Raw genomic sequence first — 106494 nt, 5'->3', positions numbered from 1 at the left:
TCTCCGTTGAGATATTGCAGCCGCTGCTGTGTCCAGGCCCAGGAGCCTTAGCACTGTGCTGTGATGTCACTCAATACCACTGACATCACTAGGTGTAAACAACATCTCTCCTTTGCTGTGTATGTGACTATGGAGCTGTTTGGTGATGTCGTCTATTATGGCCTTCATAGAAGCAACAGGAGATTGTTGCATCCATCTAGAACCCTCAGAACTACAGTGCTATGATGTCACTCACTTCCACAGGCCTTGCAGAGTGTAAACAACAACAACCCAGCTTTGTTGTGTATGTAACCATAGGGATTTGTGATGTCACCTAGAACCTTCACAGCAGCGACAGCTTTATGAGGAGCATCAGCACTGCTCTGCCTGAGCAGAACCATCACCGCCATAGGTTGTCAAATAACCCGGATTTAACCCACACAGGTAAGTCCAATGGGGTGCAGGCATGTCCTCTATGCTTACAGCTTCCCGTGGGTGTTGGTTTGATACCGTTTGGGGACAGCCAAGGAGGCATCTGCAGGCAACAAAGGTAGGTGTGTGCTTGTGTGTGTGTTTCCTATGCAGATCCTAAGCCCAGTGTCACATGCAAGTAGGAGGAGTAAGAAGGGTTCCTGGCAAATCCGGGTTATGGATTGCATTTAAAAAGGCCCCGTGGGAGTGCAATGGGCCCCTGTCTTGCTGCTTAGCAATAATGGTATGGGTTTAGGTTCTGCTGTGTGTACTGGTGGTTGACTGCCCCCCAGCCCAGAGTGTGCATGGAAAATTGTCTGGCAGCCTCCCTGACAGCAAGCAGTGATAGTGCCCATGAAGGGCACCTTGTTGGGCCCGCCCCTTTCACGGTTATCGCTTCTCGGCCTTTTGGCTAAGATCAAGTGTAGTATCTGTTCTTATCAGTTTAATATCTGATACGTCCCCTATCTGGGGACCATATATTAAATGGATTTTTGAGAACGGGGGCCGATTTCGAAGCTTGCTTCCGTCGCCCTATGCATTGACCCGATATGGCAGTATCTTCGGGTACAGTGCACCACCCCCTTACAGGGTTAAAAAGAAAGATTCCTACTTTCATTGCTACCTGCTTGCTGGCTAGCCAGCTAGCCAGCCCTGTGGGCCTTGCTGCTGCTGCAGCCAAAAAACAAAAGGTGGTGCTGCTGCTGCTTCTGCTGCTTCTGCTTCTGCTTGTGTCTGGCCGCTGTTGGAGCGTCCAGGCACAGGACTTCTGCTGCTGCTGACTAAATGGCCTCCTTAATTGGATCATTTGAGTAGCCAGCACACCTGTGCAGGTAGGGCATGACATGATAGGCAGCTGCCTTGATAGCGGGTGGGTGCTGAATGTTCCTAATTGACAAAATAAGATTAATGCTTATGAAGAAATATAAAATCTCATCCCTTCCCCAATATCGCGCCACACCCCTACCCCTTAATTCCCTGGTTGAACTTGATGGACATATGTCTTTTTTCGACCGTACTAACTATGTAACTATGTAACATAACATGGGGGGGGGGGGGGGGTCTCCTGGCTGTTCACACAGGTGTGTCATTGCTGTACATTGACCATGCATTGCTTCTGTGGTATTGCAAAGGCAAAGACAAATGCTTCCAGCCATCCATTGCACTAATGGATTGGTCATCAGCTGGCTGTCTATGTCCCGCATCAATATAGACCAAAGTACAGAGGGTTAGGCTATGCTATTGTGCACCTACCTGATGCATCAGAAGGTGCGAGGCCCTTGCTAAATTCTGTGCACAGACTTTGAGATCTATACTTTAGACTGTATCTAAACCTGCTCCAACATGGACTGACATTCTGGCCTACTTTCAGCCGATGCGACTTGTCTGTCGCTGAACAGTCGCTTTTTATGTATTCAGCACCTATGTATAATGTTGTAAAAATGCTCTAGAAGCTAAAGTCGCAGAAATGTCACACATATTTGGCCTGCAACTTTCTGTGCGACAAATTCAGACAGGAAAAATCAGTATAAATCCTTAGAAAATTATCCCCCAGTGTCTCCATCTGCTGGCGGTATTGAATAAGCATTGCTGCACTGATGGGGTATGCATTAGACGAAAAAAAAGAAGAAAAAGAAGAATAATACGCCCAGAAAAGAGGCGAAAAGGAGAAAAACGTAAAAAAACGTGAAAAAAAAGTAAGAGGAAGAGAAGGGAAAAAAAGGTGGAAATGGGTTTAAAAGTGATTTCGGCGGAGAAATATATATATATATATATATATATATATATATATATATATATATATACGCGCACACACACACATATATATAAACGTATTCTCCGTTGAGATATTGCAGCCGCTGCTGTGTCCAGGCCCAGGAGCCTTAGCACTGTGCTGTGATGTCACTCAATACCACTGACATCACTAGGTGTAAACAACATCTCTCCTTTGCTGTGTATGTGACTATGGAGCTGTTTGGTGATGTCGTCTATTATGGCCTTCATAGAAGCAACAGGAGATTGTTGCATCCATCTAGAACCCTCAGAACTACAGTGCTATGATGTCACTCACTTCCACAGGCCTTGCAGAGTGTAAACAACAACAACCCAGCTTTGTTGTGTATGTAACCATAGGGATTTGTGATGTCACCTAGAACCTTCACAGCAGCGACAGCTTTATGAGGAGCATCAGCACTGCTCTGCCTGAGCAGAACCATCACCGCCATAGGTTGTCAAATAACCCGGATTTAACCCACACAGGTAAGTCCAATGGGGTGCAGGCATGTCCTCTATGCTTACAGCTTCCCGTGGGTGTTGGTTTGATACCGTTTGGGGACAGCCAAGGAGGCATCTGCAGGCAACAAAGGTAGGTGTGTGCTTGTGTGTGTGTTTCCTATGCAGATCCTAAGCCCAGTGTCACATGCAAGTAGGAGGAGTAAGAAGGGTTCCTGGCAAATCCGGGTTATGGATTGCATTTAAAAAGGCCCCGTGGGAGTGCAATGGGCCCCTGTCTTGCTGCTTAGCAATAATGGTATGGGTTTAGGTTCTGCTGTGTGTACTGGTGGTTGACTGCCCCCCAGCCCAGAGTGTGCATGGAAAATTGTCTGGCAGCCTCCCTGACAGCAAGCAGTGATAGTGCCCATGAAGGGCACCTTGTTGGGCCCGCCCCTTTCACGGTTATCGCTTCTCGGCCTTTTGGCTAAGATCAAGTGTAGTATCTGTTCTTATCAGTTTAATATCTGATACGTCCCCTATCTGGGGACCATATATTAAATGGATTTTTGAGAACGGGGGCCGATTTCGAAGCTTGCTTCCGTCGCCCTATGCATTGACCCGATATGGCAGTATCTTCGGGTACAGTGCACCACCCCCTTACAGGGTTAAAAAGAAAGATTCCTACTTTCATTGCTACCTGCTTGCTGGCTAGCCAGCTAGCCAGCCCTGTGGGCCTTGCTGCTGCTGCAGCCAAAAAACAAAAGGTGGTGCTGCTGCTGCTTCTGCTGCTTCTGCTTCTGCTTGTGTCTGGCCGCTGTTGGAGCGTCCAGGCACAGGACTTCTGCTGCTGCTGACTAAATGGCCTCCTTAATTGGATCATTTGAGTAGCCAGCACACCTGTGCAGGTAGGGCATGACATGATAGGCAGCTGCCTTGATAGCGGGTGGGTGCTGAATGTTCCTAATTGACAAAATAAGATTAATGCTTATGAAGAAATATAAAATCTCATCCCTTCCCCAATATCGCGCCACACCCCTACCCCTTAATTCCCTGGTTGAACTTGATGGACATATGTCTTTTTTCGACCGTACTAACTATGTAACTATGTAACATAACATGGGGGGGGGGTCTCCTGGCTGTTCACACAGGTGTGTCATTGCTGTACATTGACCATGCATTGCTTCTGTGGTATTGCAAAGGCAAAGACAAATGCTTCCAGCCATCCATTGCACTAATGGATTGGTCATCAGCTGGCTGTCTATGTCCCGCATCAATATAGACCAAAGTACAGAGGGTTAGGCTATGCTATTGTGCACCTACCTGATGCATCAGAAGGTGCGAGGCCCTTGCTAAATTCTGTGCACAGACTTTGAGATCTATACTTTAGACTGTATCTAAACCTGCTCCAACATGGACTGACATTCTGGCCTACTTTCAGCCGATGCGACTTGTCTGTCGCTGAACAGTCGCTTTTTATGTATTCAGCACCTATGTATAATGTTGTAAAAATGCTCTAGAAGCTAAAGTCGCAGAAATGTCACACATATTTGGCCTGCAACTTTCTGTGCGACAAATTCAGACAGGAAAAATCAGTATAAATCCTTAGAAAATTATCCCCCAGTGTCTCCATCTGCTGGCGGTATTGAATAAGCATTGCTGCACTGATGGGGTATGCATTAGACGAAAAAAAAGAAGAAAAAGAAGAATAATACGCCCAGAAAAGAGGCGAAAAGGAGAAAAACGTAAAAAAACGTGAAAAAAAAGTAAGAGGAAGAGAAGGGAAAAAAAGGTGGAAATGGGTTTAAAAGTGATTTCGGCGGAGAAATATATATATATATATATATATATATATATATATATATATATATATATATATATACGCGCACACACACACATATATATAAACGTATTCTCCGTTGAGATATTGCAGCCGCTGCTGTGTCCAGGCCCAGGAGCCTTAGCACTGTGCTGTGATGTCACTCAATACCACTGACATCACTAGGTGTAAACAACATCTCTCCTTTGCTGTGTATGTGACTATGGAGCTGTTTGGTGATGTCGTCTATTATGGCCTTCATAGAAGCAACAGGAGATTGTTGCATCCATCTAGAACCCTCAGAACTACAGTGCTATGATGTCACTCACTTCCACAGGCCTTGCAGAGTGTAAACAACAACAACCCAGCTTTGTTGTGTATGTAACCATAGGGATTTGTGATGTCACCTAGAACCTTCACAGCAGCGACAGCTTTATGAGGAGCATCAGCACTGCTCTGCCTGAGCAGAACCATCACCGCCATAGGTTGTCAAATAACCCGGATTTAACCCACACAGGTAAGTCCAATGGGGTGCAGGCATGTCCTCTATGCTTACAGCTTCCCGTGGGTGTTGGTTTGATACCGTTTGGGGACAGCCAAGGAGGCATCTGCAGGCAACAAAGGTAGGTGTGTGCTTGTGTGTGTGTTTCCTATGCAGATCCTAAGCCCAGTGTCACATGCAAGTAGGAGGAGTAAGAAGGGTTCCTGGCAAATCCGGGTTATGGATTGCATTTAAAAAGGCCCCGTGGAAGTGCAATGGGCCCCTGTCTTGCTGCTTAGCAATAATGGTATGGGTTTAGGTTCTGCTGTGTGTACTGGTGGTTGACTGCCCCCCAGCCCAGAGTGTGCATGGAAAATTGTCTGGCAGCCTCCCTGACAGCAAGCAGTGATAGTGCCCATGAAGGGCACCTTGTTGGGCCCGCCCCTTTCACGGTTATCGCTTCTCGGCCTTTTGGCTAAGATCAAGTGTAGTATCTGTTCTTATCAGTTTAATATCTGATACGTCCCCTATCTGGGGACCATATATTAAATGGATTTTTGAGAACGGGGGCCGATTTCGAAGCTTGCTTCCGTCGCCCTATGCATTGACCCGATATGGCAGTATCTTCGGGTACAGTGCACCACCCCCTTACAGGGTTAAAAAGAAAGATTCCTACTTTCATTGCTACCTGCTTGCTGGCTAGCCAGCTAGCCAGCCCTGTGGGCCTTGCTGCTGCTGCAGCCAAAAAACAAAAGGTGGTGCTGCTGCTGCTTCTGCTGCTTCTGCTTCTGCTTGTGTCTGGCCGCTGTTGGAGCGTCCAGGCACAGGACTTCTGCTGCTGCTGACTAAATGGCCTCCTTAATTGGATCATTTGAGTAGCCAGCACACCTGTGCAGGTAGGGCATGACATGATAGGCAGCTGCCTTGATAGCGGGTGGGTGCTGAATGTTCCTAATTGACAAAATAAGATTAATGCTTATGAAGAAATATAAAATCTCATCCCTTCCCCAATATCGCGCCACACCCCTACCCCTTAATTCCCTGGTTGAACTTGATGGACATATGTCTTTTTTCGACCGTACTAACTATGTAACTATGTAACATAACATGGGGGGGGGGGGGGGGGTCTCCTGGCTGTTCACACAGGTGTGTCATTGCTGTACATTGACCATGCATTGCTTCTGTGGTATTGCAAAGGCAAAGACAAATGCTTCCAGCCATCCATTGCACTAATGGATTGGTCATCAGCTGGCTGTCTATGTCCCGCATCAATATAGACCAAAGTACAGAGGGTTAGGCTATGCTATTGTGCACCTACCTGATGCATCAGAAGGTGCGAGGCCCTTGCTAAATTCTGTGCACAGACTTTGAGATCTATACTTTAGACTGTATCTAAACCTGCTCCAACATGGACTGACATTCTGGCCTACTTTCAGCCGATGCGACTTGTCTGTCGCTGAACAGTCGCTTTTTATGTATTCAGCACCTATGTATAATGTTGTAAAAATGCTCTAGAAGCTAAAGTCGCAGAAATGTCACACATATTTGGCCTGCAACTTTCTGTGCGACAAATTCAGACAGGAAAAATCAGTATAAATCCTTAGAAAATTATCCCAAAGTGTCTCCATCTGCTGGCGGTATTGAATAAGCATTGCTGCACTGATGGGGTATGCATTAGACGAAAAAAAAGAAGAAAAAGAAGAATAATACGCCCAGAAAAGAGGCGAAAAGGAGAAAAACGTAAAAAAACGTGAAAAAAAAGTAAGAGGAAGAGAAGGGAAAAAAAGGTGGAAATGGGTTTAAAAGTGATTTCGGCGGAGAAATATATATATATATATATATATATATATATATATATATATATATACGCGCACACACACACATATATATAAACGTATTCTCCGTTGAGATATTGCAGCCGCTGCTGTGTCCAGGCCCAGGAGCCTTAGCACTGTGCTGTGATGTCACTCAATACCACTGACATCACTAGGTGTAAACAACATCTCTCCTTTGCTGTGTATGTGACTATGGAGCTGTTTGGTGATGTCGTCTATTATGGCCTTCATAGAAGCAACAGGAGATTGTTGCATCCATCTAGAACCCTCAGAACTACAGTGCTATGATGTCACTCACTTCCACAGGCCTTGCAGAGTGTAAACAACAACAACCCAGCTTTGTTGTGTATGTAACCATAGGGATTTGTGATGTCACCTAGAACCTTCACAGCAGCGACAGCTTTATGAGGAGCATCAGCACTGCTCTGCCTGAGCAGAACCATCACCGCCATAGGTTGTCAAATAACCCGGATTTAACCCACACAGGTAAGTCCAATGGGGTGCAGGCATGTCCTCTATGCTTACAGCTTCCCGTGGGTGTTGGTTTGATACCGTTTGGGGACAGCCAAGGAGGCATCTGCAGGCAACAAAGGTAGGTGTGTGCTTGTGTGTGTGTTTCCTATGCAGATCCTAAGCCCAGTGTCACATGCAAGTAGGAGGAGTAAGAAGGGTTCCTGGCAAATCCGGGTTATGGATTGCATTTAAAAAGGCCCCGTGGGAGTGCAATGGGCCCCTGTCTTGCTGCTTAGCAATAATGGTATGGGTTTAGGTTCTGCTGTGTGTACTGGTGGTTGACTGCCCCCCAGCCCAGAGTGTGCATGGAAAATTGTCTGGCAGCCTCCCTGACAGCAAGCAGTGATAGTGCCCATGAAGGGCACCTTGTTGGGCCCGCCCCTTTCACGGTTATCGCTTCTCGGCCTTTTGGCTAAGATCAAGTGTAGTATCTGTTCTTATCAGTTTAATATCTGATACGTCCCCTATCTGGGGACCATATATTAAATGGATTTTTGAGAACGGGGGCCGATTTCGAAGCTTGCTTCCGTCGCCCTATGCATTGACCCGATATGGCAGTATCTTCGGGTACAGTGCACCACCCCCTTACAGGGTTAAAAAGAAAGATTCCTACTTTCATTGCTACCTGCTTGCTGGCTAGCCAGCTAGCCAGCCCTGTGGGCCTTGCTGCTGCTGCAGCCAAAAAACAAAAGGTGGTGCTGCTGCTGCTTCTGCTGCTTCTGCTTCTGCTTGTGTCTGGCCGCTGTTGGAGCGTCCAGGCACAGGACTTCTGCTGCTGCTGACTAAATGGCCTCCTTAATTGGATCATTTGAGTAGCCAGCACACCTGTGCAGGTAGGGCATGACATGATAGGCAGCTGCCTTGATAGCGGGTGGGTGCTGAATGTTCCTAATTGACAAAATAAGATTAATGCTTATGAAGAAATATAAAATCTCATCCCTTCCCCAATATCGCGCCACACCCCTACCCCTTAATTCCCTGGTTGAACTTGATGGACATATGTCTTTTTTCGACCGTACTAACTATGTAACTATGTAACATAACATGGGGGGGGGGGGGGGTCTCCTGGCTGTTCACACAGGTGTGTCATTGCTGTACATTGACCATGCATTGCTTCTGTGGTATTGCAAAGGCAAAGACAAATGCTTCCAGCCATCCATTGCACTAATGGATTGGTCATCAGCTGGCTGTCTATGTCCCGCATCAATATAGACCAAAGTACAGAGGGTTAGGCTATGCTATTGTGCACCTACCTGATGCATCAGAAGGTGCGAGGCCCTTGCTAAATTCTGTGCACAGACTTTGAGATCTATACTTTAGACTGTATCTAAACCTGCTCCAACATGGACTGACATTCTGGCCTACTTTCAGCCGATGCGGTATTCAGCACCTATGTATAATGTTGTAAAAATGCTCTAGAAGCTAAAGTCGCAGAAATGTCACACATATTTGGCCTGCAACTTTCTGTGCGACAAATTCAGACAGGAAAAATCAGTATAAATCCTTAGAAAATTATCCCCCAGTGTCTCCATCTGCTGGCGGTATTGAATAAGCATTGCTGCACTGATGGGGTATGCATTAGACGAAAAAAAAGAAGAAAAAGAAGAATAATACGCCCAGAAAAGAGGCGAAAAGGAGAAAAACGTAAAAAAACGTGAAAAAAAAGTAAGAGGAAGAGAAGGGAAAAAAAGGTGGAAATGGGTTTAAAAGTGATTTCGGCGGAGAAATATATATATATATATATATATATATATATATATATATATATATATACGCGCACACACACACATATATATAAACGTATTCTCCGTTGAGATATTGCAGCCGCTGCTGTGTCCAGGCCCAGGAGCCTTAGCACTGTGCTGTGATGTCACTCAATACCACTGACATCACTAGGTGTAAACAACATCTCTCCTTTGCTGTGTATGTGACTATGGAGCTGTTTGGTGATGTCGTCTATTATGGCCTTCATAGAAGCAACAGGAGATTGTTGCATCCATCTAGAACCCTCAGAACTACAGTGCTATGATGTCACTCACTTCCACAGGCCTTGCAGAGTGTAAACAACAACAACCCAGCTTTGTTGTGTATGTAACCATAGGGATTTGTGATGTCACCTAGAACCTTCACAGCAGCGACAGCTTTATGAGGAGCATCAGCACTGCTCTGCCTGAGCAGAACCATCACCGCCATAGGTTGTCAAATAACCCGGATTTAACCCACACAGGTAAGTCCAATGGGGTGCAGGCATGTCCTCTATGCTTACAGCTTCCCGTGGGTGTTGGTTTGATACCGTTTGGGGACAGCCAAGGAGGCATCTGCAGGCAACAAAGGTAGGTGTGTGCTTGTGTGTGTGTTTCCTATGCAGATCCTAAGCCCAGTGTCACATGCAAGTAGGAGGAGTAAGAAGGGTTCCTGGCAAATCCGGGTTATGGATTGCATTTAAAAAGGCCCCGTGGGAGTGCAATGGGCCCCTGTCTTGCTGCTTAGCAATAATGGTATGGGTTTAGGTTCTGCTGTGTGTACTGGTGGTTGACTGCCCCCCAGCCCAGAGTGTGCATGGAAAATTGTCTGGCAGCCTCCCTGACAGCAAGCAGTGATAGTGCCCATGAAGGGCACCTTGTTGGGCCCGCCCCTTTCACGGTTATCGCTTCTCGGCCTTTTGGCTAAGATCAAGTGTAGTATCTGTTCTTATCAGTTTAATATCTGATACGTCCCCTATCATCAGTTTAATATCTGATACGTCCCCTATCTGGGGACCATATATTAAATGGATTTTTGAGAACGGGGGCCGATTTCGAAGCTTGCTTCCGTCGCCCTATGCATTGACCCGATATGGCAGTATCTTCGGGTACAGTGCACCACCCCCTTACAGGGTTAAAAAGAAAGATTCCTACTTTCATTGCTACCTGCTTGCTGGCTAGCCAGCTAGCCAGCCCTGTGGGCCTTGCTGCTGCTGCAGCCAAAAAACAAAAGGTGGTGCTGCTGCTGCTTCTGCTGCTTCTGCTTCTGCTTGTGTCTGGCCGCTGTTGGAGCGTCCAGGCACAGGACTTCTGCTGCTGCTGACTAAATGGCCTCCTTAATTGGATCATTTGAGTAGCCAGCACACCTGTGCAGGTAGGGCATGACATGATAGGCAGCTGCCTTGATAGCGGGTGGGTGCTGAATGTTCCTAATTGACAAAATAAGATTAATGCTTATGAAGAAATATAAAATCTCATCCCTTCCCCAATATCGCGCCACACCCCTACCCCTTAATTCCCTGGTTGAACTTGATGGACAAAAGTCTTTTTTCGACCGTACTAACTATGTAACTATGTAACATAACATGGGGGGGGGGGGGGGGTCTCCTGGCTGTTCACACAGGTGTGTCATTGCTGTACATTGACCATGCATTGCTTCTGTGGTATTGCAAAGGCAAAGACAAATGCTTCCAGCCATCCATTGCACTAATGGATTGGTCATCAGCTGGCTGTCTATGTCCCGCATCAATATAGACCAAAGTACAGAGGGTTAGGCTATGCTATTGTGCACCTACCTGATGCATCAGAAGGTGCGAGGCCCTTGCTAAATTCTGTGCACAGACTTTGAGATCTATACTTTAGACTGTATCTAAACCTGCTCCAACATGGACTGACATTCTGGCCTACTTTCAGCCGATGCGACTTGTCTGTCGCTGAACAGTCGCTTTTTATGTATTCAGCACCTATGTATAATGTTGTAAAAATGCTCTAGAAGCTAAAGTCGCAGAAATGTCACACATATTTGGCCTGCAACTTTCTGTGCGACAAATTCAGACAGGAAAAATCAGTATAAATCCTTAGAAAATTATCCCCCAGTGTCTCCATCTGCTGGCGGTATTGAATAAGCATTGCTGCACTGATGGGGTATGCATTAGACGAAAAAAAAGAAGAAAAAGAAGAATAATACGCCCAGAAAAGAGGCGAAAAGGAGAAAAACGTAAAAAAACGTGAAAAAAAAGTAAGAGGAAGAGAAGGGAAAAAAAGGTGGAAATGGGTTTAAAAGTGATTTCGGCGGAGAAATATATATATATATATATATATATATATATATATATATATATATATATACGCGCACACACACACATATATATAAACGTATTCTCCGTTGAGATATTGCAGCCGCTGCTGTGTCCAGGCCCAGGAGCCTTAGCACTGTGCTGTGATGTCACTCAATACCACTGACATCACTAGGTGTAAACAACATCTCTCCTTTGCTGTGTATGTGACTATGGAGCTGTTTGGTGATGTCGTCTATTATGGCCTTCATAGAAGCAACAGGAGATTGTTGCATCCATCTAGAACCCTCAGAACTACAGTGCTATGATGTCACTCACTTCCACAGGCCTTGCAGAGTGTAAACAACAACAACCCAGCTTTGTTGTGTATGTAACCATAGGGATTTGTGATGTCACCTAGAACCTTCACAGCAGCGACAGCTTTATGAGGAGCATCAGCACTGCTCTGCCTGAGCAGAACCATCACCGCCATAGGTTGTCAAATAACCCGGATTTAACCCACACAGGTAAGTCCAATGGGGTGCAGGCATGTCCTCTATGCTTACAGCTTCCCGTGGGTGTTGGTTTGATACCGTTTGGGGACAGCCAAGGAGGCATCTGCAGGCAACAAAGGTAGGTGTGTGCTTGTGTGTGTGTTTCCTATGCAGATCCTAAGCCCAGTGTCACATGCAAGTAGGAGGAGTAAGAAGGGTTCCTGGCAAATCCGGGTTATGGATTGCATTTAAAAAGGCCCCGTGGGAGTGCAATGGGCCCCTGTCTTGCTGCTTAGCAATAATGGTATGGGTTTAGGTTCTGCTGTGTGTACTGGTGGTTGACTGCCCCCCAGCCCAGAGTGTGCATGGAAAATTGTCTGGCAGCCTCCCTGACAGCAAGCAGTGATAGTGCCCATGAAGGGCACCTTGTTGGGCCCGCCCCTTTCACGGTTATCGCTTCTCGGCCTTTTGGCTAAGATCAAGTGTAGTATCTGTTCTTATCAGTTTAATATCTGATACGTCCCCTATCTGGGGACCATATATTAAATGGATTTTTGAGAACGGGGGCCGATTTCGAAGCTTGCTTCCGTCGCCCTATGCATTGACCCGATATGGCAGTATCTTCGGGTACAGTGCACCACCCCCTTACAGGGTTAAAAAGAAAGATTCCTACTTTCATTGCTACCTGCTTGCTGGCTAGCCAGCTAGCCAGCCCTGTGGGCCTTGCTGCTGCTGCAGCCAAAAAACAAAAGGTGGTGCTGCTGCTGCTTCTGCTGCTTCTGCTTCTGCTTGTGTCTGGCCGCTGTTGGAGCGTCCAGGCACAGGACTTCTGCTGCTGCTGACTAAATGGCCTCCTTAATTGGATCATTTGAGTAGCCAGCACACCTGTGCAGGTAGGGCATGACATGATAGGCAGCTGCCTTGATAGCGGGTGGGTGCTGAATGTTCCTAATTGACAAAATAAGATTAATGCTTATGAAGAAATATAAAATCTCATCCCTTCCCCAATATCGCGCCACACCCCTACCCCTTAATTCCCTGGTTGAACTTGATGGACATATGTCTTTTTTCGACCGTACTAACTATGTAACTATGTAACATAACATGGGGGGGGGGTCTCCTGGCTGTTCACACAGGTGTGTCATTGCTGTACATTGACCATGCATTGCTTCTGTGGTATTGCAAAGGCAAAGACAAATGCTTCCAGCCATCCATTGCACTAATGGATTGGTCATCAGCTGGCTGTCTATGTCCCGCATCAATATAGACCAAAGTACAGAGGGTTAGGCTATGCTATTGTGCACCTACCTGATGCATCAGAAGGTGCGAGGCCCTTGCTAAATTCTGTGCACAGACTTTGAGATCTATACTTTAGACTGTATCTAAACCTGCTCCAACATGGACTGACATTCTGGCCTACTTTCAGCCGATGCGACTTGTCTGTCGCTGAACAGTCGCTTTTTATGTATTCAGCACCTATGTATAATGTTGTAAAAATGCTCTAGAAGCTAAAGTCGCAGAAATGTCACACATATTTGGCCTGCAACTTTCTGTGCGACAAATTCAGACAGGAAAAATCAGTATAAATCCTTAGAAAATTATCCCCCAGTGTCTCCATCTGCTGGCGGTATTGAATAAGCATTGCTGCACTGATGGGGTATGCATTAGACGAAAAAAAAGAAGAAAAAGAAGAATAATACGCCCAGAAAAGAGGCGAAAAGGAGAAAAACGTAAAAAAACGTGAAAAAAAAGTAAGAGGAAGAGAAGGGAAAAAAAGGTGGAAATGGGTTTAAAAGTGATTTCGGCGGAGAAATATATATATATATATATATATATATATATATATATATATATATATATACGCGCACACACACACATATATATAAACGTATTCTCCGTTGAGATATTGCAGCCGCTGCTGTGTCCAGGCCCAGGAGCCTTAGCACTGTGCTGTGATGTCACTCAATACCACTGACATCACTAGGTGTAAACAACATCTCTCCTTTGCTGTGTATGTGACTATGGAGCTGTTTGGTGATGTCGTCTATTATGGCCTTCATAGAAGCAACAGGAGATTGTTGCATCCATCTAGAACCCTCAGAACTACAGTGCTATGATGTCACTCACTTCCACAGGCCTTGCAGAGTGTAAACAACAACAACCCAGCTTTGTTGTGTATGTAACCATAGGGATTTGTGATGTCACCTAGAACCTTCACAGCAGCGACAGCTTTATGAGGAGCATCAGCACTGCTCTGCCTGAGCAGAACCATCACCGCCATAGGTTGTCAAATAACCCGGATTTAACCCACACAGGTAAGTCCAATGGGGTGCAGGCATGTCCTCTATGCTTACAGCTTCCCGTGGGTGTTGGTTTGATACCGTTTGGGGACAGCCAAGGAGGCATCTGCAGGCAACAAAGGTAGGTGTGTGCTTGTGTGTGTGTTTCCTATGCAGATCCTAAGCCCAGTGTCACATGCAAGTAGGAGGAGTAAGAAGGGTTCCTGGCAAATCCGGGTTATGGATTGCATTTAAAAAGGCCCCGTGGAAGTGCAATGGGCCCCTGTCTTGCTGCTTAGCAATAATGGTATGGGTTTAGGTTCTGCTGTGTGTACTGGTGGTTGACTGCCCCCCAGCCCAGAGTGTGCATGGAAAATTGTCTGGCAGCCTCCCTGACAGCAAGCAGTGATAGTGCCCATGAAGGGCACCTTGTTGGGCCCGCCCCTTTCACGGTTATCGCTTCTCGGCCTTTTGGCTAAGATCAAGTGTAGTATCTGTTCTTATCAGTTTAATATCTGATACGTCCCCTATCTGGGGACCATATATTAAATGGATTTTTGAGAACGGGGGCCGATTTCGAAGCTTGCTTCCGTCGCCCTATGCATTGACCCGATATGGCAGTATCTTCGGGTACAGTGCACCACCCCCTTACAGGGTTAAAAAGAAAGATTCCTACTTTCATTGCTACCTGCTTGCTGGCTAGCCAGCTAGCCAGCCCTGTGGGCCTTGCTGCTGCTGCAGCCAAAAAACAAAAGGTGGTGCTGCTGCTGCTTCTGCTGCTTCTGCTTCTGCTTGTGTCTGGCCGCTGTTGGAGCGTCCAGGCACAGGACTTCTGCTGCTGCTGACTAAATGGCCTCCTTAATTGGATCATTTGAGTAGCCAGCACACCTGTGCAGGTAGGGCATGACATGATAGGCAGCTGCCTTGATAGCGGGTGGGTGCTGAATGTTCCTAATTGACAAAATAAGATTAATGCTTATGAAGAAATATAAAATCTCATCCCTTCCCCAATATCGCGCCACACCCCTACCCCTTAATTCCCTGGTTGAACTTGATGGACATATGTCTTTTTTCGACCGTACTAACTATGTAACTATGTAACATAACATGGGGGGGGGGGGGGGGGGTCTCCTGGCTGTTCACACAGGTGTGTCATTGCTGTACATTGACCATGCATTGCTTCTGTGGTATTGCAAAGGCAAAGACAAATGCTTCCAGCCATCCATTGCACTAATGGATTGGTCATCAGCTGGCTGTCTATGTCCCGCATCAATATAGACCAAAGTACAGAGGGTTAGGCTATGCTATTGTGCACCTACCTGATGCATCAGAAGGTGCGAGGCCCTTGCTAAATTCTGTGCACAGACTTTGAGATCTATACTTTAGACTGTATCTAAACCTGCTCCAACATGGACTGACATTCTGGCCTACTTTCAGCCGATGCGACTTGTCTGTCGCTGAACAGTCGCTTTTTATGTATTCAGCACCTATGTATAATGTTGTAAAAATGCTCTAGAAGCTAAAGTCGCAGAAATGTCACACATATTTGGCCTGCAACTTTCTGTGCGACAAATTCAGACAGGAAAAATCAGTATAAATCCTTAGAAAATTATCCCAAAGTGTCTCCATCTGCTGGCGGTATTGAATAAGCATTGCTGCACTGATGGGGTATGCATTAGACGAAAAAAAAGAAGAAAAAGAAGAATAATACGCCCAGAAAAGAGGCGAAAAGGAGAAAAACGTAAAAAAACGTGAAAAAAAAGTAAGAGGAAGAGAAGGGAAAAAAAGGTGGAAATGGGTTTAAAAGTGATTTCGGCGGAGAAATATATATATATATATATATATATATATATATATATATATACGCGCACACACACACATATATATAAACGTATTCTCCGTTGAGATATTGCAGCCGCTGCTGTGTCCAGGCCCAGGAGCCTTAGCACTGTGCTGTGATGTCACTCAATACCACTGACATCACTAGGTGTAAACAACATCTCTCCTTTGCTGTGTATGTGACTATGGAGCTGTTTGGTGATGTCGTCTATTATGGCCTTCATAGAAGCAACAGGAGATTGTTGCATCCATCTAGAACCCTCAGAACTACAGTGCTATGATGTCACTCACTTCCACAGGCCTTGCAGAGTGTAAACAACAACAACCCAGCTTTGTTGTGTATGTAACCATAGGGATTTGTGATGTCACCTAGAACCTTCACAGCAGCGACAGCTTTATGAGGAGCATCAGCACTGCTCTGCCTGAGCAGAACCATCACCGCCATAGGTTGTCAAATAACCCGGATTTAACCCACACAGGTAAGTCCAATGGGGTGCAGGCATGTCCTCTATGCTTACAGCTTCCCGTGGGTGTTGGTTTGATACCGTTTGGGGACAGCCAAGGAGGCATCTGCAGGCAACAAAGGTAGGTGTGTGCTTGTGTGTGTGTTTCCTATGCAGATCCTAAGCCCAGTGTCACATGCAAGTAGGAGGAGTAAGAAGGGTTCCTGGCAAATCCGGGTTATGGATTGCATTTAAAAAGGCCCCGTGGGAGTGCAATGGGCCCCTGTCTTGCTGCTTAGCAATAATGGTATGGGTTTAGGTTCTGCTGTGTGTACTGGTGGTTGACTGCCCCCCAGCCCAGAGTGTGCATGGAAAATTGTCTGGCAGCCTCCCTGACAGCAAGCAGTGATAGTGCCCATGAAGGGCACCTTGTTGGGCCCGCCCCTTTCACGGTTATCGCTTCTCGGCCTTTTGGCTAAGATCAAGTGTAGTATCTGTTCTTATCAGTTTAATATCTGATACGTCCCCTATCTGGGGACCATATATTAAATGGATTTTTGAGAACGGGGGCCGATTTCGAAGCTTGCTTCCGTCGCCCTATGCATTGACCCGATATGGCAGTATCTTCGGGTACAGTGCACCACCCCCTTACAGGGTTAAAAAGAAAGATTCCTACTTTCATTGCTACCTGCTTGCTGGCTAGCCAGCTAGCCAGCCCTGTGGGCCTTGCTGCTGCTGCAGCCAAAAAACAAAAGGTGGTGCTGCTGCTGCTTCTGCTGCTTCTGCTTCTGCTTGTGTCTGGCCGCTGTTGGAGCGTCCAGGCACAGGACTTCTGCTGCTGCTGACTAAATGGCCTCCTTAATTGGATCATTTGAGTAGCCAGCACACCTGTGCAGGTAGGGCATGACATGATAGGCAGCTGCCTTGATAGCGGGTGGGTGCTGAATGTTCCTAATTGACAAAATAAGATTAATGCTTATGAAGAAATATAAAATCTCATCCCTTCCCCAATATCGCGCCACACCCCTACCCCTTAATTCCCTGGTTGAACTTGATGGACATATGTCTTTTTTCGACCGTACTAACTATGTAACTATGTAACATAACATGGGGGGGGGGGGGGTCTCCTGGCTGTTCACACAGGTGTGTCATTGCTGTACATTGACCATGCATTGCTTCTGTGGTATTGCAAAGGCAAAGACAAATGCTTCCAGCCATCCATTGCACTAATGGATTGGTCATCAGCTGGCTGTCTATGTCCCGCATCAATATAGACCAAAGTACAGAGGGTTAGGCTATGCTATTGTGCACCTACCTGATGCATCAGAAGGTGCGAGGCCCTTGCTAAATTCTGTGCACAGACTTTGAGATCTATACTTTAGACTGTATCTAAACCTGCTCCAACATGGACTGACATTCTGGCCTACTTTCAGCCGATGCGACTTGTCTGTCGCTGAACAGTCGCTTTTTATGTATTCAGCACCTATGTATAATGTTGTAAAAATGCTCTAGAAGCTAAAGTCGCAGAAATGTCACACATATTTGGCCTGCAACTTTCTGTGCGACAAATTCAGACAGGAAAAATCAGTATAAATCCTTAGAAAATTATCCCCCAGTGTCTCCATCTGCTGGCGGTATTGAATAAGCATTGCTGCACTGATGGGGTATGCATTAGACGAAAAAAAAGAAGAAAAAGAAGAATAATACGCCCAGAAAAGAGGCGAAAAGGAGAAAAACGTAAAAAAACGTGAAAAAAAAGTAAGAGGAAGAGAAGGGAAAAAAAGGTGGAAATGGGTTTAAAAGTGATTTCGGCGGAGAAATATATATATATATATATATATATATATATATATATACGCGCACACACACACATATATATAAACGTATTCTCCGTTGAGATATTGCAGCCGCTGCTGTGTCCAGGCCCAGGAGCCTTAGCACTGTGCTGTGATGTCACTCAATACCACTGACATCACTAGGTGTAAACAACATCTCTCCTTTGCTGTGTATGTGACTATGGAGCTGTTTGGTGATGTCGTCTATTATGGCCTTCATAGAAGCAACAGGAGATTGTTGCATCCATCTAGAACCCTCAGAACTACAGTGCTATGATGTCACTCACTTCCACAGGCCTTGCAGAGTGTAAACAACAACAACCCAGCTTTGTTGTGTATGTAACCATAGGGATTTGTGATGTCACCTAGAACCTTCACAGCAGCGACAGCTTTATGAGGAGCATCAGCACTGCTCTGCCTGAGCAGAACCATCACCGCCATAGGTTGTCAAATAACCCGGATTTAACCCACACAGGTAAGTCCAATGGGGTGCAGGCATGTCCTCTATGCTTACAGCTTCCCGTGGGTGTTGGTTTGATACCGTTTGGGGACAGCCAAGGAGGCATCTGCAGGCAACAAAGGTAGGTGTGTGCTTGTGTGTGTGTTTCCTATGCAGATCCTAAGCCCAGTGTCACATGCAAGTAGGAGGAGTAAGAAGGGTTCCTGGCAAATCCGGGTTATGGATTGCATTTAAAAAGGCCCCGTGGGAGTGCAATGGGCCCCTGTCTTGCTGCTTAGCAATAATGGTATGGGTTTAGGTTCTGCTGTGTGTACTGGTGGTTGACTGCCCCCCAGCCCAGAGTGTGCATGGAAAATTGTCTGGCAGCCTCCCTGACAGCAAGCAGTGATAGTGCCCATGAAGGGCACCTTGTTGGGCCCGCCCCTTTCACGGTTATCGCTTCTCGGCCTTTTGGCTAAGATCAAGTGTAGTATCTGTTCTTATCAGTTTAATATCTGATACGTCCCCTATCTGGGGACCATATATTAAATGGATTTTTGAGAACGGGGGCCGATTTCGAAGCTTGCTTCCGTCGCCCTATGCATTGACCCGATATGGCAGTATCTTCGGGTACAGTGCACCACCCCCTTACAGGGTTAAAAAGAAAGATTCCTACTTTCATTGCTACCTGCTTGCTGGCTAGCCAGCTAGCCAGCCCTGTGGGCCTTGCTGCTGCTGCAGCCAAAAAACAAAAGGTGGTGCTGCTGCTGCTTCTGCTGCTTCTGCTTCTGCTTGTGTCTGGCCGCTGTTGGAGCGTCCAGGCACAGGACTTCTGCTGCTGCTGACTAAATGGCCTCCTTAATTGGATCATTTGAGTAGCCAGCACACCTGTGCAGGTAGGGCATGACATGATAGGCAGCTGCCTTGATAGCGGGTGGGTGCTGAATGTTCCTAATTGACAAAATAAGATTAATGCTTATGAAGAAATATAAAATCTCATCCCTTCCCCAATATCGCGCCACACCCCTACCCCTTAATTCCCTGGTTGAACTTGATGGACATATGTCTTTTTTCGACCGTACTAACTATGTAACTATGTAACATAACATGGGGGGGGGGGGGGTCTCCTGGCTGTTCACACAGGTGTGTCATTGCTGTACATTGACCATGCATTGCTTCTGTGGTATTGCAAAGGCAAAGACAAATGCTTCCAGCCATCCATTGCACTAATGGATTGGTCATCAGCTGGCTGTCTATGTCCCGCATCAATATAGACCAAAGTACAGAGGGTTAGGCTATGCTATTGTGCACCTACCTGATGCATCAGAAGGTGCGAGGCCCTTGCTAAATTCTGTGCACAGACTTTGAGATCTATACTTTAGACTGTATCTAAACCTGCTCCAACATGGACTGACATTCTGGCCTACTTTCAGCCGATGCGACTTGTCTGTCGCTGAACAGTCGCTTTTTATGTATTCAGCACCTATGTATAATGTTGTAAAAATGCTCTAGAAGCTAAAGTCGCAGAAATGTCACACATATTTGGCCTGCAACTTTCTGTGCGACAAATTCAGACAGGAAAAATCAGTATAAATCCTTAGAAAATTATCCCCCAGTGTCTCCATCTGCTGGCGGTATTGAATAAGCATTGCTGCACTGATGGGGTATGCATTAGACGAAAAAAAAGAAGAAAAAGAAGAATAATACGCCCAGAAAAGAGGCGAAAAGGAGAAAAACGTAAAAAAACGTGAAAAAAAAGTAAGAGGAAGAGAAGGGAAAAAAAGGTGGAAATGGGTTTAAAAGTGATTTCGGCGGAGAAATATATATATATATATATATATATATATATATATATATATATACGCGCACACACACACATATATATAAACGTATTCTCCGTTGAGATATTGCAGCCGCTGCTGTGTCCAGGCCCAGGAGCCTTAGCACTGTGCTGTGATGTCACTCAATACCACTGACATCACTAGGTGTAAACAACATCTCTCCTTTGCTGTGTATGTGACTATGGAGCTGTTTGGTGATGTCGTCTATTATGGCCTTCATAGAAGCAACAGGAGATTGTTGCATCCATCTAGAACCCTCAGAACTACAGTGCTATGATGTCACTCACTTCCACAGGCCTTGCAGAGTGTAAACAACAACAACCCAGCTTTGTTGTGTATGTAACCATAGGGATTTGTGATGTCACCTAGAACCTTCACAGCAGCGACAGCTTTATGAGGAGCATCAGCACTGCTCTGCCTGAGCAGAACCATCACCGCCATAGGTTGTCAAATAACCCGGATTTAACCCACACAGGTAAGTCCAATGGGGTGCAGGCATGTCCTCTATGCTTACAGCTTCCCGTGGGTGTTGGTTTGATACCGTTTGGGGACAGCCAAGGAGGCATCTGCAGGCAACAAAGGTAGGTGTGTGCTTGTGTGTGTGTTTCCTATGCAGATCCTAAGCCCAGTGTCACATGCAAGTAGGAGGAGTAAGAAGGGTTCCTGGCAAATCCGGGTTATGGATTGCATTTAAAAAGGCCCCGTGGGAGTGCAATGGGCCCCTGTCTTGCTGCTTAGCAATAATGGTATGGGTTTAGGTTCTGCTGTGTGTACTGGTGGTTGACTGCCCCCCAGCCCAGAGTGTGCATGGAAAATTGTCTGGCAGCCTCCCTGACAGCAAGCAGTGATAGTGCCCATGAAGGGCACCTTGTTGGGCCCGCCCCTTTCACGGTTATCGCTTCTCGGCCTTTTGGCTAAGATCAAGTGTAGTATCTGTTCTTATCAGTTTAATATCTGATACGTCCCCTATCTGGGGACCATATATTAAATGGATTTTTGAGAACGGGGGCCGATTTCGAAGCTTGCTTCCGTCGCCCTATGCATTGACCCGATATGGCAGTATCTTCGGGTACAGTGCACCACCCCCTTACAGGGTTAAAAAGAAAGATTCCTACTTTCATTGCTACCTGCTTGCTGGCTAGCCAGCTAGCCAGCCCTGTGGGCCTTGCTGCTGCTGCAGCCAAAAAACAAAAGGTGGTGCTGCTGCTGCTTCTGCTGCTTCTGCTTCTGCTTGTGTCTGGCCGCTGTTGGAGCGTCCAGGCACAGGACTTCTGCTGCTGCTGACTAAATGGCCTCCTTAATTGGATCATTTCAGTAGCCAGCACACCTGTGCAGGTAGGGCATGACATGATAGGCAGCTGCCTTGATAGCGGGTGGGTGCTGAATGTTCCTAATTGACAAAATAAGATTAATGCTTATGAAGAAATATAAAATCTCATCCCTTCCCCAATATCGCGCCACACCCCTACCCCTTAATTCCCTGGTTGAACTTGATGGACATATGTCTTTTTTCGACCGTACTAACTATGTAACTATGTAACATAACATGGGGGGGGGGGGGGGGGTCTCCTGGCTGTTCACACAGGTGTGTCATTGCTGTACATTGACCATGCATTGCTTCTGTGGTATTGCAAAGGCAAAGACAAATGCTTCCAGCCATCCATTGCACTAATGGATTGGTCATCAGCTGGCTGTCTATGTCCCGCATCAATATAGACCAAAGTACAGAGGGTTAGGCTATGCTATTGTGCACCTACCTGATGCATCAGAAGGTGCGAGGCCCTTGCTAAATTCTGTGCACAGACTTTGAGATCTATACTTTAGACTGTATCTAAACCTGCTCCAACATGGACTGACATTCTGGCCTACTTTCAGCCGATGCGACTTGTCTGTCGCTGAACAGTCGCTTTTTATGTATTCAGCACCTATGTATAATGTTGTAAAAATGCTCTAGAAGCTAAAGTCGCAGAAATGTCACACATATTTGGCCTGCAACTTTCTGTGCGACAAATTCAGACAGGAAAAATCAGTATAAATCCTTAGAAAATTATCCCCCAGTGTCTCCATCTGCTGGCGGTATTGAATAAGCATTGCTGCACTGATGGGGTATGCATTAGACGAAAAAAAAGAAGAAAAAGAAGAATAATACGCCCAGAAAAGAGGCGAAAAGGAGAAAAACGTAAAAAAACGTGAAAAAAAAGTAAGAGGAAGAGAAGGGAAAAAAAGGTGGAAATGGGTTTAAAAGTGATTTCGGCGGAGAAATATATATATATATATATATATATACGCGCACACCCACACATATATATAAACGTATTCTCCGTTGAGATATTGCAGCCGCTGCTGTGTCCAGGCCCAGGAGCCTTAGCACTGTGCTGTGATGTCACTCAATACCACTGACATCACTAGGTGTAAACAACATCTCTCCTTTGCTGTGTATGTGACTATGGAGCTGTTTGGTGATGTCGTCTATTATGGCCTTCATAGAAGCAACAGGAGATTGTTGCATCCATCTAGAACCCTCAGAACTACAGTGCTATGATGTCACTCACTTCCACAGGCCTTGCAGAGTGTAAACAACAACAACCCAGCTTTGTTGTGTATGTAACCATAGGGATTTGTGATGTCACCTAGAACCTTCACAGCAGCGACAGCTTTATGAGGAGCATCAGCACTGCTCTGCCTGAGCAGAACCATCACCGCCATAGGTTGTCAAATAACCCGGATTTAACCCACACAGGTAAGTCCAATGGGGTGCAGGCATGTCCTCTATGCTTACAGCTTCCCGTGGGTGTTGGTTTGATACCGTTTGGGGACAGCCAAGGAGGCATCTGCAGGCAACAAAGGTAGGTGTGTGCTTGTGTGTGTGTTTCCTATGCAGATCCTAAGCCCAGTGTCACATGCAAGTAGGAGGAGTAAGAAGGGTTCCTGGCAAATCCGGGTTATGGATTGCATTTAAAAAGGCCCCGTGGGAGTGCAATGGGCCCCTGTCTTGCTGCTTAGCAATAATGGTATGGGTTTAGGTTCTGCTGTGTGTACTGGTGGTTGACTGCCCCCCAGCCCAGAGTGTGCATGGAAAATTGTCTGGCAGCCTCCCTGACAGCAAGCAGTGATAGTGCCCATGAAGGGCACCTTGTTGGGCCCGCCCCTTTCACGGTTATCGCTTCTCGCCCTTTTGGCTAAGATCAAGTGTAGTATCTGTTCTTATCAGTTTAATATCTGATACGTCCCCTATCTGGGGACCATATATTAAATGGATTTTTGAGAACGGGGGCCGATTTCGAAGCTTGCTTCCGTCGCCCTATGCATTGACCCGATATGGCAGTATCTTCGGGTACAGTGCACCACCCCCTTACAGGGTTAAAAAGAAAGATTCCTACTTTCATTGCTACCTGCTTGCTGGCTAGCCAGCTAGCCAGCCCTGTGGGCCTTGCTGCTGCTGCAGCCAAAAAACAAAAGGTGGTGCTGCTGCTGCTTCTGCTGCTTCTGCTTCTGCTTGTGTCTGGCCGCTGTTGGAGCGTCCAGGCACAGGACTTCTGCTGCTGCTGACTAAATGGCCTCCTTAATTGGATCATTTGAGTAGCCAGCACACCTGTGCAGGTAGGGCATGACATGATAGGCAGCTGCCTTGATAGCGGGTGGGTGCTGAATGTTCCTAATTGACAAAATAAGATTAATGCTTATGAAGAAATATAAAATCTCATCCCTTCCCCAATATCGCGCCACACCCCTACCCCTTAATTCCCTGGTTGAACTTGATGGACATATGTCTTTTTTCGACCGTACTAACTATGCAACTATGTAACATAACATGGGGGGGGGGGGGGGTCTCCTGGCTGTTCACACAGGTGTGTCATTGCTGTACATTGACCATGCATTGCTTCTGTGGTATTGCAAAGGCAAAGACAAATGCTTCCAGCCATCCATTGCACTAATGGATTGGTCATCAGCTGGCTGTCTATGTCCCGCATCAATATAGACCAAAGTACAGAGGGTTAGGCTATGCTATTGTGCACCTACCTGATGCATCAGAAGGTGCGAGGCCCTTGCTAAATTCTGTGCACAGACTTTGAGATCTATACTTTAGACTGTATCTAAACCTGCTCCAACATGGACTGACATTCTGGCCTACTTTCAGCCGATGCGACTTGTCTGTCGCTGAACAGTCGCTTTTTATGTATTCAGCACCTATGTATAATGTTGTAAAAATGCTCTAGAAGCTAAAGTCGCAGAAATGTCACACATATTTGGCCTGCAACTTTCTGTGCGACAAATTCAGACAGGAAAAATCAGTATAAATCCTTAGAAAATTATCCCCCAGTGTCTCCATCTGCTGGCGGTATTGAATAAGCATTGCTGCACTGATGGGGTATGCATTAGACGAAAAAAAAGAAGAAAAAGAAGAATAATACGCCCAGAAAAGAGGCGAAAAGGAGAAAAACGTAAAAAAACGTGAAAAAAAAGTAAGAGGAAGAGAAGGGAAAAAAAGGTGGAAATGGGTTTAAAAGTGATTTCGGCGGAGAAATATATATATATATATATATATATATATACGCGCACACACACACATATATATAAACGTATTCTCCGTTGAGATATTGCAGCCGCTGCTGTGTCCAGGCCCAGGAGCCTTAGCACTGTGCTGTGATGTCACTCAATACCACTGACATCACTAGGTGTAAACAACATCTCTCCTTTGCTGTGTATGTGACTATGGAGCTGTTTGGTGATGTCGTCTATTATGGCCTTCATAGAAGCAACAGGAGATTGTTGCATCCATCTAGAACCCTCAGAACTACAGTGCTATGATGTCACTCACTTCCACAGGCCTTGCAGAGTGTAAACAACAACAACCCAGCTTTGTTGTGTATGTAACCATAGGGATTTGTGATGTCACCTAGAACCTTCACAGCAGCGACAGCTTTATGAGGAGCATCAGCACTGCTCTGCCTGAGCAGAACCATCACCGCCATAGGTTGTCAAATAACCCGGATTTAACCCACACAGGTAAGTCCAATGGGGTGCAGGCATGTCCTCTATGCTTACAGCTTCCCGTGGGTGTTGGTTTGATACCGTTTGGGGACAGCCAAGGAGGCATCTGCAGGCAACAAAGGTAGGTGTGTGCTTGTGTGTGTGTTTCCTATGCAGATCCTAAGCCCAGTGTCACATGCAAGTAGGAGGAGTAAGAAGGGTTCCTGGCAAATCCGGGTTATGGATTGCATTTAAAAAGGCCCCGTGGGAGTGCAATGGGCCCCTGTCTTGCTGCTTAGCAATAATGGTATGGGTTTAGGTTCTGCTGTGTGTACTGGTGGTTGACTGCCCCCCAGCCCAGAGTGTGCATGGAAAATTGTCTGGCAGCCTCCCTGACAGCAAGCAGTGATAGTGCCCATGAAGGGCACCTTGTTGGGCCCGCCCCTTTCACGGTTATCGCTTCTCGGCCTTTTGGCTAAGATCAAGTGTAGTATCTGTTCTTATCAGTTTAATATCTGATACATCCCCTATCTGGGGACCATATATTAAATGGATTTTTGAGAACGGGGGCCGATTTCGAAGCTTGCTTCCGTCGCCCTATGCATTGACCCGATATGGCAGTATCTTCGGGTACAGTGCACCACCCCCTTACAGGGTTAAAAAGAAAGATTCCTACTTTCATTGCTACCTGCTTGCTGGCTAGCCAGCTAGCCAGCCCTGTGGGCCTTGCTGCTGCTGCAGCCAAAAAACAAAAGGTGGTGCTGCTGCTGCTTCTGCTGCTTCTGCTTCTGCTTGTGTCTGGCCGCTGTTGGAGCGTCCAGGCACAGGACTTCTGCTGCTGCTGACTAAATGGCCTCCTTAATTGGATCATTTGAGTAGCCAGCACACCTGTGCAGGTAGGGCATGACATGATAGGCAGCTGCCTTGATAGCGGGTGGGTGCTGAATGTTCCTAATTGACAAAATAAGATTAATGCTTATGAAGAAATATAAAATCTCATCCCTTCCCCAATATCGCGCCACACCCCTACCCCTTAATTCCCTGGTTGAACTTGATGGACATATGTCTTTTTTCGACCGTACTAACTATGTAACTATGTAACATAACATGGGGGGGGGGGGGGTCTCCTGGCTGTTCACACAGGTGTGTCATTGCTGTACATTGACCATGCATTGCTTCTGTGGTATTGCAAAGGCAAAGACAAATGCTTCCAGCCATCCATTGCACTAATGGATTGGTCATCAGCTGGCTGTCTATGTCCCGCATCAATATAGACCAAAGTACAGAGGGTTAGGCTATGCTATTGTGCACCTACCTGATGCATCAGAAGGTGCGAGGCCCTTGCTAAATTCTGTGAACAGACTTTGAGATCTATACTTTAGACTGTATCTAAACCTGCTCCAACATGGACTGACATTCTGGCCTACTTTCAGCCGATGCGACTTGTCTGTCGCTGAACAGTCGCTTTTTATGTATTCAGCACCTATGTATAATGTTGTAAAAATGCTCTAGAAGCTAAAGTCGCAGAAATGTCACACATATTTGGCCTGCAACTTTCTGTGCGACAAATTCAGACAGGAAAAATCTGTATAAATCCTTAGAAAATTATCCCCCAGTGTCTCCATCTGCTGGCGGTATTGAATAAGCATTGCTGCACTGATGGGGTATGCATTAGACGAAAAAAAAGAAGAAAAAGAAGAATAATACGCCCAGAAAAGAGGCGAAAAGGAGAAAAACGTAAAAAAACGTGAAAAAAAAGTAAGAGGAAGAGAAGGGAAAAAAAGGTGGAAATGGGTTTAAAAGTGATTTCGGCGGAGAAATATATATATATATATATATATATATATATATATATATACGCGCACACACACACATATATATAAACGTATTCTCCGTTGAGATATTGCAGCCGCTGCTGTGTCCAGGCCCAGGAGCCTTAGCACTGTGCTGTGATGTCACTCAATACCACTGACATCACTAGGTGTAAACAACATCTCTCCTTTGCTGTGTATGTGACTATGGAGCTGTTTGGTGATGTCGTCTATTATGGCCTTCATAGAAGCAACAGGAGATTGTTGCATCCATCTAGAACCCTCAGAACTACAGTGCTATGATGTCACTCACTTCCACAGGCCTTGCAGAGTGTAAACAACAACAACCCAGCTTTGTTGTGTATGTAACCATAGGGATTTGTGATGTCACCTAGAACCTTCACAGCAGCGACAGCTTTATGAGGAGCATCAGCACTGCTCTGCCTGAGCAGAACCATCACCGCCATAGGTTGTCAAATAACCCGGATTTAACCCACACAGGTAAGTCCAATGGGGTGCAGGCATGTCCTCTATGCTTACAGCTTCCCGTGGGTGTTGGTTTGATACCGTTTGGGGACAGCCAAGGAGGCATCTGCAGGCAACAAAGGTAGGTGTGTGCTTGTGTGTGTGTTTCCTATGCAGATCCTAAGCCCAGTGTCACATGCAAGTAGGAGGAGTAAGAAGGGTTCCTGGCAAATCCGGGTTATGGATTGCATTTAAAAAGGCCCCGTGGGAGTGCAATGGGCCCCTGTCTTGCTGCTTAGCAATAATGGTATGGGTTTAGGTTCTGCTGTGTGTACTGGTGGTTGACTGCCCCCCAGCCCAGAGTGTGCATGGAAAATTGTCTGGCAGCCTCCCTGACAGCAAGCAGTGATAGTGCCCATGAAGGGCACCTTGTTGGGCCCGCCCCTTTCACGGTTATTCGCTTCTCGGCCTTTTGGCTAAGATCAAGTGTAGTATCTGTTCTTATCAGTTTAATATCTGATACGTCTCCTATCTGGGGACCATATATTAAATGGATTTTTGAGAACGGGGGCCGATTTCGAAGCTTGCTTCCGTCGCCCTATGCATTGACCCGATATGGCAGTATCTTCGGGTACAGTGCACCACCCCCTTACAGGGTTAAAAAGAAAGATTCCTACTTTCATTGCCACCTGCTTGCTGGCTAGCCAGCTAGCCAGCCCTGTGGGCCTTGCTGCTGCTGCAGCCAAAAAACAAAAGGTGGTGCTGCTGCTGCTTCTGCTGCTGCTGCTTCTGCTTGTGTCTGGCCGCTGTTGGAGCGTCCAGGCACAGGACTTCTGCTGCTGCTGACTAAATGGCCTCCTTAATTGGATCATTTGAGTAGCCAGCACACCTGTGCAGGTAGGGCATGACATGATAGGCAGCTGCCTTGATAGCGGGTGGGTGCTGAATGTTCCTAATTGACAAAATAAGATTAATGCTTATGAAGAAATATAAAATCTCATCCCTTCCCCAATATCGCGCCACACCCCTACCCCTTAATTCCCTGGTTGAACTTGATGGACATATGTCTTTTTTCGACCGTACTAACTATGTAACTATGTAACATAACATGGGGGGGGGGGGGTCTCCTGGCTGTTCACACAGGTGTGTCATTGCTGTACATTGACCATGCATTGCTTCTGTGGTATTGCAAAGGCAAAGACAAATGCTTCCAGCCATCCATTGCACTAATGGATTGGTCATCAGCTGGCTGTCTATGTCCCGCATCAATATAGACCAAAGTACAGAGGGTTAGGCTATGCTATTGTGCACCTACCTGATGCATCAGAAGGTGCGAGGCCCTTGCTAAATTCTGTGCACAGACTTTGAGATCTATACTTTAGACTGTATCTAAACCTGCTCCAACATGGACTGACATTCTGGCCTACTTTCAGCCGATGCGACTTGTCTGTCGCTGAACAGTCGCTTTTTATGTATTCAGCACCTATGTATAATGTTGTAAAAATGCTCTAGAAGCTAAAGTCCCAGAAATGTCACACATATTTGGCCTGCAACTTTCTGTGCGACAAATTCAGACAGGAAAAATCTGTATAAATCCTTAGAAAATTATCCCCCAGTGTCTCCATCTGCTGGCGGTATTGAATAAGCATTGCTGCACTGATGGGGTATGCATTAGACGAAAAAAAAGAAGAAAAAGAAGAATAATACGCCCAGAAAAGAGGCGAAAAGGAGAAAAACGTAAAAAAACGTGAAAAAAAGTAAGAGGAAGAGAAGGGAAAAAAAGGTGGAAATGGGTTTAAAAGTGATTTCGGCGGAGAAATATATATATATATATATATATATATATATATATATATATATATATATATATATATATACGCGCACACACACACATATATATAAACGTATTCTCCGTTGAGATATTGCAGCCGCTGCTGTGTCCAGGCCCAGGAGCCTTAGCACTGTGCTGTGATGTCACTCAATACCACTGACATCACTAGGTGTAAACAACATCTCTCCTTTGCTGTGTATGTGACTATGGAGCTGTTTGGTGATGTCGTCTATTATGGCCTTCATAGAAGCAACAGGAGATTGTTGCATCCATCTAGAACCCTCAGAACTACAGTGCTATGATGTCACTCACTTCCACAGGCCTTGCAGAGTGTAAACAACAACAACCCAGCTTTGTTGTGTATGTAACCATAGGGATTTGTGATGTCACCTAGAACCTTCACAGCAGCGACAGCTTTATGAGGAGCATCAGCACTGCTCTGCCTGAGCAGAACCATCACCGCCATAGGTTGTCAAATAACCCGGATTTAACCCACACAGGTAAGTCCAATGGGGTGCAGGCATGTCCTCTATGCTTACAGCTTCCCGTGGGTGTTGGTTTGATACCGTTTGGGGACAGCCAAGGAGGCATCTGCAGGCAACAAAGGTAGGTGTGTGCTTGTGTGTGTGTTTCCTATGCAGATCCTAAGCCCAGTGTCACATGCAAGTAGGAGGAGTAAGAAGGGTTCCTGGCAAATCCGGGTTATGGATTGCATTTAAAAAGGCCCCGTGGGAGTGCAATGGGCCCCTGTCTTGCTGCTTAGCAATAATGGTATGGGTTTAGGTTCTGCTGTGTGTACTGGTGGTTGACTGCCCCCCAGCCCAGAGTGTGCATGGAAAATTGTCTGGCAGCCTCCCTGACAGCAAGCAGTGATAGTGCCCATGAAGGGCACCTTGTTGGGCCCGCCCCTTTCACGGTTATCGCTTCTCGGCCTTTTGGCTAAGATCAAGTGTAGTATCTGTTCTTATCAGTTTAATATCTGATACGTCCCCTATCTGGGGACCATATATTAAATGGATTTTTGAGAACGGGGGCCGATTTCGAAGCTTGCTTCCGTCGCCCTATGCATTGACCCGATATGGCAGTATCTTCGGGTACAGTGCACCACCCCCTTACAGGGTTAAAAAGAAAGATTCCTACTTTCATTGCTACCTGCTTGCTGGCTAGCCAGCTAGCCAGCCCTGTGGGCCTTGCTGCTGCTGCAGCCAAAAAACAAAAGGTGGTGCTGCTGCTGCTTCTGCTGCTTCTGCTTCTGCTTGTGTCTGGCCCCTGTTGGAGCGTCCAGGCACAGGACTTCTGCTGCTGCTGACTAAATGGCCTCCTTAATTGGATCATTTGAGTAGCCAGCACACCTGTGCAGGTAGGGCATGACATGATAGGCAGCTGCCTTGATAGCGGGTGGGTGCTGAATGTTCCTAATTGACAAAATAAGATTAATGCTTATGAAGAAATATAAAATCTCATCCCTTCCCCAATATCGCGCCACACCCCTACCCCTTAATTCCCTGGTTGAACTTGATGGACATATGTCTTTTTTCGACCGTACTAACTATGTAACTATGTAACATAACATGGGGGGGGGGGGGGTCTCCTGGCTGTTCACACAGGTGTGTCATTGCTGTACATTGACCATGCATTGCTTCTGTGGTATTGCAAAGGCAAAGACAAATGCTTCCAGCCATCCATTGCACTAATGGATTGGTCATCAGCTGGCTGTCTATGTCCCGCATCAATATAGACCAAAGTACAGAGGGTTAGGCTATGCTATTGTGCACCTACCTGATGCATCAGAAGGTGCGAGGCCCTTGCTAAATTCTGTGCACAGACTTTGAGATCTATACTTTAGACTGTATCTAAACCTGCTCCAACATGGACTGACATTCTGGCCTACTTTCAGCCGATGCGACTTGTCTGTCGCTGAACAGTCGCTTTTTATGTATTCAGCACCTATGTATAATGTTGTAAAAATGCTCTAGAAGCTAAAGTCGCAGAAATGTCACACATATTTGGCCTGCAACTTTCTGTGCGACAAATTCAGACAGGAAAAATCAGTATAAATCCTTAGAAAATTATCCCCCAGTGTCTCCATCTGCTGGCGGTATTGAATAAGCATTGCTGCACTGATGGGGTATGCATTAGACGAAAAAAAAGAAGAAAAAGAAGAATAATACGCCCAGAAAAGAGGCGAAAAGGAGAAAAACGTAAAAAAACGTGAAAAAAAAGTAAGAGGAAGAGAAGGGAAAAAAAGGTGGAAATGGGTTTAAAAGTGATTTCGGCGGAGAAATATATATATATATATATATATATATATATATATATATATATACGCGCACACACACACATATATATAAACGTATTCTCCGTTGAGATATTGCAGCCGCTGCTGTGTCCAGGCCCAGGAGCCTTAGCACTGTGCTGTGATGTCACTCAATACCACTGACATCACTAGGTGTAAACAACATCTCTCCTTTGCTGTGTATGTGACTATGGAGCTGTTTGGTGATGTCGTCTATTATGGCCTTCATAGAAGCAACAGGAGATTGTTGCATCCATCTAGAACCCTCAGAACTACAGTGCTATGATGTCACTCACTTCCACAGGCCTTGCAGAGTGTAAACAACAACAACCCAGCTTTGTTGTGTATGTAACCATAGGGATTTGTGATGTCACCTAGAACCTTCACAGCAGCGACAGCTTTATGAGGAGCATCAGCACTGCTCTGCCTGAGCAGAACCATCACCGCCATAGGTTGTCAAATAACCCGGATTTAACCCACACAGGTAAGTCCAATGGGGTGCAGGCATGTCCTCTATGCTTACAGCTTCCCGTGGGTGTTGGTTTGATACCGTTTGGGGACAGCCAAGGAGGCATCTGCAGGCAACAAAGGTAGGTGTGTGCTTGTGTGTGTGTTTCCTATGCAGATCCTAAGCCCAGTGTCACATGCAAGTAGGAGGAGTAAGAAGGGTTCCTGGCAAGTCCGGGTTATGGATTGCATTTAAAAAGGCCCCGTGGGAGTGCAATGGGCCCCTGTCTTGCTGCTTAGCAATAATGGTATGGGTTTAGGTTCTGCTGTGTGTACTGGTGGTTGACTGCCCCCCAGCCCAGAGTGTGCATGGAAAATTGTCTGGCAGCCTCCCTGACAGCAAGCAGTGATAGTGCCCATGAAGGGCACCTTGTTGGGCCCGCCCCTTTCACGGTTATCGCTTCTCGGCCTTTTGGCTAAGATCAAGTGTAGTATCTGTTCTTATCAGTTTAATATCTGATACGTCCCCTATCTGGGGACCATATATTAAATGGATTTTTGAGAACGGGGGCCGATTTCGAAGCTTGCTTCCGTCGCCCTATGCATTGACCCGATATGGCAGTATCTTCGGGTACAGTGCACCACCCCCTTACAGGGTTAAAAAGAAAGATTCCTACTTTCATTGCCACCTGCTTGCTGGCTAGCCAGCTAGCCAGCCCTGTGGGCCTTGCTGCTGCTGCAGCCAAAAAACAAAAGGTGGTGCTGCTGCTGCTTCTGCTGCTTCTGCTTCTGCTTGTGTCTGGCCGCTGTTGGAGCGTCCAGGCACAGGACTTCTGCTGCTGCTGACTAAATGGCCTCCTTAATTGGATCATTTGAGTAGCCAGCACACCTGTGCAGGTAGGGCATTACATGATAGGCAGCTGCCTTGATAGCGGGTGGGTGCTGAATGTTCCTAATTGACAAAATAAGATTAATGCTTATGAAGAAATATAAAATCTCATCCCTTCCCCAATATCGCGCCACACCCCTACCCCTTAATTCCCTGGTTGAACTTGATGGACATATGTCTTTTTTCGACCGTACTAACTATGTAACTATGTAACATAACATGGGGGGGGGGGGGGGGTCTCCTGGCTGTTCACACAGGTGTGTCATTGCTGTACATTGACCATGCATTGCTTCTGTGGTATTGCAAAGGCAAAGACAAATGCTTCCAGCCATCCATTGCACTAATGGATTGGTCATCAGCTGGCTGTCTATGTCCCGCATCAATATAGACCAAAGTACAGAGGGTTAGGCTATGCTATTGTGCACCTACCTGATGCATCAGAAGGTGCGAGGCCCTTGCTAAATTCTGTGCACAGACTTTGAGATCTATACTTTAGACTGTATCTAAACCTGCTCCAACATGGACTGACATTCTGGCCTACTTTCAGCCGATGCGACTTGTCTGTCGCTGAACAGTCGCTTTTTATGTATTCAGCACCTATGTATAATGTTGTAAAAATGCTCTAGAAGCTAAAGTCGCAGAAATGTCACACATATTTGGCCTGCAACTTTCTGTGCGACAAATTCAGACAGGAAAAATCAGTATAAATCCTTAGAAAATTATCCCCCAGTGTCTCCATCTGCTGGCGGTATTGAATAAGCATTGCTGCACTGATGGGGTATGCATTAGACGAAAAAAAAGAAGAAAAAGAAGAATAATACGCCCAGAAAAGAGGCGAAAAGGAGAAAAACGTAAAAAAACGTGAAAAAAAAGTAAGAGGAAGAGAAGGGAAAAAAAGGTGGAAATGGGTTTAAAAGTGATTTCGGCGGAGAAATATATATATATATATATATATATACGCGCACACACACACATATATATAAACGTATTCTCCGTTGAGATATTGCAGCCACTGCTGTGTCCAGGCCCAGGAGCCTTAGCACTGTGCTGTGATGTCACTCAATACCACTGACATCACTAGGTGTAAACAACATCTCTCCTTTGCTGTGTATGTGACTATGGAGCTGTTTGGTGATGTCGTCTATTATGGCCTTCATAGAAGCAACAGGAGATTGTTGCATCCATCTAGAACCCTCAGAACTACAGTGCTATGATGTCACTCACTTCCACAGGCCTTGCAGAGTGTAAACAACAACAACCCAGCTTTGTTGTGTATGTAACCATAGGGATTTGTGATGTCACCTAGAACCTTCACAGCAGCGACAGCTTTATGAGGAGCATCAGCACTGCTCTGCCTGAGCAGAACCATCACCGCCATAGGTTGTCAAATAACCCGGATTTAACCCACACAGGTAAGTCCAATGGGGTGCAGGCATGTCCTCTATGCTTACAGCTTCCCGTGGGTGTTGGTTTGATACCGTTTGGGGACAGCCAAGGAGGCATCTGCAGGCAACAAAGGTAGGTGTGTGCTTGTGTGTGTGTTTCCTATGCAGATCCTAAGCCCAGTGTCACATGCAAGTAGGAGGAGTAAGAAGGGTTCCTGGCAAATCCGGGTTATGGATTGCATTTAAAAAGGCCCCGTGGGAGTGCAATGGGCCCCTGTCTTGCTGCTTAGCAATAATGGTATGGGTTTAGGTTCTGCTGTGTGTACTGGTGGTTGACTGCCCCCCAGCCCAGAGTGTGCATGGAAAATTGTCTGGCAGCCTCCCTGACAGCAAGCAGTGATAGTGCCCATGAAGGGCACCTTGTTGGGCCCGCCCCTTTCACGGTTATCGCTTCTCGGCCTTTTGGCTAAGATCAAGTGTAGTATCTGTTCTTATCAGTTTAATATCTGATACGTCCCCTATCTGGGGACCATATATTAAATGGATTTTTGAGAACGGGGGCCGATTTCGAAGCTTGCTTCCGTCGCCCTATGCATTGACCCGATATGGCAGTATCTTCGGGTACAGTGCACCACCCCCTTACAGGGTTAAAAAGAAAGATTCCTACTTTCATTGCTACCTGCTTGCTGGCTAGCCAGCTAGCCAGCCCTGTGGGCCTTGCTGCTGCTGCAGCCAAAAAACAAAAGGTGGTGCTGCTGCTGCTTCTGCTGCTTCTGCTTCTGCTTGTGTCTGGCCGCTGTTGGAGCGTCCAGGCACAGGACTTCTGCTGCTGCTGACTAAATGGCCTCCTTAATTGGATCATTTGAGTAGCCAGCACACCTGTGCAGGTAGGGCATGACATGATAGGCAGCTGCCTTGATAGCGGGTGGGTGCTGAATGTTCCTAATTGACAAAATAAGATTAATGCTTATGAATAAATATAAAATCTCATCCCTTCCCCAATATCGCGCCACACCCCTACCCCTTAATTCCCTGGTTGAACTTGATGGACATATGTCTTTTTTCGACCGTACTAACTATGTAACTATGTAACATAACATGGGGGGGGGGGGGGGGGGTCTCCTGGCTGTTCACACAGGTGTGTCATTGCTGTACATTGACCATGCATTGCTTCTGTGGTATTGCAAAGGCAAAGACAAATGCTTCCAGCCATCCATTGCACTAATGGATTGGTCATCAGCTGGCTGTCTATGTCCCGCATCAATATAGACCAAAGTACAGAGGGTTAGGCTATGCTATTGTGCACCTACCTGATGCATCAGAAGGTGCGAGGCCCTTGCTAAATTCTGTGCACAGACTTTGAGATCTATACTTTAGACTGTATCTAAACCTGCTCCAACATGGACTGACATTCTGGCCTACTTTCAGCCGATGCGACTTGTCTGTCGCTGAACAGTCGCTTTTTATGTATTCAGCACCTATGTATAATGTTGTAAAAATGCTCTAGAAGCTAAAGTCGCAGAAATGTCACACATATTTGGCCTGCAACTTTCTGTGCGACAAATTCAGACAGGAAAAATCAGTATAAATCCTTAGAAAATTATCCCCCAGTGTCTCCATCTGCTGGCGGTATTGAATAAGCATTGCTGCACTGATGGGGTATGCATTAGACGAAAAAAAAGAAGAAAAAGAAGAATAATACGCCCAGAAAAGAGGCGAAAAGGAGAAAAACGTAAAAAAACGTGAAAAAAAAGTAAGAGGAAGAGAAGGGAAAAAAAGGTGGAAATGGGTTTAAAAGTGATTTCGGCGGAGAAATATATATATATATATATATATATATATATATATATATACGCGCACACACACACATATATATAAACGTATTCTCCGTTGAGATATTGCAGCCGCTGCTGTGTCCAGGCCCAGGAGCCTTAGCACTGTGCTGTGATGTCACTCAATACCACTGACATCACTAGGTGTAAACAACATCTCTCCTTTGCTGTGTATGTGACTATGGAGCTGTTTGGTGATGTCGTCTATTATGGCCTTCATAGAAGCAACAGGAGATTGTTGCATCCATCTAGAACCCTCAGAACTACAGTGCTATGATGTCACTCACTTCCACAGGCCTTGCAGAGTGTAAACAACAACAACCCAGCTTTGTTGTGTATGTAACCATAGGGATTTGTGATGTCACCTAGAACCTTCACAGCAGCGACAGCTTTATGAGGAGCATCAGCACTGCTCTGCCTGAGCAGAACCATCACCGCCATAGGTTGTCAAATAACCCGGATTTAACCCACACAGGTAAGTCCAATGGGGTGCAGGCATGTCCTCTATGCTTACAGTTTCCCGTGGGTGTTGGTTTGATACCGTTTGGGGACAGCCAAGGAGGCATCTGCAGGCAACAAAGGTAGGTGTGTGCTTGTGTGTGTGTTTCCTATGCAGATCCTAAGCCCAGTGTCACATGCAAGTAGGAGGAGTAAGAAGGGTTCCTGGCAAATCCGGGTTATGGATTGCATTTAAAAAGGCCCCGTGGGAGTGGCAGGGGAGATACTTACTTACCTGGCAGGGGAGATACCATGATCGCTACGGTCTGAAGAACTCCAAGCATTGTGGTAGAGATTTTGCGTAGTACGATTGCAGTACTTTTCGTTCTTATTAGAACCGCATTTCTCTAGAGCATACCACCTGAAGATCGTCTCCTGCCTGCCTCGGAACATCTGAAGAAGGAGAAGATCTTGAAGACTGCAGCTCCGGAAGAAGCCTACGAAGAACCTGGAAGAAGGGAATCGGCGGTGAATTTCGGAACAGCGGCGAAGAGGAAGGCGGCGCAGAATCTTTTCGAAGAAACTCGCTGCCTCTGGAGAAGGATTTGCATAGCTCCTCCCACCGGGACCGGATCTGCATAGCTCCTCCCACCCGGGAAAGAAGACTTTGCGAAGCCTCTCTCCACAAGCAAGCAAGGAAGCGGAAAAGAGCCTGCTGGAAGAAGCCATGGCCTCAACCAGCAAGTCCACCCAGGAGGCTGCAGGGCAAGGCCTGGAGGTCCAGCCCCAACCACAGCAAGCTTCAACCTCCACCACGGCAAGGCAGAAGGGCGGCAGAATTCCTAACCTGGAAGCTCCAACCCTGGAGCCCTGGATGAGGCAGACTGTTGCCTTGAAGCTCAAGCCTGTGGACGGAAGGGTGCCGGACATGTCCCACGACGTGTTCTGCAAGAAGATGCTGGCGGATCAAGGCTTCCCCACGGCTGACACCCTGGGAATAGCAACCTTCTTTTCGGGAATCTTCTACATCACCTTTGCCACCATTGGGACCTGTAGAAGATACTGGGAGGTGGTGAAAGCGGCGAGTCCCGAATCCCCTTTCTCTCGCTTTGTGGGCAACTGCCTTATTCAAAGAGAGGAGAGGCGGGTGACGGTCTCAATGCGGAACCCACACACCCCAGGCACGGACATCTCGACTTTCCTGAAGCGCTTCTGCACCGTGGTGAGGGAGCCCACCCGCATCCTGAACTCACTCGGATACTGGACCTGCAAGTGGTCTGTGGTCGTCAGACTCAACAAGAACCCTGCTTCTCCAGACGGACTACAGCACCTGCCAACGACATTTTCCTTGGGCAACTCCACAGGACTTATCTTCTACCCGGACATGCCGCAGACCTGCAGGAGATGTGGCAAGATGGGCCACGAGGGCAAGGACTGTACGGAGGATGCCTGCAGGTATTGCCGTGTGACAGGTCACACGACCAAGGACTGCCCCAAGAGCAAGACCTGCAACCTCTGCGGACTGGCAGCCCACAGCTACAAGGACTGCCCCCAGAGGGAGAGAACATGGGCATCTGTGGCAGCGAGAGCACCGAAGCCAGCCCCAGCTCCGGAGCCAACACCACGGATGGCCAAGCCGACCAAGGAGGGTAAGAAGGCGAAAGCCACCACCCCTGCCCCGTCCCGCCCCTCCCCTGCCCCTCCCGCCCCATCCCCTGCCGCCCCATCTCCTACGGTCTACGACGAGTTCTTGGAAGGGCGCTACGAGAAGCCACAGGAGCCGACAGGCGCCAGAGAAGAGGACCCGTCCGACCAGACTGGTAACTAGTATCAGAACTAACCTCTCTTTTTATTCCCATGGCTGATCTCAACATCTTCTGCATTAATGTGAGGAGTATTAGAGCTTGGTTTAGATTTCAGACTGTTCTTACGTTCTTAGATTCCCAGAGGTGTGATGTTTACATGTTGCAGGAATGTGCTTTGTCTGCTTCTAGGTCTTACAACCATCTGGCCAGGCAGTGGCCTCACGGCCCTTCCTACTGGTCTGGTGGGGGCGACAATAGGTCTGCGGGGGTGGCCATCCTGATCAGGGGAGGTAACTTTGCACTTGATTCCGTCCGGGAGCTCGTCTGTGGCAGACTTCTTGTCGCAGACGGTTCCTGGGCGGGTGAGCCCGTGCGGCTCATCAACGTGTATGCCTCCCCTGAGAGGGATGTCCGACTGGAGGTTCTCCAGGCCCTGCGGGCTGAACTCGCCACCACTAGGGCAGTAGTGTTGGGTGGTGACTTCAACTGCCCCATTGAGGTGGACGGGCGCAGTTCTGGCACATCCGCCAACCTGGACGTGACGTCTAAACTGCTGATTGAGATGGTGACGGAGGCATCCTTGCAGGACGTTGTCGGGTCCGTCGGGAACGGCTCCGTAAACTATACGTGGAGCCGCCCCGATGGTTCGCTCCGTTCTCGGATAGACTTCATCTTCACTTCGAGAGCAGTCAGAAAGGTGTCGTACTCTATGGTCCCCTGCTTCTTCTCTGACCACAGGGCCATTCGATTCCGGGGGACTCTGGGCCATGGATTCCCACCTGGCCCGGGCTCCTGGAAGTTGAATTGTGCCCTGTTGGAGCAGAGGGAGGTCATGGAGGAACTTAGGGATGCTTACCTTGTATGGCGAAATGACAAATGTCTGTTCAAGTGCATCAGCGATTGGTGGGAATATGTTAAAGTCGAATTCCGTTGTTTCTTTCAGGCAAAAGGCAGACAACAGGCGTGTGCGAAGAAGTGGGACTTGAGGAAACTGCAGCGCGAGCTGCGGTCCCTGCAGGACCTGCTCCAGTGTGGCTGGGACGTCAGGGAGGAGCTGGAGGAGACCAAAAAGAGCTTGAAAAGGCACTTTGAGGAGGAATCCAAGCGAATCGTCTTTCGTTCCAAGGTGGAGAACTTGGAGAAGGGTGAGAAATGTAACTCTTTCTTTTTCAGGAAGCTCCATGCCGGCCACACGCCCCTGACTGAGCTACGAGATGAGACCGGACACATGAGGAGCGGCAAGGAGGAAGTGATGGGGGTCGTCCACGACTTCTACAGCAACCTCTACGCCCCCAAGTCATCCGACCCCGAAGCCGCCGAGAGGTTCCTGTCAGGTGTCACTAACGTTGTTGATCCCGCAGGTGCGGCGGCTATGGACGATCCCTTGACGGTGGGGGAGCTGCTCTCTGCCGCTAAATCCTTTAAGCCCGGCAGGACCCCGGGCAGTGACGGTCTCCCGGCCGAGCTCTACGTAGCGCTGGGTGACCTGATCTGTCCGGACCTGTTGGAGGTGTACGAGGAGATGGTGGTGGGGGGCAGAATGCCTCCGTCGTTGAGGGAAGGGATGATCACGATCTTGTATAAGCGGAAGGGGGAGAGATGTGACCTGAAAAACTGGCGTCCCATCTCTCTCCTGAACGTGGACTACAAGATCCTCGCCAAGGTGCTGGCCAACAGGCTGAAACCTGTCATGGGGCAGATCGTCCATCCGGACCAGACCTGCAGCATTCCTGGCCGCAGGATTGCCGACAGCCTTGCCCTTGTGAGAGACACGGTCCATTACATCCAGGACCGCGGGGGCCGCGCCGCCCTGGTCAGCTTAGATCAGGAGAAGGCGTTCGACCGTGTCTCCCACGCATTCATGGACAGGGTTTTGCGCAGGCTGGGTCTGGGGAAGATGTTTTGCTCTTTTGTTAACGTTATGTATTTTGACATTTACAGCACGGTGTTGGTGAACGGCTGGAAGACTGACCCCTTTCCTATTCTTTCAGGGGTTAGACAAGGCTGCCCTCTTTCACCTCTCCTTTTTGTTTGTGTTATAGAGCTCTTCGCTGAGACTATCCGGCAGAATGGAGAGATCAGAGGGATCACCGCACCAGGACCAGATCGCCACGAGGTCAAGTGCTCGCTCTACATGGACGACGTGACCGTCTTCTGCGCTGACCAGCGTTCGGTGACTGCACTCGTCCAGACCTGCGAGGACTTCGGCAGAGCTTCGGGGGCAAAAGTCAACTGCGGGAAGTCGGAGGCCATGCTCTTCGGGGAATGGCACCTGGCTTCTTCCGCCCCCTTCCCCTTTACTATTAAGCCGGACTTCATTCAAATTCTTGGAGTCTGGTTCGGGAAGGAAGGAGCGGCCCTTAAGTCTTGGCAAGACCGACTAGGAAGGATAAACTCGAAGATCGGACTGTGGAGCTCCAGAAAGCTCACGATGGAAGGCAAGGCACTTGTCCTGCGGAGTGAAGTTTTGCCTGTGCTCCAATATACCGCACAGGCCTGGCCTCCCCATACCACCGTTTGCAAGGCCATCACCCGGACAGTGTTTGGCTTCGTCTGGGGCAAAATGGACAGAGTCAAGAGGACCGTGATGTACAAGGAACCCCGCAAGGGTGGGAAGGGAATACCCGACATCCCCGCTCTGCTGAGGGCCTCCTTTGCATGCGTCACGGTGCAGCGGACTCTTGTAGAAAAGACTGGCTCAGCGGGCAGGTCCATGTCTCGCTTGCTTCTCATGCCCCTCTGGAGACAGCTGGGCTGGGACAAGTGGGACAGCTCCATCCCTTACAACTGGAACACTCCCTGGTTCTATGGGGATGTTGTCCGGTTTGTGAGGGAGCACCAGCTGGAAGGACTGAAACCAGACCTATGGAAGCCAAAGACAATCCACAAGCTCATCCGAGCTAAGGACTCGACCGAGCTGGTTCCGGGACTCCCCGCAGCCACTGCAGAGACAGTTTGGAACAATGTGGCCTCAAAGCGGCTTACCAATGGACACAAGGACTTGTCGTGGATGGCCGTCATGGGAGGTCTCTCTCTCAGGTCATTCATGCATGCCCGCAACCTGTGCAAGACCCGGTACTGCCCCCGTTGCCCCTACGTGGAGGAAACCTCTTTCCACGTGTTTTGGCAGTGCCCCTTTGCACAGGGTCTGTTGGACGCCCTAGAACAGGAACTCAGAGACTCAGTGCCCAGGAGCTGCCTATCGTACCATTCGGTGCTTTACGGCCTGTTCCCTGGGACCCACGACGTGGAGGCCATCCAGGAGGCCTGGCGCCTTATGAACTGTTTTAAGGATGCAGTGTGGCTTGCCAGGAACCGCCTCGTGATCAACAGGGAAAACATGTCCGTCCGGGACTGCCGCAGGTTCATCAAGAACCTGCTTAGAGACTATTCCATCTTGGACAGCTCGGCCGTTGATGAGGAAGAAGAGGAGTGAAGACCCCTCTCCTTCTCCCATGTCTCCCTGAAGATACAGCCCAACAGTTTGGCCCTGTGATCCGCCCCCTCCCTACCCCCACATAGTCGCCCACACCCCTACCCCGATCACAGATTGTATTATTTGGTTTTTGTTTGATCTCTTGTGCTTTTCTATTGCAGGATTGAGCTGAATGTTAGAGTAGCATGGTGTGCGATGTATAGCTTAGGGAACCTTTGCTGTGTATTGTACTATCATGCTTTGTGTGACTGTAATTTATTGTACGACTTGTAATGACTGAACGGAAAATAAAGCTCTTTCAATCAAAAAAAAAAATCTGTTCTTATCAGTTTAATATCTGATACGTCCCCTATCTGGGGACCATATATTAAATGGATTTTTGAGAACGGGGGCCGATTTCGAAGCTTGCTTCCGTCGCCCTATGCATTGACCCGATATGGCAGTATCTTCGGGTACAGTGCACCACCCCCTTACAGGGTTAAAAAGAAAGATTCCTACTTTCATTGCTACCTGCTTGCTGGCTAGCCAGCTAGCCAGCCCTGTGGGCCTTGCTGCTGCTGCTGCAGCCAAAAAACAAAAGCTGGTGCTGCTGCTGCTTCTGCTGCTTCTGCTTCTGCTTGTGTCTGGCCGCTGTTGGAGCGTCCAGGCACAGGACTTCTGCTGCTGCTGACTAAATGGCCTCCTTAATTGGATCATTTGAGTAGCCAGCACACCTGTGCAGGTAGGGCATGACATGATAGGCAGCTGCCTTGATAGCGGGTGGGTGCTGAATGTTCCTAATTGACAAAATAAGATTAATGCTTATGAAGAAATATAAAATCTCATCCCTTCCCCAATATCGCGCCACACCCCTACCCCTTAATTCCCTGGTTGAACTTGATGGACATATGTCTTTTTTCGACCGTACTAACTATGTAACTATGTAACATAACATGGGGGGGGGGGGGGGGGGGTCTCCTGGCTGTTCACACAGGTGTGTCATTGCTGTACATTGACCATGCATTGCTTCTGTGGTATTGCAAAGGCAAAGACAAATGCTTCCAGCCATCCATTGCACTAATGGATTGGTCATCAGCTGGCTGTCTATGTCCCGCATCAATATAGACCAAAGTACAGAGGGTTAGGCTATGCTATTGTGCACCTACCTGATGCATCAGAAGGTGCGAGGCCCTTGCTAAATTCTGTGCACAGACTTTGAGATCTATACTTTAGACTGTATCTAAACCTGCTCCAACATGGACTGACATTCTGGCCTACTTTCAGCCGATGCGACTTGTCTGTCGCTGAACAGTCGCTTTTTATGTATTCAGCACCTATGTATAATGTTGTAAAAATGCTCTAGAAGCTAAAGTCGCAGAAATGTCACACATATTTGGCCTGCAACTTTCTGTGCGACAAATTCAGACAGGAAAAATCAGTATAAATCCTTAGAAAATTATCCCCCAGTGTCTCCATCTGCTGGCGGTATTGAATAAGCATTGCTGCACTGATGGGGTATGCATTAGACGAAAAAAAAGAAGAAAAAGAAGAATAATACGCCCAGAAAAGAGGCGAAAAGGAGAAAAACGTAAAAAAACGTGAAAAAAAAGTAAGAGGAAGAGAAGGGAAAAAAAGGTGGAAATGGGTTTAAAAGTGATTTCGGCGGAGAAATATATATATATATATATATATATATATATATATATACGCGCACACACACACATATATATAAACGTATTCTCCGTTGAGATATTGCAGCCGCTGCTGTGTCCAGGCCCAGGAGCCTTAGCACTGTGCTGTGATGTCACTCAATACCACTGACATCACTAGGTGTAAACAACATCTCTCCTTTGCTGTGTATGTGACTATGGAGCTGTTTGGTGATGTCGTCTATTATGGCCTTCATAGAAGCAACAGGAGATTGTTGCATCCATCTAGAACCCTCAGAACTACAGTGCTATGATGTCACTCACTTCCACAGGCCTTGCAGAGTGTAAACAACAACAACCCAGCTTTGTTGTGTATGTAACCATAGGGATTTGTGATGTCACCTAGAACCTTCACAGCAGCGACAGCTTTATGAGGAGCATCAGCACTGCTCTGCCTGAGCAGAACCATCACCGCCATAGGTTGTCAAATAACCCGGATTTAACCCACACAGGTAAGTCCAATGGGGTGCAGGCATGTCCTCTATGCTTACAGCTTCCCGTGGGTGTTGGTTTGATACCGTTTGGGGACAGCCAAGGAGGCATCTGCAGGCAACAAAGGTAGGTGTGTGCTTGTGTGTGTGTTTCCTATGCAGATCCTAAGCCCAGTGTCACATGCAAGTAGGAGGAGTAAGAAGGGTTCCTGGCAAATCCGGGTTATGGATTGCATTTAAAAAGGCCCCGTGGGAGTGCAATGGGCCCCTGTCTTGCTGCTTAGCAATAATGGTATGGGTTTAGGTTCTGCTGTGTGTACTGGTGGTTGACTGCCCCCCAGCCCAGAGTGTGCATGGAAAATTGTCTGGCAGCCTCCCTGACAGCAAGCAGTGATAGTGCCCATGAAGGGCACCTTGTTGGGCCCGCCCCTTTCACGGTTATCGCTTCTCGGCCTTTTGGCTAAGATCAAGTGTAGTATCTGTTCTTATCAGTTTAATATCTGATACGTCCCCTATCTGGGGACCATATATTAAATGGATTTTTGAGAACGGGGGCCGATTTCGAAGCTTGCTTCCGTCGCCCTATGCATTGACCCGATATGGCAGTATCTTCGGGTACAGTGCACCACCCCCTTACAGGGTTAAAAAGAAAGATTCCTACTTTCATTGCTACCTGCTTGCTGGCTAGCCAGCTAGCCAGCCCTGTGGGCCTTGCTGCTGCTGCAGCCAAAAAACAAAAGGTGGTGCTGCTGCTGCTTCTGCTGCTTCTGCTTCTGCTTGTGTCTGGCCGCTGTTGGAGCGTCCAGGCACAGGACTTCTGCTGCTGCTGACTAAATGGCCTCCTTAATTGGATCATTTGAGTAGCCAGCACACCTGTGCAGGTAGGGCATGACATGATAGGCAGCTGCCTTGATAGCGGGTGGGTGCTGAATGTTCCTAATTGACAAAATAAGATTAATGCTTATGAAGAAATATAAAATCTCATCCCTTCCCCAATATCGCGCCACACCCCTACCCCTTAATTCCCTGGTTGAACTTGATGGACATATGTCTTTTTTCGACCGTACTAACTATGTAACTATGTAACATAACATGGGGGGGGGGGGGGGGGTCTCCTGGCTGTTCACACAGGTGTGTCATTGCTGTACATTGACCATGCATTGCTTCTGTGGTATTGCAAAGGCAAAGACAAATGCTTCCAGCCATCCATTGCACTAATGGATTGGTCATCAGCTGGCTGTCTATGTCCCGCATCAATATAGACCAAAGTACAGAGGGTTAGGCTATGCTATTGTGCACCTACCTGATGCATCAGAAGGTGCGAGGCCCTTGCTAAATTCTGTGCACAGACTTTGAGATCTATACTTTAGACTGTATCTAAACCTGCTCCAACATGGACTGACATTCTGGCCTACTTTCAGCCGATGCGACTTGTCTGTCGCTGAACAGTCGCTTTTTATGTATTCAGCACCTATGTATAATGTTGTAAAAATGCTCTAGAAGCTAAAGTCGCAGAAATGTCACACATATTTGGCCTGCAACTTTCTGTGCGACAAATTCAGACAGGAAAAATCAGTATAAATCCTTAGAAAATTATCCCCCAGTGTCTCCATCTGCTGGCGGTATTGAATAAGCATTGCTGCACTGATGGGGTATGCATTAGACGAAAAAAAAGAAGAAAAAGAAGAATAATACGCCCAGAAAAGAGGCGAAAAGGAGAAAAACGTAAAAAAACGTGAAAAAAAAGTAAGAGGAAGAGAAGGGAAAAAAAGGTGGAAATGGGTTTAAAAGTGATTTCGGCGGAGAAATATATATATATATATATATATATATATATATATACGCGCACACACACACATATATATAAACGTATTCTCCGTTGAGATATTGCAGCCGCTGCTGTGTCCAGGCCCAGGAGCCTTAGCACTGTGCTGTGATGTCACTCAATACCACTGACATCACTAGGTGTAAACAACATCTCTCCTTTGCTGTGTATGTGACTATGGAGCTGTTTGGTGATGTCGTCTATTATGGCCTTCATAGAAGCAACAGGAGATTGTTGCATCCATCTAGAACCCTCAGAACTACAGTGCTATGATGTCACTCACTTCCACAGGCCTTGCAGAGTGTAAACAACAACAACCCAGCTTTGTTGTGTATGTAACCATAGGGATTTGTGATGTCACCTAGAACCTTCACAGCAGCGACAGCTTTATGAGGAGCATCAGCACTGCTCTGCCTGAGCAGAACCATCACCGCCATAGGTTGTCAAATAACCCGGATTTAACCCACACAGGTAAGTCCAATGGGGTGCAGGCATGTCCTCTATGCTTACAGCTTCCCGTGGGTGTTGGTTTGATACCGTTTGGGGACAGCCAAGGAGGCATCTGCAGGCAACAAAGGTAGGTGTGTGCTTGTGTGTGTGTTTCCTATGCAGATCCTAAGCCCAGTGTCACATGCAAGTAGGAGGAGTAAGAAGGGTTCCTGGCAAATCCGGGTTATGGATTGCATTTAAAAAGGCCCCGTGGGAGTGCAATGGGCCCCTGTCTTGCTGCTTAGCAATAATGGTATGGGTTTAGGTTCTGCTGTGTGTACTGGTGGTTGACTGCCCCCCAGCCCAGAGTGTGCATGGAAAATTGTCTGGCAGCCTCCCTGACAGCAAGCAGTGATAGTGCCCATGAAGGGCACCTTGTTGGGCCCGCCCCTTTCACGGTTATCGCTTCTCGGCCTTTTGGCTAAGATCAAGTGTAGTATCTGTTCTTATCAGTTTAATATCTGATACGTCCCCTATCTGGGGACCATATATTAAATGGATTTTTGAGAACGGGGGCCGATTTCGAAGCTTGCTTCCGTCGCCCTATGCATTGACCCGATATGGCAGTATCTTCGGGTACAGTGCACCACCCCCTTACAGGGTTAAAAAGAAAGATTCCTACTTTCATTGCTACCTGCTTGCTGGCTAGCCAGCTAGCCAGCCCTGTGGGCCTTGCTGCTGCTGCAGCCAAAAAACAAAAGGTGGTGCTGCTGCTGCTTCTGCTGCTTCTGCTTCTGCTTGTGTCTGGCCGCTGTTGGAGCGTCCAGGCACAGGACTTCTGCTGCTGCTGACTAAATGGCCTCCTTAATTGGATCATTTGAGTAGCCAGCACACCTGTGCAGGTAGGGCATGACATGATAGGCAGCTGCCTTGATAGCGGGTGGGTGCTGAATGTTCCTAATTGACAAAATAAGATTAATGCTTATGAAGAAATATAAAATCTCATCCCTTCCCCAATATCGCGCCACACCCCTACCCCTTAATTCCCTGGTTGAACTTGATGGACATATGTCTTTTTTCGACCGTACTAACTATGTAACTATGTAACATAACATGGGGGGGGGGGGGTCTCCTGGCTGTTCACACAGGTGTGTCATTGCTGTACATTGACCATGCATTGCTTCTGTGGTATTGCAAAGGCAAAGACAAATGCTTCCAGCCATCCATTGCACTAATGGATTGGTCATCAGCTGGCTGTCTATGTCCCGCATCAATATAGACCAAAGTACAGAGGGTTAGGCTATGCTATTGTGCACCTACCTGATGCATCAGAAGGTGCGAGGCCCTTGCTAAATTCTGTGCACAGACTTTGAGATCTATACTTTAGACTGTATCTAAACCTGCTCCAACATGGACTGACATTCTGGCCTACTTTCAGCCGATGCGACTTGTCTGTCGCTGAACAGTCGCTTTTTATGTATTCAGCACCTATGTATAATGTTGTAAAAATGCTCTAGAAGCTAAAGTCGCAGAAATGTCACACATATTTGGCCTGCAACTTTCTTTGCGACAAATTCAGACAGGAAAAATCAGTATAAATCCTTAGAAAATTATCCCCCAGTGTCTCCATCTGCTGGCGGTATTGAATAAGCATTGCTGCACTGATGGGGTATGCATTAGACGAAAAAAAAGAAGAAAAAGAAGAATAATACGCCCAGAAAAGAGGCGAAAAGGAGAAAAACGTAAAAAAACGTGAAAAAAAAGTAAGAGGAAGAGAAGGGAAAAAAAGGTGGAAATGGGTTTAAAAGTGATTTCGGCGGAGAAATATATATATATATATATATATATATATATATATATATATATATACGCGCACACACACACATATATATAAACGTATTCTCCGTTGAGATATTGCAGCCGCTGCTGTGTCCAGGCCCAGGAGCCTTAGCACTGTGCTGTGATGTCACTCAATACCACTGACATCACTAGGTGTAAACAACATCTCTCCTTTGCTGTGTATGTGACTATGGAGCTGTTTGGTGATGTCGTCTATTATGGCCTTCATAGAAGCAACAGGAGATTGTTGCATCCATCTAGAACCCTCAGAACTACAGTGCTATGATGTCACTCACTTCCACAGGCCTTGCAGAGTGTAAACAACAACAACCCAGCTTTGTTGTGTATGTAACCATAGGGATTTGTGATGTCACCTAGAACCTTCACAGCAGCGACAGCTTTATGAGGAGCATCAGCACTGCTCTGCCTGAGCAGAACCATCACCGCCATAGGTTGTCAAATAACCCGGATTTAACCCACACAGGTAAGTCCAATGGGGTGCAGGCATGTCCTCTATGCTTACAGCTTCCCGTGGGTGTTGGTTTGATACCGTTTGGGGACAGCCAAGGAGGCATCTGCAGGCAACAAAGGTAGGTGTGTGCTTGTGTGTGTGTTTCCTATGCAGATCCTAAGCCCAGTGTCACATGCAAGTAGGAGGAGTAAGAAGGGTTCCTGGCAAATCCGGGTTATGGATTGCATTTAAAAAGGCCCCGTGGGAGTGCAATGGGCCCCTGTCTTGCTGCTTAGCAATAATGGTATGGGTTTAGGTTCTGCTGTGTGTACTGGTGGTTGACTGCCCCCCAGCCCAGAGTGTGCATGGAAAATTGTCTGGCAGCCTCCCTGACAGCAAGCAGTGATAGTGCCCATGAAGGGCACCTTGTTGGGCCCGCCCCTTTCACGGTTATCGCTTCTCGGCCTTTTGGCTAAGATCAAGTGTAGTATCTGTTCTTATCAGTTTAATATCTGATACGTCCCCTATCTGGGGACCATATATTAAATGGATTTTTGAGAACGGGGGCCGATTTCGAAGCTTGCTTCCGTCGCCCTATGCATTGACCCGATATGGCAGTATCTTCGGGTACAGTGCACCACCCCCTTACAGGGTTAAAAAGAAAGATTCCTACTTTCATTGCTACCTGCTTGCTGGCTAGCCAGCTAGCCAGCCCTGTGGGCCTTGCTGCTGCTGCAGCCAAAAAACAAAAGGTGGTGCTGCTGCTGCTTCTGCTGCTTCTGCTTCTGCTTGTGTCTGGCCGCTGTTGGAGCGTCCAGGCACAGGACTTCTGCTGCTGCTGACTAAATGGCCTCCTTAATTGGATCATTTGAGTAGCCAGCACACCTGTGCAGGTAGGGCATGACATGATAGGCAGCTGCCTTGATAGCGGGTGGGTGCTGAATGTTCCTAATTGACAAAATAAGATTAATGCTTATGAAGAAATATAAAATCTCATCCCTTCCCCAATATCGCGCCACACCCCTACCCCTTAATTCCCTGGTTGAACTTGATGGACATATGTCTTTTTTCGACCGTACTAACTATGTAACTATGTAACATAACATGGGGGGGGGGGGGGGTCTCCTGGCTGTTCACACAGGTGTGTCATTGCTGTACATTGACCATGCATTGCTTCTGTGGTATTGCAAAGGCAAAGACAAATGCTTCCAGCCATCCATTGCACTAATGGATTGGTCATCAGCTGGCTGTCTATGTCCCGCATCAATATAGACCAAAGTACAGAGGGTTAGGCTATGCTATTGTGCACCTACCTGATGCATCAGAAGGTGCGAGGCCCTTGCTAAATTCTGTGCACAGACTTTGAGATCTATACTTTAGACTGTATCTAAACCTGCTCCAACATGGACTGACATTCTGGCCTACTTTCAGCCGATGCGACTTGTCTGTCGCTGAACAGTCGCTTTTTATGTATTCAGCACCTATGTATAATGTTGTAAAAATGCTCTAGAAGCTAAAGTCGCAGAAATGTCACACATATTTGGCCTGCAACTTTCTGTGCGACAAATTCAGACAGGAAAAATCAGTATAAATCCTTATAAAATTATCCCCCAGTGTCTCCATCTGCTGGCGGTATTGAATAAGCATTGCTGCACTGATGGGGTATGCATTAGACGAAAAAAAAGAAGAAAAAGAAGAATAATACGCCCAGAAAAGAGGCGAAAAGGAGAAAAACGTAAAAAAACGTGAAAAAAAAGTAAGAGGAAGAGAAGGGAAAAAAAGGTGGAAATGGGTTTAAAAGTGATTTCGGCGGAGAAATATATATATATATATATATATATATATATATATATATATATATATATATACGCGCACACACACACATATATATAAACGTATTCTCCGTTGAGATATTGCAGCCGCTGCTGTGTCCAGGCCCAGGAGCCTTAGCACTGTGCTGTGATGTCACTCAATACCACTGACATCACTAGGTGTAAACAACATCTCTCCTTTGCTGTGTATGTGAGTATGGAGCTGTTTGGTGATGTCGTCTATTATGGCCTTCATAGAAGCAACAGGAGATTGTTGCATCCATCTAGAACCCTCAGAACTACAGTGCTATGATGTCACTCACTTCCACAGGCCTTGCAGAGTGTAAACAACAACAACCCAGCTTTGTTGTGTATGTAACCATAGGGATTTGTGATGTCACCTAGAACCTTCACAGCAGCGACAGCTTTATGAGGAGCATCAGCACTGCTCTGCCTGAGCAGAACCATGACCGCCATAGGTTGTCAAATAACCCGGATTTAACCCACACAGGTAAGTCCAATGGGGTGCAGGCATGTCCTCTATGCTTACAGCTTCCCGTGGGTGTTGGTTTGATACCGTTTGGGGACAGCCAAGGAGGCATCTGCAGGCAACAAAGGTAGGTGTGTGCTTGTGTGTGTGTTTCCTATGCAGATCCTAAGCCCAGTGTCACATGCAAGTAGGAGGAGTAAGAAGGGTTCCTGGCAAATCCGGGTTATGGATTGCATTTAAAAAGTCCCCGTGGGAGTGCAATGGGCCCCTGTCTTGCTGCTTAGCAATAATGGTATGGGTTTAGGTTCTGCTGTGTGTACTGGTGGTTGACTGCCCCCCAGCCCAGAGTGTGCATGGAAAATTGTCTGGCAGCCTCCCTGACAGCAAGCAGTGATAGTGCCCATGAAGGGCACCTTGTTGGGCCCGCCCCTTTCACGGTTATCGCTTCTCGGCCTTTTGGCTAAGATCAAGTGTAGTATCTGTTCTTATCAGTTTAATATCTGATACGTCCCCTATCTGGGGACCATATATTAAATGGATTTTTGAGAACGGGGGCCGATTTCGAAGCTTGCTTCCGTCGCCCTATGCATTGACCCGATATGGCAGTATCTTCGGGTACAGTGCACCACCCCCTTACAGGGTTAAAAAGAAAGATTCCTACTTTCATTGCTACCTGCTTGCTGGCTAGCCAGCTAGCCAGCCCTGTGGGCCTTGCTGCTGCTGCAGCCAAAAAACAAAAGGTGGTGCTGCTGCTGCTTCTGCTGCTTCTGCTTCTGCTTGTGTCTGGCCGCTGTTGGAGCGTCCAGGCACAGGACTTCTGCTGCTGCTGACTAAATGGCCTCCTTAATTGGATCATTTGAGTAGCCAGCACACCTGTGCAGGTAGGGCATGACATGATAGGCAGCTGCCTTGATAGCGGGTGGGTGCTGAATGTTCCTAATTGACAAAATAAGATTAATGCTTATGAAGAAATATAAAATCTCATCCCTTCCCCAATATCGCGCCACACCCCTACCCCTTAATTCCCTGGTTGAACTTGATGGACATATGTCTTTTTTCGACCGTACTAACTATGTAACTATGTAACATAATATGGGGGGGGGGGGGGGTCTCCTGGCTGTTCACACAGGTGTGTCATTGCTGTACATTGACCATGCATTGCTTCTGTGGTATTGCAAAGGCAAAGACAAATGCTTCCAGCCATCCATTGCACTAATGGATTGGTCATCAGCTGGCTGTCTATGTCCCGCATCAATATAGACCAAAGTACAGAGGGTTAGGCTATGCTATTGTGCACCTACCTGATGCATCAGAAGGTGCGAGGCCCTTGCTAAATTCTGTGCACAGACTTTGAGATCTATACTTTAGACTGTATCTAAACCTGCTCCAACATGGACTGACATTCTGGCCTACTTTCAGCCGATGCGACTTGTCTGTCGCTGAACAGTCGCTTTTTATGTATTCAGCACCTATGTATAATGTTGTAAAAATGCTCTAGAAGCTAAAGTCGCAGAAATGTCACACATATTTGGCCTGCAACTTTCTGTGCGACAAATTCAGACAGGAAAAATCAGTATAAATCCTTAGAAAATTATCCCCCAGTGTCTCCATCTGCTGGCGGTATTGAATAAGCATTGCTGCACTGATGGGGTATGCATTAGACGAAAAAAAAGAAGAAAAAGAAGAATAATACGCCCAGAAAAGAGGCGAAAAGGAGAAAAACGTAAAAAACGTGAAAAAAAAGTAAGAGGAAGAGAAGGGAAAAAAAGGTGGAAATGGGTTTAAAAGTGATTTCGGCGGAGAAATATATATATATATATATATATATATATATATATATATATATATATATACGCGCACACACACACATATATATAAACGTATTCTCCGTTGAGATATTGCAGCCGCTGCTGTGTCCAGGCCCAGGAGCCTTAGCACTGTGCTGTGATGTCACTCAATACCACTGACATCACTAGGTGTAAACAACATCTCTCCTTTGCTGTGTATGTGACTATGGAGCTGTTTGGTGATGTCGTCTATTATGGCCTTCATAGAAGCAACAGGAGATTGTTGCATCCATCTAGAACCCTCAGAACTACAGTGCTATGATGTCACTCACTTCCACAGGCCTTGCAGAGTGTAAACAACAACAACCCAGCTTTGTTGTGTATGTAACCATAGGGATTTGTGATGTCACCTAGAACCTTCACAGCAGCGACAGCTTTATGAGGAGCATCAGCACTGCTCTGCCTGAGCAGAACCATCACCGCCATAGGTTGTCAAATAACCCGGATTTAACCCACACAGGTAAGTCCAATGGGGTGCAGGCATGTCCTCTATGCTTACAGCTTCCCGTGGGTGTTGGTTTGATACCGTTTGGGGACAGCCAAGGAGGCATCTGCAGGCAACAAAGGTAGGTGTGTGCTTGTGTGTGTGTTTCCTATGCAGATCCTAAGCCCAGTGTCACATGCAAGTAGGAGGAGTAAGAAGGGTTCCTGGCAAATCCGGGTTATGGATTGCATTTAAAAAGGCCCCGTGGGAGTGCAATGGGCCCCTGTCTTGCTGCTTAGCAATAATGGTATGGGTTTAGGTTCTGCTGTGTGTACTGGTGGTTGACTGCCCCCCAGCCCAGAGTGTGCATGGAAAATTGTCTGGCAGCCTCCCTGACAGCAAGCAGTGATAGTGCCCATGAAGGGCACCTTGTTGGGCCCGCCCCTTTCACGGTTATCGCTTCTCGGCCTTTTGGCTAAGATCAAGTGTAGTATCTGTTCTTATCAGTTTAATATCTGATACGTCCCCTATCTGGGGACCATATATTAAATGGATTTTTGAGAACGGGGGCCGATTTCGAAGCTTGCTTCCGTCGCCCTATGCATTGACCCGATATGGCAGTATCTTCGGGTACAGTGCACCACCCCCTTACAGGGTTAAAAAGAAAGATTCCTACTTTCATTGCTACCTGCTTGCTGGCTAGCCAGCTAGCCAGCCCTGTGGGCCTTGCTGCTGCTGCAGCCAAAAAACAAAAGGTGGTGCTGCTGCTGCTTCTGCTGCTTCTGCTTCTGCTTGTGTCTGGCCGCTGTTGGAGCGTCCAGGCACAGGACTTCTGCTGCTGCTGACTAAATGGCCTCCTTAATTGGATCATTTGAGTAGCCAGCACACCTGTGCAGGTAGGGCATGACATGATAGGCAGCTGCCTTGATAGCGGGTGGGTGCTGAATGTTCCTAATTGACAAAATAAGATTAATGCTTATGAAGAAATATAAAATCTCATCCCTTCCCCAATATCGCGCCACACCCCTACCCCTTAATTCCCTGGTTGAACTTGATGGACATATGTCTTTTTTCGACCGTACTAACTATGTAACTATGTAACATAACATGGGGGGGGGGGGGGGTCTCCTGGCTGTTCACACAGGTGTGTCATTGCTGTACATTGACCATGCATTGCTTCTGTGGTATTGCAAAGGCAAAGACAAATGCTTCCAGCCATCCATTGCACTAATGGATTGGTCATCAGCTGGCTGTCTATGTCCCGCATCAATATAGACCAAAGTACAGAGGGTTAGGCTATGCTATTGTGCACCTACCTGATGCATCAGAAGGTGCGAGGCCCTTGCTAAATTCTGTGCACAGACTTTGAGATCTATACTTTAGACTGTATCTAAACCTGCTCCAACATGGACTGACATTCTGGCCTACTTTCAGCCGATGCGACTTGTCTGTCGCTGAACAGTCGCTTTTTATGTATTCAGCACCTATGTATAATGTTGTAAAAATGCTCTAGAAGCTAAAGTCGCAGAAATGTCACACATATTTGGCCTGCAACTTTCTGTGCGACAAATTCAGACAGGAAAAATCAGTATAAATCCTTAGAAAATTATCCCCCAGTGTCTCCATCTGCTGGCGGTATTGAATAAGCATTGCTGCACTGATGGGGTATGCATTAGACGAAAAAAAAGAAGAAAAAGAAGAATAATACGCCCAGAAAAGAGGCGAAAAGGAGAAAAACGTAAAAAAACGTGAAAAAAAAGTAAGAGGAAGAGAAGGGAAAAAAAGGTGGAAATGGGTTTAAAAGTGATTTCGGCGGAGAAATATATATATATATATATATATATATATATATATATATATATATACGCGCACACACACACATATATATAAACGTATTCTCCGTTGAGATATTGCAGCCGCTGCTGTGTCCAGGCCCAGGAGCCTTAGCACTGTGCTGTGATGTCACTCAATACCACTGACATCACTAGGTGTAAACAACATCTCTCCTTTGCTGTGTATGTGACTATGGAGCTGTTTGGTGATGTCGTCTATTATGGCCTTCATAGAAGCAACAGGAGATTGTTGCATCCATCTAGAACCCTCAGAACTACAGTGCTATGATGTCACTCACTTCCACAGGCCTTGCAGAGTGTAAACAACAACAACCCAGCTTTGTTGTGTATGTAACCATAGGGATTTGTGATGTCACCTAGAACCTTCACAGCAGCGACAGCTTTATGAGGAGCATCAGCACTGCTCTGCCTGAGCAGAACCATCACCGCCATAGGTTGTCAAATAACCCGGATTTAACCCACACAGGTAAGTCCAATGGGGTGCAGGCATGTCCTCTATGCTTACAGCTTCCCGTGGGTGTTGGTTTGATACCGTTTGGGGACAACCAAGGAGGCATCTGCAGGCAACAAAGGTAGGTGTGTGCTTGTGTGTGTGTTTCCTATGCAGATCCTAAGCCCAGTGTCACATGCAAGTAGGAGGAGTAAGAAGGGTTCCTGGCAAATCCGGGTTATGGATTGCATTTAAAAAGGCCCCGTGGGAGTGCAATGGGCCCCTGTCTTGCTGCTTAGCAATAATGGTATGGGTTTAGGTTCTGCTGTGTGTACTGGTGGTTGACTGCCCCCCAGCCCAGAGTGTGCATGGAAAATTGTCTGGCAGCCTCCCTGACAGCAAGCAGTGATAGTGCCCATGAAGGGCACCTTGTTGGGCCCGCCCCTTTCACGGTTATCGCTTCTCGGCCTTTTGGCTAAGATCAAGTGTAGTATCTGTTCTTATCAGTTTAATATCTGATACGTCCCCTATCTGGGGACCATATATTAAATGGATTTTTGAGAACGGGGGCCGATTTCGAAGCTTGCTTCCGTCGCCCTATGCATTGACCCAATATGGCAGTATCTTCGGGTACAGTGCACCACCCCCTTACAGGGTTAAAAAGAAAGATTCCTACTTTCATTGCTACCTGCTTGCTGGCTAGCCAGCTAGCCAGCCCTGTGGGCCTTGCTGCTGCTGCAGCCAAAAAACAAAAGGTGGTGCTGCTGCTGCTTCTGCTGCTTCTGCTTCTGCTTGTGTCTGGCCGCTGTTGGAGCGTCCAGGCACAGGACTTCTGCTGCTGCTGACTAAATGGCCTCCTTAATTGGATCATTTGAGTAGCCAGCACACCTGTGCAGGTAGGGCATGACATGATAGGCAGCTGCCTTGATAGCGGGTGGGTGCTGAATGTTCCTAATTGACAAAATAAGATTAATGCTTATGAAGAAATATAAAATCTCATCCCTTCCCCAATATCGCGCCACACCCCTACCCCTTAATTCCCTGGTTGAACTTGATGGACATATGTCTTTTTTCGACCGTACTAACTATGTAACTATGTAACATAACATGGGGGGGGGGGGGGTCTCCTGGCTGTTCACACAGGTGTGTCATTGCTGTACATTGACCATGCATTGCTTCTGTGGTATTGCAAAGGCAAAGACAAATGCTTCCAGCCATCCATTGCACTAATGGATTGGTCATCAGCTGGCTGTCTATGTCCCGCATCAATATAGACCAAAGTACAGAGGGTTAGGCTATGCTATTGTGCACCTACCTGATGCATCAGAAGGTGCGAGGCCCTTGCTAAATTCTGTGCACAGACTTTGAGATCTATACTTTAGACTGTATCTAAACCTGCTCCAACATGGACTGACATTCTGGCCTACTTTCAGCCGATGCGACTTGTCTGTCGCTGAACAGTCGCTTTTTATGTATTCAGCACCTATGTATAATGTTGTAAAAATGCTCTAGAAGCTAAAGTCGCAGAAATGTCACACATATTTGGCCTGCAACTTTCTGTGCGACAAATTCAGACAGGAAAAATCAGTATAAATCCTTAGAAAATTATCCCCCAGTGTCTCCATCTGCTGGCGGTATTGAATAAGCATTGCTGCACTGATGGGGTATGCATTAGACGAAAAAAAAGAAGAAAAAGAAGAATAATACGCCCAGAAAAGAGGCGAAAAGGAGAAAAACGTAAAAAAACGTGAAAAAAAAGTAAGAGGAAGAGAAGGGAAAAAAAGGTGGAAATGGGTTTAAAAGTGATTTCGGCGGAGAAATATATATATATATATATATATATATATATATATATATATATATATATACGCGCACACACACACATATATATAAACGTATTCTCCGTTGAGATATTGCAGCCGCTGCTGTGTCCAGGCCCAGGAGCCTTAGCACTGTGCTGTGATGTCACTCAATACCACTGACATCACTAGGTGTAAACAACATCTCTCCTTTGCTGTGTATGTGACTATGGAGCTGTTTGGTGATGTCGTCTATTATGGCCTTCATAGAAGCAACAGGAGATTGTTGCATCCATCTAGAACCCTCAGAACTACAGTGCTATGATGTCACTCACTTCCACAGGCCTTGCAGAGTGTAAACAACAACAACCCAGCTTTGTTGTGTATGTAACCATAGGGATTTGTGATGTCACCTAGAACCTTCACAGCAGCGACAGCTTTATGAGGAGCATCAGCACTGCTCTGCCTGAGCAGAACCATCACCGCCATAGGTTGTCAAATAACCCGGATTTAACCCACACAGGTAAGTCCAATGGGGTGCAGGCATGTCCTCTATGCTTACAGCTTCCCGTGGGTGTTGGTTTGATACCGTTTGGGGACAGCCAAGGAGGCATCTGCAGGCAACAAAGGTAGGTGTGTGCTTGTGTGTGTGTTTCCTATGCAGATCCTAAGCCCAGTGTCACATGCAAGTAGGAGGAGTAAGAAGGGTTCCTGGCAAATCCGGGTTATGGATTGCATTTAAAAAGGCCCCGTGGGAGTGCAATGGGCCCCTGTCTTGCTGCTTAGCAATAATGGTATGGGTTTAGGTTCTGCTGTGTGTACTGGTGGTTGACTGCCCCCCAGCCCAGAGTGTGCATGGAAAATTGTCTGGCAGCCTCCCTGACAGCAAGCAGTGATAGTGCCCATGAAGGGCACCTTGTTGGGCCCGCCCCTTTCACGGTTATCGCTTCTCGGCCTTTTGGCTAAGATCAAGTGTAGTATCTGTTCTTATCAGTTTAATATCTGATACGTCCCCTATCTGGGGACCATATATTAAATGGATTTTTGAGAACGGGGGCCGATTTCGAAGCTTGCTTCCGTCGCCCTATGCATTGACCCGATATGGCAGTATCTTCGGGTACAGTGCACCACCCCCTTACAGGGTTAAAAAGAAAGATTCCTACTTTCATTGCTACCTGCTTGCTGGCTAGCCAGCTAGCCAGCCCTGTGGGCCTTGCTGCTGCTGCAGCCAAAAAACAAAAGGTGGTGCTGCTGCTGCTTCTGCTGCTTCTGCTTCTGCTTGTGTCTGGCCGCTGTTGGAGCGTCCAGGCACAGGACTTCTGCTGCTGCTGACTAAATGGCCTCCTTAATTGGATCATTTGAGTAGCCAGCACACCTGTGCAGGTAGGGCATGACATGATAGGCAGCTGCCTTGATAGCGGGTGGGTGCTGAATGTTCCTAATTGACAAAATAAGATTAATGCTTATGAAGAAATATAAAATCTCATCCCTTCCCCAATATCGCGCCACACCCCTACCCCTTAATTCCCTGGTTGAACTTGATGGACATATGTCTTTTTTCGACCGTACTAACTATGTAACTATGTAACATAACATGGGGGGGGGGGGGGGGGGGGTCTCCTGGCTGTTCACACAGGTGTGTCATTGCTGTACATTGACCATGCATTGCTTCTGTGGTATTGCAAAGGCAAAGACAAATGCTTCCAGCCATCCATTGCACTAATGGATTGGTCATCAGCTGGCTGTCTATGTCCCGCATCAATATAGACCAAAGTACAGAGGGTTAGGCTATGCTATTGTGCACCTACCTGATGCATCAGAAGGTGCGAGGCCCTTGCTAAATTCTGTGCACAGACTTTGAGATCTATACTTTAGACTGTATCTAAACCTGCTCCAACATGGACTGACATTCTGGCCTACTTTCAGCCGATGCGACTTGTCTGTCGCTGAACAGTCGCTTTTTATGTATTCAGCACCTATGTATAATGTTGTAAAAATGCTCTAGAAGCTAAAGTCGCAGAAATGTCACACATATTTGGCCTGCAACTTTCTGTGCGACAAATTCAGACAGGAAAAATCAGTATAAATCCTTAGAAAATTATCCCCCAGTGTCTCCATCTGCTGGCGGTATTGAATAAGCATTGCTGCACTGATGGGGTATGCATTAGACGAAAAAAAAGAAGAAAAAGAAGAATAATACGCCCAGAAAAGAGGCGAAAAGGAGAAAAACGTAAAAAAACGTGAAAAAAAAGTAAGAGGAAGAGAAGGGAAAAAAAGGTGGAAATGGGTTTAAAAGTGATTTCGGCGGAGAAATATATATATATATATATATATATATATATATATATATATATATATATACGCGCACACACACACATATATATAAACGTATTCTCCGTTGAGATATTGCAGCCGCTGCTGTGTCCAGGCCCAGGAGCCTTAGCACTGTGCTGTGATGTCACTCAATACCACTGACATCACTAGGTGTAAACAACATCTCTCCTTTGCTGTGTATGTGACTATGGAGCTGTTTGGTGATGTCGTCTATTATGGCCTTCATAGAAGCAACAGGAGATTGTTGCATCCATCTAGAACCCTCAGAACTACAGTGCTATGATGTCACTCACTTCCACAGGCCTTGCAGAGTGTAAACAACAACAACCCAGCTTTGTTGTGTATGTAACCATAGGGATTTGTGATGTCACCTAGAACCTTCACAGCAGCGACAGCTTTATGAGGAGCATCAGCACTGCTCTGCCTGAGCAGAACCATCACCGCCATAGGTTGTCAAATAACCCGGATTTAACCCACACAGGTAAGTCCAATGGGGTGCAGGCATGTCCTCTATGCTTACAGCTTCCCGTGGGTGTTGGTTTGATACCGTTTGGGGACAACCAAGGAGGCATCTGCAGGCAACAAAGGTAGGTGTGTGCTTGTGTGTGTGTTTCCTATGCAGATCCTAAGCCCAGTGTCACATGCAAGTAGGAGGAGTAAGAAGGGTTCCTGGCAAATCCGGGTTATGGATTGCATTTAAAAAGGCCCCGTGGGAGTGCAATGGGCCCCTGTCTTGCTGCTTAGCAATAATGGTATGGGTTTAGGTTCTGCTGTGTGTACTGGTGGTTGACTGCCCCCCAGCCCAGAGTGTGCATGGAAAATTGTCTGGCAGCCTCCCTGACAGCAAGCAGTGATAGTGCCCATGAAGGGCACCTTGTTGGGCCCGCCCCTTTCACGGTTATCGCTTCTCGGCCTTTTGGCTAAGATCAAGTGTAGTATCTGTTCTTATCAGTTTAATATCTGATACGTCCCCTATCTGGGGACCATATATTAAATGGATTTTTGAGAACGGGGGCCGATTTCGAAGCTTGCTTCCGTCGCCCTATGCATTGACCCAATATGGCAGTATCTTCGGGTACAGTGCACCACCCCCTTACAGGGTTAAAAAGAAAGATTCCTACTTTCATTGCTACCTGCTTGCTGGCTAGCCAGCTAGCCAGCCCTGTGGGCCTTGCTGCTGCTGCAGCCAAAAAACAAAAGGTGGTGCTGCTGCTGCTTCTGCTGCTTCTGCTTCTGCTTGTGTCTGGCCGCTGTTGGAGCGTCCAGGCACAGGACTTCTGCTGCTGCTGACTAAATGGCCTCCTTAATTGGATCATTTGAGTAGCCAGCACACCTGTGCAGGTAGGGCATGACATGATAGGCAGCTGCCTTGATAGCGGGTGGGTGCTGAATGTTCCTAATTGACAAAATAAGATTAATGCTTATGAAGAAATATAAAATCTCATCCCTTCCCCAATATCGCGCCACACCCCTACCCCTTAATTCCCTGGTTGAACTTGATGGACATATGTCTTTTTTCGACCGTACTAACTATGTAACTATGTAACATAACATGGGGGGGGGGGGGTCTCCTGGCTGTTCACACAGGTGTGTCATTGCTGTACATTGACCATGCATTGCTTCTGTGGTATTGCAAAGGCAAAGACAAATGCTTCCAGCCATCCATTGCACTAATGGATTGGTCATCAGCTGGCTGTCTATGTCCCGCATCAATATAGACCAAAGTACAGAGGGTTAGGCTATGCTATTGTGCACCTACCTGATGCATCAGAAGGTGCGAGGCCCTTGCTAAATTCTGTGCACAGACTTTGAGATCTATACTTTAGACTGTATCTAAACCTGCTCCAACATGGACTGACATTCTGGCCTACTTTCAGCCGATGCGACTTGTCTGTCGCTGAACAGTCGCTTTTTATGTATTCAGCACCTATGTATAATGTTGTAAAAATGCTCTAGAAGCTAAAGTCGCAGAAATGTCACACATATTTGGCCTGCAACTTTCTGTGCGACAAATTCAGACAGGAAAAATCAGTATAAATCCTTAGAAAATTATCCCTCAGTGTCTCCATCTGCTGGCGGTATTGAATAAGCATTGCTGCACTGATGGGGTATGCATTAGACGAAAAAAAAGAAGAAAAAGAAGAATAATACGCCCAGAAAAGAGGCGAAAAGGAGAAAAACGTAAAAAAACGTGAAAAAAAAGTAAGAGGAAGAGAAGGGAAAAAAAGGTGGAAATGGGTTTAAAAGTGATTTCGGCGGAGAAATATATATATATATATATATATATATATATATATATATATATATATATACGCGCACACACACACATATATATAAACGTATTCTCCGTTGAGATATTGCAGCCGCTGCTGTGTCCAGGCCCAGGAGCCTTAGCACTGTGCTGTGATGTCACTCAATACCACTGACATCACTAGGTGTAAACAACATCTCTCCTTTGCTGTGTATGTGACTATGGAGCTGTTTGGTGATGTCGTCTATTATGGCCTTCATAGAAGCAACAGGAGATTGTTGCATCCATCTAGAACCCTCAGAACTACAGTGCTATGATGTCACTCACTTCCACAGGCCTTGCAGAGTGTAAACAACAACAACCCAGCTTTGTTGTGTATGTAACCATAGGGATTTGTGATGTCACCTAGAACCTTCACAGCAGCGACAGCTTTATGAGGAGCATCAGCACTGCTCTGCCTGAGCAGAACCATCACCGCCATAGGTTGTCAAATAACCCGGATTTAACCCACACAGGTAAGTCCAATGGGGTGCAGGCATGTCCTCTATGCTTACAGCTTCCCGTGGGTGTTGGTTTGATACCGTTTGGGGACAGCCAAGGAGGCATCTGCAGGCAACAAAGGTAGGTGTGTGCTTGTGTGTGTGTTTCCTATGCAGATCCTAAGCCCAGTGTCACATGCAAGTAGGAGGAGTAAGAAGGGTTCCTGGCAAATCCGGGTTATGGATTGCATTTAAAAAGGCCCCGTGGGAGTGCAATGGGCCCCTGTCTTGCTGCTTAGCAATAATGGTATGGGTTTAGGTTCTGCTGTGTGTACTGGTGGTTGACTGCCCCCCAGCCCAGAGTGTGCATGGAAAATTGTCTGGCAGCCTCCCTGACAGCAAGCAGTGATAGTGCCCATGAAGGGCACCTTGTTGGGCCCGCCCCTTTCACGGTTATCGCTTCTCGGCCTTTTGGCTAAGATCAAGTGTAGTATCTGTTCTTATCAGTTTAATATCTGATACGTCCCCTATCTGGGGACCATATATTAAATGGATTTTTGAGAACGGGGGCCGATTTCGAAGCTTGCTTCCGTCGCCCTATGCATTGACCCGATATGGCAGTATCTTTGGGTACAGTGCACCACCCCCTTACAGGGTTAAAAAGAAAGATTCCTACTTTCATTGCTACCTGCTTGCTGGCTAGCCAGCTAGCCAGCCCTGTGGGCCTTGCTGCTGCTGCAGCCAAAAAACAAAAGGTGGTGCTGCTGCTGCTTCTGCTGCTTCTGCTTCTGCTTGTGTCTGGCCGCTGTTGGAGCGTCCAGGCACAGGACTTCTGCTGCTGCTGACTAAATGGCCTCCTTAATTGGATCATTTGAGTAGCCAGCACACCTGTGCAGGTAGGGCATGACATGATAGGCAGCTGCCTTGATAGCGGGTGGGTGCTGAATGTTCCTAATTGACAAAATAAGATTAATGCTTATGAAGAAATATAAAATCTCATCCCTTCCCCAATATCGCGCCACACCCCTACCCCTTAATTCCCTGGTTGAACTTGATGGACATATGTCTTTTTTCGACCGTACTAACTATGTAACTATGTAACATAACATGGGGGGGGGGGGGGGGGTCTCCTGGCTGTTCACACAGGTGTGTCATTGCTGTACATTGACCATGCATTGCTTCTGTGGTATTGCAAAGGCAAAGACAAATGCTTCCAGCCATCCATTGCACTAATGGATTGGTCATCAGCTGGCTGTCTATGTCCCGCATCAATATAGACCAAAGTACAGAGGGTTAGGCTATGCTATTGTGCACCTACCTGATGCATCAGAAGGTGCGAGGCCCTTGCTAAATTCTGTGCACAGACTTTGAGATCTATACTTTAGACTGTATCTAAACCTGCTCCAACATGGACTGACATTCTGGCCTACTTTCAGCCGATGCGACTTGTCTGTCGCTGAACAGTCGCTTTTTATGTATTCAGCACCTATGTATAATGTAAAAATGCTCTAGAAGCTAAAGTCGCAGAAATGTCACACATATTTGGCCTGCAACTTTCTGTGCGACAAATTCAGACAGGAAAAATCAGTATAAATCCTTAGAAAATTATCCCCCAGTGTCTCCATCTGCTGGCGGTATTGAATAAGCATTGCTGCACTGATGGGGTATGCATTAGACGAAAAAAAAGAAGAAAAAGAAGAATAATACGCCCAGAAAAGAGGCGAAAAGGAGAAAAACGTAAAAAAACGTGAAAAAAAAGTAAGAGGAAGAGAAGGGAAAAAAAGGTGGAAATGGGTTTAAAAGTGATTTCGGCGGAGAAATATATATATATATATATATATATATATATATATATATATATATATACGCGCACACACACACATATATATAAACGTATTCTCCGTTGAGATATTGCAGCCGCTGCTGTGTCCAGGCCCAGGAGCCTTAGCACTGTGCTGTGATGTCACTCAATACCACTGACATCACTAGGTGTAAACAACATCTCTCCTTTGCTGTGTATGTGACTATGGAGCTGTTTGGTGATGTCGTCTATTATGGCCTTCATAGAAGCAACAGGAGATTGTTGCATCCATCTAGAACCCTCAGAACTACAGTGCTATGATGTCACTCACTTCCACAGGCCTTGCAGAGTGTAAACAACAACAACCCAGCTTTGTTGTGTATGTAACCATAGGGATTTGTGATGTCACCTAGAACCTTCACAGCAGCGACAGCTTTATGAGGAGCATCAGCACTGCTCTGCCTGAGCAGAACCATCACCGCCATAGGTTGTCAAATAACCCGGATTTAACCCACACAGGTAAGTCCAATGGGGTGCAGGCATGTCCTCTATGCTTACAGCTTCCCGTGGGTGTTGGTTTGATACCGTTTGGGGACAGCCAAGGAGGCATCTGCAGGCAACAAAGGTAGGTGTGTGCTTGTGTGTGTGTTTCCTATGCAGATCCTAAGCCCAGTGTCACATGCAAGTAGGAGGAGTAAGAAGGGTTCCTGGCAAATCCGGGTTATGGATTGCATTTAAAAAGGCCCTGTGGGAGTGCAATGGGCCCCTGTCTTGCTGCTTAGCAATAATGGTATGGGTTTAGGTTCTGCTGTGTGTACTGGTGGTTGACTGCCCCCCAGCCCAGAGTGTGCATGGAAAATTGTCTGGCAGCCTCCCTGACAGCAAGCAGTGATAGTGCCCATGAAGGGCACCTTGTTGGGCCCGCCCCTTTCACGGTTATCGCTTCTCGGCCTTTTGGCTAAGATCAAGTGTAGTATCTGTTCTTATCAGTTTAATATCTGATACGTCCCCTATCTGGGGACCATATATTAAATGGATTTTTGAGAACGGGGGCCGATTTCGAAGCTTGCTTCCGTCGCCCTATGCATTGACCCGATATGGCAGTATCTTCGGGTACAGTGCACCACCCCCTTACAGGGTTAAAAAGAAAGATTCCTACTTTCATTGCTACCTGCTTGCTGGCTAGCCAGCTAGCCAGCCCTGTGGGCCTTGCTGCTGCTGCTGCAGCCAAAAAACAAAAGGTGGTGCTGCTGCTGCTTCTGCTGCTTCTGCTTGTGTCTGGCCGCTGTTGGAGCGTCCAGGCACAGGACTTCTGCTGCTGCTGACTAAATGGCCTCCTTAATTGGATCATTTGAGTAGCCAGCACACCTGTGCAGGTAGGGCATGACATGATAGGCAGCTGCCTTGATAGCGGGTGGGTGCTGAATGTTCCTAATTGACAAAATAAGATTAATGCTTATGAAGAAATATAAAATCTCATCCCTTCCCCAATATCGCGCCACACCCCTACCCCTTAATTCCCTGGTTGAACTTGATGGACATATGTCTTTTTTCGACCGTACTAACTATGTAACTATGTAACATAACATGGGGGGGGGGGGGGGTCTCCTGGCTGTTCACACAGGTGTGTCATTGCTGTACATTGACCATGCATTGCTTCTGTGGTATTGCAAAGGCAAAGACAAATGCTTCCAGCCATCCATTGCACTAATGGATTGGTCATCAGCTGGCTGTCTATGTCCCGCATCAATATAGACCAAAGTACAGAGGGTTAGGCTATGCTATTGTGCACCTACCTGATGCATCAGAAGGTGCGAGGCCCTTGCTAAATTCTGTGCACAGACTTTGAGATCTATACTTTAGACTGTATCTAAACCTGCTCCAACATGGACTGACATTCTGGCCTACTTTCAGCCGATGCGACTTGTCTGTCGCTGAACAGTCGCTTTTTATGTATTCAGCACCTATGTATAATGTTGTAAAAATGCTCTAGAAGCTAAAGTCGCAGAAATGTCACACATATTTGGCCTGCAACTTTCTGTGCGACAAATTCAGACAGGAAAAATCAGTATAAATCCTTAGAAAATTATCCCCCAGTGTCTCCATCTGCTGGCGGTATTGAATAAGCATTGCTGCACTGATGGGGTATGCATTAGACGAAAAAAAAGAAGAAAAAGAAGAATAATACGCCCAGAAAAGAGGCGAAAAGGAGAAAAACGTAAAAAAACGTGAAAAAAAAGTAAGAGGAAGAGAAGGGAAAAAAAGGTGGAAATGGGTTTAAAAGTGATTTCGGCGGAGAAATATATATATATATATATACGCGCACACACACACATATATATAAACGTATTCTCCGTTGAGATATTGCAGCCGCTGCTGTGTCCAGGCCCAGGAGCCTTAGCACTGTGCTGTGATGTCACTCAATACCACTGACATCACTAGGTGTAAACAACATCTCTCCTTTGCTGTGTATGTGACTATGGAGCTGTTTGGTGATGTCGTCTATTATGGCCTTCATAGAAGCAACAGGAGATTGTTGCATCCATCTAGAACCCTCAGAACTACAGTGCTATGATGTCACTCACTTCCACAGGCCTTGCAGAGTGTAAACAACAACAACCCAGCTTTGTTGTGTATGTAACCATAGGGATTTGTGATGTCACCTAGAACCTTCACAGCAGCGACAGCTTTATGAGGAGCATCAGCACTGCTCTGCCTGAGCAGAACCATCACCGCCATAGGTTGTCAAATAACCCGGATTTAACCCACACAGGTAAGTCCAATGGGGTGCAGGCATGTCCTCTATGCTTACAGCTTCCCGTGGGTGTTGGTTTGATACCGTTTGGGGACAGCCAAGGAGGCATCTGCAGGCAACAAAGGTAGGTGTGTGCTTGTGTGTGTGTTTCCTATGCAGATCCTAAGCCCAGTGTCACATGCAAGTAGGAGGAGTAAGAAGGGTTCCTGGCAAATCCGGGTTATGGATTGCATTTAAAAAGGCCCCGTGGGAGTGCAATGGGCCCCTGTCTTGCTGCTTAGCAATAATGGTATGGGTTTAGGTTCTGCTGTGTGTACTGGTGGTTGACTGCCCCCTAGCCCAGAGTGTGCATGGAAAATTGTCTGGCAGCCTCCCTGACAGCAAGCAGTGATAGTGCCCATGAAGGGCACCTTGTTGGGCCCGCCCCTTTCACGGTTATCGCTTCTCGGCCTTTTGGCTAAGATCAAGTGTAGTATCTGTTCTTATCAGTTTAATATCTGATACGTCCCCTATCTGGGGACCATATATTAAATGGATTTTTGAGAACGGGGGCCGATTTCGAAGCTTGCTTCCGTCGCCCTATGCATTGACCCGATATGGCAGTATCTTCGGGTACAGTGCACCACCCCCTTACAGGGTTAAAAAGAAAGATTCCTACTTTCATTGCTACCTGCTTGCTGGCTAGCCAGCTAGCCAGCCCTGTGGGCCTTGCTGCTGCTGCAGCCAAAAAACAAAAGGTGGTGCTGCTGCTGCTTCTGCTGCTTCTGCTTCTGCTTGTGTCTGGCCGCTGTTGGAGCGTCCAGGCACAGGACTTCTGCTGCTGCTGACTAAATGGCCTCCTTAATTGGATCATTTGAGTAGCCAGCACACCTGTGCAGGTAGGGCATGACATGATAGGCAGCTGCCTTGATAGCGGGTGGGTGCTGAATGTTCCTAATTGACAAAATAAGATTAATGCTTATGAAGAAATATAAAATCTCATCCCTTCCCCAATATCGCGCCACACCCCTACCCCTTAATTCCCTGGTTGAACTTGATGGACATATGTCTTTTTTCGACCGTACTAACTATGTAACTATGTAACATAACATGGGGGGGGGGGGGGTCTCCTGGCTGTTCACACAGGTGTGTCATTGCTGTACATTGACCATGCATTGCTTCTGTGGTATTGCAAAGGCAAAGACAAATGCTTCCAGCCATCCATTGCACTAATGGATTGGTCATCAGCTGGCTGTCTATGTCCCGCATCAATATAGACCAAAGTACAGAGGGTTAGGCTATGCTATTGTGCACCTACCTGATGCATCAGAAGGTGCGAGGCCCTTGCTAAATTCTGTGCACAGACTTTGAGATCTATACTTTAGACTGTATCTAAACCTGCTCCAACATGGACTGACATTCTGGCCTACTTTCAGCCGATGCGACTTGTCTGTCGCTGAACAGTCGCTTTTTATGTATTCAGCACCTATGTATAATGTTGTAAAAATGCTCTAGAAGCTAAAGTCGCAGAAATGTCACACATATTTGGCCTGCAACTTTCTGTGCGACAAATTCAGACAGGAAAAATCAGTATAAATCCTTAGAAAATTATCCCTCAGTGTCTCCATCTGCTGGCGGTATTGAATAAGCATTGCTGCACTGATGGGGTATGCATTAGACGAAAAAAAAGAAGAAAAAGAAGAATAATACGCCCAGAAAAGAGGCGAAAAGGAGAAAAACGTAAAAAAACGTGAAAAAAAAGTAAGAGGAAGAGAAGGGAAAAAAAGGTGGAAATGGGTTTAAAAGTGATTTCGGCGGAGAATATATATATATATATATATATATATATATATATATATATATATATATACGCGCACACACACACATATATATAAACGTATTCTCCGTTGAGATATTGCAGCCGCTGCTGTGTCCAGGCCCAGGAGCCTTAGCACTGTGCTGTGATGTCACTCAATACCACTGACATCACTAGGTGTAAACAACATCTCTCCTTTGCTGTGTATGTGACTATGGAGCTGTTTGGTGATGTCGTCTATTATGGCCTTCATAGAAGCAACAGGAGATTGTTGCATCCATCTAGAACCCTCAGAACTACAGTGCTATGATGTCACTCACTTCCACAGGCCTTGCAGAGTGTAAACAACAACAACCCAGCTTTGTTGTGTATGTAACCATAGGGATTTGTGATGTCACCTAGAACCTTCACAGCAGCGACAGCTTTATGAGGAGCATCAGCACTGCTCTGCCTGAGCAGAACCATCACCGCCATAGGTTGTCAAATAACCCGGATTTAACCCACACAGGTAAGTCCAATGGGGTGCAGGCATGTCCTCTATGCTTACAGCTTCCCGTGGGTGTTGGTTTGATACCGTTTGGGGACAGCCAAGGAGGCATCTGCAGGCAACAAAGGTAGGTGTGTGCTTGTGTGTGTGTTTCCTATGCAGATCCTAAGCCCAGTGTCACATGCAAGTAGGAGGAGTAAGAAGGGTTCCTGGCAAATCCGGGTTATGGATTGCATTTAAAAAGGCCCCGTGGGAGTGCAATGGGCCCCTGTCTTGCTGCTTAGCAATAATGGTATGGGTTTAGGTTCTGCTGTGTGTACTGGTGGTTGACTGCCCCCCAGCCCAGAGTGTGCATGGAAAATTGTCTGGCAGCCTCCCTGACAGCAAGCAGTGATAGTGCCCATGAAGGGCACCTTGTTGGGCCCGCCCCTTTCACGGTTATCGCTTCTCGGCCTTTTGGCTAAGATCAAGTGTAGTATCTGTTCTTATCAGTTTAATATCTGATACGTCCCCTATCTGGGGACCATATATTAAATGGATTTTTGAGAACGGGGGCCGATTTCGAAGCTTGCTTCCGTCGCCCTATGCATTGACCCGATATGGCAGTATCTTTGGGTACAGTGCACCACCCCCTTACAGGGTTAAAAAGAAAGATTCCTACTTTCATTGCTACCTGCTTGCTGGCTAGCCAGCTAGCCAGCCCTGTGGGCCTTGCTGCTGCTGCAGCCAAAAAACAAAAGGTGGTGCTGCTGCTGCTTCTGCTGCTTCTGCTTCTGCTTGTGTCTGGCCGCTGTTGGAGCGTCCAGGCACAGGACTTCTGCTGCTGCTGACTAAATGGCCTCCTTAATTGGATCATTTGAGTAGCCAGCACACCTGTGCAGGTAGGGCATGACATGATAGGCAGCTGCCTTGATAGCGGGTGGGTGCTGAATGTTCCTAATTGACAAAATAAGATTAATGCTTATGAAGAAATATAAAATCTCATCCCTTCCCCAATATCGCGCCACACCCCTACCCCTTAATTCCCTGGTTGAACTTGATGGACATATGTCTTTTTTCGACCGTACTAACTATGTAACTATGTAACATAACATGGGGGGGGGGGGGGGGTCTCCTGGCTGTTCACACAGGTGTGTCATTGCTGTACATTGACCATGCATTGCTTCTGTGGTATTGCAAAGGCAAAGACAAATGCTTCCAGCCATCCATTGCACTAATGGATTGGTCATCAGCTGGCTGTCTATGTCCCGCATCAATATAGACCAAAGTACAGAGGGTTAGGCTATGCTATTGTGCACCTACCTGATGCATCAGAAGGTGCGAGGCCCTTGCTAAATTCTGTGCACAGACTTTGAGATCTATACTTTAGACTGTATCTAAACCTGCTCCAACATGGACTGACATTCTGGCCTACTTTCAGCCGATGCGACTTGTCTGTCGCTGAACAGTCGCTTTTTATGTATTCAGCACCTATGTATAATGTTGTAAAAATGCTCTAGAAGCTAAAGTCGCAGAAATGTCACACATATTTGGCCTGCAACTTTCTGTGCGACAAATTCAGACAGGAAAAATCAGTATAAATCCTTAGAAAATTATCCCCCAGTGTCTCCATCTGCTGGCGGTATTGAATAAGCATTGCTGCACTGATGGGGTATGCATTAGACGAAAAAAAAGAAGAAAAAGAAGAATAATACGCCCAGAAAAGAGGCGAAAAGGAGAAAAACGTAAAAAAACGTGAAAAAAAAGTAAGAGGAAGAGAAGGGAAAAAAAGGTGGAAATGGGTTTAAAAGTGATTTCGGCGGAGAAATATATATATATATATATATATATATATATATATATATATATATACGCGCACACACACACATATATATAAACGTATTCTCCGTTGAGATATTGCAGCCGCTGCTGTGTCCAGGCCCAGGAGCCTTAGCACTGTGCTGTGATGTCACTCAATACCACTGACATCACTAGGTGTAAACAACATCTCTCCTTTGCTGTGTATGTGACTATGGAGCTGTTTGGTGATGTCGTCTATTATGGCCTTCATAGAAGCAACAGGAGATTGTTGCATCCATCTAGAACCCTCAGAACTACAGTGCTATGATGTCACTCACTTCCACAGGCCTTGCAGAGTGTAAACAACAACAACCCAGCTTTGTTGTGTATGTAACCATAGGGATTTGTGATGTCACCTAGAACCTTCACAGCAGCGACAGCTTTATGAGGAGCATCAGCACTGCTCTGCCTGAGCAGAACCATCACCGCCATAGGTTGTCAAATAACCCGGATTTAACCCACACAGGTAAGTCCAATGGGGTGCAGGCATGTCCTCTATGCTTACAGCTTCCCGTGGGTGTTGGTTTGATACCGTTTGGGGACAGCCAAGGAGGCATCTGCAGGCAACAAAGGTAGGTGTGTGCTTGTGTGTGTGTTTCCTATGCAGATCCTAAGCCCAGTGTCACATGCAAGTAGGAGGAGTAAGAAGGGTTCCTGGCAAATCCGGGTTATGGATTGCATTTAAAAAGGCCCTGTGGGAGTGCAATGGGCCCCTGTCTTGCTGCTTAGCAATAATGGTATGGGTTTAGGTTCTGCTGTGTGTACTGGTGGTTGACTGCCCCCCAGCCCAGAGTGTGCATGGAAAATTGTCTGGCAGCCTCCCTGACAGCAAGCAGTGATAGTGCCCATGAAGGGCACCTTGTTGGGCCCGCCCCTTTCACGGTTATCGCTTCTCGGCCTTTTGGCTAAGATCAAGTGTAGTATCTGTTCTTATCAGTTTAATATCTGATACGTCCCCTATCTGGGGACCATATATTAAATGGATTTTTGAGAACGGGGGCCGATTTCGAAGCTTGCTTCCGTCGCCCTATGCATTGACCCGATATGGCAGTATCTTCGGGTACAGTGCACCACCCCCTTACAGGGTTAAAAAGAAAGATTCCTACTTTCATTGCTACCTGCTTGCTGGCTAGCCAGCTAGCCAGCCCTGTGGGCCTTGCTGCTGCTGCTGCAGCCAAAAAACAAAAGGTGGTGCTGCTGCTGCTTCTGCTGCTTCTGCTTGTGTCTGGCCGCTGTTGGAGCGTCCAGGCACAGGACTTCTGCTGCTGCTGACTAAATGGCCTCCTTAATTGGATCATTTGAGTAGCCAGCACACCTGTGCAGGTAGGGCATGACATGATAGGCAGCTGCCTTGATAGCGGGTGGGTGCTGAATGTTCCTAATTGACAAAATAAGATTAATGCTTATGAAGAAATATAAAATCTCATCCCTTCCCCAATATCGCGCCACACCCCTACCCCTTAATTCCCTGGTTGAACTTGATGGACATATGTCTTTTTTCGACCGTACTAACTATGTAACATAACATGGGGGGGGGGGGGGGTCTCCTGGCTGTTCACACAGGTGTGTCATTGCTGTACATTGACCATGCATTGCTTCTGTGGTATTGCAAAGGCAAAGACAAATGCTTCCAGCCATCCATTGCACTAATGGATTGGTCATCAGCTGGCTGTCTATGTCCCGCATCAATATAGACCAAAGTACAGAGGGTTAGGCTATGCTATTGTGCACCTACCTGATGCATCAGAAGGTGCGAGGCCCTTGCTAAATTCTGTGCACAGACTTTGAGATCTATACTTTAGACTGTATCTAAACCTGCTCCAACATGGACTGACATTCTGGCCTACTTTCAGCCGATGCGACTTGTCTGTCGCTGAACAGTCGCTTTTTATGTATTCAGCACCTATGTATAATGTTGTAAAAATGCTCTAGAAGCTAAAGTCGCAGAAATGTCACACATATTTGGCCTGCAACTTTCTGTGCGACAAATTCAGACAGGAAAAATCAGTATAAATCCTTAGAAAATTATCCCCCAGTGTCTCCATCTGCTGGCGGTATTGAATAAGCATTGCTGCACTGATGGGGTATGCATTAGACGAAAAAAAAGAAGAAAAAGAAGAATAATACGCCCAGAAAAGAGGCGAAAAGGAGAAAAACGTAAAAAAACGTGAAAAAAAAGTAAGAGGAAGAGAAGGGAAAAAAAGGTGGAAATGGGTTTAAAAGTGATTTCGGCGGAGAAATATATATATATATATATACGCGCACACACACACATATATATAAACGTATTCTCCGTTGAGATATTGCAGCCGCTGCTGTGTCCAGGCCCAGGAGCCTTAGCACTGTGCTGTGATGTCACTCAATACCACTGACATCACTAGGTGTAAACAACATCTCTCCTTTGCTGTGTATGTGACTATGGAGCTGTTTGGTGATGTCGTCTATTATGGCCTTCATAGAAGCAACAGGAGATTGTTGCATCCATCTAGAACCCTCAGAACTACAGTGCTATGATGTCACTCACTTCCACAGGCCTTGCAGAGTGTAAACAACAACAACCCAGCTTTGTTGTGTATGTAACCATAGGGATTTGTGATGTCACCTAGAACCTTCACAGCAGCGACAGCTTTATGAGGAGCATCAGCACTGCTCTGCCTGAGCAGAACCATCACCGCCATAGGTTGTCAAATAACCCGGATTTAACCCACACAGGTAAGTCCAATGGGGTGCAGGCATGTCCTCTATGCTTACAGCTTCCCGTGGGTGTTGGTTTGATACCGTTTGGGGACAGCCAAGGAGGCATCTGCAGGCAACAAAGGTAGGTGTGTGCTTGTGTGTGTGTTTCCTATGCAGATCCTAAGCCCAGTGTCACATGCAAGTAGGAGGAGTAAGAAGGGTTCCTGGCAAATCCGGGTTATGGATTGCATTTAAAAAGGCCCCGTGGGAGTGCAATGGGCCCCTGTCTTGCTGCTTAGCAATAATGGTATGGGTTTAGGTTCTGCTGTGTGTACTGGTGGTTGACTGCCCCCTAGCCCAGAGTGTGCATGGAAAATTGTCTGGCAGCCTCCCTGACAGCAAGCAGTGATAGTGCCCATGAAGGGCACCTTGTTGGGCCCGCCCCTTTCACGGTTATCGCTTCTCGGCCTTTTGGCTAAGATCAAGTGTAGTATCTGTTCTTATCAGTTTAATATCTGATACGTCCCCTATCTGGGGACCATATATTAAATGGATTTTTGAGAACGGGGGCCGATTTCGAAGCTTGCTTCCGTCGCCCTATGCATTGACCCGATATGGCAGTATCTTCGGGTACAGTGCACCACCCCCTTACAGGGTTAAAAAGAAAGATTCCTACTTTCATTGCTACCTGCTTGCTGGCTAGCCAGCTAGCCAGCCCTGTGGGCCTTGCTGCTGCTGCAGCCAAAAAACAAAAGGTGGTGCTGCTGCTGCTTCTGCTGCTTCTGCTTCTGCTTGTGTCTGGCCGCTGTTGGAGCGTCCAGGCACAGGACTTCTGCTGCTGCTGACTAAATGGCCTCCTTAATTGGATCATTTGAGTAGCCAGCACACCTGTGCAGGTAGGGCATGACATGATAGGCAGCTGCCTTGATAGCGGGTGGGTGCTGAATGTTCCTAATTGACAAAATAAGATTAATGCTTATGAAGAAATATAAAATCTCATCCCTTCCCCAATATCGCGCCACACCCCTACCCCTTAATTCCCTGGTTGAACTTGATGGACATATGTCTTTTTTCGACCGTACTAACTATGTAACTATGTAACATAACATGGGGGGGGGGGGGGTCTCCTGGCTGTTCACACAGGTGTGTCATTGCTGTACATTGACCATGCATTGCTTCTGTGGTATTGCAAAGGCAAAGACAAATGCTTCCAGCCATCCATTGCACTAATGGATTGGTCATCAGCTGGCTGTCTATGTCCCGCATCAATATAGACCAAAGTACAGAGGGTTAGGCTATGCTATTGTGCACCTACCTGATGCATCAGAAGGTGCGAGGCCCTTGCTAAATTCTGTGCACAGACTTTGAGATCTATACTTTAGACTGTATCTAAACCTGCTCCAACATGGACTGACATTCTGGCCTACTTTCAGCCGATGCGACTTGTCTGTCGCTGAACAGTCGCTTTTTATGTATTCAGCACCTATGTATAATGTTGTAAAAATGCTCTAGAAGCTAAAGTCGCAGAAATGTCACACATATTTGGCCTGCAACTTTCTGTGCGACAAATTCAGACAGGAAAAATCAGTATAAATCCTTAGAAAATTATCCCCCAGTGTCTCCATCTGCTGGCGGTATTGAATAAGCATTGCTGCACTGATGGGGTATGCATTAGACGAAAAAAAAGAAGAAAAAGAAGAATAATACGCCCAGAAAAGAGGCGAAAAGGAGAAAAACGTAAAAAAACGTGAAAAAAAAGTAAGAGGAAGAGAAGGGAAAAAAAGGTGGAAATGGGTTTAAAAGTGATTTCGGCGGAGAAATATATATATATATATATATATATATATATATATATACGCGCACACACACACATATATATAAACGTATTCTCCGTTGAGATATTGCAGCCGCTGCTGTGTCCAGGCCCAGGAGCCTTAGCACTGTGCTGTGATGTCACTCAATACCACTGACATCACTAGGTGTAAACAACATCTCTCCTTTGCTGTGTATGTGACTATGGAGCTGTTTGGTGATGTCGTCTATTATGGCCTTCATAGAAGCAACAGGAGATTGTTGCATCCATCTAGAACCCTCAGAACTACAGTGCTATGATGTCACTCACTTCCACAGGCCTTGCAGAGTGTAAACAACAACAACCCAGCTTTGTTGTGTATGTAACCATAGGGATTTGTGATGTCACCTAGAACCTTCACAGCAGCGACAGCTTTATGAGGAGCATCAGCACTGCTCTGCCTGAGCAGAACCATCACCGCCATAGGTTGTCAAATAACCCGGATTTAACCCACACAGGTAAGTCCAATGGGGTGCAGGCATGTCCTCTATGCTTACAGCTTCCCGTGGGTGTTGGTTTGATACCGTTTGGGGACAGCCAAGGAGGCATCTGCAGGCAACAAAGGTAGGTGTGTGCTTGTGTGTGTGTTTCCTATGCAGATCCTAAGCCCAGTGTCACATGCAAGTAGGAGGAGTAAGAAGGGTTCCTGGCAAATCCGGGTTATGGATTGCATTTAAAAAGGCCCCGTGGGAGTGCAATGGGCCCCTGTCTTGCTGCTTAGCAATAATGGTATGGGTTTAGGTTCTGCTGTGTGTACTGGTGGTTGACTGCCCCCCAGCCCAGAGTGTGCATGGAAAATTGTCTGGCAGCCTCCCTGACAGCAAGCAGTGATAGTGCCCATGAAGGGCACCTTGTTGGGCCCGCCCCTTTCACGGTTATCGCTTCTCGGCCTTTTGGCTAAGATCAAGTGTAGTATCTGTTCTTATCAGTTTAATATCTGATACGTCCCCTATCTGGGGACCATATATTAAATGGATTTTTGAGAACGGGGGCCGATTTCGAAGCTTGCTTCCGTCGCCCTATGCATTGACCCGATATGGCAGTATCTTTGGGTACAGTGCACCACCCCCTTACAGGGTTAAAAAGAAAGATTCCTACTTTCATTGCTACCTGCTTGCTGGCTAGCCAGCTAGCCAGCCCTGTGGGCCTTGCTGCTGCTGCAGCCAAAAAACAAAAGGTGGTGCTGCTGCTGCTTCTGCTGCTTCTGCTTCTGCTTGTGTCTGGCCGCTGTTGGAGCGTCCAGGCACAGGACTTCTGCTGCTGCTGACTAAATGGCCTCCTTAATTGGATCATTTGAGTAGCCAGCACACCTGTGCAGGTAGGGCATGACATGATAGGCAGCTGCCTTGATAGCGGGTGGGTGCTGAATGTTCCTAATTGACAAAATAAGATTAATGCTTATGAAGAAATATAAAATCTCATCCCTTCCCCAATATCGCGCCACACCCCTACCCCTTAATTCCCTGGTTGAACTTGATGGACATATGTCTTTTTTCGACCGTACTAACTATGTAACTATGTAACATAACATGGGGGGGGGGGGGGGGTCTCCTGGCTGTTCACACAGGTGTGTCATTGCTGTACATTGACCATGCATTGCTTCTGTGGTATTGCAAAGGCAAAGACAAATGCTTCCAGCCATCCATTGCACTAATGGATTGGTCATCAGCTGGCTGTCTATGTCCCGCATCAATATAGACCAAAGTACAGAGGGTTAGGCTATGCTATTGTGCACCTACCTGATGCATCAGAAGGTGCGAGGCCCTTGCTAAATTCTGTGCACAGACTTTGAGATCTATACTTTAGACTGTATCTAAACCTGCTCCAACATGGACTGACATTCTGGCCTACTTTCAGCCGATGCGACTTGTCTGTCGCTGAACAGTCGCTTTTTATGTATTCAGCACCTATGTATAATGTTGTAAAAATGCTCTAGAAGCTAAAGTCGCAGAAATGTCACACATATTTGGCCTGCAACTTTCTGTGCGACAAATTCAGACAGGAAAAATCAGTATAAATCCTTAGAAAATTATCCCCCAGTGTCTCCATCTGCTGGCGGTATTGAATAAGCATTGCTGCACTGATGGGGTATGCATTAGACGAAAAAAAAGAAGAAAAAGAAGAATAATACGCCCAGAAAAGAGGCGAAAAGGAGAAAAACGTAAAAAAACGTGAAAAAAAAGTAAGAGGAAGAGAAGGGAAAAAAAGGTGGAAATGGGTTTAAAAGTGATTTCGGCGGAGAAATATATATATATATATATATATATATATATATATATATATATATATACGCGCACACACACACACACATATATATAAACGTATTCTCCGTTGAGATATTGCAGCCGCTGCTGTGTCCAGGCCCAGGAGCCTTAGCACTGTGCTGTGATGTCACTCAATACCACTGACATCACTAGGTGTAAACAACATCTCTCCTTTGCTGTGTATGTGACTATGGAGCTGTTTGGTGATGTCGTCTATTATGGCCTTCATAGAAGCAACAGGAGATTGTTGCATCCATCTAGAACCCTCAGAACTACAGTGCTATGATGTCACTCACTTCCACAGGCCTTGCAGAGTGTAAACAACAACAACCCAGCTTTGTTGTGTATGTAACCATAGGGATTTGTGATGTCACCTAGAACCTTCACAGCAGCGACAGCTTTATGAGGAGCATCAGCACTGCTCTGCCTGAGCAGAACCATCACCGCCATAGGTTGTCAAATAACCCGGATTTAACCCACACAGGTAAGTCCAATGGGGTGCAGGCATGTCCTCTATGCTTACAGCTTCCCGTGGGTGTTGGTTTGATACCGTTTGGGGACAGCCAAGGAGGCATCTGCAGGCAACAAAGGTAGGTGTGTGCTTGTGTGTGTGTTTCCTATGCAGATCCTAAGCCCAGTGTCACATGCAAGTAGGAGGAGTAAGAAGGGTTCCTGGCAAATCCGGGTTATGGATTGCATTTAAAAAGGCCCCGTGGGAGTGCAATGGGCCCCTGTCTTGCTGCTTAGCAATAATGGTATGGGTTTAGGTTCTGCTGTGTGTACTGGTGGTTGACTGCCCCCCAGCCCAGAGTGTGCATGGAAAATTGTCTGGCAGCCTCCCTGACAGCAAGCAGTGATAGTGCCCATGAAGGGCACCTTGTTGGGCCCGCCCCTTTCACGGTTATTGCTTCTCGGCCTTTTGGCTAAGATCAAGTGTAGTATCTGTTCTTATCAGTTTAATATCTGATACGTCCCCTATCTGGGGACCATATATTAAATGGATTTTTGAGAACGGGGGCCGATTTCGAAGCTTGCTTCCGTCGCCCTATGCATTGACCCGATATGGCAGTATCTTCGGGTACAGTGCACCACCCCCTTACAGGGTTAAAAAGAAAGATTCCTACTTTCATTGCTACCTGCTTGCTGGCTAGCCAGCTAGCCAGCCCTGTGGGCCTTGCTGCTGCTGCAGCCAAAAAACAAAAGGTGGTGCTGCTGCTGCTTCTGCTGCTTCTGCTTCTGCTTGTGTCTGGCCGCTGTTGGAGCGTCCAGGCACAGGACTTCTGCTGCTGCTGACTAAATGGCCTCCTTAATTGGATCATTTGAGTAGCCAGCACACCTGTGCAGGTAGGGCATGACATGATAGGCAGCTGCCTTGATAGCGGGTGGGTGCTGAATGTTCCTAATTGACAAAATAAGATTAATGCTTATGAAGAAATATAAAATCTCATCCCTTCCCCAATATCGCGCCACACCCCTACCCCTTAATTCCCTGGTTGAACTTGATGGACATATGTCTTTTTTCGACCGTACTAACTATGTAACTATGTAACATAACATGGGGGGGGGGTCTCCTGGCTGTTCACACAGGTGTGTCATTGCTGTACATTGACCATGCATTGCTTCTGTGGTATTGCAAAGGCAAAGACAAATGCTTCCAGCCATCCATTGCACTAATGGATTGGTCATCAGCTGGCTGTCTATGTCCCGCATCAATATAGACCAAAGTACAGAGGGTTAGGCTATGCTATTGTGCACCTACCTGATGCATCAGAAGGTGCGAGGCCCTTGCTAAATTCTGTGCACAGACTTTGAGATCTATACTTTAGACTGTATCTAAACCTGCTCCAACATGGACTGACATTCTGGCCTACTTTCAGCCGATGCGACTTGTCTGTCGCTGAACAGTCGCTTTTTATGTATTCAGCACCTATGTATAATGTTGTAAAAATGCTCTAGAAGCTAAAGTCGCAGAAATGTCACACATATTTGGCCTGCAACTTTCTGTGCGACAAATTCAGACAGGAAAAATCAGTATAAATCCTTAGAAAATTATCCCCCAGTGTCTCCATCTGCTGGCGGTATTGAATAAGCATTGCTGCACTGATGGGGTATGCATTAGACGAAAAAAAAGAAGAAAAAGAAGAATAATACGCCCAGAAAAGAGGCGAAAAGGAGAAAAACGTAAAAAAACGTGAAAAAAAAGTAAGAGGAAGAGAAGGGAAAAAAAGGTGGAAATGGGTTTAAAAGTGATTTCGGCGGAGAAATATATATATATATATATATATATATATATATATATATATATATATACGCGCACACACACACATATATATAAACGTATTCTCCGTTGAGATATTGCAGCCGCTGCTGTGTCCAGGCCCAGGAGCCTTAGCACTGTGCTGTGATGTCACTCAATAACACTGACATCACTAGGTGTAAACAACATCTCTCCTTTGCTGTGTATGTGACTATGGAGCTGTTTGGTGATGTCGTCTATTATGGCCTTCATAGAAGCAACAGGAGATTGTTGCATCCATCTAGAACCCTCAGAACTACAGTGCTATGATGTCACTCACTTCCACAGGCCTTGCAGAGTGTAAACAACAACAACCCAGCTTTGTTGTGTATGTAACCATAGGGATTTGTGATGTCACCTAGAACCTTCACAGCAGCGACAGCTTTATGAGGAGCATCAGCACTGCTCTGCCTGAGCAGAACCATCACCGCCATAGGTTGTCAAATAACCCGGATTTAACCCACACAGGTAAGTCCAATGGGGTGCAGGCATGTCCTCTATGCTTACAGCTTCCCGTGGGTGTTGGTTTGATACCGTTTGGGGACAGCCAAGGAGGCATCTGCAGGCAACAAAGGTAGGTGTGTGCTTGTGTGTGTGTTTCCTATGCAGATCCTAAGCCCAGTGTCACATGCAAGTAGGAGGAGTAAGAAGGGTTCCTGGCAAATCCGGGTTATGGATTGCATTTAAAAAGGCCCCGTGGGAGTGCAATGGGCCCCTGTCTTGCTGCTTAGCAATAATGGTATGGGTTTAGGTTCTGCTGTGTGTACTGGTGGTTGACTGCCCCCCAGCCCAGAGTGTGCATGGAAAATTGTCTGGCAGCCTCCCTGACAGCAAGCAGTGATAGTGCCCATGAAGGGCACCTTGTTGGGCCCGCCCCTTTCACGGTTATCGCTTCTCGGCCTTTTGGCTAAGATCAAGTGTAGTATCTGTTCTTATCAGTTTAATATCTGATACGTCCCCTATCTGGGGACCATATATTAAATGGATTTTTGAGAACGGGGGCCGATTTCGAAGCTTGCTTCCGTCGCCCTATGCATTGACCCGATATGGCAGTATCTTCGGGTACAGTGCACCACCCCCTTACAGGGTTAAAAAGAAAGATTCCTACTTTCATTGCTACCTGCTTGCTGGCTAGCCAGCTAGCCAGCCCTGTGGGCCTTGCTGCTGCTGCAGCCAAAAAACAAAAGGTGGTGCTGCTGCTGCTTCTGCTGCTTCTGCTTCTGCTTGTGTCTGGCCGCTGTTGGAGCGTCCAGGCACAGGACTTCTGCTGCTGCTGACTAAATGGCCTCCTTAATTGGATCATTTGAGTAGCCAGCACACCTGTGCAGGTAGGGCATGACATGATAGGCAGCTGCCTTGATAGCGGGTGGGTGCTGAATGTTCCTAATTGACAAAATAAGATTAATGCTTATGAAGAAATATAAAATCTCATCCCTTCCCCAATATCGCGCCACACCCCTACCCCTTAATTCCCTGGTTGAACTTGATGGACATATGTCTTTTTTCGACCGTACTAACTATGTAACTATGTAACATAACATGGGGGGGGGGGGGGTCTCCTGGCTGTTCACACAGGTGTGTCATTGCTGTACATTGACCATGCATTGCTTCTGTGGTATTGCAAAGGCAAAGACAAATGCTTCCAGCCATCCATTGCACTAATGGATTGGTCATCAGCTGGCTGTCTATGTCCCGCATCAATATAGACCAAAGTACAGAGGGTTAGGCTATGCTATTGTGCACCTACCTGATGCATCAGAAGGTGCGAGGCCCTTGCTAAATTCTGTGCACAGACTTTGAGATCTATACTTTAGACTGTATCTAAACCTGCTCCAACATGGACTGACATTCTGGCCTACTTTCAGCCGATGCGACTTGTCTGTCGCTGAACAGTCGCTTTTTATGTATTCAGCACCTATGTATAATGTTGTAAAAATGCTCTAGAAGCTAAAGTCGCAGAAATGTCACACATATTTGGCCTGCAACTTTCTGTGCGACAAATTCAGACAGGAAAAATCAGTATAAATCCTTAGAAAATTATCCCCCATTGTCTCCATCTGCTGGCGGTATTGAATAAGCATTGCTGCACTGATGGGGTATGCATTAGACGAAAAAAAAGAAGAAAAAGAAGAATAATACGCCCAGAAAAGAGGCGAAAAGGAGAAAAACGTAAAAAAACGTGAAAAAAAAGTAAGAGGAAGAGAAGGGAAAAAAAGGTGGAAATGGGTTTAAAAGTGATTTCGGCGGAGAAATATATATATATATATATATATATATATATATATATATACGCGCACACACACACATATATATAAACGTATTCTCCGTTGAGATATTGCAGCCGCTGCTGTGTCCAGGCCCAGGAGCCTTAGCACTGTGCTGTGATGTCACTCAATACCACTGACATCACTAGGTGTAAACAACATCTCTCCTTTGCTGTGTATGTGACTATGGAGCTGTTTGGTGATGTCGTCTATTATGGCCTTCATAGAAGCAACAGGAGATTGTTGCATCCATCTAGAACCCTCAGAACTACAGTGCTATGATGTCACTCACTTCCACAGGCCTTGCAGAGTGTAAACAACAACAACCCAGCTTTGTTGTGTATGTAACCATAGGGATTTGTGATGTCACCTAGAACCTTCACAGCAGCGACAGCTTTATGAGGAGCATCAGCACTGCTCTGCCTGAGCAGAACCATCACCGCCATAGGTTGTCAAATAACCCGGATTTAACCCACACAGGTAAGTCCAATGGGGTGCAGGCATGTCCTCTATGCTTACAGCTTCCCGTGGGTGTTGGTTTGATACCGTTTGGGGACAGCCAAGGAGGCATCTGCAGGCAACAAAGGTAGGTGTGTGCTTGTGTGTGTGTTTCCTATGCAGATCCTAAGCCCAGTGTCACATGCAAGTAGGAGGAGTAAGAAGGGTTCCTGGCAAATCCGGGTTATGGATTGCATTTAAAAAGGCCCCGTGGGAGTGCAATGGGCCCCTGTCTTGCTGCTTAGCAATAATGGTATGGGTTTAGGTTCTGCTGTGTGTACTGGTGGTTGACTGCCCCCCAGCCCAGAGTGTGCATGGAAAATTGTCTGGCAGCCTCCCTGACAGCAAGCAGTGATAGTGCCCATGAAGGGCACCTTGTTGGGCCCGCCCCTTTCACGGTTATCGCTTCTCGGCCTTTTGGCTAAGATCAAGTGTAGTATCTGTTCTTATCAGTTTAATATCTGATACGTCCCCTATCTGGGGACCATATATTAAATGGATTTTTGAGAACGGGGGCCGATTTCGAAGCTTGCTTCCGTCGCCCTATGCATTGACCCGATATGGCAGTATCTTCGGGTACAGTGCACCACCCCCTTACAGGGTTAAAAAGAAAGATTCCTACTTTCATTGCTACCTGCTTGCTGGCTAGCCAGCTAGCCAGCCCTGTGGGCCTTGCTGCTGCTGCAGCCAAAAAACAAAAGGTGGTGCTGCTGCTGCTTCTGCTGCTTCTGCTTCTGCTTGTGTCTGGCCGCTGTTGGAGCGTCCAGGCACAGGACTTCTGCTGCTGCTGACTAAATGGCCTCCTTAATTGGATCATTTGAGTAGCCAGCACACCTGTGCAGGTAGGGCATGACATGATAGGCAGCTGCCTTGATAGCGGGTGGGTGCTGAATGTTCCTAATTGACAAAATAAGATTAATGCTTATGAAGAAATATAAAATCTCATCCCTTCCCCAATATCGCGCCACACCCCTACCCCTTAATTCCCTGGTTGAACTTGATGGACATATGTCTTTTTTCGACCGTACTAACTATCTAACTATGTAACATAACATGGGGGGGGGGGGGGGTCTCCTGGCTGTTCACACAGGTGTGTCATTGCTGTACATTGACCATGCATTGCTTCTGTGGTATTGCAAAGGCAAAGACAAATGCTTCCAGCCATCCATTGCACTAATGGATTGGTCATCAGCTGGCTGTCTATGTCCCGCATCAATATAGACCAAAGTACAGAGGGTTAGGCTATGCTATTGTGCACCTACCTGATGCATCAGAAGGTGCGAGGCCCTTGCTAAATTCTGTGCACAGACTTTGAGATCTATACTTTAGACTGTATCTAAACCTGCTCCAACATGGACTGACATTCTGGCCTACTTTCAGCCGATGCGACTTGTCTGTCGCTGAACAGTCGCTTTTTATGTATTCAGCACCTATGTATAATGTTGTAAAAATGCTCTAGAAGCTAAAGTCGCAGAAATGTCACACATATTTGGCCTGCAACTTTCTGTGCGACAAATTCAGACAGGAAAAATCAGTATAAATCCTTAGAAAATTATCCCCCAGTGTCTCCATCTGCTGGCGGTATTGAATAAGCATTGCTGCACTGATGGGGTATGCATTAGACGAAAAAAAAGAAGAAAAAGAAGAATAATACGCCCAGAAAAGAGGCGAAAAGGAGAAAAACGTAAAAAAACGTGAAAAAAAAGTAAGAGGAAGAGAAGGGAAAAAAAGGTGGAAATGGGTTTAAAAGTGATTTCGGCGGAGATATATATATATATATATATATATATATATATATATATATACGCGCACACACACACATATATATAAACGTATTCTCCGTTGAGATATTGCAGCCGCTGCTGTGTCCAGGCCCAGGAGCCTTAGCACTGTGCTGTGATGTCACTCAATACCACTGACATCACTAGGTGTAAACAACATCTCTCCTTTGCTGTGTATGTGACTATGGAGCTGTTTGGTGATGTCGTCTATTATGGCCTTCATAGAAGCAACAGGAGATTGTTGCATCCATCTAGAACCCTCAGAACTACAGTGCTATGATGTCACTCACTTCCACAGGCCTTGCAGAGTGTAAACAACAACAACCCAGCTTTGTTGTGTATGTAACCATAGGGATTTGTGATGTCACCTAGAACCTTCACAGCAGCGACAGCTTTATGAGGAGCATCAGCACTGCTCTGCCTGAGCAGAACCATCACCGCCATAGGTTATCAAATAACCCGGATTTAACCCACACAGGTAAGTCCAATGGGGTGCAGGCATGTCCTCTATGCTTACAGCTTCCCGTGGGTGTTGGTTTGATACCGTTTGGGGACAGCCAAGGAGGCATCTGCAGGCAACAAAGGTAGGTGTGTGCTTGTGTGTGTGTTTCCTATGCAGATCCTAAGCCCAGTGTCACATGCAAGTAGGAGGAGTAAGAAGGGTTCCTGGCAAATCCGGGTTATGGATTGCATTTAAAAAGGCCCCGTGGGAGTGCAATGGGCCCCTGTCTTGCTGCTTAGCAATAATGGTATGGGTTTAGGTTCTGCTGTGTTTACTGGTGGTTGACTGCCCCCCAGCCCAGAGTGTGCATGGAAAATTGTCTGGCAGCCTCCCTGACAGCAAGCAGTGATAGTGCCCATGAAGGGCACCTTGTTGGGCCCGCCCCTTTCACGGTTATCGCTTCTCGGCCTTTTGGCTAAGATCAAGTGTAGTATCTGTTCTTATCAGTTTAATATCTGATACGTCCCCTATCTGGGGACCATATATTAAATGGATTTTTGAGAACGGGGGCCGATTTCGAAGCTTGCTTCCGTCGCCCTATGCATTGACCCGATATGGCAGTATCTTCGGGTACAGTGCACCACCCCCTTACAGGGTTAAAAAGAAAGATTCCTACTTTCATTGCTACCTGCTTGCTGGCTAGCCAGCTAGCCAGCCCTGTGGGCCTTGCTGCTGCTGCAGCCAAAAAACAAAAGGTGGTGCTGCTGCTGCTTCTGCTGCTTCTGCTTCTGCTTGTGTCTGGCCGCTGTTGGAGCGTCCAGGCACAGGACTTCTGCTGCTGCTGACTAAATGGCCTCCTTAATTGGATCATTTGAGTAGCCAGCACACCTGTGCAGGTAGGGCATGACATGATAGGCAGCTGCCTTGATAGCGGGTGGGTGCTGAATGTTCCTAATTGACAAAATAAGATTAATGCTTATGAAGAAATATAAAATCTCATCCCTTCCCCAATATCGCGCCACACCCCTACCCCTTAATTCCCTGGTTGAACTTGATGGACATATGTCTTTTTTCGACCGTACTAACTATGTAACTATGTAACATAACATGGGGGGGGGGGGGGGTCTCCTGGCTGTTCACACAGGTGTGTCATTGCTGTACATTGACCATGCATTGCTTCTGTGGTATTGCAAAGGCAAAGACAAATGCTTCCAGCCATCCATTGCACTAATGGATTGGTCATCAGCTGGCTGTCTATGTCCCGCATCAATATAGACCAAAGTACAGAGGGTTAGGCTATGCTATTGTGCACCTACCTGATGCATCAGAAGGTGCGAGGCCCTTGCTAAATTCTGTGCACAGACTTTGAGATCTATACTTTAGACTGTATCTAAACCTGCTCCAACATGGACTGACATTCTGGCCTACTTTCAGCCGATGCGACTTGTCTGTCGCTGAACAGTCGCTTTTTATGTATTCAGCACCTATGTATAATGTTGTAAAAATGCTCTAGAAGCTAAAGTCGCAGAAATGTCACACATATTTGGCCTGCAACTTTCTGTGCGACAAATTCAGACAGGAAAAATCAGTATAAATCCTTAGAAAATTATCCCCCAGTGTCTCCATCTGCTGGCGGTATTGAATAAGCATTGCTGCACTGATGGGGTATGCATTAGACGAAAAAAAAGAAGAAAAAGAAGAATAATACGCCCAGAAAAGAGGCGAAAAGGAGAAAAACGTAAAAAAACGTGAAAAAAAAGTAAGAGGAAGAGAAGGGAAAAAAAGGTGGAAATGGGTTTAAAAGTGATTTCGGCGGAGAATATATATATATATATATATATATATATATATATATATATATACGCGCACACACACACATATATATAAACGTATTCTCCGTTGAGATATTGCAGCCGCTGCTGTGTCCAGGCCCAGGAGCCTTAGCACTGTGCTGTGATGTCACTCAATACCACTGACATCACTAGGTGTAAACAACATCTCTCCTTTGCTGTGTATGTGACTATGGAGCTGTTTGGTGATGTCGTCTATTACGGCCTTCATAGAAGCAACAGGAGATTGTTGCATCCATCTAGAACCCTCAGAACTACAGTGCTATGATGTCACTCACTTCCACAGGCCTTGCAGAGTGTAAACAACAACAACCCAGCTTTGTTGTGTATGTAACCATAGGGATTTGTGATGTCACCTAGAACCTTCACAGCAGCGACAGCTTTATGAGGAGCATCAGCACTGCTCTGCCTGAGCAGAACCATCACCGCCATAGGTTGTCAAATAACCCGGATTTAACCCACACAGGTAAGTCCAATGGGGTGCAGGCATGTCCTCTATGCTTACAGCTTCCCGTGGGTGTTGGTTTGATACCGTTTGGGGACAGCCAAGGAGGCATCTGCAGGCAACAAAGGTAGGTGTGTGCTTGTGTGTGTGTTTCCTATGCAGATCCTAAGCCCAGTGTCACATGCAAGTAGGAGGAGTAAGAAGGGTTCCTGGCAAATCCGGGTTATGGATTGCATTTAAAAAGGCCCCGTGGGAGTGCAATGGGCCCCTGTCTTGCTGCTTAGCAATAATGGTATGGGTTTAGGTTCTGCTGTGTGTACTGGTGGTTGACTGCCCCCCAGCCCAGAGTGTGCATGGAAAATTGTCTGGCAGCCTCCCTGACAGCAAGCAGTGATAGTGCCCATGAAGGGCACCTTGTTGGGCCCGCCCCTTTCACGGTTATCGCTTCTCGGCCTTTTGGCTAAGATCAAGTGTAGTATCTGTTCTTATCAGTTTAATATCTGATACGTCCCCTATCTGGGGACCATATATTAAATGGATTTTTGAGAACGGGGGCCGATTTCGAAGCTTGCTTCCGTCGCCCTATGCATTGACCCGATATGGCAGTATCTTCGGGTACAGTGCACCACCCCCTTACAGGGTTAAAAAGAAAGATTCCTACTTTCATTGCTACCTGCTTGCTGGCTAGCCAGCTAGCCAGCCCTGTGGGCCTTGCTGCTGCTGCAGCCAAAAAACAAAAGGTGGTGCTGCTGCTGCTTCTGCTGCTTCTGCTTCTGCTTGTGTCTGGCCGCTGTTGGAGCGTCCAGGCACAGGACTTCTGCTGCTGCTGACTAAATGGCCTCCTTAATTGGATCATTTGAGTAGCCAGCACACCTGTGCAGGTAGGGCATGACATGATAGGCAGCTGCCTTGATAGCGGGTGGGTGCTGAATGTTCCTAATTGACAAAATAAGATTAATGCTTATGAAGAAATATAAAATCTCATCCCTTCCCCAATATCGCGCCACACCCCTACCCCTTAATTCCCTGGTTGAACTTGATGGACATATGTCTTTTTTCGACCGTACTAACTATGTAACTATGTAACATAACATGGGGGGGGGGGGGGGGGGTCTCCTGGCTGTTCACACAGGTGTGTCATTGCTGTACATTGACCATGCATTGCTTCTGTGGTATTGCAAAGGCAAAGACAAATGCTTCCAGCCATCCATTGCACTAATGGATTGGTCATCAGCTGGCTGTCTATGTCCCGCATCAATATAGACCAAAGTACAGAGGGTTAGGCTATGCTATTGTGCACCTACCTGATGCATCAGAAGGTGCGAGGCCCTTGCTAAATTCTGTGCACAGACTTTGAGATCTATACTTTAGACTGTATCTAAACCTGCTCCAACATGGACTGACATTCTGGCCTACTTTCAGCCGATGCGACTTGTCTGTCGCTGAACAGTCGCTTTTTATGTATTCAGCACCTATGTATAATGTTGTAAAAATGCTCTAGAAGCTAAAGTCGCAGAAATGTCACACATATTTGGCCTGCAACTTTCTGTGCGACAAATTCAGACAGGAAAAATCAGTATAAATCCTTAGAAAATTATCCCCCAGTGTCTCCATCTGCTGGCGGTATTGAATAAGCATTGCTGCACTGATGGGGTATGCATTAGACGAAAAAAAAGAAGAAAAAGAAGAATAATACGCCCAGAAAAGAGGCGAAAAGGAGAAAAACGTAAAAAAACGTGAAAAAAAAGTAAGAGGAAGAGAAGGGAAAAAAAGGTGGAAATGGGTTTAAAAGTGATTTCGGCGGAGAATATATATATATATATATATATATATATATATATATATATATATATACGCGCACACACACACACATATATATAAACGTATTCTCCGTTGAGATATTGCAGCCGCTGCTGTGTCCAGGCCCAGGAGCCTTAGCACTGTGCTGTGATGTCACTCAATACCACTGACATCACTAGGTGTAAACAACATCTCTCCTTTGCTGTGTATGTGACTATGGAGCTGTTTGGTGATGTCGTCTATTATGGCCTTCATAGAAGCAACAGGAGATTGTTGCATCCATCTAGAACCCTCAGAACTACAGTGCTATGATGTCACTCACTTCCACAGGCCTTGCAGAGTGTAAACAACAACAACCCAGCTTTGTTGTGTATGTAACCATAGGGATTTGTGATGTCACCTAGAACCTTCACAGCAGCGACAGCTTTATGAGGAGCATCAGCACTGCTCTGCCTGAGCAGAACCATCACCGCCATAGGTTGTCAAATAACCCGGATTTAACCCACACAGGTAAGTCCAATGGGGTGCAGGCATGTCCTCTATGCTTACAGCTTCCCGTGGGTGTTGGTTTGATACCGTTTGGGGACAGCCAAGGAGGCATCTGCAGGCAACAAAGGTAGGTGTGTGCTTGTGTGTGTGTTTCCTATGCAGATCCTAAGCCCAGTGTCACATGCAAGTAGGAGGAGTAAGAAGGGTTCCTGGCAAATCCGGGTTATGGATTGCATTTAAAAAGGCCCCGTGGGAGTGCAATGGGCCCCTGTCTTGCTGCTTAGCAATAATGGTATGGGTTTAGGTTCTGCTGTGTGTACTGGTGGTTGACTGCCCCCCAGCCCAGAGTGTGCATGGAAAATTGTCTGGCAGCCTCCCTGACAGCAAGCAGTGATAGTGCCCATGAAGGGCACCTTGTTGGGCCCGCCCCTTTCACGGTTATCGCTTCTCGGCCTTTTGGCTAAGATCAAGTGTAGTATCTGTTCTTATCAGTTTAATATCTGATACGTCCCCTATCTGGGGACCATATATTAAATGGATTTTTGAGAACGGGGGCCGATTTCGAAGCTTGCTTCCGTCGCCCTATGCATTGACCCGATATGGCAGTATCTTCGGGTACAGTGCACCACCCCCTTACAGGGTTAAAAAGAAAGATTCCTACTTTCATTGCTACCTGCTTGCTGGCTAGCCAGCTAGCCAGCCCTGTGGGCCTTGCTGCTGCTGCAGCCAAAAAACAAAAGGTGGTGCTGCTGCTGCTTCTGCTGCTTCTGCTTCTGCTTGTGTCTGGCCGCTGTTGGAGCGTCCAGGCACAGGACTTCTGCTGCTGCTAACTAAATGGCCTCCTTAATTGGATCATTTGAGTAGCCAGCACACCTGTGCAGGTAGGGCATGACATGATAGGCAGCTGCCTTGATAGCGGGTGGGTGCTGAATGTTCCTAATTGACAAAATAAGATTAATGCTTATGAAGAAATATAAAATCTCATCCCTTCCCCAATATCGCGCCACACCCCTACCCCTTAATTCCCTGGTTGAACTTGATGGACATATGTCTTTTTTCGACCGTACTAACTATGTAACTATGTAACATAACATGGGGGGGGGGGGGGGGGGGTCTCCTGGCTGTTCACACAGGTGTGTCATTGCTGTACATTGACCATGCATTGCTTCTGTGGTATTGCAAAGGCAAAGACAAATGCTTCCAGCCATCCATTGCACTAATGGATTGGTCATCAGCTGGCTGTCTATGTCCCGCATCAATATAGACCAAAGTACAGAGGGTTAGGCTATGCTATTGTGCACCTACCTGATGAATCAGAAGGTGCGAGGCCCTTGCTAAATTCTGTGCACAGACTTTGAGATCTATACTTTAGACTGTATCTAAACCTGCTCCAACATGGACTGACATTCTGGCCTACTTTCAGCCGATGCGACTTGTCTGTCGCTGAACAGTCGCTTTTTATGTATTCAGCACCTATGTATAATGTTGTAAAAATGCTCTAGAAGCTAAAGTCGCAGAAATGTCACACATATTTGGCCTGCAACTTTCTGTGCGACAAATTCAGACAGGAAAAATCAGTATAAATCCTTAGAAAATTATCCCCCAGTGTCTCCATCTGCTGGCGGTATTGAATAAGCATTGCTGCACTGATGGGGTATGCATTAGACGAAAAAAAAGAAGAAAAAGAAGAATAATACGCCCAGAAAAGAGGCGAAAAGGAGAAAAACGTAAAAAAACGTGAAAAAAAAGTAAGAGGAAGAGAAGGGAAAAAAAGGTGGAAATGGGTTTAAAAGTGATTTCGGCGGAGAAATATATATATATATATATATATATATATATATATATATACGCGCACACACACACATATATATAAACGTATTCTCCGTTGAGATATTGCAGCCGCTGCTGTGTCCAGGCCCAGGAGCCTTAGCACTGTGCTGTGATGTCACTCAATACCACTGACATCACTAGGTGTAAACAACATCTCTCCTTTGCTGTGTATGTGACTATGGAGCTGTTTGGTGATGTCGTCTATTATGGCCTTCATAGAAGCAACAGGAGATTGTTGCATCCATCTAGAACCCTCAGAACTACAGTGCTATGATGTCACTCACTTCCACAGGCCTTGCAGAGTGTAAACAACAACAACCCAGCTTTGTTGTGTATGTAACCATAGGGATTTGTGATGTCACCTAGAACCTTCACAGCAGCGACAGCTTTATGAGGAGCATCAGCACTGCTCTGCCTGAGCAGAACCATCACCGCCATAGGTTGTCAAATAACCCGGATTTAACCCACACAGGTAAGTCCAATGGGGTGCAGGCATGTCCTCTATGCTTACAGCTTCCCGTGGGTGTTGGTTTGATACCGTTTGGGGACAGCCAAGGAGGCATCTGCAGGCAACAAAGGTAGGTGTGTGCTTGTGTGTGTGTTTCCTATGCAGATCCTAAGCCCAGTGTCACATGCAAGTAGGAGGAGTAAGAAGGGTTCCTGGCAAATCCGGGTTATGGATTGCATTTAAAAAGGCCCCGTGGGAGTGCAATGGGCCCCTGTCTTGCTGCTTAGCAATAATGGTATGGGTTTAGGTTCTGCTGTGTGTACTGGTGGTTGACTGCCCCCCAGCCCAGAGTGTGCATGGAAAATTGTCTGGCAGCCTCCCTGACAGCAAGCAGTGATAGTGCCCATGAAGGGCACCTTGTTGGGCCCGCCCCTTTCACGGTTATCGCTTCTCGGCCTTTTGGCTAAGATCAAGTGTAGTATCTGTTCTTATCAGTTTAATATCTGATACGTCCCCTATCTGGGGACCATATATTAAATGGATTTTTGAGAACGGGGGCCGATTTCGAAGCTTGCTTCCGTCGCTCTATGCATTGACCCGATATGGCAGTATCTTCGGGTACAGTGCACCACCCCCTTACAGGGTTAAAAAGAAAGATTCCTACTTTCATTGCTACCTGCTTGCTGGCTAGCCAGCTAGCCAGCCCTGTGGGCCTTGCTGCTGCTGCAGCCAAAAAACAAAAGGTGGTGCTGCTGCTGCTTCTGCTGCTTCTGCTTCTGCTTGTGTCTGGCCGCTGTTGGAGCGTCCAGGCACAGGACTTCTGCTGCTGCTGACTAAATGGCCTCCTTAATTGGATCATTTGAGTAGCCAGCACACCTGTGCAGGTAGGGCATGACATGATAGGCAGCTGCCTTGATAGCGGGTGGGTGCTGAATGTTCCTAATTGACAAAATAAGATTAATGCTTATGAAGAAATATAAAATCTCATCCCTTCCCCAATATCGCGCCACACCCCTACCCCTTAATTCCCTGGTTGAACTTGATGGACATATGTCTTTTTTCGACCGTACTAAATATGTAACTATGTAACATAACATGGGGGGGGGGGGGGTTCTCCTGGCTGTTCACACAGGTGTGTCATTGCTGTACATTGACCATGCATTGCTTCTGTGGTATTGCAAAGGCAAAGACAAATGCTTCCAGCCATCCATTGCACTAATGGATTGGTCATCAGCTGGCTGTCTATGTCCCGCATCAATATAGACCAAAGTACAGAGGGTTAGGCTATGCTATTGTGCACCTACCTGATGCATCAGAAGGTGCGAGGCCCTTGCTAAATTCTGTGCACAGACTTTGAGATCTATACTTTAGACTGTATCTAAACCTGCTCCAACATGGACTGACATTCTGGCCTACTTTCAGCCGATGCGACTTGTCTGTCGCTGAACAGTCGCTTTTTATGTATTCAGCACCTATGTATAATGTTGTAAAAATGCTCTAGAAGCTAAAGTCGCAGAAATGTCACACATATTTGGCCTGCAACTTTCTGTGCGACAAATTCAGACAGGAAAAATCAGTATAAATCCTTAGAAAATTATCCCCCAGTGTCTCCATCTGCTGGCGGTATTGAATAAGCATTGCTGCACTGATGGGGTATGCATTAGACGAAAAAAAAGAAGAAAAAGAAGAATAATACGCCCAGAAAAGAGGCGAAAAGGAGAAAAACGTAAAAAAACGTGAAAAAAAGTAAGAGGAAGAGAAGGGAAAAAAAGGTGGAAATGGGTTTAAAAGTGATTTCGGCGGAGAAATATATATATATATATATATATATATATATATATATATATATATACGCGCACACACACACATATATATAAACGTATTCTCCGTTGAGATATTGCAGCCGCTGCTGTGTCCAGGCCCAGGAGCCTTAGCACTGTGCTGTGATGTCACTCAATACCACTGACATCACTAGGTGTAAACAACATCTCTCCTTTGCTGTGTATGTGACTATGGAGCTGTTTGGTGATGTCGTCTATTATGGCCTTCATAGAAGCAACAGGAGATTGTTGCATCCATCTAGAACCCTCAGAACTACAGTGCTATGATGTCACTCACTTCCACAGGCCTTGCAGAGTGTAAACAACAACAACCCAGCTTTGTTGTGTATGTAACCATAGGGATTTGTGATGTCACCTAGAACCTTCACAGCAGCGACAGCTTTATGAGGAGCATCAGCACTGCTCTGCCTGAGCAGAACCATCACCGCCATAGGTTGTCAAATAACCCGGATTTAACCCACACAGGTAAGTCCAATGGGGTGCAGGCATGTCCTCTATGCTTACAGCTTCCCGTGGGTGTTGGTTTGATACCGTTTGGGGACAGCCAAGGAGGCATCTGCAGGCAACAAAGGTAGGTGTGTGCTTGTGTGTGTGTTTCCTATGCAGATCCTAAGCCCAGTGTCACATGCAAGTAGGAGGAGTAAGAAGGGTTCCTGGCAAATCCGGGTTATGGATTGCATTTAAAAAGGCCCCGTGGGAGTGCAATGGGCCCCTGTCTTGCTGCTTAGCAATAATGGTATGGGTTTAGGTTCTGCTGTGTGTACTGGTGGTTGACTGCCCCCCAGCCCAGAGTGTGCATGGAAAATTGTCTGGCAGCCTCCCTGACAGCAAGCAGTGATAGTGCCCATGAAGGGCACCTTGTTGGGCCCGCCCCTTTCACGGTTATCGCTTCTCGGCCTTTTGGCTAAGATCAAGTGTAGTATCTGTTCTTATCAGTTTAATATCTGATACGTCCCCTATCTGGGGACCATATATTAAATGGATTTTTGAGAACGGGGGCCGATTTCGAAGCTTGCTTCCGTCGCCCTATGCATTGACCCGATATGGGAGTATCTTCGGGTACAGTGCACCACCCCCTTACAGGGTTAAAAAGAAAGATTCCTACTTTCATTGCTACCTGCTTGCTGGCTAGCCAGCTAGCCAGCCCTGTGGGCCTTGCTGCTGCTGCAGCCAAAAAACAAAAGGTGGTGCTGCTGCTGCTTCTGCTGCTTCTGCTTCTGCTTGTGTCTGGCCGCTGTTGGAGCGTCCAGGCACAGGACTTCTGCTGCTGCTGACTAAATGGCCTCCTTAATTGGATCATTTGAGTAGCCAGCACACCTGTGCAGGTAGGGCATGACATGATAGGCAGCTGCCTTGATAGCGGGTGGGTGCTGAATGTTCCTAATTGACAAAATAAGATTAATGCTTATGAAGAAATATAAAATCTCATCCCTTCCCCAATATCGCGCCACACCCCTACCCCTTAATTCCCTGGTTGAACTTGATGGACATATGTCTTTTTTCGACCGTACTAACTATGTAACTATGTAACATAACATGGGGGGGGGGGGTCTCCTGGCTGTTCACACAGGTGTGTCATTGCTGTACATTGACCATGCATTGCTTCTGTGGTATTGCAAAGGCAAAGACAAATGCTTCCAGCCATCCATTGCACTAATGGATTGGTCATCAGCTGGCTGTCTATGTCCCGCATCAATATAGACCAAAGTACAGAGGGTTAGGCTATGCTATTGTGCACCTACCTGATGCATCAGAAGGTGCGAGGCCCTTGCTAAATTCTGTGCACAGACTTTGAGATCTATACTTTAGACTGTATCTAAACCTGCTCCAACATGGACTGACATTCTGGCCTACTTTCAGCCGATGCGACTTGTCTGTCGCTGAACAGTCGCTTTTTATGTATTCAGCACCTATGTATAATGTTGTAAAAATGCTCTAGAAGCTAAAGTCGCAGAAATGTCACACATATTTGGCCTGCAACTTTCTTTGCGACAAATTCAGACAGGAAAAATCAGTATAAATCCTTAGAAAATTATCCCCCAGTGTCTCCATCTGCTGGCGGTATTGAATAAGCATTGCTGCACTGATGGGGTATGCATTAGACGAAAAAAAAGAAGAAAAAGAAGAATAATACGCCCAGAAAAGAGGCGAAAAGGAGAAAAACGTAAAAAAACGTGAAAAAAAAGTAAGAGGAAGAGAAGGGAAAAAAAGGTGGAAATGGGTTTAAAAGTGATTTCGGCGGAGAAATATATATATATATATATATATATATATATATATATATATATATATACGCGCACACACACACATATATATAAACGTATTCTCCGTTGAGATATTGCAGCCGCTGCTGTGTCCAGGCCCAGGAGCCTTAGCACTGTGCTGTGATGTCACTCAATACCACTGACATCACTAGGTGTAAACAACATCTCTCCTTTGCTGTGTATGTGACTATGGAGCTGTTTGGTGATGTCGTCTATTATGGCCTTCATAGAAGCAACAGGAGATTGTTGCATCCATCTAGAACCCTCAGAACTACAGTGCTATGATGTCACTCACTTCCACAGGCCTTGCAGAGTGTAAACAACAACAACCCAGCTTTGTTGTGTATGTAACCATAGGGATTTGTGATGTCACCTAGAACCTTCACAGCAGCGACAGCTTTATGAGGAGCATCAGCACTGCTCTGCCTGAGCAGAACCATCACCGCCATAGGTTGTCAAATAACCCGGATTTAACCCACACAGGTAAGTCCAATGGGGTGCAGGCATGTCCTCTATGCTTACAGCTTCCCGTGGGTGTTGGTTTGATACCGTTTGGGGACAGCCAAGGAGGCATCTGCAGGCAACAAAGGTAGGTGTGTGCTTGTGTGTGTGTTTCCTATGCAGATCCTAAGCCCAGTGTCACATGCAAGTAGGAGGAGTAAGAAGGGTTCCTGGCAAATCCGGGTTATGGATTGCATTTAAAAAGGCCCCGTGGGAGTGCAATGGGCCCCTGTCTTGCTGCTTAGCAATAATGGTATGGGTTTAGGTTCTGCTGTGTGTACTGGTGGTTGACTGCCCCCCAGCCCAGAGTGTGCATGGAAAATTGTCTGGCAGCCTCCCTGACAGCAAGCAGTGATAGTGCCCATGAAGGGCACCTTGTTGGGCCCGCCCCTTTCACGGTTATCGCTTCTCGGCCTTTTGGCTAAGATCAAGTGTAGTATCTGTTCTTATCAGTTTAATATCTGATACGTCCCCTATCTGGGGACCATATATTAAATGGATTTTTGAGAACGGGGGCCGATTTCGAAGCTTGCTTCCGTCGCCCTATGCATTGACCCGATATGGCAGTATCTTCGGGTACAGTGCACCACCCCCTTACAGGGTTAAAAAGAAAGATTCCTACTTTCATTGCTACCTGCTTGCTGGCTAGCCAGCTAGCCAGCCCTGTGGGCCTTGCTGCTGCTGCAGCCAAAAAACAAAAGGTGGTGCTGCTGCTGCTTCTGCTGCTTCTGCTTCTGCTTGTGTCTGGTCGCTGTTGGAGCGTCCAGGCACAGGACTTCTGCTGCTGCTGACTAAATGGCCTCCTTAATTGGATCATTTGAGTAGCCAGCACACCTGTGCAGGTAGGGCATGACATGATAGGCAGCTGCCTTGATAGCGGGTGGGTGCTGAATGTTCCTAATTGACAAAATAAGATTAATGCTTATGAAGAAATATAAAATCTCATCCCTTCCCCAATATCGCGCCACACCCCTACCCCTTAATTCCCTGGTTGAACTTGATGGACATATGTCTTTTTTCGACCGTACTAACTATGTAACTATGTAACATAACATGGGGGGGGGGGTCTCCTGGCTGTTCACACAGGTGTGTCATTGCTGTACATTGACCATGCATTGCTTCTGTGGTATTGCAAAGGCAAAGACAAATGCTTCCAGCCATCCATTGCACTAATGGATTGGTCATCAGCTGGCTGTCTATGTCCCGCATCAATATAGACCAAAGTACAGAGGGTTAGGCTATGCTATTGTGCACCTACCTGATGCATCAGAAGGTGCGAGGCCCTTGCTAAATTCTGTGCACAGACTTTGAGATCTATACTTTAGACTGTATCTAAACCTGCTCCAACATGGACTGACATTCTGGCCTACTTTCAGCCGATGCGACTTGTCTGTCGCTGAACAGTCGCTTTTTATGTATTCAGCACCTATGTATAATGTTGTAAAAATGCTCTAGAAGCTAAAGTCGCAGAAATGTCACACATATTTGGCCTGCAACTTTCTGTGCGACAAATTCAGACAGGAAAAATCAGTATAAATCCTTATAAAATTATCCCCCAGTGTCTCCATCTGCTGGCGGTATTGAATAAGCATTGCTGCACTGATGGGGTATGCATTAGACGAAAAAAAAGAAGAAAAAGAAGAATAATACGCCCAGAAAAGAGGCGAAAAGGAGAAAAACGTAAAAAAACGTGAAAAAAAAGTAAGAGGAAGAGAAGGGAAAAAAAGGTGGAAATGGGTTTAAAAGTGATTTCGGCGGAGAAATATATATATATATATATATATATATATATATATATATATATACGCGCACACACACACATATATATAAACGTATTCTCCGTTGAGATATTGCAGCCGCTGCTGTGTCCAGGCCCAGGAGCCTTAGCACTGTGCTGTGATGTCACTCAATACCACTGACATCACTAGGTGTAAACAACATCTCTCCTTTGCTGTGTATGTGACTATGGAGCTGTTTGGTGATGTCGTCTATTATGGCCTTCATAGAAGCAACAGGAGATTGTTGCATCCATCTAGAACCCTCAGAACTACAGTGCTATGATGTCACTCACTTCCACAGGCCTTGCAGAGTGTAAACAACAACAACCCAGCTTTGTTGTGTATGTAACCATAGGGATTTGTGATGTCACCTAGAACCTTCACAGCAGCAACAGCTTTATGAGGAGCATCAGCACTGCTCTGCCTGAGCAGAACCATCACCGCCATAGGTTGTCAAATAACCCGGATTTAACCCACACAGGTAAGTCCAATGGGGTGCAGGCATGTCCTCTATGCTTACAGCTTCCCGTGGGTGTTGGTTTGATACCGTTTGGGGACAGCCAAGGAGGCATCTGCAGGCAACAAAGGTAGGTGTGTGCTTGTGTGTGTGTTTCCTATGCAGATCCTAAGCCCAGTGTCACATGCAAGTAGGAGGAGTAAGAAGGGTTCCTGGCAAATCCGGGTTATGGATTGCATTTAAAAAGGCCCCGTGGGAGTGCAATGGGCCCCTGTCTTGCTGCTTAGCAATAATGGTATGGGTTTAGGTTCTGCTGTGTGTACTGGTGGTTGACTGCCCCCCAGCCCAGAGTGTGCATGGAAAATTGTCTGGCAGCCTCCCTGACAGCAAGCAGTGATAGTGCCCATGAAGGGCACCTTGTTGGGCCCGCCCCTTTCACGGTTATCGCTTCTCGGCCTTTTGGCTAAGATCAAGTGTAGTATCTGTTCTTATCAGTTTAATATCTGATACGTCCCCTATCTGGGGACCATATATTAAATGGATTTTTGAGAACGGGGGCCGATTTCGAAGCTTGCTTCCGTCGCCCTATGCATTGACCCGATATGGCAGTATCTTCGGGTACAGTGCACCACCCCCTTACAGGGTTAAAAAGAAAGATTCCTACTTTCATTGCTACCTGCTTGCTGGCTAGCCAGCTAGCCAGCCCTGTGGGCCTTGCTGCTGCTGCAGCCAAAAAACAAAAGGTGGTGCTGCTGCTGCTTCTGCTGCTTCTGCTTCTGCTTGTGTCTGGCCGCTGTTGGAGCGTCCAGGCACAGGACTTCTGCTGCTGCTGACTAAATGGCCTCCTTAATTGGATCATTTGAGTAGCCAGCACACCTGTGCAGGTAGGGCATGACATGATAGGCAGCTGCCTTGATAGCGGGTGGGTGCTGAATGTTCCTAATTGACAAAATAAGATTAATGCTTATGAAGAAATATAAAATCTCATCCCTTCCCCAATATCGCGCCACACCCCTACCCCTTAATTCCCTGGTTGAACTTGATGGACATATGTCTTTTTTCGACCGTACTAACTATGTAACTATGTAACATAATATGGGGGGGGGGGGGGGGTCTCCTGGCTGTTCACACAGGTGTGTCATTGCTGTACATTGACCATGCATTGCTTCTGTGGTATTGCAAAGGCAAAGACAAATGCTTCCAGCCATCCATTGCACTAATGGATTGGTCATCAGCTGGCTGTCTATGTCCCGCATCAATATAGACCAAAGTACAGAGGGTTAGGCTATGCTATTGTGCACCTACCTGATGCATCAGAAGGTGCGAGGCCCTTGCTAAATTCTGTGCACAGACTTTGAGATCTATACTTTAGACTGTATCTAAACCTGCTCCAACATGGACTGACATTCTGGCCTACTTTCAGCCGATGCGACTTGTCTGTCGCTGAACAGTCGCTTTTTATGTATTCAGCACCTATGTATAATGTTGTAAAAATGCTCTAGAAGCTAAAGTCGCAGAAATGTCACACATATTTGGCCTGCAACTTTCTGTGCGACAAATTCAGACAGGAAAAATCAGTATAAATCCTTAGAAAATTATCCCCCAGTGTCTCCATCTGCTGGCGGTATTGAATAAGCATTGCTGCACTGATGGGGTATGCATTAGACGAAAAAAAAGAAGAAAAAGAAGAATAATACGCCCAGAAAAGAGGCGAAAAGGAGAAAAACGTAAAAAAACGTGAAAAAAAAGTAAGAGGAAGAGAAGGGAAAAAAAGGTGGAAATGGGTTTAAAAGTGATTTCGGCGGAGAAATATATATATATATATATATATATATATATATATATATATACGCGCACACACACACATATATATAAACGTATTCTCCGTTGAGATATTGCAGCCGCTGCTGTGTCCAGGCCCAGGAGCCTTAGCACTGTGCTGTGATGTCACTCAATACCACTGACATCACTAGGTGTAAACAACATCTCTCCTTTGCTGTGTATGTGACTATGGAGCTGTTTGGTGATGTCGTCTATTATGGCCTTCATAGAAGCAACAGGAGATTGTTGCATCCATCTAGAACCCTCAGAACTACAGTGCTATGATGTCACTCACTTCCACAGGCCTTGCAGAGTGTAAACAACAACAACCCAGCTTTGTTGTGTATGTAACCATAGGGATTTGTGATGTCACCTAGAACCTTCACAGCAGCGACAGCTTTATGAGGAGCATCAGCACTGCTCTGCCTGAGCAGAACCATCACCGCCATAGGTTGTCAAATAACCCGGATTTAACCCACACAGGTAAGTCCAATGGGGTGCAGGCATGTCCTCTATGCTTACAGCTTCCCGTGGGTGTTGGTTTGATACCGTTTGGGGACAGCCAAGGAGGCATCTGCAGGCAACAAAGGTAGGTGTGTGCTTGTGTGTGTGTTTCCTATGCAGATCCTAAGCCCAGTGTCACATGCAAGTAGGAGGAGTAAGAAGGGTTCCTGGCAAATCCGGGTTATGGATTGCATTTAAAAAGGCCCCGTGGGAGTGCAATGGGCCCCTGTCTTGCTGCTTAGCAATAATGGTATGGGTTTAGGTTCTGCTGTGTGTACTGGTGGTTGACTGCCCCCCAGCCCAGAGTGTGCATGGAAAATTGTCTGGCAGCCTCCCTGACAGCAAGCAGTGATAGTGCCCATGAAGGGCACCTTGTTGGGCCCGCCCCTTTCACGGTTATCGCTTCTCGGCCTTTTGGCTAAGATCAAGTGTAGTATCTGTTCTTATCAGTTTAATATCTGATACGTCCCCTATCTGGGGACCATATATTAAATGGATTTTTGAGAACGGGGGCCGATTTCGAAGCTTGCTTCCGTCGCCCTATGCATTGACCCGATATGGCAGTATCTTCGGGTACAGTGCACCACCCCCTTACAGGGTTAAAAAGAAAGATTCCTACTTTCATTGCTACCTGCTTGCTGGCTAGCCAGCTAGCCAGCCCTGTGGGCCTTGCTGCTGCTGCAGCCAAAAAACAAAAGGTGGTGCTGCTGCTGCTTCTGCTGCTTCTGCTTCTGCTTGTGTCTGGCCGCTGTTGGAGCGTCCAGGCACAGGACTTCTGCTGCTGCTGACTAAATGGCCTCCTTAATTGGATCATTTGAGTAGCCAGCACACCTGTGCAGGTAGGGCATGACATGATAGGCAGCTGCCTTGATAGCGGGTGGGTGCTGAATGTTCCTAATTGACAAAATAAGATTAATGCTTATGAAGAAATATAAAATCTCATCCCTTCCCCAATATCGCGCCACACCCCTACCCCTTAATTCCCTGGTTGAACTTGATGGACATATGTCTTTTTTCGACCGTACTAACTATGTAACTATGTAACATAATATGGGGGGGGGGGGGGGGTCTCCTGGCTGTTCACACAGGTGTGTCATTGCTGTACATTGACCATGCATTGCTTCTGTGGTATTGCAAAGGCAAAGACAAATGCTTCCAGCCATCCATTGCACTAATGGATTGGTCATCAGCTGGCTGTCTATGTCCCGCATCAATATAGACCAAAGTACAGAGGGTTAGGCTATGCTATTGTGCACCTACCTGATGCATCAGAAGGTGCGAGGCCCTTGCTAAATTCTGTGCACAGACTTTGAGATCTATACTTTAGACTGTATCTAAACCTGCTCCAACATGGACTGACATTCTGGCCTACTTTCAGCCGATGCGACTTGTCTGTCGCTGAACAGTCGCTTTTTATGTATTCAGCACCTATGTATAATGTTGTAAAAATGCTCTAGAAGCTAAAGTCGCAGAAATGTCACACATATTTGGCCTGCAACTTTCTGTGCGACAAATTCAGACAGGAAAAATCAGTATAAATCCTTAGAAAATTATCCCCCAGTGTCTCCATCTGCTGGCGGTATTGAATAAGCATTGCTGCACTGATGGGGTATGCATTAGACGAAAAAAAAGAAGAAAAAGAAGAATAATACGCCCAGAAAAGAGGCGAAAAGGAGAAAAACGTAAAAAAACGTGAAAAAAAAGTAAGAGGAAGAGAAGGGAAAAAAAGGTGGAAATGGGTTTAAAAGTGATTTCGGCGGAGAAATATATATATATATATATATATATATATATATATATATATATATATACGCGCACACACACACATATATATAAACGTATTCTCCGTTGAGATATTGCAGCCGCTGCTGTGTCCAGGCCCAGGAGCCTTAGCACTGTGCTGTGATGTCACTCAATACCACTGACATCACTAGGTGTAAACAACATCTCTCCTTTGCTGTGTATGTGACTATGGAGCTGTTTGGTGATGTCGTCTATTATGGCCTTCATAGAAGCAACAGGAGATTGTTGCATCCATCTAGAACCCTCAGAACTACAGTGCTATGATGTCACTCACTTCCACAGGCCTTGCAGAGTGTAAACAACAACAACCCAGCTTTGTTGTGTATGTAACCATAGGGATTTGTGATGTCACCTAGAACCTTCACAGCAGCGACAGCTTTATGAGGAGCATCAGCACTGCTCTGCCTGAGCAGAACCATCACCGCCATAGGTTGTCAAATAACCCGGATTTAACCCACACAGGTAAGTCCAATGGGGTGCAGGCATGTCCTCTATGCTTACAGCTTCCCGTGGGTGTTGGTTTGATACCGTTTGGGGACAGCCAAGGAGGCATCTGCAGGCAACAAAGGTAGGTGTGTGCTTGTGTGTGTGTTTCCTATGCAGATCCTAAGCCCAGTGTCACATGCAAGTAGGAGGAGTAAGAAGGGTTCCTGGCAAATCCGGGTTATGGATTGCATTTAAAAAGGCCCCGTGGGAGTGCAATGGGCCCCTGTCTTGCTGCTTAGCAATAATGGTATGGGTTTAGGTTCTGCTGTGTGTACTGGTGGTTGACTGCCCCCCAGCCCAGAGTGTGCATGGAAAATTGTCTGGCAGCCTCCCTGACAGCAAGCAGTGATAGTGCCCATGAAGGGCACCTTGTTGGGCCCGCCCCTTTCACGGTTATCGCTTCTCGGCCTTTTGGCTAAGATCAAGTGTAGTATCTGTTCTTATCAGTTTAATATCTGATACGTCCCCTATCTGGGGACCATATATTAAATGGATTTTTGAGAACGGGGGCCGATTTCGAAGCTTGCTTCCGTCGCCCTATGCATTGACCCGATATGGCAGTATCTTCGGGTACAGTGCACCACCCCCTTACAGGGTTAAAAAGAAAGATTCCTACTTTCATTGCTACCTGCTTGCTGGCTAGCCAGCTAGCCAGCCCTGTGGGCCTTGCTGCTGCTGCAGCCAAAAAACAAAAGGTGGTGCTGCTGCTGCTTCTGCTGCTTCTGCTTCTGCTTGTGTCTGGCCGCTGTTGGAGCGTCCAGGCACAGGACTTCTGCTGCTGCTGACTAAATGGCCTCCTTAATTGGATCATTTGAGTAGCCAGCACACCTGTGCAGGTAGGGCATGACATGATAGGCAGCTGCCTTGATAGCGGGTGGGTGCTGAATGTTCCTAATTGACAAAATAAGATTAATGCTTATGAAGAAATATAAAATCTCATCCCTTCCCCAATATCGCGCCACACCCCTACCCCTTAATTCCCTGGTTGAACTTGATGGACATATGTCTTTTTTCGACCGTACTAACTATGTAACTATGTAACATAACATGGGGGGGGGGGGGGTCTCCTGGCTGTTCACACAGGTGTGTCATTGCTGTACATTGACCATGCATTGCTTCTGTGGTATTGCAAAGGCAAAGACAAATGCTTCCAGCCATCCATTGCACTAATGGATTGGTCATCAGCTGGCTGTCTATGTCCCGCATCAATATAGACCAAAGTACAGAGGGTTAGGCTATGCTATTGTGCACCTACCTGATGCATCAGAAGGTGCGAGGCCCTTGCTAAATTCTGTGCACAGACTTTGAGATCTATACTTTAGACTGTATCTAAACCTGCTCCAACATGGACTGACATTCTGGCCTACTTTCAGCCGATGCGACTTGTCTGTCGCTGAACAGTCGCTTTTTATGTATTCAGCACCTATGTATAATGTTGTAAAAATGCTCTAGAAGCTAAAGTCGCAGAAATGTCACACATATTTGGCCTGCAACTTTTTGTGCGACAAATTCAGACAGGAAAAATCAGTATAAATCCTTAGAAAATTATCCCCCAGTGTCTCCATCTGCTGGCGGTATTGAATAAGCATTGCTGCACTGATGGGGTATGCATTAGACGAAAAAAAAGAAGAAAAAGAAGAATAATACGCCCAGTAAAGAGGCGAAAAGGAGAAAAACGTAAAAAAACGTGAAAAAAAAGTAAGAGGAAGAGAAGGGAAAAAAAGGTGGAAATGGGTTTAAAAGTGATTTCGGCGGAGAAATATATATATATATATATATATATATATATATATATACGCGCACACACACACATATATATAAACGTATTCTCCGTTGAGATATTGCAGCCGCTGCTGTGTCCAGGCCCAGGAGCCTTAGCACTGTGCTGTGATGTCACTCAATACCACTGACATCACTAGGTGTAAACAACATCTCTCCTTTGCTGTGTATGTGACTATGGAGCTGTTTGGTGATGTCGTCTATTATGGCCTTCATAGAAGCAACAGGAGATTGTTGCATCCATCTAGAACCCTCAGAACTACAGTGCTATGATGTCACTCACTTCCACAGGCCTTGCAGAGTGTAAACAACAACAACCCAGCTTTGTTGTGTATGTAACCATAGGGATTTGTGATGTCACCTAGAACCTTCACAGCAGCGACAGCTTTATGAGGAGCATCAGCACTGCTCTGCCTGAGCAGAACCATCACCGCCATAGGTTGTCAAATAACCCGGATTTAACCCACACAGGTAAGTCCAATGGGGTGCAGGCATGTCCTCTATGCTTACAGCTTCCCGTGGGTGTTGGTTTGATACCGTTTGGGGACAGCCAAGGAGGCATCTGCAGGCAACAAAGGTAGGTGTGTGCTTGTGTGTGTGTTTCCTATGCAGATCCTAAGCCCAGTGTCACATGCAAGTAGGAGGAGTAAGAAGGGTTCCTGGCAAATCCGGGTTATGGATTGCATTTAAAAAGGCCCCGTGGGAGTGCAATGGGCCCCTGTCTTGCTGCTTAGCAATAATGGTATGGGTTTAGGTTCTGCTGTGTGTACTGGTGGTTGACTGCCCCCCAGCCCAGAGTGTGCATGGAAAATTGTCTGGCAGCCTCCCTGACAGCAAGCAGTGATAGTGCCCATGAAGGGCACCTTGTTGGGCCCGCCCCTTTCACGGTTATCGCTTCTCGGCCTTTTGGCTAAGATCAAGTGTAGTATCTGTTCTTATCAGTTTAATATCTGATACGTCCCCTATCTGGGGACCATATATTAAATGGATTTTTGAGAACGGGGGCCGATTTCGAAGCTTGCTTCCGTCGCCCTATGCATTGACCCGATATGGCAGTATCTTCGGGTACAGTGCACCACCCCCTTACAGGGTTAAAAAGAAAGATTCCTACTTTCATTGCTACCTGCTTGCTGGCTAGCCAGCTAGCCAGCCCTGTGGGCCTTG

General features: G+C 46.6%; 43 non-coding genes and 2 pseudogenes across 43 annotated transcripts; all 45 read left to right on the top strand.

Annotated features, from left to right (window-relative positions):
- Positions 1-842: 842 nt before the first annotated feature.
- On the top strand, positions 843-1033 carry LOC130305396 (U2 spliceosomal RNA). The gene has a single exon (XR_008854977.1). It is a non-coding gene; the product is annotated as a U2 spliceosomal RNA (small nuclear RNA).
- A 2095-nt stretch (positions 1034-3128) lies between these two features.
- On the top strand, positions 3129-3319 carry LOC130305395 (U2 spliceosomal RNA). Its single transcript, XR_008854976.1, has one exon. It is a non-coding gene; the product is annotated as a U2 spliceosomal RNA (small nuclear RNA).
- A 2097-nt stretch (positions 3320-5416) lies between these two features.
- Positions 5417-5607, top strand: LOC130305394 (U2 spliceosomal RNA). The gene has a single exon (XR_008854975.1). It is a non-coding gene; the product is annotated as a U2 spliceosomal RNA (small nuclear RNA).
- A 2094-nt stretch (positions 5608-7701) lies between these two features.
- Positions 7702-7892, top strand: LOC130305393 (U2 spliceosomal RNA). The gene has a single exon (XR_008854974.1). It is a non-coding gene; the product is annotated as a U2 spliceosomal RNA (small nuclear RNA).
- Positions 7893-9955: 2063 nt separating this feature from the next.
- LOC130305349 (U2 spliceosomal RNA) lies at positions 9956-10176 on the top strand (annotated as a pseudogene).
- A 2097-nt stretch (positions 10177-12273) lies between these two features.
- LOC130305392 (U2 spliceosomal RNA) lies at positions 12274-12464 on the top strand. Its single transcript, XR_008854973.1, has one exon. It is a non-coding gene; the product is annotated as a U2 spliceosomal RNA (small nuclear RNA).
- Positions 12465-14555: 2091 nt separating this feature from the next.
- On the top strand, positions 14556-14746 carry LOC130305390 (U2 spliceosomal RNA). The gene has a single exon (XR_008854972.1). It is a non-coding gene; the product is annotated as a U2 spliceosomal RNA (small nuclear RNA).
- A 2091-nt stretch (positions 14747-16837) lies between these two features.
- Positions 16838-17028, top strand: LOC130305389 (U2 spliceosomal RNA). The gene has a single exon (XR_008854971.1). It is a non-coding gene; the product is annotated as a U2 spliceosomal RNA (small nuclear RNA).
- Positions 17029-19111: 2083 nt separating this feature from the next.
- On the top strand, positions 19112-19302 carry LOC130305388 (U2 spliceosomal RNA). The gene has a single exon (XR_008854970.1). It is a non-coding gene; the product is annotated as a U2 spliceosomal RNA (small nuclear RNA).
- A 2089-nt stretch (positions 19303-21391) lies between these two features.
- On the top strand, positions 21392-21582 carry LOC130305386 (U2 spliceosomal RNA). The gene has a single exon (XR_008854968.1). It is a non-coding gene; the product is annotated as a U2 spliceosomal RNA (small nuclear RNA).
- Positions 21583-23656: 2074 nt separating this feature from the next.
- LOC130305347 (U2 spliceosomal RNA) lies at positions 23657-23847 on the top strand. Its single transcript, XR_008854947.1, has one exon. It is a non-coding gene; the product is annotated as a U2 spliceosomal RNA (small nuclear RNA).
- A 2076-nt stretch (positions 23848-25923) lies between these two features.
- LOC130305329 (U2 spliceosomal RNA) lies at positions 25924-26114 on the top strand. Its single transcript, XR_008854928.1, has one exon. It is a non-coding gene; the product is annotated as a U2 spliceosomal RNA (small nuclear RNA).
- A 2086-nt stretch (positions 26115-28200) lies between these two features.
- Positions 28201-28391, top strand: LOC130305339 (U2 spliceosomal RNA). Its single transcript, XR_008854938.1, has one exon. It is a non-coding gene; the product is annotated as a U2 spliceosomal RNA (small nuclear RNA).
- Positions 28392-30494: 2103 nt separating this feature from the next.
- LOC130305385 (U2 spliceosomal RNA) lies at positions 30495-30685 on the top strand. Its single transcript, XR_008854967.1, has one exon. It is a non-coding gene; the product is annotated as a U2 spliceosomal RNA (small nuclear RNA).
- Positions 30686-32774: 2089 nt separating this feature from the next.
- Positions 32775-32965, top strand: LOC130305377 (U2 spliceosomal RNA). The gene has a single exon (XR_008854964.1). It is a non-coding gene; the product is annotated as a U2 spliceosomal RNA (small nuclear RNA).
- Positions 32966-35038: 2073 nt separating this feature from the next.
- On the top strand, positions 35039-35229 carry LOC130305365 (U2 spliceosomal RNA). Its single transcript, XR_008854960.1, has one exon. It is a non-coding gene; the product is annotated as a U2 spliceosomal RNA (small nuclear RNA).
- A 7163-nt stretch (positions 35230-42392) lies between these two features.
- On the top strand, positions 42393-42571 carry LOC130305353 (U2 spliceosomal RNA; annotated as a pseudogene).
- A 2091-nt stretch (positions 42572-44662) lies between these two features.
- Positions 44663-44853, top strand: LOC130305354 (U2 spliceosomal RNA). Its single transcript, XR_008854952.1, has one exon. It is a non-coding gene; the product is annotated as a U2 spliceosomal RNA (small nuclear RNA).
- Positions 44854-46937: 2084 nt separating this feature from the next.
- On the top strand, positions 46938-47128 carry LOC130305343 (U2 spliceosomal RNA). The gene has a single exon (XR_008854942.1). It is a non-coding gene; the product is annotated as a U2 spliceosomal RNA (small nuclear RNA).
- Positions 47129-49218: 2090 nt separating this feature from the next.
- LOC130305331 (U2 spliceosomal RNA) lies at positions 49219-49409 on the top strand. The gene has a single exon (XR_008854930.1). It is a non-coding gene; the product is annotated as a U2 spliceosomal RNA (small nuclear RNA).
- Positions 49410-51507: 2098 nt separating this feature from the next.
- Positions 51508-51698, top strand: LOC130305319 (U2 spliceosomal RNA). Its single transcript, XR_008854918.1, has one exon. It is a non-coding gene; the product is annotated as a U2 spliceosomal RNA (small nuclear RNA).
- A 2095-nt stretch (positions 51699-53793) lies between these two features.
- On the top strand, positions 53794-53984 carry LOC130305307 (U2 spliceosomal RNA). The gene has a single exon (XR_008854906.1). It is a non-coding gene; the product is annotated as a U2 spliceosomal RNA (small nuclear RNA).
- Positions 53985-56076: 2092 nt separating this feature from the next.
- Positions 56077-56267, top strand: LOC130305342 (U2 spliceosomal RNA). Its single transcript, XR_008854941.1, has one exon. It is a non-coding gene; the product is annotated as a U2 spliceosomal RNA (small nuclear RNA).
- A 2095-nt stretch (positions 56268-58362) lies between these two features.
- LOC130305295 (U2 spliceosomal RNA) lies at positions 58363-58553 on the top strand. The gene has a single exon (XR_008854894.1). It is a non-coding gene; the product is annotated as a U2 spliceosomal RNA (small nuclear RNA).
- Positions 58554-60654: 2101 nt separating this feature from the next.
- On the top strand, positions 60655-60845 carry LOC130305341 (U2 spliceosomal RNA). The gene has a single exon (XR_008854940.1). It is a non-coding gene; the product is annotated as a U2 spliceosomal RNA (small nuclear RNA).
- A 2094-nt stretch (positions 60846-62939) lies between these two features.
- LOC130305327 (U2 spliceosomal RNA) lies at positions 62940-63130 on the top strand. The gene has a single exon (XR_008854925.1). It is a non-coding gene; the product is annotated as a U2 spliceosomal RNA (small nuclear RNA).
- Positions 63131-65223: 2093 nt separating this feature from the next.
- On the top strand, positions 65224-65414 carry LOC130305282 (U2 spliceosomal RNA). The gene has a single exon (XR_008854880.1). It is a non-coding gene; the product is annotated as a U2 spliceosomal RNA (small nuclear RNA).
- Positions 65415-67477: 2063 nt separating this feature from the next.
- LOC130305271 (U2 spliceosomal RNA) lies at positions 67478-67668 on the top strand. The gene has a single exon (XR_008854869.1). It is a non-coding gene; the product is annotated as a U2 spliceosomal RNA (small nuclear RNA).
- A 2094-nt stretch (positions 67669-69762) lies between these two features.
- Positions 69763-69953, top strand: LOC130305326 (U2 spliceosomal RNA). The gene has a single exon (XR_008854924.1). It is a non-coding gene; the product is annotated as a U2 spliceosomal RNA (small nuclear RNA).
- A 2093-nt stretch (positions 69954-72046) lies between these two features.
- Positions 72047-72237, top strand: LOC130305260 (U2 spliceosomal RNA). The gene has a single exon (XR_008854858.1). It is a non-coding gene; the product is annotated as a U2 spliceosomal RNA (small nuclear RNA).
- A 2055-nt stretch (positions 72238-74292) lies between these two features.
- Positions 74293-74483, top strand: LOC130305249 (U2 spliceosomal RNA). The gene has a single exon (XR_008854847.1). It is a non-coding gene; the product is annotated as a U2 spliceosomal RNA (small nuclear RNA).
- Positions 74484-76566: 2083 nt separating this feature from the next.
- On the top strand, positions 76567-76757 carry LOC130305325 (U2 spliceosomal RNA). Its single transcript, XR_008854923.1, has one exon. It is a non-coding gene; the product is annotated as a U2 spliceosomal RNA (small nuclear RNA).
- A 2099-nt stretch (positions 76758-78856) lies between these two features.
- Positions 78857-79047, top strand: LOC130305314 (U2 spliceosomal RNA). The gene has a single exon (XR_008854912.1). It is a non-coding gene; the product is annotated as a U2 spliceosomal RNA (small nuclear RNA).
- A 2089-nt stretch (positions 79048-81136) lies between these two features.
- On the top strand, positions 81137-81327 carry LOC130305238 (U2 spliceosomal RNA). Its single transcript, XR_008854836.1, has one exon. It is a non-coding gene; the product is annotated as a U2 spliceosomal RNA (small nuclear RNA).
- A 2085-nt stretch (positions 81328-83412) lies between these two features.
- LOC130305227 (U2 spliceosomal RNA) lies at positions 83413-83603 on the top strand. The gene has a single exon (XR_008854825.1). It is a non-coding gene; the product is annotated as a U2 spliceosomal RNA (small nuclear RNA).
- Positions 83604-85689: 2086 nt separating this feature from the next.
- Positions 85690-85880, top strand: LOC130305216 (U2 spliceosomal RNA). Its single transcript, XR_008854814.1, has one exon. It is a non-coding gene; the product is annotated as a U2 spliceosomal RNA (small nuclear RNA).
- Positions 85881-87969: 2089 nt separating this feature from the next.
- Positions 87970-88160, top strand: LOC130305205 (U2 spliceosomal RNA). The gene has a single exon (XR_008854803.1). It is a non-coding gene; the product is annotated as a U2 spliceosomal RNA (small nuclear RNA).
- Positions 88161-90258: 2098 nt separating this feature from the next.
- On the top strand, positions 90259-90449 carry LOC130305193 (U2 spliceosomal RNA). Its single transcript, XR_008854792.1, has one exon. It is a non-coding gene; the product is annotated as a U2 spliceosomal RNA (small nuclear RNA).
- A 2090-nt stretch (positions 90450-92539) lies between these two features.
- Positions 92540-92730, top strand: LOC130305322 (U2 spliceosomal RNA). Its single transcript, XR_008854921.1, has one exon. It is a non-coding gene; the product is annotated as a U2 spliceosomal RNA (small nuclear RNA).
- A 2091-nt stretch (positions 92731-94821) lies between these two features.
- LOC130305333 (U2 spliceosomal RNA) lies at positions 94822-95012 on the top strand. The gene has a single exon (XR_008854932.1). It is a non-coding gene; the product is annotated as a U2 spliceosomal RNA (small nuclear RNA).
- A 2091-nt stretch (positions 95013-97103) lies between these two features.
- LOC130305182 (U2 spliceosomal RNA) lies at positions 97104-97294 on the top strand. The gene has a single exon (XR_008854781.1). It is a non-coding gene; the product is annotated as a U2 spliceosomal RNA (small nuclear RNA).
- A 2086-nt stretch (positions 97295-99380) lies between these two features.
- Positions 99381-99571, top strand: LOC130305410 (U2 spliceosomal RNA). Its single transcript, XR_008854991.1, has one exon. It is a non-coding gene; the product is annotated as a U2 spliceosomal RNA (small nuclear RNA).
- A 2089-nt stretch (positions 99572-101660) lies between these two features.
- Positions 101661-101851, top strand: LOC130305399 (U2 spliceosomal RNA). Its single transcript, XR_008854980.1, has one exon. It is a non-coding gene; the product is annotated as a U2 spliceosomal RNA (small nuclear RNA).
- A 2095-nt stretch (positions 101852-103946) lies between these two features.
- Positions 103947-104137, top strand: LOC130305387 (U2 spliceosomal RNA). The gene has a single exon (XR_008854969.1). It is a non-coding gene; the product is annotated as a U2 spliceosomal RNA (small nuclear RNA).
- A 2083-nt stretch (positions 104138-106220) lies between these two features.
- On the top strand, positions 106221-106411 carry LOC130305289 (U2 spliceosomal RNA). Its single transcript, XR_008854886.1, has one exon. It is a non-coding gene; the product is annotated as a U2 spliceosomal RNA (small nuclear RNA).
- Positions 106412-106494: the final 83 nt, after the last annotated feature.

This window comes from Hyla sarda, unplaced genomic scaffold (assembly GCF_029499605.1).
Source record: "Hyla sarda isolate aHylSar1 unplaced genomic scaffold, aHylSar1.hap1 scaffold_131, whole genome shotgun sequence".
In the NCBI taxonomy this organism is placed as follows: domain Eukaryota; kingdom Metazoa; phylum Chordata; class Amphibia; order Anura; family Hylidae; genus Hyla; species Hyla sarda.
This window is presented reverse-complemented; position numbering and strand designations above follow the sequence as displayed.